This window comes from Tiliqua scincoides, chromosome 2, assembly GCF_035046505.1.
Source record: "Tiliqua scincoides isolate rTilSci1 chromosome 2, rTilSci1.hap2, whole genome shotgun sequence".
NCBI classification, from domain to species: domain Eukaryota; kingdom Metazoa; phylum Chordata; class Lepidosauria; order Squamata; family Scincidae; genus Tiliqua; species Tiliqua scincoides.
In genome coordinates, this window is record NC_089822.1 from 222,473,324 (window position 1) to 222,595,219 (window position 121,896).

At 43.8% G+C, this 121,896-nt stretch overlaps 1 protein-coding gene and 1 pseudogene across 2 annotated transcripts; both read left to right on the forward strand.

The window, feature by feature from the left end:
- Positions 1 to 25,871: 25,871 nt before the first annotated feature.
- MGLL (monoglyceride lipase) lies at positions 25,872 to 120,039 on the forward strand. 2 transcript variants are annotated; one of them, XM_066616761.1, is made up of 8 exons: positions 25,872 to 25,971; positions 27,720 to 27,858; positions 48,865 to 48,971; positions 93,334 to 93,470; positions 99,965 to 100,075; positions 102,637 to 102,726; positions 113,208 to 113,423; positions 115,802 to 120,039. In XM_066616761.1, exons 2-8 carry the CDS (start codon positions 27,734 to 27,736, stop codon positions 115,925 to 115,927), a joined length of 912 nt encoding a protein of 303 aa, XP_066472858.1. In that variant the 5' UTR covers positions 25,872 to 25,971; positions 27,720 to 27,733; the 3' UTR covers positions 115,928 to 120,039. The 2 variants fall into 2 exon arrangements, with proteins under 2 accessions (XP_066472858.1, XP_066472856.1); XM_066616759.1 differs by lacking the exon at positions 25,872 to 25,971 and adding an exon at positions 26,848 to 27,171.
- On the forward strand, positions 76,717 to 76,833 carry LOC136643489 (5S ribosomal RNA; annotated as a pseudogene).
- Positions 120,040 to 121,896: the final 1,857 nt, after the last annotated feature.

Sequence of the window (121,896 nt, forward strand, 5' to 3'; positions counted from 1 at the left end):
GTATACTGCAAAGGAAGAAAGGCTCAACTAAGTCCAGGAGGGTGCCCGCATGGCTAACCAGCCAAGTTAGAGAGGCTGTGAAGGGCAAGGAAGCTTCCTTCCATAAATGGAAGTCTTGCCCTAATGAGGAGAATAAAAAGGAACATAAACTGTGGCAAAAGAAATGTAAGAAGGTGATACGGGAGGCCAAGCGAGACTATGAGGAATGCATGGCCAGCAACATTAAGGGGAATAATAAAAGCTTCTTCAAATATGTTACAAGCAGAAAACCCACCAGAGAAGCAGTTGGCCCTCTGGATGGTGAGGGAGGGAAAGGGGAGATAAAAGGAGGCTTAGAGATGGCAGAGAAATTAAATTTCTTTGCATCTGTCTTCACAGCAGAACACCTCAGGCAAATACCGCTGCCTGAACAGCCCCTCCTGACCAAGGAATTGAGTCAGATAGAGGTTAAAAGAGAAGATGTTTTAGACCTAATTGATAAATTAAAGATCAATAAGTCACCAGGCCCTGATGGCATCCACCCAAGAGTTACTAAGGAATTAAAGAATGAAGTTGCTGATCTCTTGACTAAAATATGCAACTTGTCCCTCAAAACAGCCACGGTGCCAGAAGATTGGAGGATAGCAAATGTCACACCAATTTTTAAAAAGGGAAGGAGGGGAGACTGGGAAACTATAGGCCAGTCAGCCTAACATCTATACTGGGTAAGATGGTGGAATTCATCAAAGATAGAATCTCAAAACAGACAAAGAGGCCTTGCTGAGGGAGAATCAGCATGGCTTCTGTAAGAGTAAGTCTTGCCTCACAAACCTTTCAGAATTCTTTGAAAAGGTCATGTGGATGCGGGATAACCCATGGACATTATATATCTGGACTTCCTGTTTAACATGGTCCCTCACCAAAGGCTGCTGAGGAAGCTCCACAGTCAGAGAATTAGAGGGCAGGTCCTCTCATGAATTGAGAACTGGTTGAATACCAGGAAACAAAGAGTGGGTGTCAATGGGCAATTTTCACAATGAAGAGAGGTGAAAAGCCGTGTGTCCCAACGATCTGTCCTGGGACTGGTGCTTTTCAACCTCTTCATAAACGACCTGGAGACAGGGTTGAGCAGTGAGGTGGCTAAGTTTGCAGATGACACCAAACTTTTCCGAGTGGTGAAGACCAGAAATTATTGTGAGGAGCTCCAGAAGGATCTCTCCAACCTGGCAGAATGGGCAGCAAAATGGCAGATGCGATTCAATGTAAGTAAGTGTAAAGTCATGCACATTGCAGCAAAAAATTAAAACTTCACATATAGGCTGATGGGTTCTGAGCTGTCTGTGACAGATCAGGAGACAGATCTTGGGGTGGTGGTGGACAGGTCGATGAAAGTGTCGCCCCAATGTGCGGCAGCAGTGAAGAAGGCCAATTCTATGCTTGGGGTCATTAGAAAAGGTATTGAGAACAAAACAGCTAATATTGTAATGCCATTGTACAGATCAATGGTAAGACCACACCTGGAGTATTGTGTGCAGTTCTGGTTGCCACATCTCAAAAAGGACATATTGGAAATGGAAACGGTGCCTAAGAGAGCGACTAAGATGATTACTGGGCTGGGGCACCATCCTTATGAGGAAAGGCTATGGTGTTTGGGCCTCTTCAACCTAGAAAAGAGACACCTGAGGGGGGACATGATTGAGACATACAAAATGATGCATGGGAAGGCTAAAGTGGATAGAGAGATGCTCTTTACACTCTCATATAACACCAGAACCAGGAGACATCCACTAAAATTGGGTGTTGGGAGAGTTAGGACAGACAGAAGAAAATATTTCTTTACTCAGCATGTGGTTGGTCTGTGGAACTCTTTGCCACGGGATGTGGTGATGGCGTCTGGTCTAGATGTCTTTAAAAGGGGATTGGACAAGTTCCTGGAGGAAAAATCCATTATGGGGTACAAGCCATGATGTGTATATGCAACCTCCTGATTTTAGAAATGGACTATGTCAGAATGCCAGATGCAAGGGAGTTCACCAGGATGCAGGTCTCTTGTTATCTGGTGTGCTCTCTGGGGCATTTGGTGGGCTGGACTAGATGGGCCTATGGCCTAAACCAGTGGGGCTGTATAAATAAAAAATAAATAAATAAAAGGGAGGAGTCACAGAGGTCTCAAGGTAAGGAATAATTTGTTTTCTTACTTCGGAGCTGCGTTTCAGTTGCATTGGGCCTGGAAAGTTGGATAGGATTAGGCCCTGAGGTTTAGTAAATGGGGGAGCAGCGGAGGCCTTTGATATTTAAATTTTGATATGTTTTGAAAAGAAAAGAACAAAATTAATCTAGAAATAGGCGCAGTCTATTAATACATCAATTTTTCTTTAAGACAATATTTTGACAATTCTCATAACATTGACAATCAAGTTTTCTTCTTCTATTTTTCCTTGAACTGATGGATGATAATAGTTTCCCAGAACAATGAAACTGAAATAACTTATAATATTATATTATCTAATATAATTATTATAATTCTTTTATTAGAATAAATTCTAGTAACTGAAATGATCCAAGAATTATAAGAATTGAAAACTCAGTGTCCCTTCTCCAATACTTCATCAGCCTAAAGGCGATCCTATATCTTTCAAAGGTAAATTTTAAAAAAACGTACGCTGTAGCCACTAGCGTTGCTAGAAGGGTGGTCGTGATTACTCGCGGGTAGGCAGACGTGCCTTGGCTGGTAGTCAGGCCAGGCAAAGGGGAATGTGAGGACACCAGAAGGGTCCTGATCCGATGGAGCTGCTCCAGAAGGCAGCATCCCCCCCCCCCCCCAAAAAAAAAGAACAAAAAAGAGCCTTTATTGGTAAGGGGAAAGTTTTCTATTTTGCACTTGCAAAGCCAGGTGGGTCTTTATTCTGATATGCCTGAAACAGAAGAACTTTAAACTGGGCACTGGGGAGGGCTGGAAACCTCACTGACTCTTTTTGCGGGGGTTATTGCAGGCAGGCTAAAGAGTAAGCTCCGTTGACCACTATGGTACTTACTTCAGAGTAGACATGCATAGGATTGGGCTCACAGGCTGCAATCCTACCCAGACTTTCCTGAGAGTAAGCCCCATTGACCACAATAGGACTTACTTCAGAGTAGATTCACTTGGTGGAACAGGACTGGCTCCCCCTTATTTAATTATTTCTTTCATTTTAATTTAATTATTTATAATTATTTATTTTAATTTGCTTGATGATGTCACTTCTGGCCATGACATCACTTCCAATGGGTCCTGGACAGATCGTCATTCTAAAAAGTGGGTTCCAGTGCTAAAAGTTTGAGAACTGCTGCAATAAGGTGTTAGTAAGTTGACAAGAGTATGTGTGTGTGAGACTCTACAAGTTTTCAGAATCACTAAAATCAGAATTTGGAGGAATAAGACCATCATGTTATATATCAATCAATGTGTAATTTCAAGAATGCAATGAAACAAACCACATTAAAATATCTGTGTTCTAACAAAAGGTACAGCCAAAAAACCAGTGGGGGGTGGGGTGATGGTACATCACCACATCCACCACCTGGGGCGTTGCCCTGCCCACTACATGGGGTGACGCACAGGCCTCCCGCACCTGGTGATGCGAATCCTAGTGAAGCCACTAGGTGTAGCTGAAATGATTCAGGACTTGGATTTGAAAATTCAGCCATCTGCCAACTCTCAAAATGCCCAAGGGCTTTCCTAAATCTTCCAGAGAGAACTTTTAAAATAACACAGGCGGTGAAGTAAGAAAGTAAATTCCTATCCTGCCTTTTTAAGAGGCAAGCCCAGGAGGCTTCAGGATGAAACATGCCACGATGTGAGGTAGTGCAAGGAACAGTTTCACTTTTGCAGCAGAAATCTGTGTGAGTGGCTGGGGCTGTACCATTTTCTTAGGGGCCTGAACAGTCCTAGGCCCAGATGGACCAGCAACCAGAGACAGTCCTCAAATAAAAGTTGTATGTACAGTATTATTTCCCCCATATAAGCCAATATGAGTCTTTCCTGAGAACCCTAAGCAATAAATAGTAGTCATTAAAAGTCTGGTGCCACTGTTCTCACTTTTTTAATAAGAACTAAGGCCCAAATCCTAACCAACTTTCCAGCACTGGCATGGCGGTGCCAATGGGACGTGTGGTGCATCCTATAGTTGGGTGGCACTCACGGAGACCTCATCAAAGTAAGGGAATGTTTGTTCCCTTCCCTCGGAGCTGCATTGCCCTTATGCCGGTGCTGGAAAGTGGATTAGGATTGCATCTAAGTTATTTAACAGTTTATTCACAATCCAAGATAGGTGCATTTATGCCCTGTAGTTTAATTGGCCTTATGTAAGCCTACCTAAAGTCACACTGGATTGTAGCCCTTATGTTTTGCAGAATGTATCTTACAGGGAGTTAACATTAACCATAAAATCAGTCTGACTTTTTTTTTTGGCCTGAAGGACTTGGGTATAGGAGTGGGAGGATTGGAAAGGGTTGTTTGCGCACTGACTGCTGATTACCATATAAGGCATATTCCAATAAGCATTCATTGGTTTTTCCGTAAAGACTGCCCAGGCCATAGTGAGTCAGAAGGGTCAAATTTAGCTAGAATGTTTGGACAACTGCCTAACTCTGTTCCGTATTTCTTTTAAAAGTGTTTAAAGTCCTTTCGCACTGTAACATATTTTTTTTAATGCCATTGTAAACTGTACAGAAAAAAAAATAATGGAATGTCCAATATGGGGATGACATTGACTGTTCTGTCTAATAGGAATATAACTATCTGATGCTATAAGGTTCATTTCAATCAGCTCTATGCAACCAGTCGACATCCCCCCCCCCAGTCCAAAACACAGCATACCAGCCCTGCGTGGCTATCTGCCAGGAGCTTATTAAAACTCTTGCCCAGGATTGTGAAAATGGGAGGGAGGATTGTTGAGTATCTGATATGTTTCTGTGCATGTTTCTTCACATTGTGCAGCTCTGGCTTAAATATGGCTGGGCCATCTGCATAAGTGAACAAACCAGGATCCAGAGCACAACTTTTGCCCCGCCAGCTTTGGGCCTGTGCTTCTTGAACAGCAGTTCTCATGTTGCACAGCAATTGACTTTTGAAACTGAAGGAAATGATGTGGTGCTATGTAGCAAGCTATGCAAAACTTGTTAGAAATCTCACTAGGTGCGCACATTACCTAATCATTATGCTTAAAATACTTTGAATTCCAATTCCGAGCCACGGTCATTTACCATTTCTAGCAAAAGATATGCTATCAAACCTGGACACTTTTATTAATGAAACCTGGGAACTTTTGATGTTGTGATACATGCTACAAGATGCAAAGTGGAAAGACCACAAATATTTTCACCATCCTTCTTTGATACATTGTTTGCAGTTTTGCTCAATGCTTTCTGCATTCATGTTGTCAATAACAACGCGTCAGTCCTTAGCAAAACTAGTTCAAGTCCAGTCTGGCATTACCGAGCTTTCTTTGCTAGCTCTTTGAGAAGCTTAACAAATCCAGGCAGAAGAATATGCCTTGACAGACTGATTTCAGTTTATTATTTCAAAAGCAAGATAAATGGGAAAATACTCTAGACCAGTGATTCTCAGACTTTTAGCACCAGGACACATTTTTTAGAATGAGAATTTGTCAAGACCCACCAGATGTGATGTTATGACCGGAAGTTATATCATCAAGCAGGAAAATTTTTAACAATCCTAGGCTGCAATCCTACCCACACTTAGACAGGACTAAGTCCCATTTACTATCATTGTTAAACGCATATACGTAGTAGCCTGTTAAAAGTACAAATGTGTAACATTTCCCTAAATACAGTCATATTCCATCAAGTCTAATATATTAAAAATAAAATATTGAAATGAATGGGGACCCACCTGAAATTGGCTTGCAACCCACCTAGTGGGTCCCAACCCACAGTTTGAGAAACACTGCTCTAGAACCCAAACAGGTGTAGCTTCCTTTTGGAGGTATGTGGGAGTGAAATGTTGCTCTTTAATGATGCTAAATATTCTCAAAATATTAAGAACATTAGAACATATGAAAAGCCCTGCTGGATCAGGCCAAACGCCCATCTCCTCCAGCAGTCTGCCTCCCACAGTGACCACCAGCTACCTCTGGGCAACCTACAAGCAGGAGAGATTGCTCCCGTTACTGGTTGCTTCCATGCAACTGTTATTCAGAGGCATCTTACCACTGGCCCTGGTGGTAGTCCACGGCCATCATGAACAGTGGTAGTCCAATACTTTTCCTAATGAACCCTAGCAAGTAATTTGCTTTCTCCCCCTCTGCAGGACACTGGGTCAACATTTTCATTGTCTAGTTACTGCAACTGCAAGATCTCTTTCCTGGTTTGTCACTGACAAACCCTATCAGACCCTATCAGTGTATTTGTGAAGCTGGGATTTTTTTTGCTCCAGCATGGATTGCTTTACACTTACTGACACTGAACCACTTTTGCTCTTTGGTTGCTATTTGGTACCAGATAATGGAAGGCAGAGATGGGCATTTGGTGGACTGGGAGCCATATTTAGACCCAAAGTGAAGCCCTGTGCAGCAGCCACTGGAAAGCTACTGACAAGGAAGTATCTGCTGAGGAGCAGCTGCCTTGTCTTGAACAGTCCAATACAGAGATGAACTATAAAGAAGGAAAGGTCTGTGATCCCACCATGACCAGTAGACAGTGGCGTCGCTAGGGGGTGTGGGGGATGTGGGCCACAGCAGGTGATGCACATGAGGGAGTGACACCACTACTGGCCAAAATTTTTAAAATCTTGGCTTTTTTAAAAAATACCTTCATGTTATATATCAATCGATGTGTAATTTCATGCAGAATGCAATGAAACAAACCTCATTTAAATATCCCTTTCGTATCTCTGTTCAGGAAATATCTTTATTCCAGGTGATGGTACATCTCAACACCCATCACCTGGGGTGTTGCCCCACACACTGCATGGGAGGAGGTCTATCATAGGGGTGATGAGCTGCCCTCCTGCACCGGGTGATGCAAACCCTAGTGACACCACTGCCAGTAGATGCTCTTTCAGAGCACAATTAGTGAGATGTTGGGATACCAAGACTGCAATCCCAGGCACAGGAGCAGAAATTTGAACATAATGTAGCCCTGGAATGGTTTGGTAGTGTCTTGTTTACTTACAAACCAGTTTAAAGCAGAAGGAGGTACAGTATTTTGTTTCAATTAACCATTTGAACAGTTTAATGTTGGAATGGAAACTCCTGAAGACATTATCTTTCCTTGCTGGTTAGTCTTCCTTTCCTCAAATGCCCTTACCATGGCACTATAGATCAGAATAATCATCCGAATAAGACCCTGTTACCAGCTGTAGTAACTGTTATTAAAGATTATTTAAGGCATTAAAGCCCATGGAAAACTAGTGAAGTGTGGTTGCTAGTGTTAAACTTTGCCCAGGTGTAATCCCAGCTTGACTGCAAAGCATCCTGGAGATAGGGGCAGAGGTAATTTAAAAATAGTCTGTAACAGCTACTTGCAATGATTGCATGCACCAGTGGGATTCACACCACCTGCACGTGCTGTTTTTGTTTTTGGTCAGTTTGGTTCATAAATAAAAGTTCTATCTCAAAAATTATCCTGGGAGTATGAGCTAAGTAATGCTAGCCAGTAAGATCTGTCTTCCAACAGTTAAATGTTCAAAATTACCAAAGACCCTTTTATCTCAAGTTTAAAATTACAGCATAAAACAGAAGGTGAAAACGTAAATATGGCCCTTCTCTATTTGCTTGTCACTTCCACCTAGGATAATTCTAGGTACCCAACAATTCCAAAACAGTGCCCCCACTTCCCCCCCCAGTAAGCAGCAGTTGCTTTGAGACAAATATACAATGATAAAGGCTGTTTAAGCACCTGCCCTTTAAAGATCAATTATACAGAAGATAATAAATATTGCAGAGACATACTAAAATAATCTTTTGATCTTCTCTTGTTGCGTGTTTGTTTCCCACTTTTCTGCAGTTGCCCCCAAAGCAGCTTAGACAACATTAAACTAACAATCTATTGTAAGCTACAATAAAATAGCAACATGATAGTAAATAAGCCCCCAGTGGGGTAAGTGCCCAATGGTAATGAAGATAATTCTTTTAGCAAAACCTTCCTCTCAAATCATATGACTTATTAGGAAAGATATCCTGATAACTTTCCTTCTACATATGGAAAGTGGATCTTCCTCAGGAATGCAGAGGCATCTGCAGGACATAGATCTTCCTGGTGTGCATGGATGCTACTGTTACCACTCCTGTCACTGATGGTTTGCTGCAGGTTTTTGATTAGAGGTCCCAATGTTTATACCTGTCAACTAAGGTTTTCACTGCAGGCCTCTGATCAAGTAGACTTGAGTCCATGAAAACAAATATAGCACAATCCTATGCATGACTATTCAGAAGTAAGCCTCACGGTATTCAATGGAGTTTACCCCCAGGTAAGTGTGTGGCGGATTGAAGCCTCAATTAGAGCCCAATCCCAGGCATGTCTACTCAGAAGTAAGTCCCAGTATAGTCAATGCGGCTAAATCCCAGGTAAGTGTTGACTGAATTGCAGCCTTAGGGCCCAATCCTATCCAACTTTCCAGCACCAATACAGCTGTGCTAAAGGGGTGGACACTATATCCTGTGTGGAGGGAAGTCATGGAGGCCTCCTCAAGGTAAGGGAATATTTGTTCCTTGAAGCTATATTGTGGTTGCACTGGCACTAGAAAGTTGGATAGGATTGAGCCCTTGGTCTTTAAGAAAGTGTCACAAAACACCCTGTTGTGTTTTTTCTCCTTCTGTTATAGTTTTCACAGAAACAGATTAGTTCCTGAGAAGATGGAAAGAATGTCAACAGCCTCAGTAGTGATCTTTGGAAACTGCTCTTTTAGCTGAGCAAAGATGGCAAGTAGGCACAGATACATTTCAGCCAAGCTTTTACCTTTGCTGGGACTTTGTCAATTTTATATTGTGCAGCTGTTGCCTTAGCTGAAGAAAGTATCAGACCCTGGCTCAGAGAAGCAGAAGGAACATAATTATGTTATGATGAGCTGGAAAAGAAAATGCATAGAAAAACTGGAATGCAAAGCATGATGGATGGTACTTTTGTCAACGGGAAAAGCAGTAAGAGAGAGCCAGACTCTACAATAATAATCCTTCCTCTGTGATTGTGTCCAGTTTGGCTGCTACAATTGGCAACATGCCATCCAGGCCACAGAATTACCATTCCTTTTCTTCCCGTTAAATTAGTTTTGTGTGGCTTATAAAGTACGTTATGTAGTCATCACCAGTAATAAAAATGAGACAAAGTACAAATAGATGCTTTTGAAAGGCAAAGCTATAAATATCAATGGAAAGAATGTATATTTATCCATATGCATTTTATATTTCAAGGATAATCTGTTTCCTTTGTGGACAAGTGAATACTGTGCTATGTTTGGAGCCTGTGGAGCTCTTTAATTCCAACTTCATATTTCTGGGTGGTGTGATGATCCATGCTTGCTTGACAAGTCACCGCCATCTTAAGGTGCTCAAGCTCCATTCTGGGTTACTGCAAAGCTTGTAGTTAATTGGTCCCAATTGTTATGTACTTTGTTACCTAGAAGGGAACCCACCCCTCCTCTCTCTCTCTCTCTCTCTCTCTCTCTCTCCTTTTCATCATGTATACATCAAATACATCAATTATCTTTCAACATCCTTAAGAAGAATGTCCCAGTTCTGCCTAAATTAAACCTTGAGAATGAAAATTAGATATTTTTCTGGCAATTGTTAATTTGAATTAACATGAAAGTGTTATACTCTTGGGAATAGTGCTCACCTCCAATATGGGGACCTGGTGGTTCACTTGGAGGAAGACAGAGAGTGAGGGAGAGAAATTCCCAGACACAGATCCTGAATACCCCTTACTTAATTTAAACTTCTTGAATAAGGTGAACCCCAGGAGCCAAACCCCACACCCTCTCCAGGGCCAGAAGGTGTGCACCGGCCCCTTCCTCTGATTTAGAGGGCCCCCTGAAGAACCTAGTAATTGAGCCACAGTTCCCTCAATGCCATTGGACCAAAACTGGGTAAGGGCCCTTTAAAGTATCCCTGTGCTGCATGTCTGTAGCTGTAAAAACCTTCAGTACTTCCAGAACTTGCCTGGAACAACATCTGATTCTGTTCTGAATCCAGCCAAGTCTACTTTGTCATGGTTTGGAGCTCTCCAATGTACTGACCTCCTGTTTGGATCTGTGACAGCCTGAACTCCTGCCACTTCTTGGAGCTGGCTGATGTACAAGTTGCTGCCTTTGATCCCTTCTCTTGCTGGACGCTAGTGTCTCTGCCTGGAACAGGATAAGAAGAGGGGAACCTCAACTTTGAATGAGCTTCCTGTAGCAAATTTTCTACAAGTCCTGCCTTTACACAGTTGCTCTGTAGGATTGAATAGGGCACTTCCGATAGGATGTTTACTTTTTTCACTGACCTTTTACAGGAGGTTCACAAACCATTGTAATCCATTCCTTGTTGACTTGTATTTTTCCCCTGTGGTTAAATCACCACATTCATTAATTGGATAAAATCTGTGAATAATGAGAACCATGGTACAGGATTGCAAAGTGGACTGATGCTTGCACTACTCCTCTGTCTCTTTTTAAGAGGTGCATATCCAGATCCAACAAAGGGAAGTGGTAAGAGAGTGTCTGCTCTGTGGAAGACACATTTCCATGTGTCTGCAAGCAGAAAAGCAATGATGACTGGAACTACAAAGAACCAGGTTTAAAGTGCCCTTTGTCCCTGTAATAGCCACTCTTCTTCCAATTGTAAAAGTATTTAGATTTTAAAAAGAACAAGAATATCTTGGGATTCTAGTTGCCTGTGGAGTGACATATGAACTAAACAGAACCACTCCAGCTGTGGTGGACCTAGAAGTTGTGCAATCTGTGCCCTGTTTGATGATGTGCCTTAAACAAAGGATTACGAAACTAGTAAGGTTTTAGCCTTGATTGATAATTCCCTTCACAAGCTAAGCAGTGAGGAAACTCATCCACCTGCTGCTCTTATGCTTTTCTGTTTCTTCTCTTTATGAAAATATTGGGTGTAATCAGAATTTTGCCTGGCAGGAATCTGGATTGTACCTATGTAAGGTTAGGTACAATTTATGTAAGAGACTTCACAGATTGTTTATGGTCCTGTCCTATCCTCTACTGGCCTGCGGGGTGCAGTCGCACTTACACAGTCTTCACCACATCTTGTGGGCCAGTCAGGGATCACAGCACAACAGAGAGGGAAGTAACCAAAGTTCTTACTTACCTACTCCGCCATGCGAAGGTCCCAAATAAGTCTACTCCAATTTGTGCCAGCTTTTTGGCTGCTGCAAGCCCAAGTGGACCCAAGGGAGTGGTGAGGCACCCTGCCCTCCTCAACACACCTCCCAGTGGCTCCAACTCCAGCCCCAATCCTCCCCCTCCTTGCCCACAACCTGCCTGCACCAACTCACCTCTTCTAGTGGCGGCTGGGCGCTCCAGTGGCATGCATGTGGTCACCAGCCTTTTGTGTTTCACTAATTTGGCCCTATTAGCCATAAAGAATTTGCATACATAATATTTGGTGCTAATAATAATAGCATTGATATAGCACTGTACAGTGTTTGAAGTGCTTTATCTACGTTATCTCAGTCATGAAGGCTGAAGCTGATGGCTTCCCTACTCTGTTCATGGCAGAGAAGAGATTTGAACAGAGGACTCCCTGCTAGGTCTTTAAAGGGCTATTCTCACAATATACATCCTGTTTACTGTATTCAGAGAAGGGGGAGCAAAACTGCCCCTTCTTGCCATGCCTCATCAACTAATCCACTTTCTGGCTATGCCCAGTAGCTATGCCTTTGGCATTCCTGCAAAAGAGATCCTGCATAAATCTGGATACACTCATGTTGCATGTATGGCCACTATGGGGAGGGGGGGAGCACAGCCAGCAGGCTTGTGGGGTGAGCGGCCAGGAAATGCAATCCTGCTTCCCCACTACATGTTGGCTATACATATGGAACCAGACATGGGTGCAAGATCTAGTTGGATATCAATGCTTCTGATGTTGGCTTGGAGCAGCCACTCCTGATGTTGGGTTGGAGCAGCTCAGGTTAGTAGCAAAACCCTGGCACCCCCAATAGAGCATTGGGCATGACCACAGTCACACTGAGGGTTCAAGGGTCTGCCTGGCCAGGTGGGCCCACTGACAGGTGCTGGGCCTCTGTCAGTGTTCAACCTTGCCGACCTCTGATTCCCTCCCTTACTCCAGTGCTCTTTGATTCAATGGAAAAAAACTGTCCGTGGACCACAAAATGTAGAATGAGAATTCACTTACATATTATTCATGCAAAGTAGTGATCTCTGACTGTTAAGAATTCTAAAGGTCTCCCTCCCACAGTTCTCCCAATACACAGGGCAGGCTGGGATGTCTTGTTGTGGCCCAACCCTCACCTTTTCCTGTTTTTCCAGGGAAGAAAAGGAATCCAGGCAACCAAAAAAGTCTAAAGATCCAGGCCTGCGTGAACGAGGTGTGCCATTGTCCCATGGCTGGTTTGACTTTTCTTCAAGGGCAACGTTCAGGTCCTTAACTTTAAACTAGCCAGGCCCAGCTATTTCCCATGATGGTAGCCATAGGCATTTAAAACTGGTCTCTCAAAAGTGTCCCCTGTTGTGCAAAAGCTGTGTGGTTGGAGGCTTGCAAAGCACCCTGTGACATCACAGGCATCACACTGCAACATCAGAGCCAGTGGCAGCTGGTGGGGGCATGTCAGCCTGGCAACCGATTCACCTGCAAGATTAACAAAGGCTCCCTGTGACACAGGAGGCTTGTGGGGCCCTAATCATGTATCTAACACGGTGTTCATCATCTATATTCATCATTTTTTCTTACGAAATTATGCTGATGAATGCTGTCACCAGCCCCAAGCCTAAGTGACAGGCCAAGCTTATAAATGTAAATAAAGAGAAAGATGTTTTGAAAAATCACCATGGCTAATGACGTGACTGACAGCTTCTCAGTAGTCACAAGGCCCCACCATGGTAACAGGGGAAATGTCATCAAAGAACAGATCTGTTGAACATGTTGCCTGTATCCACAATGCGGAGATTAAGATCTCCCTCCAGGCACTTCCTTTAAGTCTTTCTGCTGGCCTAGGTAACCGGGCCGCTGCTCCCCCTCACAGCCTTGTGACCGGGCAGAGAGGCTGACAGCTTGACAGAGGAAGCTTCTGCAGACTGAAAGGCCTTTACAAGGGCACAGGATGACAGAGGAGTCCTAGAAAAACAGACTCTTCAAGAGGTCAGTGGATACCCTGGGCAAAGTGAGCGCTCTGCCCTCTAGTGTCCAGGCCCAGAGTGGTTGTCTTGTTTCACCGCAGTCCGTGAATAAGCACTTCGGTAGCATACAGTTCCATTTGTCTTAATTTGGCTGGAGTCTCACGCCAGCCTTGTTGACCAGAATACAAAACAGTATTGCCTAACAGAGTGAGCGCTCTCACCCAAATTGAGTGCCAGCCTCTTTACAAAAAGTAGAGTTTTCTGCTGCCTTTATCATCTTGGTACTTTAGAATCTAATTCGGATGCCTCTGAGGTTTATTCTGGGCAACCCCCGCTCTTGCACAAGTCTCGCTGACATGAAAGAGAACTGCATTACAAGCACAGTGCAAAGAATTCCATGAAGGCACATCAGGTTGGAACAGGATTGGAAATACTGTATATTTCATGCAATGAGTGCCAATGGCAATGTCAGTATTGTGCCAGGTCACATTCCATTCCTGGCAGTTCACATCAGAGAAAGGAGTTGGTTTGGTATCAGTGCTGGCCACCCAGTTTGCACAACCAGCTTTCTGATTTCACAGTGGGAGGAATGCATCTTCTTTGTTGGAGACGCTTCCCATGTGCTCCCATTGCTTCTGGTGTAGTGCCAAAACAATCATGTGGAAGACAGCCGTGTCGATGTGCCATTAGACATCAGCCGGAACTCTGCCATCGCCTTTATTGTCTTTTGTTAATAGGGTTAACTATGTCCCTGTAGGGATTCCTTCACATGTGTTTTTTGCTTAAGAGTAAGAGTTTGCACATTCACTGTACTTTGTGGCCAAAGACCACCCAGCATCTGTTTAAGATAAACCAACACATTCGTTGTACATTGTAGCCATAGGCTACCCAGCATCTGATAAAGGATTCTGACTCCAGTGATTCTTAAATTGTCACTCCAGCCTCATTAATGAGGTGCAAGCTATTGCCAAGGGAGGTGTGAGATCCTCTCCCATTCCTCTGACCCCAAAGGTTTGTGTGTGCCTTGAATGGACCAGGGATGGAGTGCATGCTTGTTTCTCAGCATCCTCAGGATCAGTGCTGTTCTGTGGCCATCCATATGATGTGGGGCGGATAGGGTCGGGGGAAGTCCTCTATTTTCCTAGAGCAGTGGTTCCCACACATTTAGCACCACTTTTTAGAATGAGAATGAGAACTCACCAGAACTGATGCCATGACCAGAAGTGACATCATCAAACAGGAAGATTTTCAACAATCCTATGCTGCAATCCTACCCACACTTACCCAGCAGTTGGTCTCATTTACTATCATTGTTAAAAGAATATATATAGTAGCTTGTTCAATGTACAGGTCTGTAACATTTCCCCAAATGCTGTCACATACCATGGTAGCATCAAGTTTAATATATTAAAAATAAAATATTGAAATGAATGGGGACCCACCTGAAATTGGCTCATGACTCACCTAGTGGGTCCTGACCCACACTTTGAGAAACACTGTCCTAGAGGGTCTTTTCTGTAGAGCTGGTATCTGGGGGAAGGGCTTTAATGGATCCCACAGATCTGTATAGCTTTGGCCCTTGAAAAAGAGAGATGGCAGACAACTGTTTGGTTAGGTAACTATGATGCAAAATCCAAGATATGTATTTCAACACTTTTGGACATTATGTTCTCTGACCCAATTACCTGACACAGCAATGTACTCTTAGGCTGTAATCCTATTCACACTTACCTGGGAGCAAGTCCCATTGACTATAATGGGACTTACTTCTGAGTAAACATGTATAGGATCGTGCTGTTATAATAGTGGCACTTCTAGGCTTCCATCTTTGTGGAGCATCCTATCATATCATTTTCCAAAACATAGCTCACTCGTCAATATCTATTTGCTAGTCTCTCTTACTGATTTTGAAACAGATATACCAACTTCAAATGCAACCCTGTGTATTCACTATCTCTCAATCACTTATAAACAGGTTAACACATTTCTGCGCAGCTCACAGGTGTACACATTTGATCCCTCTTGCATATATGCAACGTTGGGCAGAAATGGCTTAACTGGGTCAACATTAGCATTTTGGATTTTTGCATCTTGTTGTTTGCATCACTTTGGGGCTCTCATTTCTGCATACTTACTCCTCTTCATGCTTCACCACTCCTGGTTTCTTGCCTTCCCATGTCTGCTGCTTTTTCTAGCTGATTCCTCATGCCATCACTGGAGGCGTGGTTCACCCTTAGTTTCTCCCCCCCCCCTTTAAGCTGATATTTCTCAGATTCAATGTTAATACCGATACTTGTGTTTTTCTTTTTCTCCTTGCTGTTGCCAACATCAGTGAGGCAGATCTTCATAAGCCTGTTCAGCAGATTTGCAAATGGCTTGGCACATGCAGCTGATTAAATCCACTTCGCAAATCAAATTATCCTTTTGCAATTAACAAAGCTGCTGCTGTGAGCTAGAGCAGAAAGATCTTATAAAGAATATTTACCTGTGGATGTCAGAAAGAAATAATCCTTGACAAACTCCTGCTGTGCATGTGTTGTGGCAAGCACAGTTCTGGATTTTTAGTCCAGCTCTTCCAGTGGCAACCTGATGGCCTTTTCTTGCTCCTATCAGTCTACTTTTCTGCTCTACATTTATATTTCCACCACTGCTCCCCCCTAATACCTGCTGCTGTTTTCTGTCCTGTGCTAGAAGATTTTACACACAGACACAGATACCCCTTAATCAGCTTTGGTTAAGTAAGAGTCTCTTTCTGCAAATATTTGAGGAATTTAAGTCTACCAAGATACAGTACTGTAGTCAGTTCATTCTAATCCAGCAAGGATCTGTGCACCTGTCGAACACACACAAGATGGAAATTATGTTTGCCACTTCATCTCAGTAAATTACAATTTTAAGGCAAGGGTCTCTGCATGTCTACTCAGATGTAAGCCCTGCTGAGTTCAATGAGACTTACTCCCAGGTAAGGCAGCTTCAGGGCGCAATCCTAACCGCTTATGTCAGTGCTTTCCAGCACTGACATAAGGGCAATGCAGCTCGGAGGTAAGGGAACAAACATTCCCTTACTTTGAGGAGGCCTCTATGAGTGACACCCAACTGCAGGATGCAGCACATGTCCCATTGGCACCGCTATGCCAGTGCTGGGAAGCAGTGACATAAGGGGTTAGGATTGTGCCCTTAGTTACTTAGCTGGGTCAGTGTGGAGTTACCTTACATGGAAGCAAATTCAATTCACCCCAGGCCAGGCTCCTGGATGCACAAGTTACCTTCTATATCCACCATTAGAACTTGGACTGGGAACAACGGATACTGTATAACTGAACCTTTTCATTTTGGTTTTTGATTTATTGATCGGTCGTCCATGTGGCCAACTGAGATAGTCATCTCAGGTGGTGGATACGTGGTGAGCACTCCATGCCCTCCTGAGATGCTCCTCCTGCCCTGCCTCCTCCCATGCTCCATGGATTTGAAAAGGAAGATGGGAACAATAAGGGGAAAGCTACAGAGGGGAAAGTAAGAGGAATTGTGGAGAGTTGAGAGTGGTGCACAAGAGCAACTCCAATGCTCAGTTTAGCCCACGCTGCTCTCCTGTCCTCCACACTTCCTCCTCAGCCCTGCTTGCATCTTCCTTTTCAAATCCACTGTGTTGGAAGAGGAAAGGCTGGGGGGGTGACATGGTGCAAATTAAGGGGGGTGCATGGTGGCATTTGGAGCACCACCTCTTTTTGCATAATGTGTGACCAGGAAATAGAAGCACATCCCTCTTAAATCTAATGCCAGAGGCAAATATAGCTACATTTTGCAGCTTTCCTCCTGTTTTGAATCAGTGTGATAAAGAAGGCAATTTGATTAACAAAGTGGGTCTGACCACTTTTTCCCCACCATGTAATATGACATCATCAGGAAGACAAATGAGATTTCCATTATGACGCAATGAAAACTGTTAAGTGGTGAACTCTGTTTGAGGAATCAAACCTTTGTTTATGTCAAGAGGCAAGCATACTACCCCAGAAGAAGTATTAGATGTTTTTGGCTTTATCAAATGTGCTTCCTTAGAGTGTGCAAAAGATGAAATAATTGATTTGGATATTGTTGCTAACACACAACTCCTTGCAATTGTCAGCATGCAACTATGGTAGGGCTGGGGTTCTACAGGTGTGCACTGCTCAACAACTGTTCACTTAATGACAGACTGTATATATAACAGTAGTCACAGCACAATAAAGATGCTCTTAACGAGGCAATCGTGTCTCCCATAGCCTGCAGCAGAGTGTCTGTTTACACAACAAAGAGGCTCTTAATGCAAAGAAGAGGCAATCTGCCTCCAGTAGCCTGCTAGTGTCTGGCAGGGAGTGTCTGTTCACACAACAAAGGCACTAGATTGGACTGAATATTCACATAATGACATGATCGCATAACAACAGGGTTTTGGAGAACTTATCCCCATTGTTAGATGGCGCACACCTGTATATGAAATTGTCTCATACTGAATCAGATCACTGATCTATTTAGCTCATTATTGAGTGGATTTCCAGAGTTCCTGACATGGGTCTTTCCGAGCCCTACCTGGAGGTGCTAGAGGTTGTGGCTAGGATCTGCTGTTTTCAAAGCATGTGCTGTATCACTCAGCTATAACCCCTTATATTTGACTTTACAGTTGGGATGCTTCACTACTTTGCTATGTAATTTTATCAGGATCTTTCAGGATCTAAACCAGGATGAACAGCAGACTGCCAGCTGCTTCTCATTAATTTCTTCTACAATTATGTAAGAGAACAAAAGGTGTGTTCGCAAGAGAATTCATCCCAAATATACAGAGGCCGATTCTGCATTCCTTGCACACTAGGTTCTCTAGGGTTCAGTAGGAAGGAATGGGGAACTGGTACAAGCAAGGATATGTTATTCTAGTACAGTATGTATTGACTAGGATCCATTCACATGATGGATTTTTATAAATTTGGAATTAAATATATATTCATCTTTACACTGCAGGTGCTACATTCACCCAGCATACAGAAAGCATATACAGAACACCTTCTGTCTTTCTGGACTAGATCCAACAAAAAGCCTCATTCAAGGCTCTCTCTTTTCATTAGTGTGCTATCCTTTTATAGCTGCCGCAGACCTGTTTACGTATCTGTCTGGAAGGGGGATGTTTGTGATTATACATGTAAAACCTTGTCCACATGGTTCACCATATCGGCCCCACATAGTTGTGTATGTTATACCCATATTTCTTTACACCACTACCAATGATGAGTCTAGGACAATGGATCTCAAACTGTGGATCAGCCAAAGGGTGATAGAAAGATAACTAATAACCCAATCCTAACTTGCACTGGAGCAGCACAGGCCAGTGGGCCTGTGCTGCATCCAGTGCAAGTTTGGGGCCAGAAGCAGCACAATCCGAGGCAAGGGGAAAACCTTACCCCGTGTCGGGCTGCAGTGGCCCCAATGGGGCTACTCAGATCTGCGCCACCTTATCAGGTGGTGCAGATCTGAGCAGAACAGAGCGGCCAGGGACCATGCCATGCTGCCCGGGAACGGAGCCAGGAGCTGGCATAACCTCCGGATCCTGGCCCCGCCTCCCACTCCCCACCCGCCCCGGGAACACCTGTCGCCTGCCCTCCCCGAGCCCTGAAATGCCTCCTCCCCACACTCTCCCAGATGCCTGTGTCGGCTGAGCTCGGCTGACGCAAACTTACCTCATTGGGCCTGGATCCTAGGTGGGTCCTGATAAAGTGTTGTTTAAAAAGTTGGTCCCGGTGCTAAAACGTTTAGAAACCACTTGTCTAGGATGGGCAAGGTTGTATGAATAGTGGGAAGCATGCTATGATCTTAAACAAGGTTCTTACCTTGCTTGCTTTCTGTACTTCAGGTTTATTGTACAACTGCTGGACCCAAGAAGCTATTGTCTGCACTCATTCTTATAAGCCACCTGAGAAATAGTAATATTTATCATATTAGTAACAGACATTTAAAGCGGTGATTCTCTTGTGAATCATTCATGGAAGTCCTGTGGGTGGATTTCCAAGCTAGAAGGATGACGAGGGGTTAACTGCAATATCAGAGATTGGAACTGATTCCAGCTGGGACAAGCACATTCCATTGGTTTCTCCCCTTTAAAAAAGGTACAGGAATGACTGTCTTTAACATACAGTGTAATATGAAAAGTCATCAAGTACTTTGTGGGAAGTACCTACTTGCCCTGACTTAGACAGGGCATTCATTATTCAGTGACAACTAGATGATGAGTTTCAAGGACTCTTTTCCACATTGCATTATAGAGCCTCTCTCAAACTGGAGGCCTCAGTCCTGCTTATTACAGAAGTTCATGGACTCCTAAGAGTCCATTATTAGAAGTATGCAATTTTGCTCTTACCATTTATTGGTGAGTTAAAAAAAATCTCTAATGTGTTTCATATAAATTATAAGAAAAGTGTGTATGTGTGTTGGGGGGAGGAATCTGCTTTTCATTTCTGTTTTATTACTTGTATGGTTTGAGATGCTTTTTACATCTCTTGTGGTGTTGTTGTTGGCATTTTCATTTCCTCTCTGGGGCTTTTGTTCCCTCTTTGAAATCTACCTGGGCATGATGCCTAAATCTTCAAATACTGTTTACTGCAGTTCTGAAGGTGCCAGAGACTGTTGGACACGGATAGGCATCTGAAAGAAAAATTAAAGGACTGCATTAGGAAAATGAAGCAGAAAAGGCTCAACGATGAATTTTTTCCAGTAGGTTGCACAGAAAATTCTCAAAACCAAGATTATCAGAGATAAGGTTTGATAAGATAATAAAACACTGGAACACTGTATGTGCTTATATTTTTTATAGATCATGGCAGACATCTTAATCAGGAGATCATTGTAAGTGCCAATCACACAGATGCATCCCTAGATTTAAAACAGGAAGGCAAGCACATGATCTTCTCATGGGTACTTCATCCAATCTCTTCATCATCAAAATAGATCCTAATGATCTCCCAGCAGCGGATTCATTCAGAAGTTCATGGACAGAAGCAAATCAAAGCTCACTGGCATAATTCTTAGGCTCTGTGTATTAGAGGGAAAGTTGCAACCTCCTTGATCTGTAATGAAATAGGTCCAAAATAGAAGGTGATGTTCCTGTTACTCTAAGGAGCAGCTCAGATTCAGAGCCTGCAGCAGGAAAGTCTGCCGGACTGCTGCCAGACTCAGGCCCTGACACTGGACTGGTGATGGGTCCTTTAGGGCGCAATCCTAACCCCTTATGTCAGTGCTTTCCAGCACTGGCATATTGGTACCAATGGGATATGTTCTGCATCCTGCATTTAGGTGTCACTCACAGAGGCCTCCTCAAAGTAAGGGAAAGTTTGTTCCCTTTCTTTGAAGCTGCACTGCCCTTATGTCAGAGCTGGAAAGCACTGACATAAGGGGTTAGGATTGCGCCCTTAGTCAAGTAGCCCAGAAACACTCAGAATCTACATCTTCTATATCCCCTGAAGATCTAGCCCCATCATACAAGGGACCTCATCAGAGGTATCCTGAGGATGCATTGTACTTAGTGTGGTGCTTACCTTGTGGAGCTCAGTATTCTGGAAATTTGGGAGTGATGTAATGATGTAATCGCATCACCCCTAACCTTCTGCCCTATTGCACTGCTTTTAATGAGATAGGCCTGCCACCAGACCACCTCCGCATGGTGATCTTTGGCCATGTCCTGGCACAGTCACTTCGTGTTCTTGCTGGGGAACAGCAAAAACACAACTGTTGCTGTGAACGTGAGGTAGCTAGGCCTGGGGAGCTCAGAAGATTGCTGGAAATGGAGTATGTTGTGTCATCTCTCTCCCCCCCCCCCCCCACTGAGGCTTGCACCAGCTGCACCCCTGTAGTGATTCCACTGGACCCCATGAACAACAAGCCAGGATGAAATTGCTGGAGAAGACTGCAAGGCCCCAAGCCACAGGGACACCCTTTTAAACACTTGTTTAAAGATTGCAGGGGTGGAGCCAATGAAGGGGGTTACTAGGCCTCAAGACAGTTGAACTCTAGATCCCATCAGAGCATTGTGTAGTTCTGTGCCCCTACCCTGGCCAGACCCACTCACAGTCCAATCCTATCCACACTTTCCTGGGAGTAAGCACCATTGACTCTAATGGGACTTACTTCTGAGTAGGCATACATAGGATTGGCCTCTCAGTGGGTTGGAGAAGAAAGTTATTTGGCTCACCTTGCCCAGTTGTATAGGGTGGAAACATTAAAAAAAGACTCTGGGAACATATTTGGGCATGGAACCTTCTCAGAAGACAAAGAGCAGAAGTTTTGGGGGTTCTAATTTGCTAAATTGTTACTGAACAATTTATTAATTAGCTCTTTATTGGGCATGCTCAAGGGATTCTACCATGCCCAAGTACAACTGGCTATCAGAAGTTTGCATTTGCATAAAACAAAGCTTTGCTGAATGTTATACAGAACTTGAAAGGCTGCTTGTTGTGTTTCATGAGGGCTTTGCTTTCTCAAATGACTTGTAATCCTTTAAAACAAAGGGCCTCCTTCAGCACAAGGGGCATATGGAAGCTTTTATGTACAAGATGCAGTGCACAAATCCATGTTAATTGGATTCCTCATTGAAGACATACTGTATAAGTATATGGGATTGGTTCATCTTTTTCAAACAGAATGCACAGGAATGTACAATTTCAATCAATATGGGTCCCTCCGCTTTTTTTTGTGAATGCATGCACACATCCAAATGCCATTAGCCATTAATGTGAATATCTGGCATTTATATAGCATTTTTAGAGGTTTTGCACTACAGTACTTAATGTACATTATCTTAGTAAACCTTGCAACAGCCCTATAAACTATGTCCGCACAGGCATACAAAACTGCATGGTCAGACCACTGACCCACATATTTATTTTAAAACATATGCACCACAAGCCCTTTATTTCTTTCCAGCATGCTGGAACCAAAGGCCACCTACATGGGATTCTCAGACAATCATCGATTCACCTTCCAGACCTAGACCTGTTTAGCTTCAGCAAAGAGGGCTGTGTCATGTGCCTTCAGATCATGCCCTTATGCATGAATACTATCAGGGAGACTGACAATAACAGATAATAGCAATCCACAATGTATGCAGCAGATTAAAAGCAGATAAAAGCAATTTCAGCAAAGGCAGGGCAAATAAAAGAGTCTTTACTCCATACCAAAAAGATACACACTTCACTGCATAAGCATGCACCACAACTAAAATGTCCCGTCCCCCCACTTACCATTCATTTAATCCAGGGTAGGGAACCTTTTTATATTGGAAAGTGGAAAGCCACATTTTATTTATTTTACTTTTATCTAAAATTCATTATTATTTTTCTTAACTAGAAAAGGCATACATTTTTATTTAACACATTACAGTAAAGAAGAAGCTCTCAGGTGTATGATGCATGGGGCGGTTGCCAGTTCACCAATTACCAAGTTGCAAATTACTGAGTTGCCACTGACGGAATAATAAATAAAAGTTACCAAAAAAATACCTTGAGTTTATGTCATGAAATAAAAGGCAGATTTCATATTTGCAGACAAATACACAAAAGGCCACAAATGGTAGCCACCATAGGTTCCTCACTTCTGAACTAACCTCTGATGATGAGGGCACATGGAGAAGGGTTTCTCGCTACACACATATGGCATTTAGGCTATTACTTAGGGCCAATGCAAGCCCTCCTGGTGCCTCAGGCAGCCTTCCAAATGCTGTCCCCAATAGCTGGTGATGTGCCAGTTCGTGTACCTTCCACTCCCTGGACAGGAAAAGGGGGAAACAAAGCAGAAGAAAAAGTGTAGAAGAGAGAAGAGGCTGGAGTATTGGAGACACTTAATTCCTCTCTCCACTTTGCAATTCATGGATTATTTATTTATTTATTGGATTGATTGATTCCTATCCCGCCTTTCTACCACACATTGGGGCACCCAACAATAAAATTAATACAAGGTAAAAGATCAAAACATTGCTAAAACATTAACACATAAGAAGATTAAAAACTATTAAAACAATAAAACAGATCAGACCACAATGGATCACATAAACATTTTGGGCACAATCCTAACATCTACTCAGAAGTAACTCCTATTTTGTTCAATGGGGCTTACTCTCAGGAAAGTGTGGTTAGGATTGTAGCCTTTAACACTAAAATTACATTCATTTTAAAATGCCAATGTTAACAATTAAAAGCCTCCTTTCAAAAAAGTCTTAATTCCCTGCTGAAAGGTCTCCAGTGAGGGAGGTGTTCTTAGTTCTTAATTCCCGAGGGGAGGGAATTCCACCCAATGAGCCACCACTGAGAAGGCCCTATTTCTAGCCACTATCCACCTCACCTCTGCTGAATCAGGGCCCCCTCTGATGACTGGTCAGTAGGGATAGGATGATATGGAAGGAGTTGATCCCTCACCTACCCTAGTCCCAAACCATATAGGGCTTTAAAAGTCAAGACTAGCACATTGAATTGGGTCCAGAAATGAACCAGCAACCAAGCAGTGTAGCTGCTGAAGCAGTGGTCTCACAGAATCAAACAAGCGTCAGTAACCACTAGGGCGGTTGCATTCTGCACTAGTTGCAGTTTCCGGACTAACTTCAGAGGCAGCCCCACATAGAGCATGATGCAGTAATTTAATCTAGATGTCACTAGGGCATGGGGTCACTGTGGCTAGGTCTGAGTGACTCAGGTATAGTCACAGCTGGTGAATCAGCCGAAGCCTAGCCACAGCTGCCACCTGGAAGTCCAGGAGCAGCTGCAGATTCAGAAAAACCCCTAAACTGAGGAACAAGAGGAGGCAATGGTGATCCTGGCCCTGGTGCCACCCAGGGTGACAACCACAAACTGCCACCCCCCCCCCCACCAGTCACACCCACTGCTTCCATTCCCAAGGCCTTTGGAGGGCCGGAGAAGTCTCTAAAGGCCTCCGGGAGGCAATGGGCGGGACCAGTGGGGGGGCAGCATAGCTGGGAGGCAGCAGCATCCCCTGAGACGTGCTGCCCAGGGTCAAGAGATCCCCTGGACCCTCCAGCCCCAGGTACGTCACTGGCAAGAAGAGATGAGTTGACGGACAGAGCTGGGTGCCCCCTGCCATATAGCTGGTTGAGGTACTGGTGTTCCTGGAGGGAGGGCAAAATGCTAACACCAGTACTTCAGCCAACTATATGGCAGTGAGCACTCAGCTCTGTCCGCCAACTCATCTCCTCCTGCCAGTGACGTACCTGGGGCTGGAGGGTCCAGGGGATCTCTTGCTAAGTTTTGTCAGGCGCCTGACCGCAGGTATAAAGTGGCCCCTCCTCCTCACTTTCAGAGCCAGTTGCAGAAGCTTTTGTTTTTGCAGTGACTGGTTTGAAGGTTAGGACAGGCAGCTTTACATAAGCATCTAGGTGTCTGACGAAATTTAGCATTTTGCCCCCCCTTCAGGAACACCAGTGGGTTGAGGCACCCATCTCACTTGACTTCATGGATGGGACAGACCCTGCTAATACTGCCTGCTGTGACTATCTTTTTTTTCTGCAAGTAGTACATGTCCTCAGTGACAGTCAACCCAGTGTGTTCTAGGACAGTCCAGTATTGACATAATTACACTTAGGGGTGCTGCCTGTGGTCACTCAACTTGTTTGTTGACAGGGAGAGTGCTGGAACAGATTTTTTTCAGTTTACACTTTTAACCACTGCCTTGTGCCAACTGCACTACAGTGGCCCATCTCTTTAGAACATAAAGTAAGCTCCCTAGTATTTTGGGTGGTCACCACTATTCTTAATAACACTCATAATTACATTTCGTAACTGATTACAGAGGTGTTTCTCAATGTTTGTCCTCCACTGTACCACTCTGCATGGTCCACCTACTGGAAGTGATGACATCATTGCCAGTAACTTCTGGGCTGGGAGGCAACCATCAGTAAAAGGCTCAGGATGGATAGGAGGGCTTTTTGGGTGTGGAAAAGCATGCCTTGGAGCTCTGCCTGCCCAGCCAAGCCTCCTACCACTGTCTGTCGCCTAGTGTTGCTGGTCTTGTTGCCAGGTGACAGGAGTCTGGGTCCCACAAGTACCACCAGACACCACCTCAAGTACCACTGGTGGTACCTGTACCATTGGTTGAGAAACCCCGGGTGCCAGGTCTACGCCACATTTATAGCCCAATCCTATCCTCACTTTCCTGGGAGTAAGCGCCGTTGACTATAATGGGACTTACTTCTGAGTAGACATGCATAGGACAGGGCTCTTAGTGGCCAACAAGACAAGACACAGCCCCTTCCCTTTTCTGGAGAGCAGCTCAGTGTGTTGTCCACCGCTACCCACCGTCACACTGGACCACAGGTGGGCAGGGCTTGGGTGGAGGTTGCTGCAGGAGCAGACGGCGCGCCCCCCCTGCAACACGGCGTGGACACTCGTCCTGGACAGGAGCGCCACCAGGCTCCGGCTGCACCCGTGCGCGGTGAGAAGGGGGTGTGCAGCGGCCACCAGCGAGCAAGGAGGCGTCCACCTGCTCCGCCCCTTCCCCGCCTCCTCCCAGTGCGCCTGCCCTGCCTGCCAGCCGGGGAGGCGTCTCCCGCACCCTAGAATAAGCCGCCCGCGCGGTTCCCGGGCCGCTCCAGTGTGTGTGCGCTTGAAGGGAGTGAGCGGCTCCGCGCCTGGCACCAGCGGCAGAGGCAGCAGCGCGCTCAGCACCGCCGCCTGGTAACAACTCAGCTCAGCCCTCCTTCCCTTGCAAGGCGCTCCGGCTCGCTCGCCGCAACCTTTGAATCAGGCGCTCGCTCGCTCGCCGGTGCCCTGCAGCGAGTGGCACTGCAAAGCTGACCTCCCTCCCCGTCGCTTTTGCAAAGCCAGGAAGGCGGGAGGGTGCTTGCTTTCCGCATAAGAACCCAATCCTAGCATGTGTCTACTCGGAAGTAAATCCCATGGTCGTCCGTGGGGCTTACTCCCAGGAAAGTGTGCAGAGGATTGCAGCCTTAGAGCCCAATCCTAGGCATGCCTACTCAGAAGTTCCATTATAGTCAATGGAACTTACTCCCAGGGAAGTGTGCATAGGATTGCAGCCTTGGAGCCCAATCCTATACTCAGAAGCAAGCCCTATTATAGTGAGTGGGGCTTACTCCTAGGTAAGCGTACACAGGACTGCCGCCTTAGCGCGTTGGTTCTCTGGAGAGCCCCGCCAGGCTCCAGCCTGGCAGGCAGCGGAGCTTCCTACAGGTTGGGAAGGCGCCTAGCCCGGGTCCTCCTCTCCAGCGAGGATGGCACCAGAGAGATGCTGCTGCGCGGGCTTCCCACTGCAAAGTGCCTTTCGCTTCCGGCGTTGTCCGTGCAAAGGAGGGAAAGTTTGCAAGGTGGCTGCAGTGCGGGCAGCCCCGCTGGGGAAGTTTGAGCGCAAGTGGCCCGGCGCTGCGCGTGTTCAAGGTGCCTTTGATGCGTGTGCGCGCGCGCGCCTGCATGTTACCGGGAGACGGACAGTGGTTCTCCGCGCTCTGCCTCCCCTCCCTCCAGCCCACACACACCACATTTGCCTGAGAAGGGAGAGAGGGAGGGGGAAGAAGTGATGACACGAGCCAGAAGTGGTCCATCTCCGAAGCCCGGCTGGGAGAGAGCGCGCTTGCAGCCAGCAGCGCGGGAGGGGCAGAGCAGCAGGCGCGAGCACTGAGCAGCCCAGCCCCTGTCGAGTGCGGGCGCTTGCAGAGCAGGGCGGGCTGGCTGGCTGGGGGGAGTGAGCGCTCGCTCCCGCTGGCGGCGGGCAGCTATTGATCTCGGCACTGGGGGTGCTGGATCTTAGGCAGGCTGTTCCTGCGGCTCCTCGCCGACATGCCCAGCGCTGGGGCTCCTCGCAATTGACATGCGATGCCGGCTCCTCTTTGGAATGCAAAAGCCTGCACAGGATGAAATCAGGTTGGTTGGCTCTACTGCATGGGTCCCTTCCCGGAGATGTCCAGAAAGCGCATAGCAACGAGGCAGGGTCGGGGGTCCCCTTCCTTGCAGGGTCTCTTGTGCTTTGCTTTGGAGAATTTTTTTGGAAGAGGGATGATGGATCTTTTATGCTGCTGGTGTCCATGCAGGAGCTTCAACAATTTGCACTTGATTGCAGCTAAAAAACCCATCCCCCTTTTTTTGCAAAAACCGTTTTCCTAAACTGATGGGAAATAAACACAGATGGGGGAGGGGGTGGGAGGCAAGCTGCAACGAGGCAGTGTTGTTGGGTGCTTTTGCTGCCTTCCACCCTCTGAGCATTCTCTCCAAGCAAAAGAATGTGAGTCTTCAGCTTGCAGAGCACTTGCAAGGAGCAGATGAGATCTGTCGCTGAGGTGTGTGCCTGTGGCTTTTGGAAAGTGAAAGAAGTGTTTCTGGGAATGATGGGTTGATTTCTGGATGATAGCAAGTGATTCCTTTGCTCCTTCCTGCTCTTGTGCTAAATCTTGTTTCTTTTCTGTGCCTTGCAGGCCACTCTTCCAGAATGCCAGAGGAAAGTTCCCCCAGGAAGACTCCCCAGAATGTCCTGTATCAGGAGCTTCCTCATATAGTCAATGCTGATGGGCAGTACCTTTTCTGCAGATACTGGAAGCCACCAGCTGCTCCCAGGTGAGCACTGTTAAGTATTGCATGCGTGGTGTGTGAATAATTAAGGCCTCATTTGTTCAGCTTCACTGCTTTGCACCACTGTAGCACGCAAAAATGTGTTCTTCCCTGAACAGATCCTTGCCCCAAGCAACTTCCAGTAGCACCTTGATTTTTCAGCATTTGTGCTAGGGTACTGGCATCTGTTGAAGTATCATGCTGGTGTAGCTGTTGTGAAGCCCATCCTAAGTACTTGCCTGCTGGTGCAATAAATGAAAAGTTGTGGATAAATCACGCAGCCTCCTACACATTGGAGTAGGCATTGTTACTTGCATGAGTAAAGGCGACTCACAGAAGTGAGGTTCTGGGTATTTTATTAAATTAGTGAAACTAAATATCACTAGAAAATCTGTGGATCATATGTTGTCAACATTAAAATAGACATTTTAAAGCAACACAGTTGGATTTAGGCAGCTAGGTGAAGATTTAGGTTGTGTAAGTCCTTCCCATTATTTTTAGAAGCAGTCAGTTGAAACTTCAGAGCCCTGTTTAATTTGCTATAAATCTGAGTTTTCATGAGTAGGGTTTCACATCTTGTACATAATTTACCTCTGCCTAAATTTATAGTTGCAGTTAGATGCCTCTTCTCTTCCACTTGAATTCAACTCAGCCTTAAAGGTGCATTCTCAAATAATGGTCAAATTACCAAATAATCAGCTATTTAAATAATCCCCTTCTCATAATCCCTTGCAAACAATAGCTTCTTATATGGATCTTGTGCTTCAATAAGCATGAATATTGTATTCTGAATGGGCATACCTTGTGGGTCTTCCTCATTTCTTGCTCACTACTGACTTGTTGCATAAAAAAGCTTGTCCTAGTTATGGGAAAGAATTGCATATAGAAAAAAGTGAGACTGCTTTTCTATTCTTTTCCTTTTCTGCAAGCCAATAGGAGAACTTCTGTTTCTTTTTACATTGCAAGACAACAAATCACTTGTGGAAAATGGTTACCCAAGGAACAGTGGGAAATTCATCTTTTTTGACTCAGTGGATTTTGTAGCTTTCTGGCTGGTTCAGAAACCTTGCATAATGTGGCAGGTGCCAGGCTAAAAAACTCGTATATTGAGTCAGGTTTAGTGATCTATCTAGCATAGGGCACAATCCTAACTAGGTTTACTCAGAAGTAAGTCCTATTTTGTTCAGTGGGGTTTACTCTCAGGAAAATGTGGTTAGGATTGCAGCCATAGTAACTTACCTCCAACCAGCCTCATAGAAAAGTGACAGGGCAAATATAAATCAGTCAATCTCTTTGTTGGTCATTCCCAACCTTATGCTAGGGTATCCAGTGTCATGCTTCAGAATCCATATTCATTGGTTGATACATCCCTATGAACTTGGAGACAGGTTACTAGGCTTAATGGATTATTGACCTTATTCTATGTGCAAGTTTTATTTTCTTTCTGATGTCATTTAGCACATGATATAAGATTTGTGAACCACTGGAGTTTGTTTTTTTTAAAGACAAAGCAGTTATCTGAACCAAAAATGCTTTTTCTTGATTCTCATAAGGTGCTGTCCTCCAGCACATTATTTGTCAAATCATTCATTAAAGGGCAGTGTAAATTGGTTTCTGTTCAAGGTCTGCCTTTAAGCTTCCAACCTTTCACCTAGTTACAAAACCTGTACAGTTCTTGTGTTTAGTTCTCAACACCCAAAAAACCAGGTTTTCTATTTGCTTTACTGCTGCTTATGTCATCATCTAATAGCATGTACTTACTTTGGGGGTTTCATCCCAAGCCCTTTAGGGTCATTTGACAGATCTAATAAAATTTGCAGTTGTCTTTGAAGATTCTAATTTGGCTTGCCTGTGACTCCTTGATCCATGCGGCAGCTTCAGCAAACCAGAGGGGAAAACTTTTTGGCACTGTTTATGGCAAGAGTCCTGGCATCAGCCTAAAAGATTTCCTCTACTGAACAACTTCAGTATCAAAACAAGCTTCTTTGGTGTAGCCAGCCTGTCACGTATTATAATGCTAATTAATCATTAACTGCCTACAGTGTTCTTCAGTGAGTTGCGGAAATACATTCTCCTTTCATGTTTAATTTCGCAGCAAATTAGTGCTGTTCACATGAGTCTTTGATCAAGAAATGAAAGGGCCAATAAAGCAGTGAAAGTTAGAGCTTGGCATTTCATTCCTCCTGGTAGCTCATCTTTTCAGAGCACTGCATGCACTAACTGGTTAATTGAGAGCAAGATTGCCCTAGTTATGTGACAACAAAGTAAACAGGATCAGAGCTGCTCACTTACAAGTGGCTCTTAAGTGTGTGGAGCTGTTTATTTTTAGCCCCAGTTATATTGTGGGTATTCGAAAGGGAGATTGTAGGTTGCTGAATAATAATTTGTCAGCTGCATCCGACTTGGCATGGGACGATCTTGAAATACTTACTTGGATAAATGGAGACACTGCGTGCCTCCCTCTATTCCAAAGCAACCTTGGTTCCCCTGTGTTCATGCTTAGAAGCTCCAGGGCCTTGGTTTAATTTTAAAACAATCTACACTAAGGGAAAGGCTTCAAGTCTGTTTTGAATCTGTTAATCTAATGGGGTTTCAAAAGCGGACAATTAAATTTTTATTACCTGCAACAAGGGACTCACTGGTACCTTTTCTCTTAAGTGCAAGTTTGGATTGATGTGCCTTTACTTCCTGTGTGAGAAACACTAGCACAGGGGTGTCCAAACTTTTTGGCAGGAGGGCCACATTATCTCTCTGACACTGTGTCGGGGGTCGGAAAAAAAGAATTAATGTACGTTTCAAATTTGAATAAATTTACATAAATGAATATATTAAAGATGGAACTTATATGAATGAATGAAGGTCTTACAATAGCTGAAGGCTTATAAAAGGCCTTGCACAAAACAAGGTCAGCCTTCCTTTGCTGCTGCATCATAGACATGAAACAGCAAGCAGTGGAGGGAGCTCTGGTCCTTCGGCTCATATGAGAGGTCAAGCAGTTCCCCTCAGGCTGAGAGAAGTTGCTTTGGGCCAGCACGGGCTCCAGCAAGTCTCCAAAGGGCCTCCAAAGGGCTCATTGTAGACAGGGGGCTCCCTGTGGGCCGGATTGGGAGTCCCCGAGGGCCGCAAGTGGCCCCTGGGCCGGGGTTTGGGCATCCCTGCTCTAGAAGTTGCTGGGTTTCAGGCATTTCCTCTGACATGGTAACTCTAGTCTTTCACATAGCAGGTGTTTCCCACAACACCTCCCCATGTGAAAATGAAACCACCTTGTGCAAACTTTATCATTTCATTCATACGCATACACCCATCCTGCCTTTCGGAAATGTTCAGCTTGAGGACCTGCAAGCTAAACCTTCAGATGTATAGTTCAGATAATTTTCCAAATGCATGCCTGCTTGCACGATTTGCCCTTGAATTTCACATTGAACTCTAAGGAAAGCAGAATTCTAAATAAAGTGTGCAAAATAGCATAATAGTTGCTTAATATATTCTGGGTGTAGACTCTGGGTGCTTTAAGAATTTCAGATACTGTACAAAAATACTCTGGAGGGCAAACAATTGAGGCATGGGCTCTGTGGCACTGATTGAAGGTATAGGAATCAGAAGCTGGTGAGAGGGATCCAAATTGTCAAAAACATAAGAAGCTTTACTCCTGATTTGTCTGAAGCTCCTCTTATTATTTTCAATCAGAACACCTTGCACATTTTCATGCTATTTTGTGCAGTCCACAAGGATTAGAAACTTCTTTTTAAAGAAAAGCCTGTGATTTAATGTGAGACTGTTTGCTGCATGATGTATCACAGCCCTTCTAAGCATGTAGGGGCACATGGGGTTGAATGTTCTCCCCATCCTACAGTCCTGCCTGCCTAGCAGTCAGGAGTAGCTTAATAAAATGTATCTGTCACTTGAAACTTTGGGAAGTGAAATGTAGAAGGCGGGGCAAACCTGCTGCAGTGCAGGTGAAGGAGGAAAGTAGAGGTGGGTCAGGTTATTGGATTGGATGAGAAGCAAATAGAGCAGTATTGAAATGCAGTGGAGCCGAATGGAGGAGGTGAAGTGAAACTGGTCTGAAATAGACAAGGGACAGGTGAATGTGAGTCTGCTCAGATCTGTGTTTGTCAAGTAGGTTGACAGACCTGTTGACACACCCCTCCCAGTTTCTGACTACTTGAAGCAAGACACACATGTACCAACAATAAGTGAAGTACAGTTTTGCTTGAGATAGTGATTGCCAGGTAAGGACTTGCTCTACTACAAAATGAACAACAGTGATATTTCTATGTATTCTCTTAGGTTGGGCATTTGTTTTCCAGTATGTGACAGATTGTGTGCGGTGAGTTTGTGCCTTGCTCAGCTGTCTAGGTACATGGGAATATAAGAAGCTGTCTCATACTGAGTCAGACCATTGTTCCATCTTGTTCAACATTATGGATAACAGCTGTCAGTGGCTCTCAAGAGTTTCAGACAGGAGTTTTTCTCTACTGTTCCTGGAGATTGACCCTGGGACCTTCTGAACATAAGAACAGCTCCACTGGATCAGGCCATAGGCCCATCTAGTCCAGCTTCCTGTATCTCACAGCAGCCCACCAAATGCCCCAGGGAGCACACCAGATAACAAGAGACCTCATTGATAAATTAAAGATCAATAAGTCACCGGGCCCTGATGGCATCCACCCAAGGGTTATTAAGGAATTGAAGAATGAAGTTGCAGATCTCTTGACTAAGGTATGCAACTTGTCCCTCAAAACGGCCACGGTGCCAGAAGATTGGAGGATAGCAAATGTCACGCCTATTTTTAAAAAGGGAAAGAGGGGGGACCCGGGAAACTATAGGCCGGTCAGCCTAACATCCATACCGGGTAAGATGGTGGGATGCCTCATCAAAGATAGGATCTCAAAACACATAGACGAACAGGCCTTGCTGAGGGAGAGTCAGCATGGCTTCTGTAAGGGTAAGTCTTGCCTCACGAACCTTATAGAATTCTTTGAAAAGGTCAACAGGCATGTGGATGCGGGAGAACCCGTGGACATTATATATCTGGACTTTCAGAAGGCGTTTGACACGGTCCCTCACCAAAGGCTACTGAAAAAACTCCACAGTCAGGGAATTAGAGGACAGGTCCTCTCGTGGATTGAGAACTGGTTGGAGGCCAGGAAGCAGAGAGTGGGTGTCAATGGGCAATTTTCACAATGGAGCGAGGTGAAAAGCGGTGTGCCCCAAGGATCTATCCTGGGACCGGTGCTTTTCAACCTCTTCATAAATGACCTGGAGACAGGGTTGAGCAGTGAAGTGGCTAAGTTTGCAGACGACACCAAACTTTTCCGTGTGGTAAAGACCAGAAGTGATTGTGAGGAGCTCCAGAAGGATCTCTCCAGACTGGCAGAATGGGCAGCAAAATGGCAGATGCGCTTCAATGTCAGTAAGTGTAAAGTCATGCACATTGGGGCAAAAAATCAAAACTTTAGATATAGGCTGATGGGTTCTGAGCTGTCTGTGACAGATCAGGAGAGAGATCTTGGGGTGGTGGTGGACAGGTCGATGAAAGTGTTGACCCAATGTGCGGCGGCAGTGAAGAAGGCCAATTCTATGCTTGGGATCATTAGGAAGGGTATTGAGAACAAAGCGGCTAGTATTATAATGCCGTTGTACAAATCGATGGTAAGGCCACACCTGGAGTACTGTGTCCAGTTCTGGTCGTCGCATCTCAAAAAAGACATAGTGGAAATGGAAAAGGTGCAAAAGAGAGCGACTAAGATGATTACGGGGCTGGGGCACCTTCCTTATGAGGAAAGGCTATGGCGTTTGGGCCTCTTCAGCCTAGAAAAGAGACGCTTGAGGGGGGACATGATTGAGACATACAAAATTATGCAGGGAATGGACAGAGTGGATAGGGAGATGCTCTTTACGCTCTCACATAATACCAGAACCAGGGGACATCCACTAAAATTGAGTGTTGGGCGGGTTAGGACAGACAAAAGAAAATATTTCTTTACTCAGCGTGTGGTCGGTCTGTGGAACTCCTTGCCACAGGATGTGGTGCTGGCGTCTAGCCTAGACGCCTTTAAAAGGGGATTGGACGAGTTTCTGGAGGAAAAATCCATTATGGGGTACAAGCCATGATGTGTATGCGCAACCTCCTGATTTTAGAAATGGGTTAAGTCAGAATGCCAGATGTAGGGGAGGGCACCAGGATGAGGTCTCTTGTTATCTGGTGTGCTCCCTGGGGCATTTGGTGGGCCACTGTGAGATACAGGAAGCTGGACTAGATGGGCCTATGGCCTGATCCAGTGGGGCTGTTCTTATGTTCTTATGTTCTCATCCTGGTGCCCTCCCTTGATGTATCACAGGAGGTATGTATCTGTATAGAAGTTGTTTTACCACTGAGCTGTAGCTCCTCCCTTATGCATTTCTTCACCTGTGATTTCTTCACCTACTACTTGTTGAACTTGATTTGTGGGAAGCATCACTACAGATCCTTTAAAATGTACTGATGTTATGTCCTCAACGATTCATATGGGTTGGGATAATTTCTTCTTATTGTGTCATTTATCCTAATAAGAAACAATGAGTTGTATCCAAAGAAAGTGAATCCTGACTAAGCACCACTGAAATTAATGGGACAAGCTAATGGGTGTGAGTGAGAGAGAGAACAAGTGAGCAGTGACCAAATCTCCAATAGCAAAATAGGCCCTACTACCAAATATAATTAAAGTTATAGCTTCATTGTGAAAAGAATGAGTACAGAATAGTTAATCTTTGTTTGGAACAGCAGGTAATTGTGAACCCTTTTGGCACAGGGTAGCATTTAATTATTTGATTTTGTCTGTAAACCGCTTTATGGACTTTTTTGTTGAATATATAAATATTCTTAATAATAATAATAATAATAATAAGAAGAAGAAGAAGAAGAAGAAGAATCATTAATGCAAGAATGTAGTGAGCTCTACCTACTTTAAAAAAACACCACACTATACAGGTGCACATTTTTAAACCTGAGTTAAACTGGACTTTCCAGTGAGTTTCTCAAGTCCTCCGCTTCCTGTGTGACTAGAAACAAGTACAGTATCACAATTCAGTAAAATACGAAGAGGTGAAGAACAGGTCTTGCATCCTGTTTAGTTCTGTTTAGCCCTTTCAGAGTTCTTCTGTCAGTGACTCAGTGCTTCATAAATGGCTGCAAGTCTTGTGACCACTTTTGGCTATGTGAACCACCTGGGGCTTCTGAGATTAAAAAATGCTGATCTCTTCCAATAATGTGGTTCTTTCTGCTGCCGTCCTATACTGTGCATGCTTTCATGGGTATAAGCCCCACTGAACACTGTGAGACTTACTCCTAAGTGGTATTAATCCACAGTGGGCCCACAGTGGGCCCACAGTGTTCTGTGGGCCTCACAAATGAAGCATCCTGGAGTGGGAGAGAAAAATACTGTACTTGAAAACTGGAGTACCATGTGATTGTATGCCCCATTTAGGGACGAGGCCCATCTCTGATTTTGCATAGGCAGTGGAGAATTGTGCCATTTATTCTTCGAAGTCTGAATGCTTCTCTTCTCCAGCTCTGGGGAGGCATTTACCTTGACTTTAAAGAAGGAAATTGGCACATACAAGTAAAGCCCCAGCAAGGCAAAGTGTCCATTCTAACCCCAGGTCAGCAAGGTTAGGTATCCTCTCGTGACCATTCGTTATATGAGAATGGGATGCTTTTGTTGGTGCTAGATTTGTGGTAGTGCAGCTGGAACCCTATGAAAAACAAATACAGAGGTGAAGCACTTTACTAAGTATAGCATACTTGTACTATGCAAAATAATCCAGAAAGTGAGAATTTACTTAGTACACCATAGGCAAGTTGAGGCACATGAATGAGCATAATACAGTAATATATGTCCTACAAGTAGCCCATATTTGTGACGGAAAGCTAACAACAAATGCACGCCTATCTTTGTAAACATGAATATCTCCTGGTTCAATCTTTCTTCCTCCTGTATCATCTGCTTGTTTATTTCTCTAGCATTACTACGTACATCTGTGCCATGGTGACTGCCTCATCAATTTTCAATGGGACACCCTTTTATGATTTTTTTTTTGCCAGTCCCAAGGGGGGGAGCCAACTTCAAATAAATCGGTATCTTTAATAGACAGAAGGCCTGCTTCTTTTCTTTTTGCTGTAGATGTTCAGACAGCTCTTGATAGTTTGATAATTTTTTCCAGTGGCCACAAGAATGTTCCATAGAAACAAATCTGTCTTTGTTTTGCAATGAGGAACCCATGAAAGAAGGTAAACAAACTGGCTATGAATAGTCACTGTTATTATTATGCTGTCCAGCCTGTGTCTTTTGGATACCTGCACTTTTAGGAACATAATCAGAGACTGCAATGAATGCACTAGAAGTTACACTGCAGAAGTTTGTCCCTGAACTAAGAAAAAATATATATTCTACTTACTTGGGGGGGGGGGGAGGATTGCTAGGCTTATGGGTGCTTGGTATGCTACTGTTCCTGTATGAATTAAGAAAGATTAGGTAGAATTCCAGGAAAGAGAGAGGAGAAATCTTGATTCAACAATATTAAAAATAGTTGTCTGCTTGTTGCAGAAAAAATACAGATAGGAACTAGGGAGAATTTGAGTGGAGTTTTCAATGATGGAATGACATATCTTTACTCGGTAATATTCTTGGAGCCTATCCCTTTGTCCTTTCTCATGCAATTTTTAAGAATGTACATCAGCATATAGTAAATCATGCAAAAATTACAGTGTATTATTCATTTGTGTGTGTGTGTGTGTGTGTGTGTGTGTGTGTTCCAGATGGATACATTTAGTGCAGAATTACAGATCCTTTGGCTGCAGGTGTAGCATCCTCTTTCATCAGGTCATCAAAGGGTTAATGACTCTGGGAAGGTAACTTGAACATAAGTCTTCTAGCAATGCAGACATTGAGCAAAAAGCAAACAGATTCCACTTGATGCTCAGAGGTTGCAGCTTTGTGATCACCACTTCTGTTTTCTATATCTTCGCTCACAGAAGAACTAAATGGCTGTGTAAAGAGGGCTGAAATGTATGCTTAAGGTAGGGTCCAAAATACTTTCAGATGATACTTTTGATTGAGTCAATTGTGTTGTGTAGGGTAGTTTAGCAGGCTTTGTTGTTGCCTAACTCAGAGAAGACCCCCTTTCCCAGCTTTTAGGGGTGCTGGGTGAAGTCTTCCCTGCCTCCATTATGCTCACTCTCCTCTGCTATTATCTCCAACTGACTCCTGATTCAAGCTTCTCTCACCTGTAGATGTTCCTGATTCAAGAGTTGTTTCTGCTCCTTTCTCCCCCATACGCTCATAGTCAGTGTTTCAGAAATGCTATCTACGAGTTGCACTTTGGAGATGTACTTCTTAGTCAGTGGCAAGTTTCAAAGTCGGGACATGGAAGTGAAGCTATCTTGGTTCCTTTTGTGGATACCTTTACTGATTTCTTCAGTAAATTACTGATTTCCTCAGTAACCCAGCAAATTGGCCATTCACCACCAGCTCTGCCTCTGGATGTTGTTCTCACTGTCTTGTCAATATCCTGTTCCAACCACCGCAATCTCAAATGGACAGGTAGCATTGGACATGAAGGTGAATGTTGGGATAAGGCTTGGATTTCAACCAACAGTAATAAAATCCTCTAGCAGTGCAGAAGAATATGGAGGAGGTCAACCAATCCCTTCACAAAGTTTTTCATGTACAGCATATGTAGTAGCCACTGGGCCAGCTGGTTGGTAACCTGGGGTGGGGCAGAATGTGCCTCTCTCCCTCCATACCCCTCCAGCCAAAAGCCCTGTGGCTGACCATGGCTCATTCACACTTGCTGAGCATAGCCTGGGAAGTCACTTCTTGGTCTCTGTGTTTGCCCTTTGCTCGGAGGGGGCAGGCATAGAGAACAGGTACAACTTGCCCATCCAGAAACAAGATAATGAATGGCATGGGTCGACCAGGCTGGGCACTAACCAAGGCCCTGCATCCATCAGAAGACCCAGACAGACCCTGTAAATCCTGCACTACTGGTGGCAGTGCCCTGCCCAGTGTACCATCATAGAATGGGAAGGTGTTATTGAGGCTCAGCACCAGGTTTTGTTCTAGGGCTGCCAGCAAGTAGTCCTGGTCTATGTGAAACACTTTATAAACCCTAATCTGCTTTATAAATGCTTGCTAGCTTGCTTCCCTTCCCAACCATGTTTTCTCATAGATCTCTGGGTAGCATACATAGTTGTTCTCTCTTCTTCCCCGCTTCATTTTTTATTCCCACGGCCACCCTGTGAAGTAGATTAGGCCAAGGTAGCGAGTAGTCAGTCACCCAGTGAATGCTGTGACTGAGTGTGGACTGGTGTTCGTTCTGAGGCTGAACTGGAAAGGGACAGTGGCACTCACTCTCTGCTAGCTGCTCCAGTGCAGATGGCTGCCGGATCTGCTTTGCCACTCAAGCCAAGTCAGCAAGTGAGTTGTTTGGTGCTTACATTTCTGCTCTGCCTGAGCATGTACTGATCAGGCTGGAGGTTGGCAGCACTCACTGGGTCCCTTTCTCTATGGAGGCACTGGCAGGCAGAGAGCCCAAGCTTCAGGGTGGGAGGGGAATCTCCTCCTCCTCTCTGCCCTATCTTCCTCCACCCACTGTGACTGTTCAGTGATGCTGTAGTTTCTCTTTATCCCTGTGCTGGGAACTAGGAACCAGCTTTCAGCATCATCAGTTCTTTATTTATACATGTTTCCTGGAGGCATCATGTGTCAAAGCATTTTGCACGAGAACAATGCCTTGGCACGGGCTGAATGTTTGCACATCTCAAAGAGGCCTACTTCCTGGTGACAGGGTTGTATGAAGTGTGGTAGCCCAAAATTTATTTTGAGGTGGCAATGGGATGAATGGGATAAATGTTTAGTTCCTTATTCAGTTTTCTTGTACATCTCTTTCTGTGCTAAATAAGGAACAGGGAACTAGGGAACAAGCTCAGCTTCTTGTCTGTTCTGGATTCCCCGCTTCTTAAAATATTAATAAGGAACTCAGGTTTCCTTTATGAGCCCAGTATTATTGGGGTTGAAAAGGAAAGATAGAACTGAGAAGGTCTTTTGGCACATCCCATTGCTGGCAAAGGTGAGAGGGCTTTCTCTACAGTGGCACCCAGGTTTAATAGAACATGTAGCTGCTGGATGTCCACTGTTCGGTGACTGAAAATGTTTGGCATTTGAGACCTAAGTTTATGTTGATCTGTTCTGTCTTGGTTATGCTGTTGGTGATAAGGATAAAGAGCTGCCTGTGAACAGTGCAGATCCTTTAGATTTGTAGAAAGCGCAAATCTTTGAAAGGGTAAGGCTTAGACTAGGGGTCTCCAAACCCCAGCCCTGGGGCCACTTGCAGCCCTTAAGCACTCCCAATCTGGCTCACAGGGAGCCCCCAGCTTCCAATGAGCGTCTGGCCCTCCAGAGACTTGCTGTAGCCTGTGCTGGCCCGATGCAACTGCTCTCAGCATGAGGGTGACTGTTGAACGTCTCTGTGGGATGAGGACTCCCCCCACTGCTTGCTGTTTCACATCTGCAAAGGAAAGGCTGGCCTTGTTTTGCACAAGGCCTTTTATTTGCGCAAGACCTTCATTCATTCACATAAGTTCCATCTCTAATATATTAATTGTGTAAATTTATGTAAATTTATTCAAATTTGAAATGTAAACTAATTCTTTCCCCCCCCCCCCACTCTCAGCACAGTGTCAGAGAGATGATGTGGCCCTCCTGCCAAAAAGTTTGGACACCCCTGGCTTAGACCAACCTCAGAATCTCTGCCAGAAGCAAAATGAGCACCCATGTACAGAAAGGGCTTAAATGTTAGTAAAATTTCTTAGAGATGCCTTTTTGTTGAAGTCCACAAAGTGGCTCAAAATGTTGTTTTCACTTTTCCGCTAGAAAGATATTGATCTCATCCAGAAGGAAATGAACAACATTGTAAGGCCATTGGCCCAGGAACTTTTGCTTCTTTGGGATTTCTTCTAATATGTATTGTAAATCCATTCACAGAAAGATCTTAAACACTGTAGATGTGCAGAGATGGTGGTGGCCAGATAGGAAAAGTTGCAAAATGGAAAAAAAAATTCCATTGTTTAAAGATAAGAAAAATTACGAACCTTTCTTAAGGAACATTCCTGACCTTACCAAATTAGAAACAAGTATATATCTTATGTCTTTCTTGGGTTTGGAGTCTCAAAGGTGAAAATTGTGGTCCTGTCTCTAAAAATGGCGAGCAGATGTAATTTGCTCGTCTGTCAGTTCTTTTAGCCAGCTTACACTGTGGGCTGCAAGAAAAGATTGTAAAAAAGCTTTCCCATTGTTGTTCAATGCCATTTCAGTATTGAATTGTCGGGCAAACGGTGTAGAGAGGTGGAATCTCCTTCGACCTGGCAGAATGAAATGAGAAGTGTTGAGAAAGCAGCAAGTAATTAAACTGGAGAGATAAGTATCTTGCTGATCTTGTGGCAAATTTGGAATGGTTAGAATTCTCATTCCACACTCTCAGAAGTTAGCAGGTTGATAATACGTTTAGCAATAGCCGCTTGTATAATTGTAAAAATAGTTTGCGTGATAGTGAAGCACATTTTCCTGTTTACTGAAAGCTGTTGGACTGGGAGGACAGCATGTTTGCCTTGTAGCACTGGAGTGCCCTTGCATGTATTTTGCATTTACTTGAACAATGATAGTCAGAAGCCTCTACCAACTCCAGTTAACCTGCCCTGTTCTGTAATTTTATTATTCTGTGTAAGACTCAACTCAGATTTTTCACAACTCAGTTCAAATGAGGTGTGCCTAAACCCCGCTGGAATCAGTGGGTAGAGTAACTCAATCCTGAATGTGTACTCAGAAGTATTCCTCAATAAGCGACCCTAGAATTGTGGATTATAGCATTAAACTGTTGTAGTTAGCAGTCTAGTCCTAAACATGCTCAAGTAGAATAGAGTCCCATTGATGTCCGTGATGGGGTCAGTGATCCATTGATAGCTCTCATTTTCAGATGTTTTTCCATCCCTTTCTGTCTGAAAATTTATCTTCATTTTTAAAAAATCTAAAATTCTGAGGCACACATAGTGCTGCACAACAGTGCCTTAAGGCATTGTACAGGCACCTGGGATATTAGATCTAAAACTGATAGATTAAAATGTTTCAGGCCGTGTGTGTGTGTGTGTGTGTGTGTGTGTGTGTGTGTGTGTGTGTGTGTAACTGATGAGTTGTACAGCTTCACCTGATTTATCAATTAGTTATTCAGCTTCCTGCAGAAACTCTGCATCTGCTTTCATAGACCAGAACCACTAAAAGCATGCTTTTCACTACTGATGCTATTCTGGACATAGCTGCAAGAGAATAATTATAAAATACTAGAACATAAGAACATAAGAACAGCCCCACTGGATCAGGCCATAGGCCCATCTAGTCCAGCTTCCTGTATCTCACAGCGGCCCACCAAATGCCCCAGGGAGCACACCAGATAACAAAAGACCTCATCCTGGTGCCCTCCCCTACATCTGGCATTCTGACTTAACCCATTTCTAAAATCAGGAGGTTGCGCATACACATCATGGCTTGTACCCCATAATGGATTTTTCCTCCAGAAACTCGTCCAATCCCCTTTTAAAGGCGTCTAGGCTAGACGCCAGCACCACATCCTGTGGCAAGGAGTTCCACAGACCGACCACACGCTGAGTAAAGAAATATTTTCTTTTGTCTGTCCTAACCCGCCCAACACTCAATTTTAGTGGATGTCCCCTGGTTCTGGTATTATGTGAGAGTGTAAAGAGCATCTCCCTATCCACTCTGTCCATTCCCTGCATAATTTTGTATGTCTCAATCATGTCCCCCCTCAAGCGTCTCTTTTCTAGGCTGAAGAGGCCCAAACGCCGTAGCTTTTCCTCATAAGGAAGGTGCCCCAGCCCCGTAATCATCTTAGTCGCTCTCTTTTGCACCTTTTCCATTTCCACTATGTCTTTTTTGAGATGCGGCGACCAGAACTGGACACAATACTCCAGGTGTGGCCTTACCATCGATTTGTACAACGGCATTATAATACTAGCCGTTTTGTTCTCAATACCCTTCCTAATGATCCCAAGCATAGAACTGGCCTTCTTCACTGCCGCCGCACATTGGGTCGACACTTTCATCGACTTGTCCACCACCACCCCAAGATCTCTCTCCTGATCTGTCACAGACAGCTCAGAACCCATCAGCCTATATCTAAAGTTTTGATTTTTTGCCCCAATGTGCATGACTTTACACTTACTGACATTGAATGCATCTGCCATTTTGCTGCCCATTCTGCCAGTCTGGAGAGATCCTTCTGGAGCTCCTCACAATCACTTCTGGTCTTTACCACACGGAAAAGTTTGGTGTCGTCTGCAAACTTAGCCACTTCACTGCTCAACCCTGTCTCCAGGTCATTTATGAAGAGGTTGAAAAGCACCGGTCCCAGGACAGATCCTTGGGGCACACCACTTTTTACCTCTCTCCATTGTGAAAATTGCCCATTGACACTCACTCTCTGCTTCCTGGCCTCCAACCAGTTCTCAATCCACGAGAGGACCTGTCCTCTAATTCCCTGACTGTGGAGTTTTTTCAGTAGCCTTTGGTGAGGGACCGTGTCAAACGCCTTCTGAAAGTCCAGATATATAATGTCCACGGGTTCTCCCGCATCCACATGCCTGTTGACCTTTTCAAAGAATTCTATAAGGTTCGTGAGGCAAGACTTACCCTTACAGAAGCCATGCTGACTCTCCCTCAGCAAGGCCTGTTCGTCTATGTGTTTTGAGATCCTATCTTTGATGAGTCATTCCACCATCTTACCCGGTATGGATGTTAGGCTGACCGGCCTATAGTTTCCCGGGTCCCCCCTCTTTCCCTTTTTAAAAATAGGCTATCCTCCATAGCTATGACATTTGCTATCCTCCAATCTTCTGGCACCGTGGCCGTTTTGAGGGACAAGTTGCATACCTTAGTCAAGAGATCTGCAACTTCATTCTTCAATTCCTTAATAACCCTTGGGTGGATGCCATCAGGGCCCGGTGACTTATTGATCTTTAATTTATCAATGAGGTCTGAAACATCTTCTCTTTTAACCTCTATCTGACTTAACTCCTCGGTCAGGAGGGGCCGTTCGGGCAGCGATATCTGCCCGAGGTCTTCTGCCGTGAAGACAGATGCAAAGAACTCATTTAATTTCTCTGCCATCTCTAAGTCTCCTTTTATCTCCCCTTTCCCTCCCTGACCATCCAGAGCGCCAACCGCTTCTCTGGCAGGTTTCCTGCTTCTAACATATTTGAAGAAGCTTTTATTATTCCCCTTAATGTTGCTGGCTATGCGTTCCTCATAGTTTCTCTTGGCCTCCCATATCACCTTCTTACATTACTAGAACTGCAGTGGGCCAGAAAGTTACCTGTGAAGTAGGGCCGCACCTCTCTTAGAGCATCCTATGTAAATGTGCCACATAAAGAGACATGAGCGGTGTAGAAGAAGCAAATAGCTGCGGAATAGTCAACAAATGAATCAAGCCAGCTATAGGGAAAGGTCTTCTCCCAACTTTTTAGCACAAACTTATTTTTCAAGTGTCATAAGTTGCTCAGCTTTAGCTACCTTCCTTACTCCCCCCCCCCCCCCGCTCTTCTTCCTGTTTAAGCAAGAAGCCGGAAAGCTTAACAATATGCCTCTTCTGGATCAGACCACAGGCCCATATAGCTCAGCATCCTGTTTCCAGTGGTGGCTGTCCAGATGCCTCTGAGAAGTTCTCAAGCAAGCTTTCAAAGCTACGGCATGCAGATGTAGGTCACCCTCTGTGATGTCAGACTGCTCCATAGCCTTGGTGAGACTGAGAGTGAGTGGAATAGCTTCAGAAACAGCGAGCTGGAATCTCATGTCTTGTCTACGCTGTGCCTTGTCTACGCTGTGCCAATGGCTATTATGATGATTCTAGTTGACATACAGCTATGTACTTGTGCTTCATGTTGACGTCAGGAGGAATTGCGTGTGCGATGACTTCACAGCTTGTAACTCTTCTGAACAGTCACAGTGATTATGTACATGTACCTGTGTAATTTCCATTTACATCATTGAGGTGTATATACAATTACAGTTACTGTTATTGTTCAGTATACTGTTTAATTATTAACTGAATTATTGTTCTTTGCCATTGCACTTTCAGTGTAATTGTTGGATTCAGTATGGACATGGTTAAAACTGGCAGTTCTGAAGATGTTGAAACTCTTGCCTTTGGAAATGTGCTGCAGTTCCTCTGCATTTTGATGAACAAGAACACCCATAAAGCTCAGTTGCCCTATAAATGGGTAACAGTTTGAGGCTTAAACTACTGTATAGAGTTGTTGTTTTGGAACTGCGGTAGGTGTACATGTATGTTTCGGTTCAGCAGTTGCCAGCTATGCTGCAAATGAAAATTGATTTCCTTTTCTGTCTTCCCTTTGGGTGCAGAAATGAATTCCCATATTCCCTGCGTTTTGATTACATAGTAAGGGACGTTGCAACCCCATTGTTGATGGTTCTAGCTTGGTATCATCTTAGAGGTGTATTCTCTTTGTTTAGATTCATTAACATGAAGTAAGTGTCATGTTTATGTAGCCTTAGCGTAGCACTCTCTGTTGAGCACTAGTTTGAGGCAACATTTGGCACACCCAAGGTGGCATGCCAAATGTTTACACCACCTTTTATCTAGTGATGCACACACCAGCCTTTGTTCTTCCTGGATTGCAAAAAGAAAGGAGAAATGGATCAGAAGAGGAAACCTGGATGAGAAGAGAGTACTGAGCTAGAGTGTCCTCTCTAGCCCATACTCTTCTCCATGCTTCTGAACCATTTCCCTCTAACTTTTCCAATCATGGGAGGAAGAGGAGAAGCCTCAGTGGTTCACAAAAGCCACTCAGTGAGTAGATGGTCAGAGGTTGGAACCCCCATCAAAATGAAGAGGTGACCACTTCAGTCAGCCTCATTGATTAACCAGCCCTCATATGAACCACATGTGACACTAGATGCATCATTAGAACTATAGTGTGTTTAATATTTAAATAGAAGTGAGAGCTGCTTTCTCTCAGACCTTGCAGTCATGGGCAAATCTGGCAGCAGGTTAGCAAGGCTCCTCCTACTGGTTACTTTTATAACTGCAGGCTTCTCCAGACAGAAGTAGGAGTTGGTGGCAAAACTAAAGGTCTTGTTTTTTAATTGGGTTAATTTCTTTTGTAAATGAAAGCTGATGCTGGTGTTCCAGGTTAAATTTACATATACCTTATCTAACATTATCAAGTCATCATGTGTTAATTACAATTTCTTCAAAGTTAGTTTCATTGTTTCACAATAAGTTAGTTTGGTTTTGCAATTAACATAAAATGAACAAGTATTGCTGTTGTAATAAAGTTAATGCTTTAGCTTCTTGACTATTAAGTGATCAATCAACTACATTTTTCTTTTACCAGTCAGATGCCCAAACAGGTTTGATTTCTCAGAAAGGGTCTACAACTTCACAGTACATGCATGTCTACATAGTAATAAGCCCCATTAGGTTTAATAGGATTTACTCCTAAGTAAGTATAGGATCGTGGCCTAAAATGAGGTGTGCATTTAATCTAGATCAGGGGTGCTCAATACATCGATCTCGAGCTACCGGTCGATCACCAGGCAAAATGAGTCGATCAAAGGCTTCTCTCCCATCCACGCATCCCTAGGAGTGAGCCCCTGGCAGGCTTGTGAGCCCAGGGAGTGAGCCTAGGGAGTGAGTCCAGGGAGCCCAGGGAGTGAGCCCAGGGAGTGAGCACCTGGCAGGCTCCTCCCTGGGAGAGGAGCCGCTGGCAGGCTTCTCTCCTGTCCACAAATCCCTGGGAGTGAGCCCCATTGACTCTACTGGGGCTGACTTACCTTTCCCTGTTTTTGCACTGGTATGTATGGAGATCTCCCCCCCCCAACTTCCATCTGTTGGTTCTGTGTGCAAGGGGTTTTGCACTGGTCTTGCTGTGATGTCTATACAGAGATCTTCCCTCCCCCACACCTTTCCCCTGTTTTTGTACTGGTCTGTATGGAGATCTGCTCCCCCCCCCACTTGTATTGGAATTGAGGAAGATCTGGTGAGGAGGTAGATGTGGTGTCAGCAGTGGCCCCTTTAAGGGTAAGGCCTGGGCATCCAGCAGACTGCTGCACAGCTGCAGCCACTTGAAGGCAATAGGGCCCTCAGGGATATAAGAGCACCTGAGGCAGGAAGGGCTCCACTTATTTATGTGAGTCAGCCTTTTCCTACATGAAGATCATGAAGTCCAAGTACCGTTCCATCATGACTGATGAACATTTGGAAGTGTGCTTGAGGCTGGCTGTCAGCAGCTACTGTCCGGACTATGCATCCTTGGCTGATTCACTTCAGTGCAAGTCATCAAAGTAAACTCAAGTAATTACAAAAAATGTTTATAGTTAATTATGTTGTGCAATATTGGCTCATGTGGTTATGCAAGGTACACCAACATACATTGTACACATAAATGTTATATGTTATGATGGCGCGAACATTGTAAAAAAACTCTGGTAGATCTCCGGGCCTTGCTGGGTTTCAAAGTAGCTCTCGAGCCAAAAAAAGTGTGAGCACCCCTGCTCTAGATAGCTCTGTATCACATTCAAAGCCAGTATGGGCAATCTACTCTGTTTTTTCTGTGTTTGGAGATTATGGATCGGATTGAGTTAACTGAAAGTCAACTGCGGGCTGATGCAGTGTCTAATGTAAGCAGAAGTGCGTGCCAAAGCTTTCGCATCCCTTTCAGCCAACATTAAACCATGACTCAGCCCTCCAAGCACATGTTATACTAACAGTTGACTTGGCAGGATTGTGTTGAGTACTTACTTTCATCAGTCTCCTGTCTTTCACATGTGTTTGTACCCATGTAGACCCTAAAAGGCTAGACGACTGGGTCATACTCAGACCGTTGGTTCATATTGTTCCCCTGACACTAAAGACAAGCAGAAATCAACAAGCAGCCAAATAATTTCTCATATAGACCCCACCACTGTCTCCACTTGTTGCTGTGCAAATCTTACTAGAGTTAAGTAGACGCTCTCACAGCACAGTCTCAAAATGTAGGGGGCCATGGCTGAAATGCAGGTTCTCATGTATACTGAGAGGTCTGCTCACAGACACGTTTAATGTGCTTAACCCATTTTTGCCCAGTCCACAAGTGTACACATTTGGTCCCTGTTACGTATACACAACATGGGGCAGAAATGACTTTTAATCTCAAATTAAAATTAAATGTAAAGTGCATAACTGCAGATATAAATAAGTACTCAAGATTGGATGCATGTTTACATAGGATTTCTTGTGATGTCACTGTAGGAAAGAGTCAATACTCTGGCCCGAAACCTTCCTGGTTCACATAGTAATTAAACTGTGTTTCTTGGTTTGGATGCTGCTAGTTCAGTAAGCAATGTCACTCTGCTTGAAAGTAACTCTTTGAAGTTCATGGTAAAGACAATTCTGTTTCAGCTGGCAGTTTTGTAATTTTGTAAATTTTAAAATATTCCCCCCTTCTCCTACTGCATATGTGGTTTCTCCTACTACTGTTTCATGTGATCATTGAATAGTATGTTTTAATATTGTTCTGTTATAACAAAACATTCACAAATAGCTTCTTGGGAGCAAATCACTGCTTTGAGAAGGCAATTTCAGCTAAAACATAGCACTCAACCTAAATCAACCTTCACACACACGCTGGCTCTTTAGAGCAGCAATTTTCAACCACTGTGCCATGGCGCACTGGTGTGCCGAGGATGGTCTGCAGGTATGCCATGGGACATTAGGGAGGGTCATTTATTAATAGGGCAATTGGGGAATTTGAGCCCCTTACCAGCAGCATAATATGCCTTGTCAATGGTGAAAAAACTGATGCTGTGCCTTGACAATTTCTTTGACAAGGGAAGACAAACATCACTTATTTGTGTTACTCTTTTAAAATATTCATAACAGCATAATGCTGCTACAGCCATAGCGTGTTCTATAAAGCACCTGTACAATGTCAGTTTGTCATGTCAGTCAGAAAGCCATTTACTACATTGGTTTCAACTGAATATGTTTCCAAGGCACTGCACTTAAAATTGCAGTCTAGGGATTTGCTGACTCCTGGCCACCCTGGGGGCGTTAATCGGAAATGTAGCAACTGCAGGTCATAGGTGCAGAGCCAGTTTTCAGTCTGTATCCAGAGCAGCTTTGAAACACTTGTGGGAGGCTGTTGGAAATAAGCATGATTCCAACATGCGCAAGGGAAACCTGTCCCATTGCATGTGCTGATCTCTTTTTGAAACATGTCCATGTTAGAGAGTGTTGCCAGCAAAGTTGCAACATCTGGATATGAAATGAACAGAAGAACAAGACCCATAGATATTCGGGTCCCTGTCGAGTACCCAAGATTGATGTGTTTCCTTGACAGTTATGCTTACAAGCCTTTTAAAGTAAAAACACCATTGACCTGACCCACCAAAATGAAAGCAAACCGCCATGTGTTGTGCTCTGATCCCATATTTTTCAGTTCCAGGCATGCACAAAAACAGAAGGTAGGTTGTGGCTAGTGAGCTACATTTGTCTTGGTGGGTCACATTCTTACGGTGGAGTGCCTTAATCCTGGATTTCCCAAGTAGGAAAAGAGAGAATAAACATTTCGTTTGCCATTGGTCGGTTCCCATATCTTTGTTAGATGATCCGAGAGTCTCCCTTGATGGGGGCAAATTTGTATGCCAATAAAGGTTGATTTAATTTGGTGATCTAAGAACTTTATATATATATTTTCTCCCAGGTCTAAGTGTAGTGCAGCAAGTAAAGTTACATTAAATATGTGAATCAATGAAACTGGTCTTTTTTTTTTAATGTCCAGCACACTTCTAAAGGGCAATGCTAATACTGTGATGGCAGCTGCCATTGTTTCACATGCGGCTTGTTGGTCTACCTATTCTCTGGTTTCCAAGTTAATGCTTTCTATCTTGCTGTTTCATTTAGGGGCCTTGTGTTTGTTGCTCATGGTGCTGGAGAACACTGCTGTCGCTATGATGACTTGGCCCAGATGCTGACGGATATCAACTTTTTTGTATTTGCTCATGACCATGGTGAGTGTCGTTAAAAGATCAGTGCATCACTGGTTGAGAAAGCAAGAGAAGCATGAAGTCAAAAGCTCTTGATTGCTCTAGAAGCAGAGACAATGATTTCATTCTAGGCCAGCATGAAGCAGTTGATATGGCTCTGCCTGTCTCCTTTATCTTACTTGACTGTCAGATGAGTCTGTTGTGCAATTGCTTTTATCCAAAATGTTGGCATAATCGGATATGCGGGAATGCTGTTTGCAGAGTATTGCATCAGTGTGGAGCTGCATGTGTGTTTGGTGGGGAGAGCAGGAGAACTTGGAAATTTGCGCAAGAAAGTCATGTTGGTTTGTGCTTGGTGGAATTTTTGCCCTCCATTTTCTTGTTACTGCTGCTGCACCACATTTCTAAGTGTCTCGGGAATGATGGTGAAGCTTAGAAAGGACTAGAACTGTCTTTCTCCTGAGAAGAGCTCTGCTGGATCACAGCAAAGGCCCATCAAGTCCAGATTCCTTCTTTCCATGGTGACCAGCCAGCTACCTCTGGGAAGCTTGCAAGCAGAGCATGAAAGCAGCAGTCCACTCCTCCTGTTGTTCCCCAGTGACAAATATTCAGTGATATACCCACCTCTTTTCCATGAAGTAGAGATATCTTTTGTCCTAAAAGCATCCCAGCAGTCAGTTGCCTAAAAGCCTTTCTTGAGGAATTCAGAAAACCAGGGCAGCACACATGGTTCTCTTCCCCACGCCACACTCCACTTTTTGTCATCACAATAACCCTGCAAGGCTGAGAGATCATGACTGGCTCATAGGCAACCAGCGTACTTCCAGTCTGAGTGGGGATTTGACCCCAGGTCTCCCTAGTCCGATGTTCTAAACTCTGCACTATTCCTATTTTTGACTTTTTTCTCTTACAAGCCAGAGGTTTATTAAGCATTTTTCTCCACATCTCCAATTTTTGCTTCCTTACAAAAGTAGAAGGAGTTCTGCCGTTGGACTTTGTGATTAAAACAAGCAATTGGGGAAGTGTGGGTTACACCCAACATCTGTGGTATCCTCTGCTTTAAACCCACTCAAGTGGCCTCCTCCTTTCTGCTTATTTTATTTTCCACTCCTCACCCATCCCTCCCTTGTCAATTTTTCTGACAGCTCAAGCATTTATCTGGGAAAACTCTCAGCTGTTTCTGTAAATTTAAAGGAGGAACATGCATTTCTGTACCCCCCCCCCTCCATTTGTCTGCCTAGGAAACCCCAATTATTTAATTAGGTTGTCTTATGCTGGAGCCATGCAGCTTGAGCAATTAAGCTCATAATTCCCCTTAATGACCATCTGGGAGTATACACTTGGGCTGCATGCAGGGTTGAATATATCTCCTCCCACAAGCCGATGTTAATGACAGTTAATGGTAGCTATTATGCTTTGAATGCTATATTTCTTGGTCCATCAGAAACCTACAGGAAGAAATGCCTTGTGATGTAAAGCCTTTGTTTATCTCTGTCACTCTTGTCTCTGATAAGAGTAGGGTGTTAGATTCAAGGACCTCATTGTAGGATTTTCCTTTGCCTATACAGAGTTATCACCTTGATCAATGAGGACTTGAGACTTGCTTCCTTTTTAAAAATGAAAACTGGCATTTCAAGGTTCTAACAGTATTCAGTCAACCACATAAAACAATGTTGAAGATTTCTTAAGCCCAGAGCTCTTTTGTAGTGACCAAGAGAAATGCTTTGGACAGTGACTAGGCTATCTATTTTGTCCTATCTGTTCATGATAATATCTGGTAAACATGATCCCAAGGAAACTGATGTTGAGATATCTGACCTAATTTGTCAGGAGCCTGAAATAATTACATGTCTGTCGCTCTGCTCATTTTGGTGGGTGCTAATTCATTCCATACCAGTACTGTCATACATTTTCATACAGTTAAATGTTTCAGATCTTGCCCCAGTTGTCATCAAAAGGTGAGAAAAGGAAAGCGTTTGCTAATAACTTAACAAAAATCTGTTCCCAGAACACAGTCCATACAGTTTCCTTTTAGTAAGTCTAAATAAAAGGATATGGCAGGATGGACCTCTGATATTTTAGCCTCTGTATCACTGGAGGTATGTGTAGATAGAAAGGGAAAATGCTGCTTTGACAGACTGTGTATGCCTGGCAACTGTCTGCAACATGGCATCTTTCACAGGCCTACAGAGGACTACTAGGGCATTCCTAGGGCATTTCTTCCCAGGACTGTGAATATGAAACAATGAGGGCTTTTTGTTTTGGATACAGAAGAGAAGCAAGTGGTGCAGGCTCTTTCTCTCAGATGCATGGAAAGAAAGAGAGGCAGGTTGGCTCACCAGGAATGGTTTTGTCAGTATAGAAAACCCTTGTTCAGGCTTAAAGTGGAATGGTGTAAAACGTGTCAGTTCATCTCCGGGCCCCTGCTCCCATCTTATAACTATTTATAGCTATTCTAGAGCCAGTCTGATATACACTCTGCAATGGGAGGGCTCTTTTTCCTGAAGGAAAGGTTGGACTTCCAGATGTTTGGGACACATTGCTGGAAACCACCACCCCCCCCAATTCCATAGGAGCACCCAAATGGCAATTCCTGAGGCACACAATGACTCCCAGAGAGTAGCATCTTTGACTGGTTCAAGGAAATGGAACTACAAAAAGATCTTTTTGTGTTCATGTTCTAATGGAGCTGCACACATGTCTGGCTTTTTCCTTCCTGCTTGAGAGTCTCAACAATTGCCTTGGGGGCCAAAAGAGGGGACAGAAATCCTTATAGGAATAAATATATCTGCATTGAGCCTTTTCAACCCTTCTTTAGTTTGTTTGGTCAGTTTGATCCAGAGAAGTAAACAAAAATAAACCTTTGTCGGTCTTCCAGAAATCCTCAGTTTCATTGAGGTCAGCTGCCGTGTGGTGTTTTATACCCTCACTCTTTTGTGATTTTTTTTTTTTTTTTTGGTAAGTTGCAGTTTATATGTTGACTGTGATTAGGGTCACTTTCTTTCCAGTTGCACGGCAAATGAAACTGAAATTAGCATGCATCTCTATCTTTCATCTTCAAATGTACAAAAAATCACTATGCTTTTGTTTTTTTTAAATCACCCCATTTTTTTTGCTGCAGCTTTATTCCTGTAATGCCAGAGAGGAGTACTAAGGGAGTATTTTTCTTTTCTTTTTTTTTTCTTTCTTTGCAGATGAGCATACCCAATGTAATCTGTTAGTTTTGGGACAGTATAGTTCATCCCTACACCAGATCAGTAAAGTACATTTTTTGTTCAGGTGAGGGTTAAAAGTTCTTAGGTGGTTCTCCCTTAGTCTGAGGGAGAAAGGGAAGAAGCAGCAGACCATGTTGTGGCTGGAGGGTGCTTAGGGGTGGCTAAATGGCGAAGAAACAGAGCAGGAATATGTGGGGGCCTGCTTGCCTTGTGGCTTTCAGCCTTCTGTGTAGTTCTTAGGGTTACCTCACCTTGGGAAAACATTTCTGCATACCAGAGGCCATGCTAACATTTGCTAGTAACTTACCAGGTTGATTGGACTGACTGCATGAACAGTGAGTCCCTGGGATCAGCGGTTTTCAGGTATATGCATGTACAGTATATATCCAATATCTTCAGATCTGGCATCTGCAGATTTGATTCACTGCAGATACCGGGGGAAAGCCACTTCGGTTTGCTTGTCATACTGGAAGTGGTGCAGATTCATGTATCCGCAGGGGACCTGGAATGGATCACTTGCAGATAACAAGGTTGGTCCAGTATTCTCACATGTGGTTGACCCTTTGGTAAGTAGCCTGCCTATGTTTTGCCTCCTGTGGAGGATTGCCATGGAATGTGGAATCATTTTGGTGGCCTCTACACAAGGAATGTAACTTTGAATGGGCCCTTAAAGGAGCTTTGGACTCCTTTGCACCAACCCAGGATGTTTGTGTGATTGTGTGGTTCCAAAGTTCTTGATGCTTTGGTCTGCAGGTGTTCTTATTTGTGAGACTTCTACCCTTGTCCCTTTGGTTCTTTGTCATCTTCAAGTTGATGCATATACAGTATATTCAAAACTTGCATATGTTAAAACAAAAATAGCACTTGAGAGGAAATACGTATTGTGCAGAGAGTGGCACATCTGGACACTGGGAGGAGTGCAAGCAAAGATGCTTGTACTGCACTGCATGATGAGACGTGTGTTCCCTCCGCATCCCTTGAATACCTTTTATGCTGGAGAATAATGGATAGTCTTTTAGCCAAGGATGATCATTGTGCCTTTAAAATAAAAGGGCAGAAAAACTTGGAGTTAACAGTTTCCAAAATAGGCCATTAACAGTTTGCACCTGGTAAAGCTATTTCATTCAATAGTTTTTGTGAGTCAGGATGTATTATCCAGGCTTTATTCTCTTGTAGATGTTTTGGATGCATCACCAAAATCTTGTGTGTTTATCAAAAGAGTTTCCTTAATGGAAAAGTCACACAGAAGAAAATGGTTCAAGGTTGCTTCTTTTTGCTGTGTTTGAGTTGTGGCGTTCTTTTAGATCACAAAAAAGAAAAGCCACACCACCTGGAAGGGCATTTCTTTTTAACTTCTCAATATCTTGCTTGCTCTTGCATTGAGGCTCCTTTTTATATGTCTGAGAAATGCAGATTCCAAATTTCTGAATGTCTTCCCAGGTTCACTGCAGTTGGCAAAGTTACTGTTGCTTGGATGACTTTCTCGCTTCCATATGTTCAAATATTTGGGTTTATTTGAAGTTGAGCTTTAAACTGGAATTCCTTTACATACTCTTTTTTTTCTCCTCTTCAGCTGTAAAAATTCTTGCTGCTCTTACTTCACATTCATACACTGTTCGGCTCTTCTACCATTCTACCACTCTTTGGCTTCTTCTACCATTCTAGGGCCAATTCTGATGTCATGTCTTAGGATCGAGAGGGTCCTCTCTCCATTTGAAATTTGGTGCATCAAAACAACTCCCACAGGTGCCAACACCCTAAATACCAAACATGTCGCCCTAGAAAAAGAAATTTGAGACCTCAGGGAACCTGCCTTTCCCACTGTTGAACATCCTGCAGGGTAATGGAGACCTGAAGTTTACACACAAATTTATATCATCCTGAAACTGACTGTTGGAGATCATTTGATCAGGACCTCACCTGAAGTATATACAGATCCCTGTGAAGAACATAGACTATGTCAGTGCAGCATTTTATAGAGGATGAAATCTAAACATATTTTAGGTGGTCTCTCTGTTAGCCGGAGTGACCTAATAAATACCATTGTGAAGAGAAAACAAAGACTGGCAAGTACAGAGCAGCAGCAGCCTCCAGCAAAGTAGATGATGAATTATTTGCAAGTAGGGGGTGTCCATATGTAATTTTGCATTTTTTGTCTAGGAAGATATCTCTAAATTAGGGTGATAAGCTCCAGCTGCATCTGTGGAAACCTATGGATATAAGGGCTCCCATTCTTTTGCGTGAGTGGAAGCCTTGATCTGTCTGTGATTGCATCTGTATCCTGTCCTCTTTATGTAAAAATCAGGAAGGTGATTGAGAACCATGTCTTTTGGTCTTCAGAACAGCTCTTCAACATAGTTTGAGCTAAGATTTTCTTGGGACCACCCAGAGGGCATCATGGCTGGGGTCCAAAGTATGTGGTGTATGTAAATATATGTAAAAATGTGTAACTGCAACACAACAAAACCTTTAAATAAAGAAAACTTCACATAGGGGGCAGTTGGCAGCAGAGAGGTGGTGGGAGGAATGAGGTGCTTTCTCCTGCACTGCTGAAGTTGCATCTTTTCCTCCTGGTAAGTCAATGCAGGGGGCAGGAGGGGTGGGGAGTGTAGAACAGGGGAAGAGGAAAAATGGGTGGGGCAGGGGAGGAACAGGGGCATAGAAGCTGCGGGAGGGGATGGATCCAGTGGTGATGGCATGTGCCGGATCCTATCCCATCTGCCAGCAGCGCCCCTGCCCCTTTATCTCCTTGGACTTGCAACAGCTAGAGTGCTGACACACATCTGAGAAAACCTGTTGCTGGGTGGGATTAAAATCCCCTTGTCTTTCCAAAGCCTCTTGTTCTGCCCCCAACACTGGATGCAGCATGTGCTTTGATAGCACACCTGCATCGGAAGGGGGGGGATAGAACTGGGTTATAAGGCTCCTAATGTTGCTTTGTTTTTAAGAAATGTTAGGAAAAGATTGTTCAACTGTATGTCACGTCTTGCTTGAGCCTTTGGTCATTTTCTGACTTAAATAGAAACTACTGGGGAGGGAGCAGGGGGAGATCAGGTTAGGGACTTTGATGGGGGAGGCTTATCCCATTGACCCTCCTATGGTCCTGATCCCCCTTTCTCCAATAGCTGTTGCTTCCTCGGAAGGAAGCCTCCATTGGCTTCAATGAGAACATCTCTTCCAAGGGCTTGGCAGCCTTGCTCAGTTCTGGATTAAGAGCAGAGTAGGAGGAAAGAGTTACAGTTCTTCTCTGCCCCCCCATGCCTCAATGCTACTTCTGTCGTCCCCCATCCTCACCCGTGGCTACTATTTAAGTTAGAAAAAGCAAGTGTACAGGGCCAAACTGTGTGAGTTTGAGATGTAGTTTGGCCTCAAGTGGGAGGAAGATAATGTTTGTCTCTGTTCCTAGCAACTCTCTTTAGAAGTCAGTCCGATAATACTTCTACTTGAATATTCAGGGCAAAAACCAGCTTTGTGACAGGCAGGTGGTGCACAAGTTTCCTAGCCTTGTGTATTCCTTTTTAATACAGAGGACCAAAAGATAAAAATGTTGTTTTCTATTCACTGTAATGCCAGATCAAAGGGAAGGGAAAGGCTGTTCCTAAAGAAAAAACAACAAAAAACCCTTTTTCAGAATCTTAAGAAGTTTTCAACTGAAGTGCATATTTCTCTTCTCCAGAGAGTTACCATTCTGACATTTGTTTCTGAAAAAAACCCTTTGCTAACAAAGCTTTTTCTGTTCAGAAGTTTTTGGTTTTTTTTAAAGCAGAAACAGTAGGAATTGTGCATTTAAAATATTTGGGATTTTTCAACAAGGCCATCGTTTTGATCTGGAGATCTTTAAAGGACCATTGTTGCGGAAAGCAGAAAAGCCTTTAAATTATGTGTAGATACAGCATTTGAAAGGGCTGATTTACAAGAGGAGGTTGAAAGGACTAAATTTGTTCAAGCTGAGGGTGGTTGGAGAATGGCTGAGTGTGTTCTGAAGAGATTCCATTCGAATATGGTCAGGTTTGTTTTTCTAACTTTAAGAAAAACTATTTAAAATACTGTGACCAAAAATGCAAGAGAGGAACACTTTGTAGTAATTTCGTAGGAGTTCCTAATATGGTCACTTCCCCAATGTCCCAATCTTTGCGATGTTATGTTGGAGCAGCAGCAGTTCTCAAACTGTTGGTCCAGGAGTCAGTTTTTGGTGGTTTGTGAAACTGACAGGGCAGATTAGACTACGTCAGAAGTTCCCAAACTGGGATGTTGCGACACCCCAGCCAGCGAAGCCATCTCTGGTGAAGGCAGTGACGTAGGAAGTGGATCACGATAGTATTTTTAGCTTTTTGAAGGCATGTTGAACCCTGCAGAAGTGTCTGTGAGGCTCCCCACACCCGCACTCCCCCCCCAGGCCTGCACTGGCTTAGGTAAGTCACACCAAAAAATGCTTTTGGCCCCATTAGTGATGTCATTGTGATGATTGCATCGCTACCTTTTCCCCTACCCTGCACGCTCTTACCACAGTTCTGCATAGAGGCCCTAGAGGCTGCTACCTGATTTATAAATGCCAAGGGGACTGCTTATAATGGTGATTGGGTAGCAGTGCTCCCCCCTCAAGCAGTGGGCAGCAGTGCCCTCTCCAGGAGTTTGGGAACCGCTGGGCTATATGCATCAGGAGTTAAACAAGCTGCTTGCTACTTGAGGGGGGAGCATTTGTGCCCAGTCACCATTATAGCCACAGCCCTTCGCATTTATAAATCAGGCAGCAGCCTCTAGAGCAGTGTTTCTCTAACTGTGGGTCGGGACCCACTAGGTGGATCGCAGGCCAATTTCAGGTGGGTCTCTATTTCAATATTTTATTTTTAATATATTAGACTTGATGTTACCATAGCATGTGACTGCATTTGGGGAAGTGTTACAGACCTGTACTTTTAAGAAGCAACTATGTATACGCTTCTAACAATGAAAGTCAATGGGTGGTAAGTGTGGGTAGGATTGCAGCCTCGGATTGTTAAAAATTTTCCTGCTTGACGATGTCACTTCTGGTCATGACATCACTTCTGGTGGGTCCTGACAGATTCTCATTCTAATAAGTGGGTCCTGATGCTAAATGTGTGAGAACCACTGCTCTAGAGCCTCTAAAATGTTTAAGAACCACTGAGTTAAGTACATTGCCCTTAATTTCCTTGGGAATCTGTGCCATAATACGGATGAGTGAGGAATGTATATTTCTGGGCTACTGTACCCAGTACTGCCCCAAGGCCACCTGTTGCAGCATGCCACATGCTTTCTCACCATGATGTGCCAGCTTCTTCTCCCACTCTCCAGTGTTCCAGCTCAGCACTCCCCTTCCTTCTTTCTATTTCTCTTTCTTTCTGTTCCCTCTTCTTTTTCCTCTCCATGAAGTAGAAAGAGGAGGAGAAGCATTGAGGTCAAGTAGTTAGACAGAGATGGTCGTCCCACCAGTTTGCCTCCTGAAGTGGGCACTTCGTTTGGCGTAATGGCCTTGGCTTTTCCATTGGACAAGGGCAGCCTACTAGTCCACTGGACTGGTACAGAGGTGATGTACAGCATTCATGGTTATTTGATTGTATTCGAAGAACCTCTGAATAGGCAAGTACATTGTGATTGGTAGCACTGAGGGGAACCTCTTACCAAGATGGGAACATAAGGGCAGATGTTTTGTTGCTCCTTGAAAATGACATGGAGTAACATGTATCTGTGTGGTCAGAATACTTGCCAAAGGAATTATTTATTTAAAGTTTTCTGATCTGATGTTGGAATGATTTTCCATCTTGTCCTCCTTCTGATATCCTTTGCAGCTGAATCCACAAGGTTTGCTCTAACTCACTGTCTCCTGACTTAGATCAAAAAGGTCCTGCTCTGTCTCTCTCCAGCATCCCAGAACCCATTCAGTTTTCTTCATGCTGGGACTGTGATTGCTGCATCCAACAATCTGATTGAGTTGCATTCCACAGGCCCCATTAAGGAAACCAAACCTTTGGTGCTTTGGATTTGATTTTGCAAGCGTCATCCCCAAAGGGAGCAGAAATCTTTAATTCAAATTAGCCACACTCTGACCTTCTCTGTATCTTTTATGATCTTCAGGGCTAGATGGGGCTACTGAGGCATGATTCAGGCCTTGCTTCGTGCTGTGCCTCACAGCAGGATAGATTAATGAAGTAATAATGTTATCCTTAGTTCTATGTAGTTATTAGGAATTCAGAGTGGGGAGCTTCTAAACCATGCAGCGGTAATTAGAATATTTGATCAGCAAAGAAAGCTTTAGATAGGTAATTCACAGGCATGTTGGTTGTTTTATGGGAGCTGTGGAGCCATGTTGACCTTTTGGGAATTCTTACCCACATCTTATCTACCTTTGTGAAAGGGAGGGGGAAGCAATCATAAACATTTCCCTTCCGTTGAGGTAGGAGGGGGATCAGAAGCCATTTCAGCCGCCAATCCACTATGTCACCATGGGAAAATGTATTCCCGCACCCCATCAATCTTCCTTCCTTAAACTGTGAAACAGAATATGGCTAACTACAGAGTCGGAGCAAACATTTAATTTTCTTTCTTTCTTTCTTTCTTTCTTTCTTTCTGAAAGAAAGAAAGAAAGAAAGAAAGAAAGAAAGAAAGAAAGAATCTGAAATGTTTTGTTTGGAAGATGAAAATGCAAAGCACACATCTTTTTATTGTGTTGCACAGTATTATTCCTGCCAAGAGCTCTAGAGACAGAAGTTCCCACTACAATAACCAGGAACAAAATCCCATGAAAGGCTACCAGATGACTATACAGACTGAGCATAACCTCTTATTTTTCAAGCAATGTCACAAGAACCCAAATCAAGATCACCCAATAAAGTTCTCAGATCAACAGGAGTGTACCTGTTAATCCAAACAGAGAGCGCTTCCATCCGTTATCCTTCCCCGTTGCAAAGCAGAGAATGTTCTTGTGAACTGTATGTACGCAGATGCTGTAGATTACTATCTTGTAGATATAGCAAGTCTCTCAAACTCAGAACTGATGGATCAGCCAAAAGGCAGACTTCATGGAACTCTGAAGTCTATTAGAGTGTTTTTTCACTTTCATTCCTCTTCCTTTGAATCTTATGAAGGTTAGTTTAGCATGATTCTTGTAGAATGTAGACACCAGCAAATTATTGAGAGAGGCTGGAGACCGTTGGGGTGGTAGATTGTAATTCCGTCTGATGTTGTTATACGCCCTGCATGATCCTTATAGTGGGATATGCTCGTTCCCCATAAAAATAAAGGTCATTAAAAAAAAAAAATTACATTGCCACAGGAGTCACAGTTTGGCTGAGACCCTACCAACTGGTATACATTGCCTTATTGACTTTGAAAGGAGTATGTTCAAATGAGGATAATTGGAGACCAGTGGAGTTTGGGATTCAATATTATCCTCAAGCACAAGACTTATTGCCTCAGGGCCCAATCCTATCCAATTTTCCAGTGCCCATATAGTGTTAATGGGGCATGCGCTGCATCCAGTGGTGGTAGAGCAGTTGCAGAGGCTTCCTCAAGGTATGGAAACATTTGTTCCCTTACCTTAAGGCTACGCTATGGCTGCACGGGTGCTGGAAAGTTGGATAGGATTGTGCCCTGTCACTCTGACTACTGTTCACCTGTTGTGACATCTGTCATAGAGAAGATGGACTTTTCCCTGCATAGGCCAAGAAGCTAAACTACAAAAAGCATTCACCTCATGAAGGACATGACCTCATTGACTTTAGTAGGATTTCTCTGGACTCTTAGGACAACCTGGGGAAAAATGCTAATCGTCTCTTTCTCCCCTGACAAATATTTTTTCCAACTTGAACCTCTGTGTTTTGATGTAGCTCTTTATGTGTAACTGCAAAGTTAATGATTCCATCCCAAAGACAATTCCCCATCTGCACTGTCCCATTTGCAAATTTGAACTGTTTTAAGGGGGAGGCAACAGTTGGTCTTAATAGTGGTGGTGCATTTCTCTGTGGTTAGCAACTGTCATTTTTTTTTCCTCAGAACCCCTCCCCTTAAGAACAACCCCTTAATGACATAGTTTTGAGAGGAAATTTTAGCAGGATAACAATCTGGGAGGAACACCACTGTTATTGTAAAACAGCAGTGGTAGCAGAAAAAGTCAGCTGATGACTTCTTTTTCTATCTTACACAAAATGAAAGTTTTCAGCTGAGAATTTCTGGCTAAGACCTACTCTTGACCCTTGCCTAGTATTTTTCCACCAAACTAGGGAATTACCTTTGGAGATATTGCTTATGAGAGTGTACTCTAGGTGCAAGTCTATGACCCATCCTGTGGGAGGGGGGGGTGTCTTTCCAACTTTGTCCAGTACCTAATCCTCTTCAGGTCAGTAATGTTACACAAACTTCTGGACAGGTGGGGTTATTACTACCTTGCAGGATTACAGCGTTTGCAAAACTAAACCAAAAAATTTAAATTAAACCCAGAGGAAAAAAGGATCAGTTTATAAAATAATTGTGGGAAAAGAGTGCCAAAAATAAACTTTAGTTTGATTTCACTGGCTCTGCATTATTGGAAGTTTATTGAGGCAACCTTGTCTTAGGGACTTATTTCCTTAAAGTAAGTTCTTGTTATCCACTAGGGTTAAGTTCCTGGAAAACCTAAAGTATACTGAATTCATGGCTACCGAATCATTGAGTCTATGGGAAAAATGGGGTTAGGTTTCAGGGGACCCTCTTCACCATACATTCTGTGAACTTTATGAACCTGAATCTTACTTTGAAGTCTCTGGGGCTGGGTGATAGTGAGGGCTTATCATTATCTCCACCACCTGATGCTTCCTCCTCCGTGCTGGATATCCATCAACTCCTTGAAGGTTGCTGGCCCGACAACAATTTGTATAAACCTAGTCATTGTATATTGTTTCCTTTTTGCCTAAAAACTGTTTTATGTACGAAGGGATGACTATATTGACCTTGCTTCTCCAAGCCTGGCATAGAATGGTTTTTTAATCTCTCAAGCTGATTGTATTGTATTGGCAACCTTCAGTCTCGAAAGACTATGGAAGGTGGTTCTGGAACAGCATCTAGTGTGGCTGAAAAGGCCAATCCGGGAGTGACAATCCCTTCCACACTGGGAGCAAGTGCAGTCTGTCCCTGGTCTGTCTCCCTGGCTATGGGCCTTCCTTCTTTGCCTCAGACTGTTTGGCCAAGTGTCTCTTCAAACTGGGAAAGGCCATGCTGCACAGCCTGCCTCCAAGCGGGCCGCTCAGAGGCCAGGGTTTCCCATCTGTTGAGGTCCATTCCTAAGGCCTTCAGATCCCTCTTGCAGATGTCCTTGTATTGCAGCTGTGGTCTACCTGTAGGGCGCTTTCCTTGCACGAGTTCTCCATAGAGGAGATCCTTTGAGATCCTCCCATCATCCATTCTCACGACATGACCGAGCAAACGCAGGCGTCTCTGTTTCAGCAGTGCATACGTGCTAGGGATTCCAGCATGTTCCAGGACTGTTGTTAGGAACTTTGTCCTGCCAGGTGATGCCGAGAATGCGTTGGAGGCAGCGCATGTGGAAAGCATTCAATTAACTTGTCTCAAACAAGGAGGCAGTGGCTGCTAATTATTTACAATAACAACTTTTCTTTATAGAGAGCTTCCCTGTGAAGCAGCAGTCTCCAAACTGTGCCCCAAGGTTACCCATCCGGGTGTGACTGTGACAGAGAGGCTTTCTGTTATAAGCCATAGCCTCCTGTCTTCTCAGCAACTCGCACTAGGCAACTGCTTCTACTGTCCTTTGCCCTAGTAGGCTCTGTGCCCCAATTTCCAGGCGAAAGCAGCTGCCCAGCATGACTTTCTATGAAGACTGACTGAGGAGATAGGAAGTGTAGTAGCTATGGAAAGCTGCTGCTGTCTCATGCCCAGACAGGTAATTTTGGGATGCTGGATCCAGCCCAAGGGCCAGGGTTTAGAGGCTACTGCTGTAAAGGTAGCTGCAGGGAGTGCTTTGCAGATGTAATTGGGAAGAGACCTTTGTATTGCAGTGGCTTTTGAGCCCATATTTTCTCCCACATGGTCTTGTATGCTGGAGGGGGGGGGGAGCAAGCTATTTGGTCAAAATGAAGCCTGCCCCATCATAATTGTTGTTGGGATTCAGCAACAAATGCTGATCACGGGGAGATGACATTACTGTCATTACGTGTGCAGCTAAGCGATAAAATTCCCCCCATCATCCCACATGCAGGAATGCATGGGATAAAATGTCCAAAGAAAGCTGCTCTGTCTGAGGATTCAATTCCAGGTTTCCTGCTGCAACGCCCAGAAGGTTCACCTGATCCAACTGTTAACTAGCTACCTAGTCATCTAGCCTGGGATACATGTGAATGTCTGATATATTCACATAACCTCCACATTTTATGAATGAAAATAGGAACACTCCAAAGAATGTGTGGCAGGTGGGGACTGTTGTCCAAGGTGAACAGGACCCACATTCCATGGGGGGAGGCAAAATAGCAACCTGTGTTTTAAAAAAAATGTTTTAAGGAACAGGTGACATCTAAGGATAGGAAGGAATTGATGATTGAAAAGTAGAACTCTGATATGGCTGGATTGGAACTTAAAAACATTAAAACTCCTTGATTTTAAATTCAATCTGCTACTGTAAAGGCAGCTGACAGGAAGAGCTAAGACGGGGATAGTATGGCTGAATTTTCTGTTAGCTGCCCAAAGGAGGAGACAATTTAGTATTGAACTCAGTTGGAATGACTTCTGAGTAAGCATTCATAGCACTGACCTGCAAACACTAGATTGAGGGGGAGCCAAGAGAGGCACATTTTCATTAAGGCACACAATTTAAATAAACAGAATTTTTTTTGGCAGTTTGTCAAGAACCCCAGGCTATATCTCATGGACTTCAAAAAGAGTTCCTCTGGCCCTTTTCTTTGGATAATGACAAGCAGATGTCTGCCACCATCATGGTCTCGCTATGTGGTCCCACGATGGTGTGCTTTGTCCTGACCGTGGGTGTCTTCCGTTGCCTTTTTTCCCAGTAGAAGGAAGTTGAGAATTGGAGCTCTACACTTTTCATTTTGAAAGAGACTGCATTTTTCTGGGACATCCGGAAGATAATAGTCAGTCTTTGAGGTTTAAGAGTCTCTGCAGATACCCTTGCTCTGCAAGGAACTTAGTGGATGTACAGCTGTGCCGTTTTCTCACTGTGTGTAATGTTCCAGGGAGGTTAGATGGAGCAACAGTCTCAAGCTAAGAAGCAGCTGGATCACACAGAACTAAAAATGAAGAGACAATTAAGTGATGCATGCAGCCTGTGCAGCTGACACTGGAATGGGTTCTCAGAAGACATTCAAGCTTGAGTGTATTGACTTACTTGGCTTTCATTAGCTTCAATCTACTACTTTGGGCAGCAGCCTAAGAATTGGGTTCTAGGTTCCTTGCTACAAGTAGGAGAGCTATGTATTTCCTCCTGACTATGGAATGTGTAGTTTCCTGACATGCAATCGCACACCTCTAACATTTCTCAGGTGAAAATAAGGACACAACTACTATGTGTCATGGCCAACCCACAGTCTCCTGGCATTGAGGCAACATGCCAAATCTAGGACCCAAAGCCCTGGCTACTGATCAAAACAAGATGGTGATGGCATTACTGCCACTTCCACCTGAGGTGGGTTTGCAACTCCTTCTGTGTCTTGATCCACCTGTTGAAGACCTCTGCTTTATAGCATTAGCAAGGTAATAAAGGGACAAGCAGCTCAAGAAAGACAAAAGCAGAAAATGAAGCGTAATCTACTTTTTTAAAAATAAAAGGAGCTGAAAGAAGAATCATAGAGTTAGCAGCCAATCTGAAGAAGCTGCAGTTGAGCTGCCATCTGTGGAAGAGAACCTTAGCAAGTATCTGCTAGAAGGACTGAATTCTCACTGCAAGCTGTTGGAGAAAGTCCAGTAAAAGAAGGGTGAGCCAACCTGTTTATTCTTAGTTTGAACTTTGAACACCCAGAAGATTCGGAGATGCTTGTTTCAGAATCTCCAGATGCCTTTCATTCTCCAGAGGCTTACAGAAAAGTTCACCCAAGGTGACTTTCCAGCTCTCTTTCTCTCTCATGGCTTTGGTGTGTTAAAAAGAATATATCCAAAATCTTTCAAGTGGGAAGATCTAATTGATCCTTGTATTATCTACACTGGCGCTGCCTCTCCAGGTGACAGGAGCAGAGGTGCAGCAGCCACAACTGTTGGCAAGGCAGATGCAGTCCCAGTAATACCTTTGCAGGGCACTGCAACTGAACTCCCAACCACAGCTGAGCAAGTAAGTGGATGGAGGCAGATATCCATCCATAAAACCATTCCTTGGCAGTAAGAACAATGGAGAAGCAAAGTGAGGAAGGTGAAGATCAGAGGAGAAACAGATGGTGAGGATTGGAGCAGGAAAGAGGAGCTAGATTTGAGAGCACAGGAGCAATGGAAGGCCAAGGAAGGGTCTTACCAGTGGAAGAGGAACAGCATGCCCAAGGCAGGTTGTGGAGGAACCAAGGGCCAAGGAGGTGAGGTGGGCCATGGAACCACCACCACCCCGTGGGTGGTTGAGAATGGGAGCTCCCTATAGAACATCCCCCCCCCCAAATTTGTGAAGGTAAGAACTTCATCTTCCATTTGGGAAGGTAAAAACTTCATCTGGGTTAATCAGGAAGTAGCTGTGGTTCACTGACCAGGCACCTTGAGCTTTGGACAATGATGCCACTCATTGTAAGGCCTCACCCCAGTGATCTTGGGAAAGAGAATACCCCAAATCTGGCAATCCAGGCTTGGCACCTGGTGAGGACTGCCCTGCATTATTTAGGGCCCACCCCCAGGCTCCAGTAGACTTGCCAAATTTCTACTCACATGCCTAGAGAAAGAGGAGCGGGGGTTGGGTGATATAACCACAAGCCCTGCCTATTGAATTATTTGCCAGCAGTGGTGTTTCGTAGGGTGAGGCAGAATCACCAGGCCCACCATCCAGTTAGAGGGGGGAGGGTCTCACAGCCTGTCATTAACATATAAATAAACTTCATGGTGCCAGTGAGCTGCAGCCTCTGTGATGCTGGGGGCATGTCTTTTTCTCTACCCCAAGATGAGGGAAAGGTAGGGGCAGAATTGACAACTGGTTATGTTTTCTATGTATCCTCATTGCTGATCTTGCAGATGAAGCAGAAGTAACCAATCTTTTTGTTCCAGAAAAAGGGCAAATTCCAAACTGAAACGGAGATACTATCCTGATTTGTTGCTTCTCAACCCATCGCGATATGATCAAGTTGAAGTTAGAGTGTAGTGTTTGAACACTGACTTCTTCACGTGCAAGTCTCCACCTGACCATGAAGGGATGAGCGTGCATGTGCAAAGCTTATGGAACTAGAATTGACAAAGTTATTACTAGTCTTACATGTTGCTATAACCATAATGGAGTAGCCTTGGAAATAGCTATGGAAGGTTGCCCAAGGCAGAGAAAGTGGGTTTACTTGGCATCATTCAGTCTTTTCCTGTCCCTGTTCTTTAGGGCGGAAGGTACTTTTTTTCAGAAGGAAGGAGTTGGATTGTATGGGCCTCTGCACAATTCTTTAAAGTACTGAAGAAAAAGGCTTTAGGAAAAATATTGTTTCCCTATTGACATGATGATTGATTCTTGATTCACACAAACAATATTCAGGGAGAGGAACAGGAAGGGAGTTTCACTTGACTGTTTAAGAAGTGCTGCTTTCAGAGGAGCAAGGCTTCACTGCTCTCCTAAGGTACAGTAAGTTTTTGTTATTCCTTTAATTCAGCTTTCTGGTAGCTTCTGTTTCGTAGTACAGCCAAGACAGGGTCTGCTGTGAAGCTGGCCAGTTTTAACAGCAGCAGTAGGGGAAAGAAGTGACAGATTGTTAGGTCTGGCCGGTCTCCTAGTGTTTTTTATAATTATTCTGCTCTCAAGCATGCATATTGTGAAAAGAGTCACAGGATTGTTCTGTGAGGCAAACTATCTCATCACCAGCTGTTACTTGGACTATGTCAGCGTTCTGTTGGCTCTTGCATGAGAGCGCCCTGAAGGTATAAGCACGAGACACCAGTAATGGGGAATGCAACAAAAAGGACAGGCTGTGGGATGGGGGAGACCATTGCATTTGAAGGCATAATGCTTTTTCACCACATTGCTCTGTAAACACAGTTCCCAGGCATCAGGGCCAAAATCAGAGGGATGCACAAATGCCTTGTTAAAGTAAGAAGGTTTAAGAACAAGAGGAAAAAAAAGAGCTTAGCTCATGTTCAACATTATTTCTGCAGTTGCTAATAGAAAAGAGGACACAGGTATTCCAGTTCACCTTTCAGGCTTTGATGAGCTTGACCCAAAGATCTCTTTGTGAAACAGATAAAAGAAGCAGCCAGGAGAAAACTCAATAAAACAAATGTATGTGGAGTCCTCATCTAAGCTTTTAATGCAACCTTCAGATTTAACTAGTACTGGCAAGTTTCCTGGGTTTGCATATTATCTCCCAACTCAAGTTGTCAGTAGGGTTTGTCACCTTGCCATCCAGTCATTGGATGTAGACTTTTGACAGTGCAGTTCTGTTCTTGAGATATGCTGAAAGAGGAAGTGGAGGATTGCCTGTAAATCACCTTCAGTGTGTTAAATCCATGGTACAGTTCATTTCCTTGTCCAGTCATCTGCCTTCCTCCCCCCCCCCCCTTGCTGAACAGAACAGGACTAGGGGTTCAGAACAGCAAGTGAGGGAAGAGGATTTTATCTCAGGATTTCTAAGCTCATCTGTCAAGAACTGATAATGGTCACATTGATGTAGGTGACCATTTTAGAATTAAAACAGCATTGCATATGTACAACTGTTGTCCAGTTCTCTGGGCTTACATCCATGGTGTATGATTCTCATGTCATTCAAACATACGGATGATCCAGCCCTCCAGCTCATGGATCTATTTCCAGGGGTACTGTCGCTGCTGAACAAGTAGCCTCCGCCTTATTTTACCTTGTCAGCTTTTCTCTTGCTAGCTGGCAGATCTTGTTCTGCCAGATGAAGTAAAATCTGGACCCAATTTGCTAAGAATGCTGTTTACTGCTCCCCTCCTTGACCAGGCGTGGGCTAGTATGTCTGCATGTTTCCATCCAAAAATGATTTTATTATTCACTTGCTCCTTAGACAGATCACAGTTTTCCACGGCAGAGGAACTAAGCCAGAAAGTGAACAGAAGTGCCACTCCCTGCTGTCACTACATGTGAGTGTGCAGTCTGGGATTTTCAGCTGATTGCCCCTCGAGTGCCAGAAAGGGGCTTTCTCCAAAGTCTCACTCACCATGCAGCCAGCTTGAAAGCCTCAAGTGGAGATTTGCAGGTTAAAAGAAAAGAACCGTTGATAATTGAAAAGCCTCGACCTCCTCCTCCAGCAGAAAATTTAGCAGACCTTACAGCAAAGGATTAGAGTTAAGCAGCAGCCCTTTTGTGCAGTCTTGGACCGCATTATAAAGCCAGATTGATTCCGCTCACTTTGGTTTGATGGCAGCATTCTTGCAAACAGTATTTTCAGGGAGTCGTCCAGTAGGTTTGCCGCTGAAATGGTGCACACACAAAAAACTGATTTAGCTTGCTGCCATGTCTTTAAGGCCATCTTGATCTGAAAGAAAAATCAGCAAGTAGTGCTTGCCAAAGCAGAGGTAACATTCTCACCTTCTCACAACTGTCACTGAATCTAATGTTAATGATATGAGAGCAGACCTATATTTGAGACCTACTTAATGGTCCAGTAGGGTTTTTTCTTTAAAAAGTCAACAGGTAATCTATAATAATAATAGTATTTGATTTGATCTGGTGTGTATGTACGCATTAGTTTTTTCCGTTCCTGAGATATGCATCTTATTGGTTGTTTCTTTCTGCTCTTTCCATATCAGGACGTAGCAACCATGCTAAGGGTATGGCTTCTGCCACACTGGAAAATAGCATTTTTAAGAGTGCAGAAAGGTTAATGTTTGAATGTGCATAATGTGGGCTGGTGTGATGCTGTTCTGTAGATGTGGGAAATAAAATTAAAAAATTGACTATTTTGGAAGTGACCTACTTATTTTCTTCAGTACAGACTCGCTAACCAAACTCCTGTTTTTAGGGATGATATATGCCTGTCTTCCTTCTCAATTTTGGTCAGTTTCATCTTCTTTGAAATGTACTGAACAATGTTATTGATAACTGAGACTGTCCCAGAATTATGATGGGTTCTTTCCAAATAGTCAGCACTCTGTAAAGTGCTCATCAAGAAGCTCACCACATTGTACATCTTGCACAGTGCACTGCAAAGCACAAATCTAGTTTGTATGTTATGTGGATTTGGGAGTGAGATCTTGATTTCAAGGAGGTGGGAAGCAGCAGAACCTCTTCCTTTTTTACTTTTGCATGACGCTCTGTGGACATTCATTATTTAAGGGATGGGGAGGAATCAAAACAGCTTCCTGAATAATTGCCCTAACAGTCTTGTGGCTGCGGATTTTTCAGAACTACTGTTCAGAAGCGCTTGTTAGTTTGTCCTCCTGAGTTGACTACGGTGCATACACACTGATACATTTTCTCTCTTGTTCCTGGTGTCAGAAAAACGTCACACGCAACTTGATCTCTTGCTTACCAACAGAAGAAGGTCAAATTGAAAGGATCTCCTTACTGTGTTTTTCTGTTGCTCATTCAGCTTAGCAGCAATACTTCGCCACACCTAATATAGGACATGCATTCTTCTCAGTTTCATTTAAAGGAAGACTTCTATTAAAAAGCTTGTGTCTTGCTTTGGTAGAAGGATGCCACAATTTTTTGGATTCTGTCAGAGCCTGAGATTAAATGAATAGAGCAGGACCATTTTTCTTGGGCCGGCATGTCCTGGGAGCCCATGACTCACATGGGAGCCCCAGCCACCCCACCCCTCACTGGCTGTCATGGACTTGCAGAACCTTCAAAGTTTCCTTAAGAAAGTCTGGAGTTGTAATGACATCCCCATTGGCCTTCGTGGAGGGAAGAGACTGGGTGGATACTTCCTCTTCCCCACCCCCCTGAAAGGCCAATGAGGCTAGGATATGACTGACAATAAGACCTCTGTCTGCCTTTTCTGTAAGCATGCCAGGAAGGGAGGGAGGAACTGCCTGTCATCTCCAACCAAGCCCACCTGCCCGCCTGACCTCCCAGCAAGGAGGGGATTAGCAAAAGAAATGGGAACAAACCCAGAAAGGGGAGGCAGTAAGCCAGGCCCATGGTGTGTGCAGAAAGGGCCCTCCAAACCCTTGGCCTAAGCCTAATGGATCTTGATGGCAACCTTGTAGTACGGTACAGATCAGAAGCCAAGGATGGAATTTTGAGACCTGAACTAGTTGTAGCAGAGCAAATTTTAACAACTTTTCTTAGCCCTGTATAAAATCCAGCACTTGCCCTCTTCTGCCTTTGTTAAGGGTTCATCCCATCCCTGGGACTGAGAGAGAATTTACAGGCTGAATAGCAGCAGGCCTTGAAGCCTTGGCCTGACTCAGCCAGCATAGCATCCTGGGAAGAAAGGATGATGCAACATTGGGTGATGTAGACTAGGTGACTGCTACCTCTCTCTCTGTGTGTGTGTGTGTGTGTGTGTGTGTGTGTGTGTGTGTGTGTCACTCCATGCAGAGTCAGAGTGACTTAGCAGTTTCTTACTCCACACTGATTGGCTGACACGCATATAAAGTCCAGCAGGGACAAGCTGGGTTGTGGGAGATGCAGAGTGGAGTTAGTGCCGAAGGCTACGTCGGTGAGAACCGTGATTCATGTGATATCTGGACTGTTGTTGTACATATTGTATATAGTAAAGAGGCGTTTGGTGGAGAACTTCTGCCTTGTGTCGTCTTGTTCCCGGGAGTGCCGGTGCTCTGGCCTTGAGAGACAGGCAAGCCAGCAGCTGGGCAGCAGCTGGCGCTGTACACCGTTCATCCAGCTCGCGACAGCCCTACTGTTAAAGGTAGTCCAGCAGCGTCTCGCTTGGTGTTCCTTCTTACTTGGTCACTCTGCTGAGAGGCAAATGAGGCTCATTTTACATGTCACACTGTCTTTTGTTCACAGCCACCTGAAATGGCTCAAATATCTGTGATTGTGTGATTTCAACATTTTGTCAGGCATTCGCCCTATAGAGGGAAAAAGAAACATCAGCTTCCTTGTACATTGAAGTAATACAGATTTACCTCCACTAATCTGCTACCAAGAGTAAATGCTGATTTGTGGGTTACATTTCAGTATATAGTTACTTGCATGTGTCCTGTTTCTCTGAGTGATAAGAAGTTCCATAACTACAACACAAGGGTTCCAGACTTCCTTCCGAAGCAAAAATCACTGGAGGTTTATAGTGCCTTTGTAATGTTTGCTTTATGTACAGATGTACAGATTTGAGCATTGGATGGAGTGGGTAATATGCTCCTGCAAGTACCATCAGCTACATGGGTGTTCTAAGTATATCTGCAGCTGCTACCTGCTCACTCTTCCTCTTGTCTTCCATTCCAGTCTCTGCCAGATCAGATGCTAGCTCTCTGTCCATCTCTCCCAGAAGCCGGCAGCATCTAAAGGCTTCACACGTGGTCTTTGTCTTTCTTGCAGAGAAAGGGGGGGCAGCAATCATGTGCTGCAACCAGCAGCTGTGGAAGTGGGGCACCCCCTATGAATTTGCCTCCTCCTCCAGCCCATAGTTCAAAGCCCTCCAGTTCAAAGTGGCTGCTTCAGGCAGCCTCATGGCTGGGCTGGCCCTGCTTTGAGGAGGGAAAGAGATGAACATGTAAAATGTTGCATCAAGACTGTTGCTCCGAAAAACAATCCTCTTCAACTATCAAAGTGTGCGTTGGAAGGTTTTTCTTCACTGTTTTTGAGAGCGGTGTTTTTCATAGTACAGTGTATTTCATTTTGATCAACTACGGGCACATTCCTAACCAACTTTCCAGCACTGGCATAGTTGTTCCAGTGGGGCATGTGCTACATCCTGCAGTGGGGAGTGGGGGTGGCAGTTATGGAGGCCTCCTCAAGTATATACTTGAGTTGCATTGCCCTTACCTCGGTGCTGGCATGTTGGTTAGATTTCACCCTCACTGATTTTCTTGTCAAGAATGTCTCATAGGAAAGGTGAACGTAATTTTTTAAAGAGGCAGTTGTTGGTGTCTCCTCCCCCAAAATGCATTTGGGCACATTTGTCCTTCATTCCTTTTTAAGCACAAGGAAACCAAGTTGCCTGGTATTTAATCCTGTGCTTGGGGTCTAAACTGAGCACACCCTGCAAAGTATCAACTTTGCAGGAAACGGCATCTGAAAAAGAACAATAACCAGGACTTCTCTTCAATAAAGGAAGGAGCCGAGCTATATGACTAGGTAGACCGCATGTTGTCTTTATTATTCTGCAGAAGTCAGTGCAACAGAATGGACTGATTTACAAGGCAATGCAGAAACCTTTCCAAATTTTATATTGCTTGGTTCTCATGATGTTTGCTCTGTTTGCCAGACTGCTTGCTGCTTTCCTAGAGCAAACCCAAAATGCTACTGTAATTAACAAAACTTTAACGGTGCATTAACTTGCAAAAGAGCAAAAAGCAAAGATGTGTTGATCTCATCATAATGTTTGTGAACCACACAAAACAACTGCTCATATAAACAAGATGAGCAGCTGATCTTCAACAAGAAGATATAAACATTTCTTTTAAAAAGGCATATCCTCCTTTGTAGCTCCAAGGGGCTTCCAAAGCAGCTGACAAAAGACTCTCCCCATAACTTCATATTCAAGTCATGATTTCCATATGGTGCCAGGATTATACTGGCAGAGTTTTTTTTGCCCTTATCCTGACCCAGTCAGCGTTGAGTGTCTTATTAGGGGCACTGCTGTCCAGCCATCAACTCTCACTGAGGCCTCCTGAGTCGAGGGGCCCGAGTTGACGGACTGGGCCATGCAGTTTGCATTCAACTCAAGTTGGAGGCAAGTCTTCCCTTGCTGCCGCCTGCAGTTGCTCTAACTTACCATTTTCCTAGTACCTTCCACTGCACAAAGTGCTTTAATAATTAGCATATACCTATACTGCTTTTGAGTTTTAAAAGCACTTCACAAACACTGTCCCAGTGATCCTTACAGAAGCCCTGTCATTGTTTGTCCCCATGTTGCTTAGGCTGTGAGTTCATGGCTTGCTTATGACCCCTGAGTGAGTGCGCTCTTGATGTGGTGAGATTTGGAGCCACAGACATCTGTCTCAGAGATCGTATTTTTCTACCAGTTCTACAACGTTTGCTGTTCATACAAGCATTTGTCCCTTTTGGTTTTGGGTGAGCAGGTAGGTTCTTACTAGAAGGCTGCTTGCATTTCAAAATTGATGGAATGTTTGGATTTTCTTTTTCTAAACTTGTGTATAGTTTTTTCCTAAGAAAGTTGTTCTCAACATTTGACCTTCAGAGTTTTTGGAACCCTCATTCTATAACCTTGAGGTAGAATCAACAATATAGCATCAGTGGAAATTAGATATCTTTGGTGCTTCTCCTCAACCCCTGTGTCGGTTGTCATGGAGGATTCTTGGCATAAAAATACAGGACAATAAAACCACATTTAAGCTAAAAACAGTTTAGAACAATTTCTAAAAAGGGGAAAAGAGAAAGGAAGGAAAAATATACACTTGGAGAAGTCAGTAGTAGATTCTCTGACGGCAGCTGGAGAATAAAAAAACCTCCAGGGAAAAAAACCTTAAACATTTGTCACTGAGTAACACACACGCTGAGTAAAGAAATATTTTCTTTTGTCTGTCCTAACCCTCCCAACACTCTATTTGAGTGGATGTCCCCTGGTTCTGGTGTTATGTGAGAGTGTAAAGAGCATCTCTTTATCCACTTTATCCTTCCCCTGCATAATTTTGTATGTCTCAGTCATGTACCCCCTCAGGCACCTCTTTTCTAGGCTGAAGAGGCCCAAATGCCGTAGCCTTCCTCATAAGGAACTGTGGTACTAGTGGACCATAACATATGGTACTAGTGGGCATGTGATTGATTTAGAAAGTGTAACCAGCTGATGGCAGTGCACTTCCCTGCATGTCTACACAGAAGCAAGCTCCATAGAGTTCAGTGGAATTTGCATGCAAGTAAATGTGTATAGGTTTGCAGCCTCACTTACCTGGGAGTAACTTGAAGTCAATGGGTCTTGCTTTATAGCAGACATGCATATGATAGTACTGCACGTTGTGTTTAGAAATCACAAACACATTTTCTTGACTTGGGAGGCACACATATGAAACATAGGAAGTTTAGTATCTTTAATTTTAAGAAATTATTATTACTCGTGATACATTATATTTCATACTTAGTAAAATATGGATACTTGCTCCTTTGTCTGAAAGTAGCATGGAAAGTGATCCTGTTTTATTGAATGGTTTGGATATAAAGCCCAGCTCCTCCGTACGGCTTGGATTAGGCTTTCCGTTTTAATGCACACATAAAAAACTGCCACATAAAATTCAGACAAAGCAGAAATATAGACTGAAACAGCCCACATACTAAAAACTTAATACGTTTTTAATATGGAGACCAAAAGTCTCAACTGGATTCTTTTGTTTATAGAGATTTACATCATACTATAATAAGAACATCATAACAGCCCCACTGGATTGGGCCATAGGCCCATCTAGTCCAGCTTCCTGTATCTCACAGCAGCCCACCAAATGCCCAGGCCCCAGGGATCATCGATCCGTCCACCACCACCCCAAGGTCTCTCTTTAAAAAGGGAAAGAGGGGGGGACCCAGGAAACTATAGGCCAGTCAGCCTAACATCTGTACCGGGTCAGATGGTGGAATGCTTCATCAAAGATAGAATCTCAAAACACATAGACGAACAGGCCTTGCTGAGGGAGAATCAGCATGGCTTCTGTAAGGGTAAGTCTTGCCTCACAAACCTAGAATTCTTTGAAAAGGTCAACAGGCATGTGGATGCGGGAAAACCCGTGGGCATTATATATCTGGACTTTCAGAAGGCGTTTGACACGGTTCCTCACCAAAGGCTACTGAAAAAACTCCACAGTCAGGTAATTAGAGGGCAGGTCCTCTCATGGACTGAGAACTGGTTGAAGACCAGGAAACAGAGAGTGGGTGTCAATGGGCAATTTTCACAATGGAGAGAGATGAAAAGCGGTTTGCCCCACGGAACTGTCCTGGGACCATTGCTTTTCAACCTCTTCATAAATGACCTGGAGACAGGGTTGAGCAGTGAGGTGGCAAAGTTTGCGGACGACACCAAACTTTTCCAAGTGGTGAAGACCAGAAGTGATTGTGAGGAGCTCCAGAAGGATCTCTCCAAACTGGCAGAATGGACAGCAAAATGGCAGATGCGTTTCAATGTAAGTAAGTGTAAGGTCATGCATATTGGGGCAAAAAAATCAAAACTTCACATATAGGGTAATGGGTTCTGAGCTGTCTGTGACAGATTAAGAGACAGATCTTGGGGTGGTGGTGGTGGACAGGTCAATGAAAGTGTCGACCCAATGTGCGGCAGCAGTGAAGAAGGCCAATTCTATGCTTGGGATCATTAGAAAAGGTATTGAGAACAAAACGGCTAATATTATAATGCCATTGTACAAATCGATGGTAAGGCCACACCTGGAGTATTGCATCCAGTTCTGGTCGCCACATCTCAAAAAGGACATAGTGGAAATGGAAAAGGTGCAAAAGAGAGCGACTAAGATGATTTTGCTGGGACACCTTCCTTATGAGGAAAGGCTATGGCGTTTGGGCCTCTTCAGCCTAGAAAAGAGACGCCTGAGGGGGAACATGATTAAGACATACAAAACTATGCATGGAAAGGATAAAGTGGATAGAGAGATGCTCTTTACACTCTCACATAACACCAGAAGCAGTGGACATCCACTCAAATTGAATGTTGGGAGGGTTAGGACAGAAAGAAGAAAATATTTCTTTACTCAGCGTGTGGTTGGTCTGTGGAACTCCTTGCCACAGGATGCAGTGATGGCATCTGGCCTGGACACCTTTAAAAGGGAATTGGACAAGTTTCTGGAGGAAAAATCCATTATGGGTTACAAGCCATGATGTGTTGTACGTGCAAGCTCCTGATTTTAGAAATGGGCTATGTCAGAATGCCAATGCAAGGGAGGGCACCAGGATGCAGGCCTCTTGTTATCTGGTGTGCTCCCTGGGGCATTTGGTGGGCTGCTGTGAGATACAGGAAGCTGGACTAGATGGGCCTATGGCCTGATCCAGTGGGGCTGTTCTTAGTTCTTACTCAGATACATCCTGTTAAAAGAATGTGGCTTTCCAGTGCAGATGTCTCTGTTATTAAAAGTTCTGAGACCATTCATTTTGGCCACTTCATTATACTTTTATTTTACATGTATATTTTTATTATGTGAACTCTTGTGCCCTAATCCGGAGGTTTGTGTCTGCTCCAGTGCACACAAGGAACTCCTTCTCAAGTGGCCTCTTCCCTTATGTCAGTTGATGGAGCGTTCCCCCCATCATCCTTTTGCATGCACACAGCTGCCCACTGTGTTGAAGTAAATACTTTTATTATACACATTATAAATATAGAGAAGGAGGCTAAGACAGATCTCAGATTTTGATTATGATTTAAAAAGGAAAATCCTAAAGGGCGAATTCTATATTCAAAGAGCTTGCATTGTTATCCAGTCTCTCTCACAGAGCGAGAGAGAGAATGAATGTGTGATTTTAGGCACACATAGAGCATAACCAAAAGAAGCTGAAAGGGACAAGCCTGTGGTTAGGAGACAATGTCGGTTAGTTTTAGCTGATTTGCTAGGACCAGACAATGCAGAGGCCCAGGACTCAATGCCCAAAGAAAGATAGTTGAACTATTGATGAAAGTTGTCAAAGGGCAGACTATTTCCAGCATTTGGATTGGCCCAAGTTATGCCCATACATACAATTATAATACACCCCAGCAGCACAGGCATTTTTCTTCTTGCCAAGCAGAATTGGGAATACACACAACAGAAGTTGAATTCCACTGCGCTGTAAACTCCTTGTTAATGTACCTACTTACGCCTTCAGTGCTTCTTTGAATGGGTCTTTCTTCTTGAATCTGTCTACCTTAAACCTTTTGGTCAGGAATGTGCCCCACCAAATCTTGTGCTTCTCCATACCCTGAGACCATGCCACAACAGCAAAAAAAAAAAAAAAAAAAAAAAAAGTCATGTTCTGAATTTTCCCATGAAATCAAATCCACTGCCACCAGAAATGCCAACTTAGGATGACTTTTCCACCCCTTCATCCAGATGGTGGTTTGTAGGCCAACTGAGAGCCCTCATACTGAGTAACTTGAGGAGGGGAAGGATGGGGAGCATCTTGGCTGACCTCTTTGCTTCACTCCTCTCCCGCTCTCATCCACACATTCCCATACAATCACACACTAACACGCTCAGGCCTTCTGTGGGTAGTAAGCAAAGCTCACTAGAAGAGCTTCGGAGAAGGGAAGCCAGTTGTTCTGTGGGTTGAAACACTAGGCAAGTGTTTCAAATCAAATCAAGGGAAAAGGATTTATTGGGGATTGAAATGGAACAGGGAAAAACAGAATTCAAAGTCAATACTTGAAATCAGCAACTGTTACCCTGCACATGCCCGATCTCATCTGATCTTGGAAGCTAAGTAGGGTCAGGCCCGGTTAGTACTTGGATGGGAGACCGCCTGGGAATACCAGGTGCTGTAGGCTTATACCATAGTCTTTCGAGACTGAAGGTTGCCAACCACTTGAAATCAAGAGGTGAACTTCAAAACAAAATAAAAACTAGAATTTCCGTGTCTTAAAGCATCCACTTACAGTGCAGCATCTTCAGGCCTTGGAGGGAAGAGCCACCTAGGAGAACTCCTGAGTAGCTGGACAGCATCAAGGCTTGTATCTTGACTTGGCTGGCATTTTGCAAAGACTGCCTAGACTGCCTTACATCTTTCTCACTCGAGTGGGTCGCCTTTTATCCCATTTCAGGGAGCCCAGCCCTCCAAGTTTTGATAGGCTAATTTAAAATCAACAGACATTAAAATTTCCTGCACCCAAGTGAAGTGAGCAAACTGGGACCAGTGATCAGATGTGAGCTGGGTTATGGTTATGGGACTCCAAATTACATTTGAAAGTGGAAGATTGTGTGATATGCCACCTAGAGGTCTGACCATAATGGAGATTGTGACAGGCTGCTACCTAGGTCTTTGAATTAATTTGCAGATATATAGTGTCTTTTACATACAGAAAATATTCCTTTGTTGGGGTTTGTGTGTTTGTGTTGTGCTGTTATGTAGCTTTACATTATAGATCAGTGTTGTGCTATGTTATGTGGATTTACAGTATAGATCAGACTATTCTTTATCAGACAGTTACTCATCACTATATGGAGACAGGGACCCAGTTGCCTTTGAGACTGGCTGTCCCAGTAGAGGGTGTGCTCTGAAAGGTCACAGGCTATTGGAGGAGATTTTGACATAGAACCTCAATTAATCACACCAAACCATGGTTAAGAAATGTTAACTACAGGTTGAGTCTTGTTATCCATGAAGGTTCCATTCCCAGAACTGTTGCAAAGAACAATAGCAAAAATCACATTAAAGCAAATCCATTCAAAAAACCATGTCCTTTTGCTCAGTGATTTAAAAACAGCCTTGCTGACCTTTGTGATGTAAGACAGGCAGACAATCCATTAGGCAGACAATCCATCAATTGGAAGAAGAAATGGGGAAAGAATGGAGGAGGTGGCAATCACTTCCATTTAGCATTCTTTCACATGCTTAGGGGGAAGGGAGGGGTTGCTTATGGGGGAAGGGAGGAGTGAAGCTGTTCTAAGTACCTGGAGAGAGAATGATTGATGGATTGTCAGCTGGCTGCTGTCTCTCGCATTAACGGGGCTATTGTTAAAGGACTTTTTTCCTTTAATGTAAAGGATGCTTCTCATCACATTGAGATAAAACCACAGGTAAAAATATCCCTGGATAATTTGGTTATACCTCTATGGTTTTGCGCAATGTCCCAGCTGGTAACCAGTGATTTACAATCAGTTGGCAAATTGAGACCAAATCAGAAACTGATATAAAGTGGGTTGGCAAATACTTTTTGGGCTAACTGTGGTTTAGTATGAGGTTTAAATTTAAAAACCAGAGTTCTGTCAGTAGCTCTGCCGCTGGAGGTCACTGTATCTTTTACAGACTGGAGTACTGAGCAGACAGGAACTGAAGGCAGACGAGAACTACTGAACCATCATTTGCCTGGTCATTGGGAACCTGAAACTGGGTTCTAAATTGTGTTTAGTGCATGCCATATTTTGGGATGGTGTCTAAATTAAGGCAATTGTTAAGAGACAAAACTCAGAAGTTATGGTGTATGAGGAAATCTTAACAGATAAAACCGTCTGTTAGGAACTGGAACTTTCATGTAAAAACTGACTGCATTTATTCAACATACTGGTGAATTGTGGGGTTTTATCTCATACATGCTTATGTTGGTAGTTGTGACAAGAGAATGTTTTGAGGATGATTTTGGCAGTACTTGCATGAGAAGGGAATGCAAAATGTGAAGGGTTGCACAGAACTGATCAGTGCCCCAACTGCCCCTCAACTCCCCCTTCTGGTACCACTTCTAGAAAATAAACAGTTGTTCCAGACGAAAATGAGTCCTGTGTTCTCTTTAGCATAAAATGATTGGCTTCTGCATCTTGTACAGAATGCAAAAGGATCGTCCCAAATGCCTCTTACAACTTTTCGTAGGTCTTAAGGCTTGCCTTGTTAAAACTCTCTTTGAAGGAAGGATGGTCAAATGGGTTGTATAAAATACTCCAGTGGAGTGAACAAAAATCCCACAAAAGAGCTGGAAATGCATAAATTTTGTTGAGGAGAAATGGAAATGTTTGCTAATTAAACAGGATGTCATTTGGAACTTAATAGCAGTACATGTTGGAAAGCAGAGTGGCTTCTCCCAGTGCCTGCAATGCAAAAATACGTGTTGTGGTGCTCAACAAAGATGCCAGAGCAGCATTCTGGCCTAGTGCCTTCGCTGTTTTTAGAAACACAGAATTACAAAAGGTGGATGTTATGTCTCTCCTTCTTTAAAGAGAAAGAATGCTTTGCCTTAAATTATGTTTTTAGTGCTTCTAAATCTATAAGAGAGCATTTGGTCTTTTCTGTCATGGCTACATAGCTTTGACTTCAAGCCATATTTAAGTTCCAAGTGTACAGACAAATAATGGTTTATGTCAGGCGGATCCAGTGTTTGTATTTGGGGGGGGTATGAGAGCCAGCGTGGTGTAGTGGTTTGGGAGGTGGACTCAGACCTGGAAGATCCAGGTTCAAATCCCCCCTCAGCCATGAAGCTTACTGGGTGACCTTGGGCCAGTCACTTTCTCTCAGCCTCATCTACCTCGCAGGGTTGTTGTGAGGGAAAAAAGGAGAGAAGCAGCTGTGTACACCGCCCTGAGCTCTTTGGAGGAAGGGCGGTATAAAAATGTAATAATAATAATAATAATAATGAGCACTACCAACTCCAGAGCCCAATCAACCGGGCAGGTAGACCCAGGCTCCAGGTTAAACTTGATAACCTCTGTGGCCAAGGTTTGCTGGGTGGGTAGACCTGGGCTCCCATTCCAGCTAATCTCTTACTCAGATTGTGTGTACCCAGTGGACGTCCCCCTCGCACCCAGTTTTGTTTCCCAGCCCAGTGGGCGCCCTTGCCTGCTAGCAGACAGTTGGGGGGGGCACATATCCGTGGTCCCCCTTGGATCCGCCCATGGTTTGTGCACTCTTCCTCTTCCCTTGTTTTCCTTGAGTGTCCAGATGCTATGGCCGCTAACAATAGCCTTAGAGAGTTGACTAATGCCTTAAAGTAATGCTGTAAGTCTGCAAAAACCAGTTTGAAAACCTGTGGCAAATCATGTTTTTGCATGGTTTTTGTACAGTCATGCTAATGGGATCTTGGTGATGGTTTGCAGACCGTGGTTTGTCAGATGGTGTTGATCTGGACATCATAGCAGGCCATGGATTGGCTTTGCCCCTGACCCATCTCTATGGGAGATGACCCTGATTTTCGTACTGCTTTTGACTCTAACTTTGGTGCTGCTGAATGATCAAGAAATGACAAGAAGACTTGTTTTTATCTTCACAAAAAAGTTACTAATTCATTAAAGAAATTGGCCTGCAGTTCACCTATCCACATATACCAGATAGTCCTGACCTGAATGAAACGAAGAGCTGGTTTTCTTTCCTGCCTTGTTATCTGGATACAGTTCAGACTTAAGTGACCAGAAGAGTGGCTATTTACAGGCTTGCATTAGAGGCAGTTCTGAGGTGGAGGAGCTTGGTATAAAATCAGGGACGAGTGGAAGTTCTAATGGGAAGGTTACCATATAGCTCAGAGTTGTGATGTTTATTGGTGGGTTTCTGTAGGGTAAGGAACCTCAGTTACAGCCCAGCTTGTCTCCATCCCCTGGGCAGACAGCTGGCAAGATTGGTCCTTTCTACCTATAACTACTTCCAGCTATAAATGCTTCCGGACCTGGCTTGAATCTTTGACTTGGCTACAGTCTGATTCACTTACCATCTTCCTTATCCATCTGCCTGTAAGTGCCCTGCATTCCTATTCTACCCTCCTTTGATCAGATTCCTTAGTTTAGGTCCTTGGCTGTAATCAGCTCTGCCTCTGCATTGATCCTCCATGTCATTCTGGTTCTGTTTCCTAAGCTCTGCCTTGGCCTAGTGATGAGGTGCATCATCCCAGTCCTAGACCCAGTCCAGGACATGGCCCAGACATGGACCTTTCACATGCTTAGCTACCTATGACGCAGCACTAACAGCTTCTGAATATAAGAAGAAGCTGGTCTGTGTACCCTGGTCTCTGTCCCCACTCATCACTCTGGTTAGCACAGTACAGACACCCAGGGGAGATTTTGCTGCTTGTGCTTCCAGGGGAAGAGTGGGGTTGCAGTTCAACAATAAATACAGGTGAAAAGTCGTGGGTACATATTCAGGAGGAGGATTGATTGCACAAAAGCAGGTGTACAGTACAGAAAGTCTGTGTTTACAATTGGGTGAAGTCCCTGTCTTGACTAGAGGTTGCATAGACCAGTAAGGAGAAACAGAGTAAGTGTCCACGAGCAGTAATGTAAAGCTGCTTCTGTGCCTCACATACATGTTCTCACCATCTGTCTGCTGTGCATTCTGCTGTTCCTCAAGACGCACAGATTTGCTGCATGAATGTCATTGCAAGGTTGACATGACACAACCCCACGTTGTGAGGTTGATATGAGAGAGTAAAGTCCTTTTCCACCATAATAAGGCTGGCTTCTGAGATTATTCCCATGGTTACAGACCCATGGAAATGAGTTTGCCAGAACATGCCATCCATGAAAATCCATACATTTCTAAGACTCATTCTGAAGCTGTCCTGTGAATGCAAAACGGTTCATCAGAATAGTTGGTTGCCCTCTTGCAGCCTTGTGTGCTTCCTTACTGCTTATCTGATGCTGCTTTTGGAAATAATTTGTTTTTCACTTAAGTTGTAATGTAGCTGTTTGCAGGTGAACCTGGCAGAGGAACTATTACTCCTCAACCTGTTTGCTGTGAACATTTTCTCTGGGGAAACCTTGCCGTAAGAAGATAATTTCAGAAAAGACTCTGCGGAGTTGCAGTTGATTACCTCAAGACTAAATTTGCCCCATAGTGTTGATCGGAGTATGAACGAGCAGCCTGTCTTACTGAGTTGTTCCAACTGGTGGGAATTAATCCTTCCTCTGACACTGGGGATCTTTTTGTTTAGCCTCCATCCCCCCCCCCCAAAAGTCTTGCAGTGGATTTATCAGATGAGGTGTTTTGTGCTCAACAGCAATAAGGCAGAAATAATTTTAGCCTAGAAAATTGCTTCTTTCCAATTATCCTTTTTTTTCCTCTGCCAAGACAACAAAACAATAATGTAAGCGCTGTGTGTGCAACAGTCTAAAAATACCTCTGCTCTCCAAACTGTGTGCCTGGTGGGAGGAGATCCTTCTCAATGTGTTGTACTTTTGTGTGAGTCCGGAGAAGAAAAGTAATCTTGTGAGAAGGGAAAGGAAATAGAAGTTGATCGTGCAGGAAACAAAAGAAGGGTGTGTTTCAGCAAAGAGACAGCTGCAGTAAGAAAGTGTGACTGATACTCCACAGGAGTATCTGCCTCTTTGCCGAGAATGGCAGGTGAAACTCAGACCAAAGTAACAAGGAGAAAGCACCTTGTGCTGGCTTCAGTTGTTGTATTGTCGTTAACACCAATATGCACATGAATCAGCTTTTGCACGCTGACAGTTAAGTGTGGGTTAGAGATGGCATGCTGAAAACTGATTCCAGGCTGAATCCAGGTCTTGTGGGTGGATTATTATGTCTGCTTGCCATTGGCTGACACAGCTGGAAGTTGGCACAGTCTGGCAAATTTCCCCATGTCTGACACAGGCTGAACTGATCATGGGAAAAGGCCCCTGGGGTTGGGTGGACACAGTAAGGACACACCTAGGCTATAGCTTCCTGTGCTGAGAATTTGTTTTTGTAGTGCTCAGTGGAAGATGTGGGAAGTACACCCTCTTCCCTTGGCTCCATGCTCAAAGCTGGAAGCCAGCCATTAACGTGCTGGCCTTGTAGTTATGCCAACCAGCTGAGTGGACTGGAGGAGGGGGAAAAGGGACCACAGACAAAGACCATGTGCTTGAGAATGGCAAAGGTGGGTGGATTCAGGAGCACAAATAGTAGCAGGCTAAATATGTAGACTTGCGCCTGGAACTGTTGCAGCATAACTACAGACTTTAGCCTCCTAGGTCTACCCCACTTGTCAAACCCTTTTGTGACAGTTTCTCCCAAATCTATACTGGAGACACTGCTCTTTGATAGGAAGTTGAAAGCTTTTGGCAGGAGCAGTGGTCCCAACTGCAGAGGTAAAACAAGCTCCTAGGACCCAAGCGGGGGGGGGGGGTGTTCTTTCACAGGTTTTTGAAGCTTAGCAACATAATGATAGTGGTGGTGTTATCAGTTGTCTTTATCAGGGATAGTGACTTATTTTTCTTTTTGGTACACAATATATGAGTGTTTGGGATCAGGCTGTTAAGATCTCCAACTTCTCTCTACTGTTAGAAGATGCTTCCTTGATTGTTGTAGCACGTGTTTTCTTGTTCGTGTCTAAGATGCTTCCTGCGTTCACTAAGTGCAGTGTTGGCTTTGCACATCCAAAAGGATGCAAATCCTTGACTTTTCCAGATGTGGATAAAGTGCCCCGCCCTTTGCATTTCACCCTCTGTCGCATGCTTCATCAGTTATTGAGCCGCATGAATTACGTTAAGCTGTTGTTTTATGCACTAGCATCACTCCATAAAAATTCACTCTTGATTTTTTAATTCTATAGGGAATTAGTCAGGCATCATTTAAAATGAAAGTGTGCAGACTTGATCCAGCTGAAACTTATCTACTAAGTTTCCCTAACACCCTGTCAACTTCATTGTGAACTTGAGCTATTTCAAGCTTTTTGGTAATCCACAGTCATTGTGTATGTCCTCCATGTAGCCCCAATGTCAATGTAATCCTAAGGAAACTGCACTCCTGTTTATCCAAACTGCTCATTATCCAAATATTTTGCATGGCTCCCAGGCCATCTGGGAAAGAGCAGTCGTACTGTACATGTGCATTTTACTTCTTTATTTAAACTTGTAATAAACATCTGTACAAACAGAGGAAAAATGGGAAGCAGGAAAGCTTGTGTGCTGGATAAAATGTTAGGCTAGCAAGTAGCAAGAGCTCTTTTTCCATCTGTAATCTGGCTATCATTAAGTTTCCTTTCTCCATATGTCTCTGACTTGACAGAGTATTTATTTACCTTGTAACAAGGAAAGCCCTATTAACATCATTAAAAAGTAATGGTGAAATTTGCTGTTGAGCAAATCTGCCTTTTTAAAAAGTAAGGTTTGGTTGGAAACCTATTGAAAATAACTCTATCCATGCAATCTACGTTCATTCAAAGGATCCACTTGGACTAATTGATTAATAAGAACATAAGACAAGACCTGGTTGATTGTACCAAAGACCTATTTACAGTCCAGTCCTATGCATGTTTACTCAGAAATAAGTTCCATCAAGTTCAATGGAACTTGCTCATAGGTAAGTGTGTATAGGATTGCAGCCCCAAGCTGGCATTTTTTTTTTCTGACAGAGGCCAGCTGAAGCCTTCCAACAAGCCCACAAACAGGATATGAAAACCTCTCCTACTTGTCCATAGCCCGTGGAATTGAGAGGTACACTGTCTCTGCACATGGAGGTTCCAATCCCCCATTGTATTAGCTGCAATACCTTTCTTCCATAAATTTATCCAATCCCTTTTGCATCAGCAAATGAAACCCATTCTCACCCTCAACTGTGTTTGGTGGATAACATTATTAAGTGGTATTTGCAAGCTCACTCTGTGTGAAATAGTTACCCCTTGGGTGCCCATAAACAGTCTCTGTGCTCAGAAAAAGTCACTGGCTGTTCTGTAATGCACCAGTAGCTGAAGGCCGCTAGTGGGAATCACACAACTTCCCCATCCTCACTCCAGCTTATTAGACAGTCAGCATTGCAACTGGTCTTGTTTTCATCTTACTGAAGTCCTCTTGTGACCTCTTGTGACATAAGTGTAGCCTTATGTGTATGAATTCTACCTGCTGGAAGATTCTCACTAACAGTGCTACTGTCTTGCTAGTGGTGACTAGAAAGTTCTTGTCTTTTTAAGCATTTCATTTAAGTCTTCATTGTGTTTCTAAAATGGAATTGGAAGAGTTACATGGGAATGGAAGAGTTGCAAGTTGAGTTATTTCAGCTGCACCTAAATGCTTTGTCTTAAAAACTAATGAAATGTGAATTCCACCCCTTTGTAATAGACATATCCACCCCTTTGTAATAGACATATCTATAACTGATGTTCACCAAGTACTCATCTGTGCAGCCATGTGTCTTTCTGTCTTTTCCCATTGCTGGATCCTATCTGTTCAGCTAGAAATTAGAAGATACTGATCAAGAAGGTGCTTAGCTCCTAGTTAAATCTCTAGACCAGGGGTGGGCAAAACATTTTGGCAGGAGGGCCACATCATCTCTCTGACCCTGTGTCAGGGGCTGGAAAAAAAAGAGTGAATTAGCATTTCAAATTTGAATAAATTTACATAAATGAATACATTAGAGACAGAACGTAAATGAATGAATTTTACTGAATTTATTTATAATACACATGAGAACTATAATACAGGTATGTAGAACCACAAGAGAGCTATGAACTGTTTGCTACATACCTCTTGCACGGGGAAAACATACAGACCATGCCAGAAACACATGGAGACATAAGTTATTCCGAGGCAATGGGGTGGGGGGTGGGGTTAAAATAATGCCCAGGAAAAAACAGAAAACACATGAAGACTATAAAAGGCTTTGCTCTAACTCGGCCTGAAATTCACATCTGGCGGTTGTGACCAGCAGTCATGGACCAGTGTGGGCTCCAACGGTCTGAATGGGTCAGAGGCTCATAGGAGACTGGGGCCGGATTGGAGGTCCCCGAGGGCCGCAAATGGCCCCAGGGCCAGGGTTTTCCCACCCCTGCTCTAGACGTTTCCAAGGTTGCTATTCATGGGCATCAACCCTGCTAGTCCAGTGGTTCCCAAACTGTGAGCCATGATTTCCTAGGGAGCTACAAAATCAACCAGGGGAGCTGAGGAATGCTCACAAAAAAATTGCCATCCTATACAATATACAGGATTGTAGACATAATGAGGAACCAGGACCAATGGCTCAGTAGATCAAGGGAGATACCAGTCGAAAAACTTGAGAACCACTGTGGTAGTGGTAGCACTGATGAGCACTTGAAGAATATCAGGTTCTCTGCGCTTGGTGATGAGTTGCTAAATGCATGAATGTCTGTGTAAGGCGGTATGAAGCAACAGCAGGGCTCTCTGTGGGGTGGTATTTATCTGTGCTGTCTCGTCACACATGATAGTCATCACTAGATGTTAGGACTGCCATCAGGTGATGAATATGCACGTGTCAGTCAGGTCTGACATGGTTCCCCATTCAGTTCTACATCCAGGGACTTGTTTATACCGTCATGATATGGTGTTGCAGGATTGTCGTTCTGAGATAACTAGTGTTATCTTGTATATGTGGACAGTATTTCAGCCTTGCCGAGTGCCTTGATTTTTCACGTCACAGTATTTCAGTAAGGAACTCTGCACAATCCACATGCTCTCATGCAGCCCAGTTCTGTACATGTTTACTTGGTTGTAAGTTCCACTGAGCTCAGTGAGGCTTATTCTTATGTAAGGTGTGCATAGGTTTACAACCATAGAGTAGGCAGAAAGAAAGGCCAGTTAAGATCCTCTCAGTAACAGACCTGGTCCCTATAGCACCCCAGGGCGCAGGTCCGTGACATGCCACCTCACTGCATCACACTGCCCCCCTGGGGACACTTACCCAGGCGTAACAGTGCCTTGCGCAATGCTCTGCAGCACTTGAAAAGCTTTCTGAGGCTTCTGGCATGATCTTAAAGGGTTCTTCTGGGTTTCCTGACAAAACCAGATCTTTAAGATTGTGCTAGAAGCCTCAGAAGGCTGTTTGAGCGCCTTGGAGCACCACATGGGGCTTCACCTGCCCATGGAATGGCAGGGTGGCATAGTGGGCAGCAGCAGCAGGCATGGCACTTGGGTTTTTTGGCTCCCCCAGGCCCACCACTGGATCCTCTGATCTTACCTTTGGTTTTGAATTGCTTTTCAATTCACCCTATCCTCTGTTTCACTTTGTGAATGTGGAAACGAGCTTGAAGTGATGTAGACCCTACTCAAAGGGCAATATTTTATGTTTTCTGCCCATTTAACTATCATGGATTCCCTCTCTGTATCTTGGTAATACAGTAGTCAGTTGGTGAAGTGCTGAGAACTCTCTATTAGAACTCTGTTAAACAATGGACTTGTTTCACTATCCTGTGTATGTTATTCTAGGACAACCAATTCTGTAAACAGGCCTTACAAGCATACTCGTATTTATTATATTTTACCTGGCTTTCAACCAAGATGGGCACCTATAACCATACATTAAAATGCACACAAAAGTATAATTATAACAGAAAAATATGAGCATCTCTATAGCAGAGTCTTCTTGTCTCTGGCAGTTAATGACGTAGAGATTCCAGGCTCTTCCCTCCAGATGTACGGGGCTACATATGTCACAGATCTCAACCCATAGAAACAGCCCATCCTTTGCTCTGCACTAAAGTCACATACATTTGTTTTACAAAGGGAAATTTGATGTGTGCACCGATACACTCTTGTGCTGGATCACATTTGATTATATGCAAGAATGTTTTAAAAGACAGCAGTGTTTTCAGCTTATGAATGGCAAGGATCTACACATAGTTGAGAAGTGTAACTAACTACTGGAGAAAGAGAGAGGACTGATTGCTGTAAAAAGAATGAGGAGGGTTGAAATTGAGGGCGGCTGAATCCGCGCTAGGCAATTGAATGATCTGTCAAGTGTAGCAATAGAAGGATCATCATCTGGAATATGTAATTAAACTAAAGGGGAGAAAAAAATGCTAGCAATTATCTCTGTTCTCGAGAGCACTCTCAGAGGAGTAGGAGAGCTGAGCTTTAGTTCCCAGTAATCCTAGGAAACTGGATGAAACTTCATGGCGTCTGCATATCAAGATATTGGAGAGTGTTATCATGGTCCCTCCTGAACATGAAGATGCTGAAATTAGATTTGAAATAACTTCTTATGAATTAACAAGCAGTCACCCAGATCTCTTCAGCACAATGCCGTAAGGTGTATCGGAATAAAGAGCTGTTCATTGCAGCTTCATCTTTTGGAGGGACTCATGAGTGTCAAAATTTGCCATCCTTTGGTTTGCTTCCATCAAACCTTGATCCCTTGAAAATTAATACTGCTGTATTCAATTGAGAATTTCAGAAAATGTCTCCGTTATGCAGACATGTTAAGCTTGTAGTTACCGTAACTTGCCAGAAGTTCACAGGTTGGTGAATTCAGCAATTCAGTAGGGACATTTGGTGGCTTCAGCACTGGCAGAAGTTGCCACCGATGGAAATTGGGTGCTTCCAACTCATGTTATACTGTTCTTACAAGATTATAGATCAGTTATGTAAACTAAGAAAGTGGGCAAAAACAAAAGGCACTGGCTCTTTATAATTCCAGGTTTGTAGCTACTGCTAGCTTGTTCACCTCTGGAGAGTATTAAGCCAAGTCTAGCCATGCAAGAGTAAGAATAGCTGGGAATACTAAGATAGTAGGAGAACTGCACCTCTTTATGCCAAGGTGGAAGAATCCACTGTTCAATGTTCCTTCTTCCTAGAAATCTCTTAGTGCTACTAGAAAACTAGCACAGCAAGTTCTGTACCAGCACTTTCCTGTCTTCTGTTTGCAGGGAGTTAGGCACAACACTGCAAAATGTGTGCACCTACCTGAAGTCTGAAGTGGTACAGCCCTTTCTACCATGGCAGCACTCTACTGCCTCGTTCGGCTGTGTTTGCAGCCTAAGAATTGAAGCACAAAAACATACAAAAATGTTTGTGTTTTTTCTTTAGACAACTCTCCTAGCACAAGTATGTGCAGGGTATGAAGTCTAGTAATTTTTGCGGCATGTTCAGAGGGCTACTGATGTCCATCCACATACTATTTAAACAACATGAGATATTAAGCAGTATACTTGGCTTCCATAAATTGCACATTACAATAAATGCATGTTTGCCACCACCACCCCCTACAAGAGTGTGTGTTGCAGAATGATCTGAAACTGATGCAGGGATGGCAGGGGGACTTTAGGACTTAACCCCTGATGCAGTTCTTATCTCAAACATTTAGCCTCCTACGCTATTTATATGGCCATATAGATATTAAAGCTTCTGTTGAAATTCATTTGAAGCCTTTTCCTTTTCTTTTTTACTATAGTTTGTGAGGTAAGATCTCGATCAGGACAGGAATCATTTATTTAACTTTAGTTCACTTTGTGAATTACTTTCTGTTGGAAAGCGGTATATAAATATAATTAATAATATGTATCATGCTGGGGGCTAATTACTCAAGTTCTCCTACTCCTTATCATGGTTTGGGGTCATTTTGTCACAATTTCCCCTCCCCCCCCCACAATTTGTTAAAAATGCAAAAACCGGGAGCCAAGCACACATATTTATCGTATAGTTTGAACTACCCATAAGTTGGGAAAGGTGTAGAAGAGAGTGACCAAAATGATTACTAGACTGGGGCACCTCCCTTACAAGGAAAGGCTACAGTGTCTGGGGCTCTTCAGTCTAGAAAAAAGGCGCCTGAGGGGGGACATGACTGAAACATGAAAAATTATGCTGGGCGTGGATAGAGGGATATTCTTTTCCCTCTCACAGAACCAAGGGACATCCACTAAAATTGAGTGTTGAGAGAGTTAGGACAGACAAAAGAAAATATTTCTTTACTCAGCATGTGATTGATCTGTGGAACTCATTGCCACAGGATGTTATGATGGCATCTGGCCGAGATGCCTTTAAAAGGGGACTGGACACATTTCTGGAGGAAAAGTCCATCTTGGGTTACAAACCATGATGTGTTTGTGCAACCTCCTGATTTTAGAAGTAGGGTACCTCAGAATGCCAGATGTGAGGGAGGGCACCAGGATGCAGGTCTCTTGTTGTCTTGTGTGCTCCTGGAGGCATCTGGTGGCCACTGTGAGATACTGGAAGCTGGACTAGATGGGTCTTTGGCCTGATCCAGTGGGGCTCTTCTTAAGATTCAGATTACATACCCAGCACAGTTCTGAGAAGTGGTATGGTACAGTCATTTTCTTGCTGGTTTGCTGTTTTTAAATTTAAAAATTTAACTTTTTTTCCCCTTCACACACATCCACAACAATTTTTTTCCTGCAAATCCATTGATATGTAACACTGTCTAATGACCATGAATTAATCTTAATAAGAAAGACTGAGCTGAATCAATTCTGAAATATATTTTAGGGGCAAGGGATGACTGAAAGCATCAGAACTGTAGAGGCGCTTACCAAATTTGTGAGTAGGTCAGGAAAAAACCCTGTGGTGCAGGCAAGAGAAATACTGCACCAAATGTTCTGTCTGGTGATAGAAATCTGTCAGTGCTCTGAATTCCACCCCCCTGCCAGCTCGGCTATTCAGCATTTTCCCCTTTGGGAATCTGAGCTGCAATGAAGAAGCTGTAATTTTGGCTCAATAATGTGGCACTGGGCCACCTATTCAGATCTGTTTATCATCAGTGCTTATTGCTGTTCTAGTTCTGTTCCTCAAGGGATAATTATGAATTTCAATAGCCCAGGGAAGCAGAGAATCCGTATCTGGCAATAGATAAGGGGGGAGGGCGGCTAATAATTATTTTTATATTTTTAATTGCATTGGACTGTATTCCTACAATATGCAATCAATTCATATTCAGGCTGTGAATATAAGAAGATCCCTGCAAGATCAGACCATGGCCCATCTTGTCCAGAATCCTGTTTCACAGAGTATAGCTGGGCAGACTGCTTCTGGGAAGGCCACAAACCAGGGCCACCGTTACATCCCCAGCAATTGGTATGCAGAGGTATATTACCTCTGAATCTGGGTGTAGTATGCAGCTATCATAGACATATATACCTGTATAGATCTCCCTTCCATTAATTTTTCTAATCCCCTACTGAATCCTTTTAAATTAGTATTCATCATTAAATCTTATGGCAGGCAATTCTGTAAGTCAATTACTCATTGCACATGAAAGTACTTCAGTTTCAGTACCTTTATTGGCATACAATAACAAAAAACATTGAACACTGTCATACATAACAAAAAAATAGCTTAGAAGAGCTAACTAATAGTTCATTTACTAAAAACATACCAAGCTACAATTAACTCCTAGAAACGAAAGTACTTTGTTTTGCCTATCTGGAATCCACGACCAAACCATTTCATTGGGTGACCCTGGGGTTCTTGTGTTACGAGAGAGCAGAATTCACTCTCTTTTCTCTGCACCTTGTATAATTTTGAAACCTATTTCATGTTCCCAATTAGTCATCTTTTTTCCTAAAACAATGCAATGGATTCATATGAACAGTTCCTCCTAGGGAAGATATTTCATCATCTTGACCATTTTGGCTGCTCCATGCCTTTTCTATCTCTACAGTACCTTTTCAGAATGGGGTGACTAGAACTGTACATGGTGTTCCTGGTGCGGCTCCTTCAGAGTTTTATATAAAGGCATTGGAAGGCTGGCCATTTTATTTCGGTCCCTTTCCTATTAAACTGTAACATGGTATTTGCCTTTTTCAGAGCTGTCACACATGGGTAGCCCAGTCTTGAGGGTGTGTGGCTGCGGCAGTGCCGAAAATGGCTGCTGCAGCATCTTCTGCGCTTCAAGCAGCTGCTGGTGGCTCCTCTGGAGAAGGGGACTTGTCCCCTTCTCCCCGGTAAAGACAGTAGTCTCGCAATGGGGCTACTCAATTCACCCCCAACGAAAAGCTTGGCAGTGAATCAAGAGCCTCCGTGTAGGGCGGTGAGCCCAACACGGAGGCTCTGGATCTGGTGGAGTCGCCCTCCCTCCCCACTCCCTCCCCCGGCACGCCTCTCCCCGCCTCCTGCCTCCCAATGACGTCTCCGCCCTCCACTCGCCTCCCCCCTCCCCAGAATGTCTCTTCCCTGCCTCTCCCCACTGCCAATCAGACCATCATCAGTATAAAATGTGATGTTAGTACACAGTATATGTTTTGCCCCCAACATGCAGCACTTTACACTTACTTACACTGAAGCTTCTGAATAGTTACCAGAAATTTTAAGCATTTAACTGATTGATTAAATTTGGGAGGTAGCACTAGTGTTTTGTGGAAGGGTATAGGAAGAATGAAATTATATTAGCTTCCCAGGATTCCCAAAAGGTGGTTTTTGAAGACCTGACACAGGAATAGAAATTGTATCTAAAATCCAGTAGCTGAGTCTCAAGATTAATTATAGAGCTGCATCTCATGTGATGGTTAATACTCCCTTTTTCCCAGGTGAGATCATAATGCTGAAATGTACAGTAAGAGCTGACATGCTGTCTTCCCTGGTTCTGCTGCTTATGTATTTCCTTTCCCTGTACTGCAGGCACCACCCTTTTGATCATTTCCTTAACTGTCAGCCATTTCCTTCACTCCAGTATCCAGCTTTGGATCAAAACAGCTGCTGCCTCTGAATCAGAAATGCCCTTTTTGCCTTTTCCAGTACAATTAACATCTTTTTTTCAAGCCGGATGTTCTAGATACTGGCAACAGAGTGTTGGGAGCCAATAATGTTTGTATAATTCCTGGAAAATATGAAGATTTCTCTAGGTGTGCATATTTCAGTATTTGTGTCGTCATGATTGCAGGCAGATATTCTGTCAGGCTGCCAGTAATGAGTCCTTCACTCTGATCTGTGGACAGATACATCCCAATCCTGCAGGGAACATCCACTCATGGACAAAACTGGCAGTCTTTCAGGACCTGTGGGAAGCAGGGACTGAATAAAGATCTCCACGAATCCCTCCAACCACTGATCAGCACTATCAAAGCTAGCTATGTGCTCGAGCAGCGGTGTGTAGGTAGATCTTTGCTCATAAAACAGTACCTGAATCAGAGCCAAGGTGGTTCAGCCTTTTGCTAACAATGTCAGTTGAACCACTTTTAACTATTTAGACAGGTCGTCATTGGTCTTAGCCATGTGAAACCAGATGCATATATTGATCATTTATAGTGTTCCGTGTACATGAACTGAAACAGGAGTGTCAAACATAAGGCCTGCGGGCCGGATGCAGCCTCCAGAACCTCTTTATCTGGCCTCTGTGGTAATTGGACTCTCTCATATCTTGAAAATATGATCAAGACTTGCACATTTTCTCTTCTGTCATGAACAGCTAATGAGTTTCTAAGTGAGAACAAAGTGCTCATTTCTGGCCATCATCATCATTTTTGGCTTTAATGATATTACTTCCTGCTTAATGATGTCACTTCTGGCTGTCATCAGGTACCGTGAACGCTATTTGGCCCACTATATGAAGTGAGCCCGACACCCCTGAACTAGAATGTTTTTTTTGTGTACATTTTTGTATATCTATTACATTTCAGATATAGTCCTGCCTAGAGTATAGTTAAAGGTCTTCCATTTTTTTGATGTAGTGGGTTACTTTTCCTCTCCTTCCACAGTTGGCCATGGGCAGAGTGAAGGAGATCGTATGATTGTATCAGACTTCCATGTGTATGTCAGAGACAGCTTACAGCACATTGACCTCATGAAGAAAGATCACCCAGGCCTCCCTGTGTTCCTTCTAGGACACTCCATGGTAAGCACGCTGCAGTATACCTGCTTATTAATAGAATCATAGCTTCCTGTTGAACAGCAGAAGGCAATTTCTTGCAATTTATTAATTCACTGTGGCCCATTCTGTCTCTTCCCTCATCCCTTTAGTTACTTTATTTATTTATTTATTCATGCGTTGTAATTAACAAAGATACTAAAAGCAGTGGTTGCACAGGTGAAGTTAACTGTGAATAGACATCACCATGAGGGACATACATAAGCACACACCCACCTATTTTACTTCTCCATGATTACCGAACCACTGTCAAATTGGAACTTTAGTGTAACACAGACACAGAATGTATATTTGGGGTATTGTGATGTCTTGGGTTGTCCATGGCCTCCCCTGTTTCCAAAACATTAATAAGCCAAATAATAAACATGTAAAAAAAAAAACACACGCACAGAGAGAGCAAGCGCAAAAGACAGAGCAAACACTTCATAGGTTAAGTTTAACTCTCACCTTATTGATGTTGGCCAAAGAGTAAGGGTCAGTCATGACATGCTGCTGGAAGCTTCCTTCTAGGGACATGTAGCATTTTGGTCAGTGCTGCAACATGAGGGTGTCCTCTCCGCTACAGTTCCAATTCTGACCCCCCCAGCCCCACCCCCACAGCTGCTGTTTTATTTGGGGGAAGAAAAATGCAAGCACAAATGATGCATTTTATTTCTTTCATAGGTTTTTTCATTTCTTTTAGATCATTTCCCTTAATTTCCACAAACTACTCTGATTTACTCTAGTTGATTGTTGATTAAAGTATGATGAACTGAGGTTCATCAATTATCGTCGTCTGAGGCACTCTATTTTTCCCACTGGTGACTTTCCTATTCTAATTCTTCTCACACTTGCTGAAGCGCTGAGCATGCAAGCACTGCTGTCATTCCCCACGGAGTACAGGCCAGGCTGGTAGAGGCCTAAAGAAACTACAGTAGTTTGCTCCTTGAGGCAGCTGGGGCTAGAGATGCCTGGCACCAGGAGGGGGCAAGTGTAAGAGGCACACAGTGAGAGCGGTTATATAACAATTGGAGTCAGATACGTTTATATTCTTTGTTTCCACATTCACATTGTGCAAGTCCAGAAAGTAGTGATGGGTATGTATGGTTCAGCAACTTGAGCTTTCTTTTCAAAACCAAAATGCTAGATATCTAGTCCCTGTGGTTGTGAAGATAAACTTGGGTATTGAGGCTAATGTCTGGAGAAATTTCAGGAACTAAAATATAGTGGGTGCTGAATGGGACTTCTGCTGCTCTGGAGATGGGGCTCCAATACTTTGCACTGCTCATAATTCTCTCTCTCTCTCTCTCTCTCATGACAGACAGACTTTATATCATATAATTCTGCTATATCATATAGCTTTAATTCCTGGTTTTATCAGAACATAGTGTAGACATCCCTGTTCATAAATAAAAGGTAGGCTGCCAGTTACACAAGGGCATTCTTGACTTCAGGGTATACTTAAAAATATTTGACTGCGGTCAGATAATAGAACATAAGAACATAAGAACAGCCCCACTGGATCAGGCCATAGGCCCATCTAGTCCAGCTTCCTGTATCTCACAGCAGCCCACCAAATGCCCCAGGGAGCACACCAGATAACAAGAGACCTCATCCTGGTGCTCTCCCCTACATCTGGCATTCTGACTTAACCCATTCCTAAAATCAGGAGGTTGCGCATACACATCATGGCTTGTACCCCATAATGGATTTTTCCTCCAGAAACTCGTCCAATCCCCTTTTAAAGGCGTCTAGGCTAGACGCCAGCACCACATCCTGTGGCAAGGAGTTCCACAGACCGACCACGCGCTGAGTAAAGAAATATTTTCTTTTGTCTGTCCTAACCCGCCCAACACTCAATTTTAGTGGATGTCCCCTGGTTCTGGTATTATGTGAGAGTGTAAAGAGCATCTCCCTATCCACTCTGTCCATCCCCTGCATAATTTTGTATGTCTCAATCATGTCCCCCCTCAAGCGTCTCTTTTCTAGGCTGAAGAGGCCCAAACGCCGTAGCCTTTCCTCATAAGGAAGGTGCCCCAGCCCCGTAATCATCTTAGTCGCTCTCTTTTGCACCTTTTCCATTTCCACTATGTCTTTTTTGAGATGCGGCGACCAGAACTGGACACAATACTCCAGGTGTGGCCTTACCATCGATTTGTACAATGGCATTATAATACTAGCCGTTTTGTTCTCAATACCCTTCCTAATGATCCCAAGCATAGAATTGGCCTTCTTCACTGCCACCGCACATTGGGTCGACACTTTCATCGACCTGTCCACCACCACTCCAAGATCTCTCTCCTGATCTGTCACAGACAGCTCAGAACCCATCAGCCTATACCTAAAGTTTTGATTTTTTGCCCCAATGTGCATGACTTTACACTTACTGACATTGAAGCGCATCTGCCATTTTGCTGCCCATTCTGCCAGTCTGGAGAGATCCTTCTGGAGCTCCTCACAATCACTTCTGGTCTTTACCACTCGGAAAAGTTTGGTGTCGTCTGCAAACTTAGCCACTTCACTGCTCAACCCTGTCTCCAGGTCATTTATGAAGAGGTTGAAAAGCACCGGTCCCAGGACAGATCCTTGGGGCACACCGCTTTTCACCTCTCTCCACTGTGAAAATTGCCCATTGACACCCACTCTCTGCTTCCTGGCCTCCAACCAGTTCTCAATCCACGAGAGGACCTGTCCTCTAATTCCCTGACTGTGGAGTTTTTTCAGTAGCCTTTGGTGAGGGACCGTGTCAAACGCCTTCTGAAAGTCCAGATATATAATGTCCATGGGTTCTCCCGCATCCACATGCCTGTTGACCTTTTCAAAGAATTCTATAAGGTTTGTGAGGCAAGACTTACCCTTACAGAAGCCATGCTGACTCTCCCTCAGCAAGGCCTGTTCGTCTATGTGTTTTGAGATCCTATCTTTGATGAGGCATTCCACCATCTTACCCGGTATGGATGTTAGGCTGACCGGCCTATAGTTTCCCGGGTCCCCCCTCTTTCCCTTTTTAAAAATAGGCGTGACATTTGCTATCCTCCAATCTTCTGGCACCGTGGCCGTTTTGAGGGACAAGTTGCATACCTTAGTCAAGAGATCTGCAACTTCATTCTTCAATTCCTTAATAACCCTTGGGTGTATGCCATCAGGGCCCGGTGACTTATTGATCTTTAATTTATCAATGAGGTCTGAAACATCTTCTCTTTTAACCTCTATTTGACTTAACTCCTCGGTTAGGAGGGGCCGTTCGGGCAGCGGTATCTGCCCGAGGTCTTCTGCCGTGAAGACAGATGCAAAGAACTCATTTAATTTCTCTGCCATCTCTAAGTCTCCTTTTATCTCCCCTTTCCCTCCCTCACCATCCAGAGGGCCAACCGCTTCTCTGGCGGGTTTTCTGCTTCTAACATATTTGAAGAAGCTTTTATTATTCCCCTTAATGTTGCTGGCCATGCGTTCCTCATAGTCTCGCTTGGCCTCCCCTATCACCTTCTTACATTTCTTTTGCCACAGTTTATGTTCCTTTTTATTCTCTTCATTAGGGCAAGACTTCCATTTACGGAAGGAAGCTTCCTTGCCCTTCACAGCCTCTCTAACTTGGCTGGTTAGCCATGCGGGCACCCTCCTGGATTTAGTGGAACCCTTCTTTCTTTGCGGTATACACCTCTGCTGGGCCTCTATTACTGTTGTTTTAAGCAGCCTCCATGCACTCTGGAGAGACTGGACTCTTTTTACCCTCCCTTTCAACCTCCTTCTAACCAGCCTCCTCATTTGAGGGAAGTCCGCCCGTCGGAAGTCAAGGGTTTTTGTTAGAGATTTGCCTGGTATTCTTCCCCCAACGTGCACGTCAAAACGGATCGCAGCATGATCACTGTTCCCCAATGGCTCAGTAACGTTTACATCTCTAACCAGGTCCTGCATACCACACAAAATTAAATCCAGAGTCACCTGTCCTCTGGTGGGCTCCGTGACTAGCTGATCTAAGCCACAGTCATTCAGCACGTCAAGAAATCCGGTTTCCTTATCGTGACCAGAACACAAATTGACCCAGTCAATATGAGGATAATTGAAGTCCCCCATGATTACAACCCTGTCCTTCCTTGTCACCTCCCTGATCTGTTTCCTCATTTCAAGGTCCCCATCAGATTTCTGGTCTGGAGGACGATAGCACGCCCCCAGTATTACATCGCTGCACAAGCCTGGTAATTTAACCCACAGAGATTCTACGGTGGAGTCGGACCCACCTTCAATCTCTACTTTGCTGGATTCTATCCCTTCCTTAACATAAAGGGCCACCCCACCTCCAACACGCCCCTGCCTGTCCCTCCTGTAGAGTTTATAGCCCGGGATTGCGGTATCCCACTGATTCTCCGCATTCCACCAGGTTTCCGTTATGCCCACTATGTCAATATTTTCCCTTGTCACCAGACATTCCAGTTCTCCCACCTTTGCTCGTAGACTTCGGGCATTCGCATAAAAGCATTTATACACGGAATGCCCCAGGATGGGCTGCTTATTCACTCCTTTGTCCCCGCATCCTCTCATTGTGCCAAACCGTCTATCACATCCCATCTCCCTACCTTTCCCAATTTCTTCTCCTACCCTGCCTTTGTCTTGTTGTTCTCTAACCTCCCCATCCTCATCCCATAGGGATGAGGAGTCCCGAACCGGATGCCCCTCGGCTCCTGTCGGCCTTCCCCCAGGGATCAGTTTAAAAGCTGCTCTGCCACCTTTTTAATGTTATGCGCCAGCAGTCTGGTTCCATTCTGGTTCAAATGGAGCCCGTCCCTCTTGTACAGGCCCCGCTTGTCCCAAAACGTTCCCCAGTGCCTAACGAATCTAAACCCCTCCTCCCTACACCACCGTCTCATCCACGCATTGAGACCCCTGATCTCCGCCTGCCTAGCTGGCCCTGCGCGTGGAACAGGTAGCACTTCAGAGAACGCTACCTTTGAGGTCCTGGCTTTCAGCTTCCTGCCTAAAAGCCTAAATTTGGCCTCCAGGACCTCCCAGCTACACTTGCCCACATCGTTGGTGCCGACATGCACCACAGCCGCTACCTCTCCCCCAGCACTGTCTACCAGCCTGTCTAGACGAGAAGTGATGTCCGCAACCTTCGCACCAGGCAGGCAAGTCACCATGCGGTCCTCACATCCGTCGCAACCCCCCCTCTCTATGTTTCTAATAATCGAATCCCCCACTACAAGAAGCCCCCGACCCCCCTCCCGCCGAGGAGTATCTAATAGCTAATCATTTGGCCAGCGAAAGGTCTGAGCCAGTGATTCTCACACATTTAGCACTGGGACCCACTTTTTAGAATGATAATTTGTCAGGACCCATCAGAAGTGATGTCATGACTGGAAGTGACATCATCAAGCAGAAAGATTTTCAACAATCCAAGGCTGAAATCCTACCCAGGATTAAGTCCCATTTACTATCATTGTTAAAATAATATACATAGTAGCTTGATAAAAAGTACAGGTCTATAACATCTCCCCAAGTGGCACAGATCTGAGTAGTCCCATTGGGGTCACAGGTAAGGGAGAGTTTTCCCCTTGGCTCGGTTTGTGCCGATTCTGGCCCCAAACTTGCACTGGATGCAGTGCGGGCCCGCTGGCTGCAGCTCAAGTTAGGATTGCGCCCTTAGTTAGTCTTTAATGTTTTGCTGTTGCAAATGAACACAGCTACTGGTTTCGAACTTAATTTCCCAGGTCTCTCTTCACATCCATTCATCTGATTCTCCTTTCATCTTGTTTCTCCTTCTCTCGTTTCTTCATGCTTTCTTACATACAACAGCCATTCTACTTTCTGCACAACTACATCCTTGTCCCTGGCAATGTATTATTTTGTTCTCCCTAACTGTTGGCTTACCTTTTAGGTGGCAGATAAAGGAACTTGCTGACTTCTGCTTTCACATTTTTGCTTTCACTCACAGTTTTACTTTCATTTTGCTTAGCTGTGTATTACTAACTTAGGTTTGATATATAGAGTTTGCACGCGATTCAATGATCACATGATTGCTGCAGGCTGATTCACAGGGAGACTTCTCTATGATTGTGTTTCTAGATATTTCACTGGCTACAGCAGTGTTAGGGCACCTTTTGAAGTGTAATCATAAACTGCTCTGCTGAGATTGGCAGTTGAATTGTACATGCGATACACCTTTTCATCCCTGATGGCCAACTTCATAGTTGTTGCATTCACATGGCAGGGCTTCAGAAAACTGCAGTTGCCACATATATTTGTGTGGAATTGAAGTCTAATCTCAATTTGACTTTTTCTGTGTGCAGAAGGAAATTCAGGTTAACACATTCAGCTTGACGATAGCTCGTCACCAAAGCAAATTGGCAAGATTCCTGGGGCAGGGACCTTGTGATTCTACCCGCATATAAAGTGTTTAGATTCCCTCTTTGCTGTATGGGTATTAATAGTCATAATAACAAATACCGGTATTGTCACTTAAAATATTGCTTGCTTTTTCATTGCAGGGAGGCGCCATTGCCATCCTCACCGCATCCGAAAGACCAAATGACTTTTCAGGCATGGTATTAATTTCTCCTTTAGTAGTTGCAAGTCCGGAGGCAGCAACACCAATCAAGGTAAAAATCCAGGCATAAATTCATTTCAGGCATACTAGCTCAGCCTCACACAATCTCCAGGGAATGTCTTTCTTTCTCCAACTTTTCACCAGTGCATGCGGATTTCCACTAAAAGGGCGATAGGTATAATATTTGTTTGAAATTTAAAGCCAAGCAGAAAGGTCAGTGCAAAGATTGAGATCCTAACAGCACAATCTTATGCACATCTACTCAGAAGTAAGCACCATTGAGTTCAGTGGGAATTAGGTAAGTGTGTATAGGATTGCAGCTGTAATATGTTACATGCAAAGATGCGAAGCCAAATCCCCAAACTTTGGGAGGGTGTTATTTGGAGGAGAGAAACATGAGCAAAAATTTGCTTTTCCTCTGGAAATTTTCTTTCTCAAGCTGCTTTGGGAGGAGCTGTATTTCAGCAGTAGAGGAGAGGCAGAAGGTTTCAGTTCCATTTTTGAGATCTCTAGTGGGCTGGGAAAGATGGTTGTCTGAAATCCTGGAGAGCCACTGGAGAGCCATTGCCAAAGGTATGCAATGCTGAGCGAAGATGGATCAATGGTCTGATAGTATAAGGATGGTATAAGACAGCTTCATAAAGTCATTATATTTCTGCCCATTGGGATTCAGATGTGTGTTTGCCTTTGCAAAGTCATTGGGAGTAGAAGGACACTATGTATTCATCATTCTGCCTAAATGACATGGAGCTTCCAGCAACATGGCTGGCATGATTGGCATTTGGAAGTAGAGATGATCAGTTTCACTAGGTTGAGCTTGGTCGCTTTAGCTTTCTTACTACAAGATAGCCAAATTCAATTTGCATATGTTTCAGTGATTTGATGTATGCAGATAAATCAGGCATGAGATATTTTGTTATTTAAGTAGCCAGTCTGGGGAATTCTCAGTAGTAAGCATGGGCACATTCTCAAAGCTTGTTCTCTACTTCTGGTCTTCTATTTAGAATAAATTTCCTTATCCCTTTGGTCTGTGTCCTATTCTAAATGCATGCTGGAATGTGTACCATCATCTTGCTATGTATTGTATTGGCAACCTTCAGTCTCGAAAGACTATGGTATCGCGCTCTGAAAGGTGGTTCTGGCACAGCGTCTAGTGTGGCTGAAAAGGCATGTTAATGTGTATTGTGATAAGTTGGGTCTATCACCCAGCAGACTCCACTTTGCAGCAACCACTGCTCAGTCACATTTATTAGGAGTTCCATCACCTTTTTCCCAACTGTGTATCGATCAAAGTAAAGAGACTTCGTAATGAAAAATGTTTCCTGTCCTTGACTCATTTTCATCTCTCAGGAAATCATTGAGGCCATATTAAGATCTCATCTCCTCAGACTTCAACTAGGTCTTGAGCCTAGATCAAACACACTAGATAAATAGCCATGTGCAAATACAGCCAGAGAGAGCCCCAAGAAACACAATGTCATCAACTGTGCCAAGTGACTTTTGTCAAGTGGGGATACATTTATTCTCAGCATTGCTCCCTCAGCTACAGTCGAGTTGAATGTAGCTCATGATAGGTTGTACCCAACAGTACAATAGAGAGCTCAACAGAGAGCAAGAATATTACCTGAGTTGCCTGCAAATGAGATTTGCAGATGCTTTGATTTCAGCCTTTTATCTTTCCTTTAATACAGTATAATTTTCCAGTCCATAGCATCCTTGATGCAGGTGGATCCGAGCTTGTTATGGCACTAATTACATTTAATAGATTCAAACCCAAGCAGGGCCCACAGTTCATTTTGCAGGTAATACCATGGGATACAGTGTAACATTTAAATATACTGCAAGACAAAGCTATTTTTTGTTTAGTTTTAATTTTGTTCACGTGACAACCACTTCATTCGAAGCTAGCTTTCAAAAGATCAGAAGAGAGCTTTAAATATTGGGCTTAGTTGTGGAATGCTGTTAGTGGGAGAAAAAGACATTCTTCTTTCTTCTGTAAGCAGCTTCATACTCCAGTAGCTCAGAATTTTGGCTTTTAATTCCTGGAGGACAAGAGTGCGATAGATTTCCTTAGTCAATGCATGCACATTTGTTCTTGTTTGTGTGTGTCCCCTTGGAGAATGCACTTATCAGAGAGAACTGAAGCCTAGGCAACCACTATAAATTGCACAGACTACAACCTGTATTGTGGCAGCCTGAAACAAAATTGAATAATGATGAGATGAGGCAGTGGCCAAAAAAAACCAAAAACAAAAAAAACCTGGACTGCACCAAAGAGTGAAAAACTGGCTGAGAATCAACTGGTTCAGCAAGGACGATATTCCTTGTCATTTTGGCATTTTGGAAGGAATGCAGAAATTCTTCTGGAGTTAGAAAGGTGGACAGCAGCTTTTACTGCACATTGCATTGTGTTTGTCCTTGTCAATGGCTGTTTGGGATCTTTTCCTGTCAACAGCTCCAAATACAATGAAAAGGCGTTTGGAACCAGACCCTCAACTGGAGGCCAATTGTGATGCAAGGATACAGTACTGGAAGACCCCAAACTATTTCAAACTGATCTCACTCATGTAATTCTTTGTTCTCCAAGTTACTGACTACATTCATCTCCCTCAGGTTTTTGCAGCTAAAGTACTTAACTTGGTCCTGCCAAACCTGACCCTGGGATCTATTGATGCAAACGTTGTTTCCCGGAATAAGAAAGAGGTGAGAATTTCATTTCTCCTGTAAATGTTGCATTGTTCATACTTGTTTTCCAGTGCTTCCCTCTTGCTCTTGCCACAATTGTTTGGCTGAACTACAAGTGTCAAGTCACCTCCTGATGTGAATGGATAAAATGCAGTTGGAGTGAATAGAACCTCCCTAAATACACAAAGGGAGAATTTTGCATCGCAGGCAGCCTGAAATAACCACCTTTCCAGTTGTTTTAATTGATATAGTGAACTGTGGAAGATGAATTGCAGGCAATGGTGTCAGTGACACATACGATCAAACCCGGTGGCGTAGCTGGAAGGGGGGCGGAGCAGGCAACCTGGCAGGGAGGAGGGTGAGCGGCCCCTCCCTTCGGAGCCATTCCCGTTGGGGGGGAAATCGAAGCCATTTCGCTCCAGCAAAACAGCCATTCGGCTCCGTTTCCCCCCCCCCCCCGCTGGGAAGCCATTCTGGTTTGGAGCCATTCTGTTTCTGTATACTGGTGGGAATTCCACAATAAAATTCCATGCGCTTGATCTGCTTCCATACGCATAGTAGAAAATTGTCACTGTGGAACGAGGGAATCATACAGGACTCCGTCATAACAAGACTTGCGTCCTGGATTTCTCCAACTGCACATCAGAAAGGAAGACATGGTTCAGTGGCAGGGCACATGCGTCACATATACAAGGTCCCAAGTTCAATCCTTAAATCTCCAAGATAAACAAATCTCAAAGCTGCAAGTCTAAGAAAGGCTTTTGCCTGAGACCCCAGAGAGCTGCTAGCAGTGACTACTAGCTGAACATTTTGACAGGATAAGGAAGTTCCTTTATTCCATATTGTTCATTCTTAAAATAATTATTCCCTGCTGCAAACCTGCATCCAAAGTCACTGGTAAAACTTAATATACCAGCTATGGTTTCTATATCACTACACTAATAAAAAGGAGGGGCAGGAAGAGAAGTGACTGAAACTAGCAAAGGATCACAAGCTAGGGCTGTAGTTAATTGCTAAGATTAACTAAACTGTCAGAAAATTTCACCATGCCATTTTAAAGAAGCTGGCAAATGTAGCAAGTGCAGTGAATACACCTTCCTACCCATCCTAAATTTCTCACCAATACACTGTCTTTTATTGTCTCTTAATGCTGCTGACTGGCTAGATAAACCGCATCATAGTGGTTAGTATATGTTGATGTAGATGATATGTCCATGTTGGAAATGCTAAGAGAATGTCAAACAGCAGGATGAAGGCAATGCAGTACTGTAAAGCAACACATTTTAGCACATTCAACCTGTTGAAATTCGTGCTGTATTTAACGTGCAGCAATGCCAGCCCATCCATTACGCTGAGGTAGGTGCCTGTGGCAACTGTTTGAAAGGGGACACCCATTTCTGTCTGCCCACTCAACTACTGCTGTTCCACTTCCTCCTACTCCCTTCTAAGTAACTTAGGAACAAGGTGAGTTGACTGAGGGAGGCAGCATTAGAGGGTGAGTGCTGGGATCAGAGGGTGTGGGTGTTATGGTCATTATAGTTAAGCCATTGCCCCTTTTAAGTTGATAGTAGTTACATACTGGGTCATTAACTGTGCCATATGGAGGGGAAAAAGTGGCAATGCTATTCAGCAGACGTGGTCTCCTGAAAGGTGTTAATTGGGCTCTCACATATCTGGAAAATATTATCAAGATTTGCAAATTTTCGCTTGTCATTTGCAGCTGATGTGTTCCTAGGTGAGAACAAAGTGCTTATTTCTGGTCATCAGCTCCTTAATGATGTCACTTCCTGTTTAATGACATCAATTCCAGCCTTCAGCAGGCACCCTACATGCCAACTTGAGCCCACTGCATGAAATGAGTTTGACATCACTGCTCTAGGTAGTTTTGACAGAAATAAATCCCCATCACTTTAATATCTGCCTGTGGCATGCAAGTTCAGCCTGTGCTGGGAACAGCCACAGTGTGCATGTTGAATACATTCATCTGCCAGACCAATTTCTAGTCTCTATAAATATCATTGGGATGATCTCCAAGAATTTCCTGACTTGTTTGTGTTCATAGCAGTTTGGTTTAGTGAAGCAGGAACTGAAATGTAAATGGTGGATTTGAGACATTTTAATTTTTTTTCCTTGCTTGTAAAACCTGATGCCTAAATCCAAATGTCATTGCTGTTATTAGTGTAACTTCAAAGAAAAGCAAGGCTCTTCACGAATATCCTTATCAGCTTGATGGGTGTTTGGTGATGCAGTTCTTGTTAGAGTTTCATTGTGCTATGGCTGTACTTCTTTGGGGGCCTTAGATAAGAACATAAGAACAGCCCCACTGGATCATGGATACTTGCTCCTTTGTCTGAAAGTAGCCTGGAAAGTGATCCTGTTTTATTGAATGGTTTGGATTTAAAGCCCAGCTCTTCTGTACAGCTTGGATTAGGCTTTCCGTTTTAATGCACACATAAAAACTACCACATAAAATTCAGACAAAGCAGAAATATAGACTGAAACAGCCCATGTATTAAAAACTTAACCCTGGAGACCAAAAGTTTCAACTGGATTCTTTCATTTATAGAGATTTACATCATACTGTAATAAGAACATAAGAACAACCCCACTGGATCAGGCCATAGGGCCATCTAGTGCAGCTTCCTGTATCTCACAGCGACCCACCAAATGCCCCAGGGAGCACACCAGATAACAGGAGACCTGCATCCTGGTGCCCTCCCTTGCATCTGGCATTCTGACATAGCCTATTTCTAAAATCAGGAGGTTGCACATACACATCATGGCTTGTAACCTGTAATGGAGTTTTGCTCCAGAAACTTGTCCAATCCCCTTTTAAAGGCATCTAGGCCAGATTCCATCATCACATCCTGCAGCAAGGAGTTCCACAGACCGACCACACACTGAGTAAAGAAATATTTTCTTTTGTCTGTCCTAACCCTCCCAACACTCAATTTGAGTGGATGTACCCTGGTTCTGGTGTTATGTGAGAGTGTAAAGAGCATCTCTTTATCCACTTTATCCTTCCCATGCATAATTTTGTATACCTCAATCATGTCCCCCCTCAGGTGTCTCTTTTCTAGGCCAAAGAGGCCCAAACACCGTAGGCTTTCCTCATAAGGAAGGTGCCCCAGCCCAGTAATCATCTTAGTCGCTCTCTTTTGCACCTTTTCCATCTCCACTATGTCCTTTTTGAGATGTGGCAACCAGAACTGGACACAATACTTCAGGTGCCTTAGAGCAGGGGTGTCAAACATAAGGCCTAGGGGCCGGATGCAGCCCCCAGAAGCTTTTTATCCGGCCCTCAGGCTCTCAGCTACTATTACAGCTGAAATGGCAGTCCACATGAAAATTGGGCTTTCCCAAATCTTGAAATATGACCAAGATTTGCGTACTTTCTCTTCTGTCATTTGCAGTTAATGAGTTTCTATATGAGAACAGGGTCTGATTTCTGGCCATTAGCTGCTTAATGATGTCACTTTCTGCTTAATGACATCACTTCCAGTCCTCAGCTGGAGCCCTGAATGCTAACTTCGGCCCTCTGTATGAAACGTGTTTGACACCCCTGCCTCAGAGAGCCCATGACCCTGATCTACCATCTTTAGTTAATTGCACAACTAGTGGTTGTCTCAGCTAGCAGTATGCATCCCTATTTGCATCAAGCCTCATCCAGCTAGTCCAGTGGTAGTCAAACTTTTCCTGCCAGTGGCTCCCTTGACCCCACGTGGCTGTTGGCCATGACTCCCCATCATGTTCCTGAGGGCTGGAAGTGACTTCATTAAAGAGGAAGTGGCCAGAAATATTAACTATATTAAATATAATAATATATTTATTAAAATATAATAAATATATATTAACTATATTAATATTAATTATATTGATCATATTAATTAAATGCAGATCTTAAAAATATAATACACAGCAATATACATGCTTTATAAATGATCAGCTGCTGATCACTGTTGGAGACAGGATGCTGGAGTAGGTAGATTTTGTCTGGTCCAGGAGGACTCACTTTTTTAAATTTGTAAGCATACCAATAGAATTGTTTTATCAAATGAACTTTGTGAACAACCAGTCTGACCAACATTACACACACACACACACCCCTGTGGACCCCAATCCAACTAGTCATTTCTCCCATTCTCCTTGGATAGGACTGAACCCTTTATTAATTTAATGAAATTAAATTTTTCCAGCAGCTGGTGGGGAAAACAAAAATAGACCATGAAAATATATCAGAGCTGATAAGGATTTGGTTAGGAAGCTGATTTGTCTCCTATACTAGGAGATGTACAGCTCAAGCGTATGCATGTCTACTCAGAAGTAAGTCCCATTAGAGTCAATGGGGCTTACTCCCAGGAAAGTGTGGATAGGATTGGGCTGGCAATCACTTCATCAATGGCTGATAAGTATTCCCTTCAAATAGCAAGATTCATCACTTTAAAAATACAGCCTTTCCTCTTCAGTCAAACAACAAGATTAATAAATCACTTTAAAAACAGTACCCTTTTTCTGCTCCTGGCCAAGTAAAGTGTGTGCTTGTCTCTCCTCTCCCCCTTGCCAACTGCATGGAAACAACTTTAAGGGGAGGGGGAGGAAAGCAGGAAGGTTTGGAGATCTAAAGGGGGGAGTGGAAGAGGGAGGGGTTGAAAAGAGAGATTTCACTTTGATGAGAATCGTTCCCAGGCTGGGAACTAGGAAGCAACCAGACAAGGATCAGCGAGGGTTAAGGACTGCAAGCCAAGCATGCTTGGAAGAGGGCGGGGTGGCAGCAGCCACTCTCACAGCTGAGCAACTCTCATTTCTTCTGCTTTAAAAAAAAAAAAAAAAGGGCAGAAGAAGGGCTTGTATTCTGCCCAGGGGTGTGACTGTATCACTGCGAGAGGACATCCCACGCCTCCCCTTTGAGTTCCTGGTGCTGCCCTAAAGAGTTCACAGTTTGAGTAACACTGAGCTAGTCTGTAAATTCACAGGCTTGTACAACCTATTACCCGCCTAGGGCACACAGTTAGACACAAACAGCCTCCTAGGAGGGGACTGAATGGCCTCTCAGTTATGAATAGCACGCACAGGCAATACTGGCCCTAACTTCAGGGGCCCAACAAAAGCTGTACAACTTAACCCAAACAGTAGCGTACCCAAGTAGCAAGACTGAATTTAAAATGGAAGTATTTCCAGAAACTTTAAAAAAAAAATTCAAGCTTATAGCTTGTATATTTATTGAGAATTAAACAGTTATGGTTACATTCCTTTATAAAAGACCAATAGAGATTTTACAGAGATACACATTTAAAACAATGAAGCTATGCTCCTAACTTAACTAAGCCTACCGCTTACAAGGTAGTAACTCTAAGAGCGCTGCTAGTTCACCTGTCCGAAGCATCAAGCAGATGCTCTGATCTTCTGAAGATGATGGTGTTGTGCTGTCTTTATACCCCTAGCCCAACTGATCATCCAATCAGGAGACAGGCCTGAAATCTACTGATTGAGTGATGTAATGAGGTCACTCAAAGCTCAAACCACTTAACCCAAGTGGTGGGTCATCAGCTGAATGGAATCTTCTTTATTGTAGTGACCTTGCACTTTCAGTGGGATGGAATCCTAGTGATTGCAATGTCCTTTCACTTCAGCTTCTTCATTTACACTGTAAACAAAGCTAGATGAACCATCAGCTAGATAGAACCATTTTCATTTATAGTGTCCTTGCACCTTCCCTGACCTCCTACCACTTGCTGGCACTTAGTAGCTTCAACTTTTTTTTCTCAAAATGGAGCTCACTCCACAAAATGGAGTCCAACCATGGCCTAATCTTCTTTGGTTCTTTACATGGACCAGTGAGCATTGCAGTGCACATGTGCATCTAAGATCAAGCCGGATTCCACACATGAATGCCCCTTCCTGGATTAGAGCAAGACTCTGAAAATTTCATTATAGCAAATTTGAGTGTCTCCTAGATTGAGAAGGATCAACATATATCTTCTATAGTGGAAAACAGAAGGATTTTTTTTTAAATACCATGCTTACTGTATGGCATCCAAGCAACCCAGAGTGTTGCATCAGCTGTTTATTGCACTTGTTAAATAAATTAAAAATTATCCAACTTGTTAATTTACTCATTTTATATCTCACTTTTCTCCTCAAAGGACACCCAGAGCAGCTTACAAAGTCACAAAATCACATTTAAAACTATCATTTACAGTATAAATGTTACAACATCCTTAAACATTGAAACCAACAGCAACCACCTCTTAAGAAAGGGCAAAGCTTGTGAAATCTAATTAGCATGGAAATATCTGCATAAAACCTACAGATGAGATAAAATTACTCATTTACTTGTGTTATTTATGTAAAACTCTTAATTCACTGATAACAGGAAGCAGGATTACCACAGAGTGTATATTAACCCCAATCCCTGGCTGATCCCCTAAGAGACATTTTTTCATTTGCCAGGGATGGTAGACATAAGGCAGCCCTGTGCACAATTGCCTGGAGGGCTGGAAATAGAAAACATTATGAACACATCAACAGACAATCATGACTGTTGGGAAAGGGAGATATAGCAGAGTAATAATCAGTGGAAGAATCCTTTTACTGCTGGAAAGGGGATCTCCCACCACCCAGATTAGCTGCTATTAATAAAACACACACGAAAGAGTGGAGGCTTGGTTAGAATTCAAAAGAAATATTTTACTTACAGATCTTTGTAGATTAGAATCACAGGCTCTAACACTTGAGCACAGGAAACCCTCAAGCTGCATTCTTTGTGTTCAGGTGTGGTGAGGTTGTATCTGCGAGTAGGGAGCTCTAGCTGGGCAGGCAGGTACTAAGATGCAACTCATCCCACAGTGATTTTCAACCTTTTTTATCTCATGGCACACTGGCAAGGCATTAAAATGGTCAAGGCACACCATCAGCTTTTTGACAATTGACAAGGCACACTGTGCTGTCAATGGGGGCTCACATCCCCCAATGGTCCTATTGATAAATGACCCTCTCCCAAATTCCTGCAGCACACCTGGAACCATTCACAGCACACCAGCGTGTCACGGCACAGTGGTTGAAAATGGCTGCTTTTTAGAGATTTCTTTACTTCTTACAGTATTTATATACCACCTTTCACAGTAGACTCAAGGCTGTATACATAGGCAGGCTGAACATAAATCCAGTTTTACAATGAGATTGGTAAATGTTCTGTATCTTCACCAAGTGCTGTTAGGCTAGAAATAGACAGTAACACCTAAATAACATTTCTGATCATATGAAAACTACATTTTGAAGAGGGATGAGATGTACAAGTGTTTGTATGTTTAAAAAATTCATAGTCAAAATAGAACATTTGAGAGTCTGCTACTCAGAAGAGAATATATATTTAGCAGCCGTATCCGAACATTGGTGGGAACCTTGGATATAAAATACAAAAAATGGCTACAGTAGGTGTTATGCAGAATGAAATTGTGCCACGTGCCAAACAGTGTGTGAAAGAAAGCCAAGGTACATCCTATAAATTGGAAATCTTAAAAGGAAACTATTCATATTCACATACTGGCTGCTGTGAACCAAGTCCCCGATTCAAATCTTGTCTCTGCATTACCGATCTACCTTATAGGACTGCTGTAATAATTACTGGTCTAATGTGTGAGGGTGCAATTCTAACTTGTGCTGGAACAAGCAGGACAACTGGCCTGCATTGAATCCAGCACAACGTAGGTGCAGGCCAGAGCAAAACTTAGAATAAGGAGATTTTATTCCCCTTACCCTGTGTCGCACATCAACCAGCCTTATGTGGCTATTCGAATTTGCCCCTGTAATTTTGTGGGCACAAATCCGAGCAGCCCGTGAAAACACCAGTCAGGCTAGGTATAGGAGTTAGGATCAGTTGCAGACTACCATTAGGTCCCATGGGGCAAATGTCCTAGGTGCAAGCCTCTAGGACCCATGGAAGCCTCTCTGAGGTTCCCGACAGGGTCGGAAACTGATTTTGGTTTTCCTGAAGCACAGTTTATAGTGTTAGGGAACCTCAGAGAGGGTTTCCTTGTGTGGCTTCAGGTTGCGCAAGGTTCTGTGAGCCTAGGTGAGTGGGGGGAGCGAACTTTTGTGCTGGGGTTGGCGGCAGCCCGCAGGGGGCACCATCAAGGACCTTTACCCCGGGCTCAGGGCTGGGGGAGGTCCGCCACGGTTAGGATTTGGCCTGCAGTGCCACAGGCTATCACATCCTCCTCTTGGGCCCAGTCTGCCTCCCAGGTCACCTTCCTCCCACCCAAAAGCACCCCTCCCCACCTCCGTTCTGCCTCCCCCTTCCATGCTCCTGTGCTGGCCTGCCCGAGCCACCACAAACTTACCTTCTTTGGGTGCAGGTCCTGTGCTTCTAGACCAGCGCATGTTCTTGCCCTGGCCTAACCTGCTAGCATGTTTGTTACACTTGGGAACCCGTACAATGGACCTGTGCCAGCTCAGGGGAGAAGGATTGCTCTGTAAGTGTTATTACAAAATTTGAATCCAAAAAGCAATGTAGTATCTAAGGACAGCTTACCGCCCCCTGACCAAAACTTGGATGGCGAGCTGGAGATGCAAAAAGAAATCAGGGAGGCAACAGAAGGCAGAAATACAATACTATAAAGTGTCCTAATTTCACATATACTGTACTCTTTGGGGCCGAACTTGGCTATAACTTCCCAGAAAAGACTGCTGCAGCTCATCATGGCTTTCCAAGGAATTTTTTTCCCCCTCTTTAAAGCTAACTTGGGAGGGAGGGACAATTGGGCTCAAAACTGCAACAGTGACAAACAACCAATCTCCCTGCCTCCCACCACAGTTTTGCCCCCTTCCATAAGCCCTTTTTTGCTATTAAGAATGAAATCTTGCATACCCTCATCCCAGCCAAATTGTTCAATTCAGTGATTTGTGTGCTAAGAGTCAGTGAAAAAGGCAAATCCATTGTTCAGAAAAGTTTGAAAATACAGCATCGTATCATAATGCCATTTTTTACCTCCACAATGCAACCATGTTTAAAATGGTATGTTCTGTTTGAGTTGTCCTGTCTTGGATCCTGTGTAACTGTTACCCTCTTTCCTTGCTTGCAAGCTTCCCAGAACCTGGAGTTTCTGGAATAGTCAGGCTGCTTTGTCTGGTCCAGCAAGGTAGTTCTTATTTTGAGAAGACTGTCTTGCTTGTAGAGAGACTAAGGGTGCAATCCAGAGGCGCCCATGGGCCAGCGCAAGTCCTTTGCACGGGTCCAGGAGGGTCGTAATCGTGCCATAAGGCACGTTTGTGCCTCCTTGGGAGGAAGCTGGGCCAGTGCTCAGAGGTGTGCCAGCCTGTGGAGGCTGACACAAGCCTCCGCACCGGCTTCCTCTGTGAGTCTTGAGTCAGCCCAGCTGGGCCAACACAAGGCTCTGGAGAAGGCAGGAGGAAGGCGAGTGTTCCTGGGTGGTGGGAGGGCGGGCAGTGTTCGGCCCCATGGATGGGTGGGTGGGGAGCGGGAAGTGGGGCTGGGATCCGGCAGTTATGCCGAATCCCAACCCCCGTTCCTCTCCTTGGACTTGCCATCCAACACTCATCTCATAGCCTTCATTGTGAACTACATTGCTGACCAATGAAGAGGCTTTATTTTTATAACAATAATGTCTGCAGCCTCCATCTCTACCTATTCTTTTTCCTTCTTTTGAGCTGTGTCCCTTGCGGCACAATCTCATCATGTGCCCTGATAGTTAACTTCGCAATAATGGTTTGGTTGTATTTGTTGTTAATTATTTTAAATCCCTGTTGCATTTCTGGTTTCTGTGTGTGCACATGTGTTTTGTCAATATTAAAATAAGGTTGGAGAGAGAAGACAGAGAAAAAATCCATTAGGCCACATTTTGGCATTTGTTGCTTTGTATGGGGTTGGAAAGAGGGCACATCACACAAATTTGTCCACATTACTTTACTCTGCAGGAAGAGAAAGTCTGTCAGTCCAGCCGCCCACTCTTTTGTGATCCTTCTTCCCTGAAAAGTTCTTCATCTGCTGCATTTTAGTAGGAGGAACAACTCAAAGCTGTGTTGCCTTTCGTGGTGCTGTGTCAGAGCAGCAAACAAATAACTTGCAATTTTTAAGCTGTAGCCAGTTGCCAAGTAAACAGAGGAGCTCAGCTCTATTGTTAATATGGCCCTCAGTGAAATGGCATGCCATATCCAGTTGCTGCAAGGGTGGGAGAAGTGACAAATTTACAGGCATTTGCTGTGGTTCCATTAGCCCAAGTTAACCTATTTTGTTTTTTTACCTTGGCAAGCATGCATGTGGGAATTCAGTCTTCTCCAAATCGCATTTTCTCCAGGGAGACTGAAAGGGTGGAAGAGAAAGAGGAAGGTGGTTTTAGATGGTTGAATGCATTGAAGCAGGGCTGGCTACTGTGAACGAGAGATTTGTGGTGTCTCTGAGAAAAACCTCTTGTGTAAGAGGTACAGAGTCTGCTAATGTACTATCCCTCCTACCTGTTCCTAAAATGATGTTATTCCAACAGGTTGACTCTTACACTACAGACCCACTGGTTTACCATGGTGGCCTGAGGGTCTCCTTTGTCGTCCAGCTGATGAATGCCATTGCCAAAATAGAACGCTGCCTCTCCAAACTGACCCTCCCCATCCTGGTGCTCCATGGCATTCCTGACAAACTCTGCGATATCAAAGGCTCTTATTTGCTGATGGATACAGCACCAAGTCAAGATAAAACTCTCAAGGTATATTGGGTTGATTTTTTTTCTTTATTGCAGGGTTTTAGTGATTTGATTGGACTTATTTCAAGCAGATGTATAGCACTGCGCAGGAAAATCTTCCTCCAATTTAAAGGCATATCTGAACAATTCTGTATTTTCTGCTAGCCTATTTGAGTTAAAATCTGGGGTGGTTATTCCCATACACAACACACCCATTTACTCAGGATTACATCCCACAGATTACAGTGGAACTTCCTTCTATGGAAGTGTGCTCAGGATAGCAGCCTATACGTGCAAAGAACATAGAGTACTTGAGTTCTCATTCCCCTCTAAGGGTACATGGAGGATTTGTCAAAGCTCAGATGTGCCACTCTGCATCTGTTCATTTCAGGAAAGCTTGCAGTCAATTAACTGATGGTAGCACATGAATTAGTCTCAAACACAGGTGCAGGGACCAAACACAAACTGGGAACTAATAAACTGATACACTAGGCAAGTCAAATTACATAGGGTTTTGCCAGGGTGTCTCCTACTGTGTTTAAAACTCCTAGACATGTGATTAAATATTCCCTCTGCCTCATTGGATTGAATTTAGTCCATCCCAAGATATGTTATAGGAATGAACAAGCAAATGCCCACAGATGTTCTCCACATCAGAGGGAGAGGTTCACATAAGAAGCTTCACATGAACAGTAGTGAGTGAAGGCAGTTGGCATATATAAAGACATGAGTTGGTTGAGCACCTGTCTCTAAATACAGCTTTAGTATAACTGATGAAGTTGAAATTACAGGTTGAGTCTTGTTATTCACGAGGGTTCCCAGAACTCACTTGGATGGCAAAAATCGCATTAAAGCAAATCATTTTAAAAATAATATTCTTTTGCAGGGTGATTTGAAAACAGCCTTACTGACCTTTGTGATGTAACACAGTCATTAAGCAGACAATCCATCAATGTCTCTCTCCAGGCTTCAAGGTAGAAAGACTTCAAACCAGCTTCCCCTCCCTTCACCCAGATCAAAGTGATTATCTTTCTTTCTTTGCTCAGGGGAAGGGAGGGGTCACTTGCCTTGGAGTGAAGCTGTTCTAAGTGCCTGGAGAGAGAATGATTGATGGAATGTCAGCAGGCTGCCCTCTCTTGCATTAACAAGACTATTGTTAAAGCACTTTTTTCCTTTAATTGAAAGGGCCCTTCTCATCATGTTGAGATAGAACAGTAGATGAAAAATCCATGGATAATTAAGTTATACCTGTACAAAGTTTACCTAACTTCAGAACAAGTGTAGCAATGAAAGTGAGATGGGAAGCCCAATTATGTGCTTCCCAGTGGAGTAGCAGTGACTACCACTGTATCCAGTGGGCCCTGGGAAGCCACTAGGATGAGGGACTTTTGCCCCCTTCCCCAAGGAAAGCCCTGGCCCCAGAAATGGGTCTACTCGTGTCTGTGCCAGTTATTTTTTGGGCACAAATGGGAGCGCCTCTAAGCTGGACCTTCTAGCCCTACATAGAGTTCAGAATCCCATGGAGCAGGGCTCCGCCAGTCTCACCCCCTCCCGCCCCAGTCCCTCCCCCTTTCCGCCCTCATTTCATCTATCAAAGGCGGTGGCGTGTCCTCCTCCTGCTGGCACTGGGCCCAGCGCCAGCACTCTGTCATAAATGTGCTTTGCAGCACATTTATGGCAGTGCATCAGTGCTAGGGCTAGGTGAATATAGGATTGAGCACAAAGACTGAGGGATAACCAGGTTTGAGTCAGTAATGAAAGACTGTGGGGAAGAACAAATGTCATGTTTATTATGGGAGCTTGGGAGAACACAGAGATCATTAAAAGAGCGAATGTATGTATGCCTAATGTACAGGCTGGTGCAATAGTGGACATTTTGCACAGGGAAGAGAACTTGCCAAGTCAGGTGAAGAAGACACTGGAGAAAAGAGTAAGCATTAAGAGAGCTGAGAGTAGAAATGGTGCACATCCATATCTGTTGCAGCAGGCATCTGCTTAGAAAAGGCATTTCTCTGTCACACTCATGTAGGAGGGTGTGCATCTTCTCAAGATGGTGTTTGGTATCTGCAGTTTTTATAAATACTGGTATTAATTATTTTTAACTTCAAAAATGTGTTGTCTGATTAATTAGGGATGCTTTCTTAGGGGCCCAATCCTATCCAACTTTCCAGTGCAGCTGTGCCAAAGGGACATGCACTGCATCCTGTGGTAGGGAGGCCACAGAGGCCTCTTCAAGGTATGGGAACATACCTTTGTTCCTTTACCTCAGAGCTGCATTGCGACTGCACCGGTGCTGGAAAGTTGGATAGGATTGGGCCCCTAACTCATCTGAAAAGGGTTTTAATGGATTAATCTCAGGTTGCAGCCCTCATCTTTCATCATCCATTTCTTTGTGGTTGCAGGTATATGATGAAGCCTACCATGCTCTCCATAAAGAGCTTCCTGAGGTGACGTCTTCTGTCTTTAAGGAAATAAAATCATGGCTTGGTCAGAAACTGCCGGGATCTCAAGAAGGACATCGCCCTTAAAAAGAAAAAACTGCCTTGAGACCTTCTTAAATGGTTGTTAGGATATTCTGGGAAGGGAAGATTTTTTTCTTTTTTTGTTTAAAAAAAAAATCTGCCTTTGGGGACAAAAAAAATTTCTCTTAAAGGAACTCCTAAAATATGTTGTTTTTAAATGCAAGTTTCTGTGGTGTGGGAGAGAGGAATACCAGTTCAGCCCTTCACACAGGTTATCCTCCTGGAGGAATGACCTAGGAAAGGTGGCAGTACCAACTTTCCAGCTGTGAGTGCCATGTTAAGGGACTTCCTGAAGTCCCTCTCAAAAGCCACAGCACTGTCTAATCCTGTTCTTTGTTTTCCAAGGAGTTCCTGAGGTGCTGAGGTAATTTTTTAAAACTGCAATAATCTTTGGAATGTTTAGAAGTTTGACATCTTCCATGTCACTCAGTTTCTACATTTGTTGAATTATAATTCCTTTCAAGGCAGCAAATAGGCCCAAAAGGGAAGTCACATGGAGGAATTAGAAGGGAAGCTGAATTGATGTGATGGCAAAACGTGAACACTTTCAGGCCAGGCTCTGCCCAGAGGTCTTTTAATGTACCAGTCCTGGGTCAGGAGCCCAGTAGGCCACACAAGCAGCATGAACAGCAGAGAGAGACTAATGTAAAATGTAGTGTATCTAAAAATATAAAGCACACTAAAGATGCTGCTGCTTCGAGAAACCAAATCTTTCTTCTGTGCAAGAATTGTACTCTGTAAATACTTGTAGGGGCTGCTTTTCTTGTTACTTGTGTTACTGATAACTTAAGATGTAAAGTCAAAAGTTATATTTAAAGAGAAATATTAAATATAATATATGATGTTTTATATAAGTTGCTCAGATATGTCTGGAGGAAGAAGAGAGCAGAGTATAAAATGAATACAGGGATTGCCATGCCTTCACCTGATGGCTCTTTAGACAAGAAGACTTCCAGACAGCACAAATTTAACTCTGCCATGTTATCAGTTGGGAGCTTAGTGGTCTGAAAGTACTTACCACTTGAATAGTCAAATAATGCTAATTACTTATATTCTAGCTTTTCATTAGGAAGGATTATGCAGAATCAGTTCTCCTGCTGGAAGCTAGCATATTCTTCCCATTTGTTTGTTCCACCTAAGTTTAGAAGGAAAAATGGGGAGTCAGAGGGGGGAAAAAACCAAAATAGCAGAGGACAAGAGGACATTCAACAGTCTCAGACCTGGGGCAGGAAATTATGGGGTGCTTTGAGTTTGTTGCATGTGGCTGCTTGCAAGATTGACCAGTGAAGCAGAAAAGGGAGGTGCAAGCCAGTGGGTTGCAATTAATAGGGGAGGAAATGTGATATTGAGGATTGTGGCAGGGAGAGTCAACTGGTTTGAGTAAGTGAGAGAAATCAGGATGTGTGTGAAGGGACTGGGATTTGGTGTTGCTTGAGTGAGGTAGGCTGCTCTGGGGGCAAGGCTGTTATATGGAATCTCTTCCTTAGCAGATCAGCCTGAGACTAGCTGCTTGATCAGCCCAGCTCACTGCACCAGAAAGGCATGAAGCAGCTGCCCAGGGCTAGTCAAATATTTGCTATGCAGCTATCAAAATGTGCTTCCAGGCAGCCTGAACCTGCCATATTAATTGAAAGACCCTCTAAGTGTGCTCAGGTGAGCACTACACAGTGCCTCTTGCTCTTAATTTGCAAGAAAACTTGATTTTATTATTTTTCTCTCTCTGACTATAGAATGACCAAGAGAGCACTGCTAACCCACTCTACTATGTTAGTGGTCAGAAGGGGGACATGTCTATGCTTATAATTCTATTCCAACTTCTCATTGGAAGCCTGGTAACAATCCTGCAACAAGAGCAAGTCGAGACAAGTCAGTCCTGCAGGTGTCCTTGTGCCATCTGAGTCCCCCACAGAATGCTGTCCCTGCTCATGCCCCCATGCGTGATGGAGAGGGAAGGTGAGCAAGCAAGCAGGCACACTCCCATCCCCCCTTCCCTTTACTTGCCAAGACTGCAGCCTCTCTCTTCCATTCCACTTCTGTTTCAAAGGAACCCAGAAGGCATTGCTTCTGTTAATAGGAAAAGAGAAGTGGCACAGACCAGGGAGACTATGTGCCATGCTCCTGGTAAGTCAAGGTAAGGCAGGTTCCAGATTCCCTTCTCCTTGCCCACTTAAGCAGTGGGTTGGTAGGGAGAACTTACTTGGATCTGTGGCAGGTTCCCCCCCCCCCTTCTCCCACCAGCAGCACTGGAAGGGAGACGGGCTGCCATTGCTGTGAGTCTTTTCCGGCTGATTCACAGCAAGGTGGAAGAAGACTGGAGTGCCCAGTGGATCGGCAGGCAATGGACAGCCTGGAGGCTCATCCGTTTACCATCCTTTCAACTGAGCAGCCTCACATGACTGTTTCAGGACACCTCATGGAAAAGCCAGTCCTGACTGGAGATTTTAACAAGGCTTCCAAGGAATTTCCCAGCATTACATGCTGGGAAAAATCATCTCCAGGAACAACTTCAGTCAGACTTGACAACTCTAAATATAAAAAGTGCTTTGTTTGCACAAAGATTGATCAATGAATCCACCTAGTAGCTAACGGATAGCCTGCAACTGTTTCTTAGATTCTGACTTGAGGGCCAAATGCCAGAACTCTGCAGGTTTTATTTAGCAAAGCTTGGAAGTAATCCAGCTGAGGAGATACCTTGAGGTAACTTGTACTCTAATAAGAGTTTCACAATTTTTCTTTTCTTTTCATCTTCCAAGAGCACCACAATCTGCCTGTTGAAATTCTTAACAGAACATCCACGTCATGCTACAAGCTCCTATCATAGAGGAGCATAGACGTATGGCTCATACAGGAACCTTGCTGAAGTTAGGTCTCTTTCTGCTCATCTCCAACTTTGTATGCTATGTTTGCACTGCTGAGGTTTTCAGCTGGGCCAGTGGCCCATAAGGGAAAACCACCCAGATTACAAGTTTCACTTCCCACCCCCACCCCACAGTTCATTTGGAAACTGTGAAAAAGAACCTTGTGTAAAAACAAACAGCCCCCGAATCTAACTTTAATTAGCTCTGATCTGTTCTCTAATAATGGTGTGAGTGGCAGAAGTTTAACACATTACAAGACCTCAGAAAGAGAAGCACTGTAGGAGTAATAGTAGCCGGGTTTACTCAGGCTTGTGCAACTGTGTGGATCTTCCAAACAAAAACCTTTACGGACATAAAAAGCCTAACGGACATAAAAAGATGCCTAAAAACTTTTGACAAGACCTAGATTAGCTCCTGGTTGCAGGTTTAATAAATCATTACCCAGCACAAAGGATTGACTCTAAACAACTTCAGGTAGCTAGAACAGTGTTGCTGTTAACAGTCAAGGTTTGTAAATTTTAAAATGGAGACCGTGTCACAAGACAACCCCCAACTTGGTGGGAAAGCACATGAATACTGTTGGGTATAGATAAGAACTTAAAAGCCCTGCTGGATCAGGCCAAAGGCCCATTCAGTCCAGCATCCAGTGTTTCATAGTGGCTCACCTGGTCCCTCTGGGAAGCCCATAAGCAAGAGGGAAAGATATACTTCTTTCCCACCCATTGCTCCCTGCAACTGGTACCAAGAGGCACACTGCTGGGTGGCAGGAGTTATTTCACCTATAGAGGCTCAGTGAATTAGATACATTAATTCATCAGCCTAACATCCATGAACTTAGGAAATGGGCATATCATCCCTTGCTTTGATTTTTAGGCCTTAAACAAATCATCAGGTGTACTGCATGTTTACAGCAACAGATGGCACAGAGGTGGAAGCACTCAGAAAATAATATATTAGGCAATCAAGGTGAAGATTATTCCAAAGATGTATGCATTAGCTTAATTCTTCACCTCTTCAAATCAATTGGGAGTTTAGAGCCACAGTGAGAGGAATCTAGGTCAATGCAGCCTGCTTTTGAAAAAAAGAAATACGAACAAGCACTTTTCAGAAACTAATCCCTATGAAAGGGCACTGTTCTGCAGGACCCTGTTATATACAAGGCCAAGTGGTTCTAAGTTTAGTGCCTTTGAATAGGTTTGTCCAGAGGATGTCTGCTGAAACTCCTGTGCTTTGAAGCAATATATAAAAGAACTGGAAATACATATTCAACAGTCAAAGTTATGTTAGGTAAGGAAGCAACTTGCAAATAAGGTGCTTGACCACTGGGAAAGCAAGAACTACAGTTCAGGCATTTTGCTGAAAACATACCTGTTGAGAAAGTTCAGCTGGGAGTGAAGGAGGGCCTGTTCCCTTAGGAGCCCAGTTGCAGGCAGAAGTTATCCTACCTCCCACACAGAGCTGGGCTTCTTTCTGCCATTGATCCTTTCAAAAATTAGGAGCCTTTCACCAAACAGAAGTTGACCATCTAAAACCAATTCGGTTTTTTTCCGTAATTGATATTTCTTCGATTTTGGAAAATAATGGCTTATGTTTTCAGCAGAGATAAAATCAACGAAGGCTGCAATCCTATGCACCCTTTCCTGGGAGTAATTTAGATTGAATTTAGCAAGCCGTACTTCCTAAGTAGGTATGTATAGGATTGTGATGAAAAACTTAGAAGTTGAGTTGTGCTGTCTTAAAACCAGGGAAGGATCTGATGCAAAATCCTTGAGCTCTTTCAGCTACAGTTAAACCCATAGTCTAGTTTGGCTTCTGCCACTTCTAGATACGGTCACCCTGTCAATGATCATAGCTAGTAGCAATTTTAGGAACAAGGGGTGACTGTTACAGGTAAGGAGAGCCGTGCCACAGCTTAGCAAGCCAGAGCTGTGGCATCCTTCATAAGCTGTTTAATGGAGGAGACAAAAAAGAAGTTATGGTGGTCCTTAGGAGGGAACTTTGGCATTCAAAGCAACCAAAGGGCACTGGGGCTGCCCTACCTAAGGCCAGTACAACTTGTGACCCACCAAAGTGACTGCAGCTGGGCAGCCATGAACTATAGCCTGCAAACAGCTTGACAACTCTGGTTTTTATAGTTAATACAGCGAAACGTGGGGGCTTATCCAGCTCCTTGTGGACCACTATATGTGGCAGAAGCCTTCTTTTGGCCTTGGTGGGTCACAAAGTGCTCAGACCTGTTTCTTGCATTAAGGCTCACCCATTCGAGCAGTTGGAGCAAAGTTAGAAGAAGAATTTTCAAAGCGATATATTATTGTGATGCACATAGTTTCTGGACAGTGCAATTAGGACTATCTCAGATTCCAGACTGCTGAGCTGGGACCAACAGGGAGTTTCCCTCCAAGGACAAAGTTCCTTTACGACACAGAGCAATAGTTATCTGTAACTAATGTATATTTCACCACCATCTGCACTGGATGTGGCATGACAACCACCCTCCTCATCACATGTCTGGCACAACGTTTTATAACCAGCCTGCTCTTTTTATATCAGTCACCTTATCACTTCAGTGACATCCTTATCTAGATTACTTATTTTTCCAGGTAATTTCTGAGCTACCGTATTTTGTTTCATTTGTGCTCCAGCTACAGTCACATACACACTAAAAAGACCTGTACTTAAAGCGAGGAGAATGTGTACCACTTAGGATTCTTTTGGAAAAAAAATATATATATATATATATACAATGTATATTGACACTAATAATAAATATATGTTTTCTGAATATGGCATTATTGAGAGCATTTGTACGCCTCAGATTATAGGAGATTTTGAAAAACCTGTTTTGTAAACAAGGATTAGCCGCCATGCTTCTGATGCACTAGATCAGGGGTGTCAAACCTAAGGCCCACAGATGCCCTCAGGCTTTCCCAGTACTACCATCAGCTGCTCTCAGCTGTTGATTAGGTGTCACTGCTGAAAGGGCAACCTCTGTGATAATTGAGCAATCTCATATCTTGAAAATATAATCAAGATTTCATATTTTGTTTTCTGTCATTTGCAGCTAATGAGTTCCTAAGTGAGCAAAAAGTGCTTATTTCTGGCTCTGACCTGCTTAAT

Bases quoted from the DNA above. Each gene is read 5' to 3' on its own strand.
- MGLL (XM_066616759.1), top strand. The intron at 48,972-93,333 runs GTGAGTGTCGTT...CTCCTTCCACAG, and splicing joins TGTATTTGCTCATGACCATG to TTGGCCATGGGCAGAGTGAA. The intron at 93,471-99,964 runs GTAAGCACGCTG...TTTTCATTGCAG, and splicing joins TCCTTCTAGGACACTCCATG to GGAGGCGCCATTGCCATCCT.